Source organism: Mobula hypostoma, chromosome 4 (assembly GCF_963921235.1).
Source record: "Mobula hypostoma chromosome 4, sMobHyp1.1, whole genome shotgun sequence".
NCBI classification, from domain to species: Eukaryota; Metazoa; Chordata; class Chondrichthyes; order Myliobatiformes; family Myliobatidae; genus Mobula; species Mobula hypostoma.
The window spans coordinates 73,247,482-73,370,319 of NC_086100.1; the positions used below are offsets into that span (position 1 = coordinate 73,247,482).

The 122,838-nt window shown below is 41.9% G+C and overlaps 1 protein-coding gene across 1 annotated transcript; it reads left to right on the forward strand.

The window, feature by feature from the left end:
* Positions 1-40,063: 40,063 nt before the first annotated feature.
* LOC134345953 (opsin-3-like) lies at positions 40,064-119,290 on the forward strand. Its single transcript, XM_063047300.1, has 4 exons — positions 40,064-40,418; positions 61,195-61,523; positions 98,774-99,004; positions 118,226-119,290. Exons 1-4 carry the CDS (start codon positions 40,064-40,066, stop codon positions 118,382-118,384), a joined length of 1,074 nt encoding a protein of 357 aa, XP_062903370.1. The 3' UTR covers positions 118,385-119,290.
* Positions 119,291-122,838: the final 3,548 nt, after the last annotated feature.

Below are 122,838 nucleotides of genomic sequence, written 5' to 3' on the forward strand. Positions count from 1 at the left end.
ATGGGTTGAGTGAACTCAGCCTTTTCTCCTTGGAGCAACAGAGGATGAGAGGTGACCTGATAGAGGTGTACAAGAGTACAAGATAATGAGAAGCATTGATCGTGTGGATTGTCAGAGGCTTTTCCCCAGGGCTGAAATGGCTAGCATGAGAGGGCATATTTTTAAGGTGCTTGGAAGTAGGTACAGATGAGATGTCAGGGTTAAGTTTTTTTATGCAGAGAGTGGTGAGTGCGTGAATGGGCTGCCGGCAATGGTGGTGGAGGTGGAAACAGTAGGGTCTTTTAAGTGACTCCTGGATGGCTACATGGATCTTAGAAAAATAGAGGGCTATGGGCAAAGCCTAGGTAGTTCTAAGGTAGGGACATGTTCGGCATAGCTTTGTGGGCCGAAGGGCCTGTATTGTGCTGTAGGTTTTCTATGTTTCTATACAGAGAGCAGGGATTGTTGCTGGCCTGCGGACCATGAGCTCTATGTCAGGTGAGAGGTCTTAATCTTCAAGCACCCTTTTCTTCAATTGATCAAATGTGCATGAAAAGCAGTGCTAACTAATTTATGGATGATGCTGACAATGTAAATCAATTGAGGAGAATTGAAGAGTTTATATTTGCTAAAATTTCTCAGGAAAAAACACCAACAAAGCAGTTTTCTGAGTATTTGGTCTCTGTTGACCAAACATCAACTGACCTAGGTTAGGCAATTCACTATGCAATTGTTAATGAATCAAAGTTCACACTTTATTGTCTCTGCACAAACATCAACATAACACCAGGCTCAACAAGAATTATTTTTACTGTTTCCTCTGTACCTGTACTCAGTAAGATCACTTCTATAATTTATAACATTGAAACAGAAGATCTCCCATTAGCCTGATGATTGATTCTTTTTCCCCCTGGCCCTGGCATGGGAATTCTTCTTTGCAATAGTTACTCTCCAGAGTTCTTGCTGCTTTGCATTTTAAACCTTTCATTTTTATGGTCTTCCCTTATCAGTTCAAATGTTGCATTTCCATCTTGTTCGCTCAACATCATCTGACTGACCTGTATCAGATTCCCATTGGATGTGGCCAAGGGCTGAACAAGTTCGTGACAACTTTTGTTCTATTCCGGTTCAAACCAGTTAAAATGGGTTATCCAGACACTGGGCCAAGATGACAAGATTACTTCTGCAAACCTGCCATTGTACACAAGGAACTCTTCATCTGGGAATGATCTCAGGTTTAGCAGATCAATAACAGAAACTCCTTGTGTCCATGTTCAGTTGCTCTAATTAAGTTATCCCAGAGCCAGAATCAGTTCATCAAACAATTCACAAAATGGAGGATACAGAGCAGCTTCACAAAATGGCAGCCTCCATTCCTAGCACATGGTAAGAACAAAGATAAAAGACATCTGGTTTGTCTACTTCCACTGTCCTAGACCCATTCAAGTTTGATATTCTCCATACATATTTTAATTCTTTTATGGCCAACAGTCTCCAGAGTTTGATGTTCATTTTCATGTTTAGTTGTAATCCTAGATAAAAAAAGTTAAGGAGTATCCATTTCATGTAAAAATGATGTTTCTTTTTACTATAGCACTGTACTGAGTGTTAAGATATACGTGCACCTTCACATTTCTTCTTCAGGAAAACTTTGTAGAAGTTATTCTAACTCCAGAACGTATGAGTTGTAGGAACACTCACAATGCGCTGGAGGAACTCAGCAGGTCAGTCAGCTGACGTCGATTAGTCGACGTCAGGACTGAAGGAAGAAGAGGCTAAACTCAGGTTGGAGGAGCAACACCTGATATACCATCTAGGTAGTCTCCAGCCCCTTGGTATGAACATAGAATTCTCCAGCCTCTGGTAATTCCCTCCCCCTCCCTTCCTCTATCTCTACTTCACATCGCCTCCCTCATAGTTCCGCCTCCTTCTGCTACTGCGCATTGTTCTCCTGCCAATCACCTCCCTGCTTCCCCTCCCCCACCCCTTTGTCTTTCAAATTACTGTTTTTTTCAACTACCAGCATACTTCAAACCCTCCCCAAAGTTCTTCCTTCAGTCCTGACGAAGGGTTTCGGCCCGAAACGTCAACTAATCTTTTCAACTGATGCTGACTGACCTGCTGAGTTCCTCCAGCGCATTGTGAGTGTTCCTTTGACAACAGCATCTGCAGAGTATTTTGTGTTTAAGATATGAGTTGTATATGACCTTAACACCGTTTAATTGCCAAAACAAAATCACAAAAAATCAGTTTCACATGGCTTTATTCTGAGCATAGACCCCATTTGTCAGTGATACAATGTTTTTAAAATGAGAAGCAAAGCCATGAAAAGGGGGCACAGGACCAATACTTTAATTAACATAACACTATCTGAATTGTTTTGCAGCTGCTCATCTTTGACAGCACAACGTAATATCTATTTCCATGCATTACTTTGATGTTGGGCCATGATTTGCTATGGGTATTAATCTGATGGTATCTGATATTAATAAAACTTGCTCTTAGAACCTTATCGTAACTTACCGAAAATCTTTTTTAAAAAGAGTCATAGAGTTTTCGAAAAATACAGCACAGAAACAGCCCTTTCGGTCCATCTAGTCCATGCCTAACCATTCAAACTGCCTACTCTCATCAAACTGCACCAATCTCATAGCCCTCTATACCCCTACTATCCATGTACCTAACCAAACTTCTCTTAAACATTACAATCGAGCTCACATGGATCTCTTGTGCTGGCAGCTTGCACGCACTCTCACGACACTCTGAATGAAGAAGTTTCCCCTCATGTTCTCCTTAAACTCTTCACCTTTCACCCTTAACCCATGACTTCTAGTAGTCCCACCCAACCTCGATGAAAAAAGCATGCATACGTTTACCTGTCTATCCCCTTCATAATTTTGTACACCTCCATCAGATCTCCACTCAGTCTTCTAAGTTCCTTTTGTTCTACCACACTACTCAGTACCCGGCCGTTCACTATATAAGACCGAACCTCATTGATCCAGATCCCAGTGCAAGGTCTGATCATCTTCCTCACTGTCCACTACACACCCAATCTTGGTGTCATCTTCAGAATTGCTGATCCAGTAAACTGCATCATCATTAATATCATTGATATTTCTGACAAACAACAATGAACCCAGCATTGATTCCTGCAGCACTCCACCAGTTACAGGCCTCCTGTCAGAAAGGCAACCATCTATAACCAGTGTCTGGTTTCTCCCACAAACCCACAGTCTAATCCAATTTACAACCTCAGCTTGAATGCCGAGCGACTGAACCTTTTTCACCAATCTCCCATGTGGGAACTTGTCAAAGACCTTGCTAAAGTCCATGTAGACAACATCCACTGCCTTGCCTTCATCAACTTTCCTGGTAATTTCTTCAAAAAACTATAAGATCATTTAGACATGACCTACCATGCACAAAGCCATGCTGACTATCGCTAATCAGTCCCTAAACGTTTGCTATTTCTTTCCCATATTTGTGACTGATAAAATGTCCTGCTGTATTCCTTGGCAGTATTTTACACTGTCCAAGATTGTCGGTGTCTTCTGCAAACTTGCTTATCCACCCAGCTACACTTTCATCAAACTCATTTATGTATATCATAATCAACAGAGGTCCCAGCACCAATCTTTCTAGAATGTGTCATACCATGGATCAGCTTCACTCTTGAGGGAAAAACAGCCTCTCGAAGGGATACGCCCATTTTCAAACCAAATGTCAAGTTCTGACTGAAATTAAATAAAAGTTGCCTGATAAATCAAGAAAAGGCCTTTCAAAGTTCAAAGTAAATTTATTATCAAGGTGCATAAATGTTATGTTTTGTAACTTCAAATCATCAAGCTAACTCAAATTAAGACATGGGAATGTGGGAATGTGAGTCTCCCTGCTTAGCTATAAACTCCAACTCAATAGAGAATGCATCTCAACTGTATACACAGTATACTGTATAATACAGCTACCATACAGACATCCCCATAGCATAGTCAACTTTTAAATTGTCCCATTTAGTCCTAAAGATTTAATCGCTGTGGAGCATTTCTTACTTCTGTGGAATAACATCATTCCTAATAAGGGGGATCACTCTACTTGGCAGGTGAGACATGTGGCTGTCAAATCATTTCAGGTTCTGGGGCCTCCTCCATGGTGGTTATAGGAACTGACTCTGGGAGTGCAGGAAGTGGTACTGACAGCAATAGCTAGCGTTCTTCTCTAACAATTTACTCTGCTTTGCTCAACTGATGGATGTGTCTCCTCCAAGTGATATCAGACACAATCTCCATTGTGTAAGAGAATGATCAGGTTCTGTCCTTATTCTTTATGAGTACCCATTTTTGATCGCCTCTGTAGTCCCTCACCATGACCGCTTTTCGAGGAGTGAAATATTGAACCTCCTTGCTTGAGGAGACTTCAATTTGTCTCAGCTATTTATCTTACATACACCAAGCTTGAGTGTAAGGGCCGATGCAGGAACAGCATGGCTGGTGAGTTGTTAGTTGTGGAATGTGCTGCATTAGTTGCATTACAATATGCAAGAAGGAAATTGGTTGAGATTCTGGATCAGAGATAGAGTAACTGGGTGGTATGGTGCAGATGTAATATATCTTATTCCACTCACTTTCAGGAATGAATGAAACTGTTCTGCAACAAAATGTGGTCTATTGCCACTGGCTTCTCAATACATCAACAGTGTTCAAGGCTGTAGTGGAGTGTATTGGCAACACTTCTGGCCACTTTGTAGCTGCATCCGCTACTACTAAGAAATTTGTGCCCATGAACGGTCCGGTAAAATCCACATGAATCCTCTGCCAGGGCAACGTAGGCCATTCTCAGGCATAGAGACGTGCTGCACTTGGCATCTTTCAGACATTGTTGGCATCCTGTAGAGTGCATGGCAAGCTGCTTGATCTGCTGATATATCCCAGGCCACCAGACAAAGCTTCAAGCCCACACTTTCATTTTAACCATGCCTAGATGACTGGAATGTAGCTCCTCCAATAATTTAGTTCTCAGCTTGGATGGTACAACAACTCACAATCGCCACATAAGGCATAATCTGTGAAGAGCATGTTCATCTCAACACTAGTAAAAAAGGGGGAACTAGAGTTTCTGCTGCACATTCCAGCCATTTTGGGTGGCCATGTAGACCTGAGACAGTATCGGATCTTCTCTGCCATAATAGGGAGACATTTGATTTGCATTAGGGTGAATACATAAGAGGAGTGTCTTTTTTTGTGAATTTTTCCAATTCTTCCTTTTCCAAGAGTAAATGGGACAATTGATCAGTATTTCCATGATTAGTCATACTCTTCAATTTGATCTTGTAGTTATGTCCTCCAAGAAAGAAACAGAGCATTTGTGCTGCTGTTAGTGGAGCAACCTTCTGTGGATGAGAAACGGACAGCGATAGCTGATCAAAGACACGAGAAAGCCTGCAGATTCTGGAAAGAAAAAGCAACACACACAAATTCCTGGAGGAACTCAGCAGGTGGGGCAGCATCTATGGAAAAGAGTAAATAGTTGACATCTTGGGTCAGGTCCCTTCATCAGGACTGGTCTGTATACCTAGGCAATAACTTTCAGATTTTTAAGTTTAATTACATATCCATCTTCAATTTTAGCTGCTCTTGCCATTGTAGCTGTATAGCACTGGAGACACCATGTGGTCCACAATATTGTGCCAGTCTTGATGCAAGATATATTCACAGAGTCATTGAGCCCTACAGCACTGAAACAGGCTTTTCTGCCCATTTACTCTGTGCTGAATTGTTATTCTGTCTAGTCTCATCAGCCCACACCTGGATTGTAGCTCTCCATACACCTCCCATCCATGTACTGATCCAAACTTCTCCAGCTGGTCCAGTTTCCCCCCGGAATCCAAAGGCGTACCAGTTAGTAGATTAATTGGTAATTTTAAATTGTCCTGTCATTAGGTGAGGGTTAAATAGATGGGTTGCTGGGCAGTGAGGCTTGTTGGTCCTGCAGGGCCGGTTCTGTAACGTATCTCTAAATAAATAAACAAACAAACAATAAATAAATAATCACCTTATTCTTAGACCCTTACTTCAACCACAGAGCGTAAGCTATCCTCCAGACCTCTGGCACCTCACCTTTTCTAAGTACATCTTAAATAACTCTGCTAGATTCCCTGCAATTTCTGAGTTAGCCTCTCATAAGGTCCAAGCAGATACCTTGTCAGGCCCTGGAGACTTATCCACCCTAATATTCCTCAAGTTAGGTAACATCTCTATTTCTGTACTTTGTATATGTTATATGACCTCAATGCTGTCCACCTCCTGTGTATCATCCATATCTTTCCATTCCTTTCAAATTAACGTGTCTATCTACAATCCTGTTAAATTCCACCAGACTGCCTGCCTCCACTACTACCCTGGTAACTTATTCCAGGCACCCACCACTCTCTATGCAAAGAAATTGCTGCTTACATCACTTTTATACACCCCTCTAACCTTCAAAGCATGTGCTCTGGTAGTTGATATATCTACCTTGGAGGAGAGATTCTGACTATAAACCTTATATGTAGATAGATAGTTAGATAAATACTATATTGATCCCAAAGGAAATTACAGTGACACAGTAGCACTGCAAGTGCACAGATATAGAAATATACAAATATTAGAGAAGTAAGAAAGAATAAAAAATAAGTTACAACAAACATTCTAACAGAAGGGGGTCATCACTTCCCCGGCTACATGTTGATTCATTATAGAGCCTAATGGCCGAAGGTAAGAATGACCTCATATAGTACTCTTTGGAGCAGTGCAGTTGTCATAGTCTATTTACTAAAAGTGCTTCCCTCTTCAGCCAAGGTGACACACAGAGGATGTGAAAAATTGTCCAGAATTGCCAGGATTTTCCAAAGGGTTCTTTGTTCTATCACAGCCACCAGTATGTCCAGTTTGACTCTTATAACATAGCCACCCTTTCCAATTAGTTTATTTAGTCTGTTGGCATCACTCATGATGACATCATTGTCCCAATACACCACCACATAGAAGATTGTGCTGGCAACAGCAGACTGGTAGAACATGTGAAGGAGAGGCCTGCATACGCCAATGGACTTCAGTATCCTCAAGAAGCAGAGGCGACTCTGGCTCTTCTTGTACACAGCCTCTGTGTTGGTGTTCCACTCAAGTCTGTCATTCAGGTGCACCCCCAAGTACTTGTAGGTCTTCACCACATCCATGTCCTCACCATCAATAGAAACAGGGAGCAGTGCAGTCTTAGCCTTCCTAAGGACCATCACCATCTCCTTTCTCTTACTGATGTTGAGGTGCAGATGATTTAACTTGCACCATTTGACAAAGTCCTCCGCCAGGGCCCTGTATTCATCCTCCCATCCTCCTTTTCTACACCCAACTATTGTTGAGTCACCAGAGAATATCTGCAGATGACATGACTCAGTGTTGTATCTGAGGTGCGAGGTATACAGGGTAAACGGGAAGGGAGCCAATACAGTCCCCTGTGGGGCCCCAGTGCTCCTTATAGATGTCTGACACATAGCTCTGAAGCAGCATAAACTGTGGTCTGCCAGTCAGGATACAATGGAAGAACCAATCTGCATTGAACAGAGCTTTTCCCCCAGCAATGAGGGCTGTATGGTATTGAAGAAACTTGAGAAATCAAAAAGCATGATCCTCACAGTGCTGGCCTGCTTATCCAAGTAGGAGCAGGCTCTGTTCAGCAGGTAGATGACAGCATCGTCAAGTGCAATGTGCTCCTGGTAGGGAAACTGCAGGGGACAGAGGGCTGATCTGACCAGGGGTCGGAGGTGAGACAGGACCAATCTCCCTAGGGTTTTCATGATGTGTGAGGTCAGGGCAACTGGACAGTGGTCATTCAAGACTTTTGGTTTGACCTTCTTGGATACTGAGACCACGCATGATGTTTTCCACACAATCAGGACCCTTTCCGTGCTGAGACTCAGACTGAGAACTCCACACTACTGCTCAGCACAGTCCTCCAGGACCTTGGGGTTCACACCATCCAATCCCAATGCTTTGCCGTGTCAGAGTTTCCCCAGAGCACTACTCACCTGTTCAGAATTGAAAGTGAGTCCATGATGACTGGAGAGTTGGTGGAAGGTGGGGGCAGGGTGAGGTGAAGAACAGGATGATAGCAGATGATATGTGGAGTTGTGGATGGTAGATGCAGGGCAGGGAGGGGATTAGATAGTGGTAGTCTGTGTTGTTCAACTATGTGTTGAATTGGAGGGGGGGTGGAGGGAGGAGGGGAGGCATTGTTGCTGAGGAAGCATTGCATGCCTTGGCACCTGGACTGGTGTGCCTAGGCAGGGGTCCCCAACCATTTTTGCACTGCGGTCTGGTTTATTATTGACAATATTCTTGCAGACCAGCCGACCCGGTTGCGGGGGCGGGGGTGGTAGGGTTGCCAACAAACAAGAGTAGCAGTCAAATACGTTGTGTTTACCCCGAGAAAGACTACATTGACCATGAAGCCTTGCACAGGCACCTGTGTGCGCATGCGTGTACGTGCCGATTTTTTTTCTACAAATCGTTTTTGGCAATTCTGTTCGGGGGGGGTGTTAACCATGACCGGAATATAGGTGATAAGTGGCTAATACACTCAATTTCGTTTCTGAAAGAGTTTATCTGACGAATTTAATATTAAACACACAGCACAAATATTCCTCGGTTGAATATCGTGATAAGTCAATTATCAGGGGAGGACAGGGGAACTTGAAGTAAGTGTTGAACGAACTTCCAGTAGAAGTGGTAGAGGCAGGTTCGATATTATCATTTAAAGAAAAATTGGATAGGTATATGGACAGGAAAGGAATGGAGGGTTATGGGCTGAGTGCAGGTCGGTGGGACTAGGTGAGAGTAGCGTTTGGCATGGACTAGAAGGGTCGAGATGGTCTGTTTCTGTGCTGTAATTGTTATATGGTTATATAAGTCACTTATAAGTCAATAGCATCATAACATTTTAAGTGACGTTTGGATATTAAACACACAGCACATATTTCCCCCGTATGAACATATCATTGCAACACATCAATATCGCTGAATCAGTGGGAGTCCTGTGCTTGTTTCCCTGCAACAAGACAGTCCTATCGAGGGGTGATGGGAGACAGCGATACTCGAAGGGAGTTCCTTATGTCCAGTCTCTTCCGCAATTTAATTTTCATTGCATTCATTGCAGAGATATGTTGGAAATGGAAGCAACATTTTCAGTGCTTTCATGGCTATCTCAGGATATTTAGCCTTGACTTTGATCGAGAATGCCGGCAGAGATGTTATGTCAAACATACTTTTCAGCCCGCTGTCATTTGCAAGCTCGAGGAGTTGATCTCCTTCTTGCGCTGACATGGATGACGCACGCGTAATGACCTCGTGTGTGTTCAAGCTCAACAGTGGGCGTGACAGGGAATGAGGAAAGGTGCAGCTGACTCATATCATCAAATCATATCATTTGCTCCGCCTGATAGCGCATGTTTCGGCACCAGTCCGCAGCCTGGTGGTTGGGGACCGCTGTGCTAAGGGGACCATGAACAAGAGGGCAATTGCCAATCCATTTGGTTTAACTCATTAGCCCATTCACGGCTACATTCCAGGGCTCTACTCTAGGCTGATGAAGCCAGTGATGTTCCTCATGCCTCTCCCCACGTCCTGTGTGCTCCTCTACCCAAGTTTGTTCTCCAGTTCCCTCCTGCATTCCTCTTTGGTCACCCTGATCTTCTCCTTTGGCTCCCTCTGCATGTTTCAATTCCGAGCTGTCTCCTGATCTAGAAGCTCTTGTTTTTGTGGTTGAGAAGAGCCTTCTGATCACTGATGACTCATGGTTTGTTGTTAAGGAAGCATCAGACAGTCCTTGATGGTATTACAGTGTCCACACAGAAGCTGATGCAACCAGTGATGCAATCAGTAAGTCTGTTAATATCCTCCCCAAATGGTTGACAAAGCACATTCCATTCAGTAACCTCAAAGCAGCCCTTCAAGGCCTAGTTGGCCTCCGGAGACCATTTCTTTACTATCTTGGTGGTAGTTAGCTGTTGCTGTACTTTGGGCTTATGAACAGGCATGGGGTGAACCAGGTTGTGATCTGATCTTCCAAGTTGGGGGAGAGCTGTGGAGCTGTATGCATCTTTAATATTTGCATACAAGAGGAAGAAGAAGAAGAAAGCCCTTAACTCCGAGTTGAATCATTGGGATGCCGTCATGATGGTGTTTTTTAGCAGGCTTTCTTATTTCTGCGAGGGCGAGTTGCTAGCTCGATACTCAACCCAGCACAAATGGAAAGCGTGCAAGGGAGCCAGCTGGATTCGAACTCAGGAGCCTTTGCGCCGAAGTCCGGCGCTGATGCCACTACGCCACAAGCCGGCTGCATACAAGTGGTGTTTTATTTTCTCTTGTATGACACGTGACAAACTGATTGAAGGTGGTTAGGGTTGTCGAAAGAGAAACATGGTTGAAGTCTCTTGATACTGCAATGAACACATTGGGCTGTTGAGTCTGGAGTCTCACGATGGCAGTGTTTAGAGCATCACACACAGCATCAGGAAGGCAGAATGCAGAAAATGAGTAGAATGGAATGGCTGGCCTTGCACGTCAGATAAAACAGATGCAAACTCCTTGCAGAAATGTGTCCAGGATTACACCGTCTGGTCTTCGCAAGCACAGCCATCTCCCTTTCTCTTACTGCATTGTCGATTATCTATGCCTTTCATAATTTTAAAACCTCTATCATATCCCCTGGCAGCCTCTAACACTGTAAGGAGTTTGTCCAAGTTATCCTTATAGTTTACAATTTCTAATCCAGTTAACCACTTCTGTACTCTTTCCACAGTCTCACCATCCATTTTATAATGGAGCAACCAGAACTGCACACAATACTCCAAGTGTGGTCTGACTAAAATTATATACTGTTGCAGCATCACTTGTTTACTCTTACGCTCAATACACCTACCAATGAAGGCAAGTATTCCCTATGTACTTTTTACCACCTTACCCACATGTGTAGCCACTTTCTGTGAACTATGCTCCTGGTCCCCAAGAACCCTTGGTATCTTAATGGTTTTAAGGTGTCAACCGTTAACTGTAAACTTTCTCCTTTCATTTGACCTCCCAAAGTGCAACTCCCTCACATTTGACTGGATTAAACTCCATCTGCTCTTTCTTTGCCCATATTTGTGACTGATCTATGTCCTGTTGTATTCCTTGATCGTCCTTGATACTGACCAAACTTCTTGGTGTCATCAGCAACCTTGCTTATAAACCCATCTACATTTTCATCAAAATCAGTTATGTATATCACAAATGACAGAGGTCCCAGCGCTAATCTTTCTGGAAACACCATTGGTCACAAATGTTTAACCAGAATAACATAGTTCCACCTCTACCCTCTGCGTTCTATCGGCAAGTCAGTTTAGAATCCAAACTTGCAATTTTTCCTGTATCCCATGCATTTTTAGTTTCTAAATCAATCTACCATGAGAGACTTTATCAAGTACCTTACTAAAATCCATGTAAATAACATCTACTGCCTTACCTCATCATGCAGCTTTGTCATCTCCTTTCTGTCATCAACAGTTGTCACTCCACAAAATCTTGGGGACAGTTCGTTCAGCCATTTCCACTTCATAGGATTATGATGCATGCAAATCAGTTAAACTATCTTAACAAAAATAATTTTGTGTCAGTGACTGTGAAGTATTGAGAAAAATCTTGACCTTATCATATTTTAATGATATTTCTTTCCTTTTAGATTGAATAAGCAAATACATCATTCAGATTTGACATGCTATCTATGTTAATTGTTGGCTGAGACTCAGGAAGACTGTTCTTCCCTTTGTCAATATAATGCCACAGGGATGTTTACAACCATTTCAAAGAGCAACTGGTTTAATAACACATGTAATCAACATTGTATCACCCCATATTAATGCACTAGATTTATGTGCTCAAGATCTTGCAATTCGGTTAGAAGTTATAAACTTTATAACATCCTTATGACATGAATATACGTCAATGTTTAGACTTCTATTATTAATAATTGTTCTTATTTTTATGACTTCATGGCTGGAGGTCTCTGTTTTATCTTATAAATGTAAGATTTTACCTTTTTAGATTTTTGGACTTTAAAAATAATTTACTTGTGTAATATACAAATGCATTACTTGTCCTGACATAGTCAGTGTAAATGTATTGGGTGCAATGGCACAGAGAATTGCCAAAACCTGTTTAAGCAGCTCTCTACCTATATTGTCAGAGATTAGAGAAGTTATGTTAATACAGCAATACTTGAGTTATTTGATGGAACCAAAACAAAGTTAAAGCAATTAGCACAGAGGCATCAGAAACCCAAGAATTGTCTACCTTCACATATGCAGTAACACGACAGAATCCAGACTTTAACAGTGATCAAGGCAGGAGTGCTGATTGGTCCTCCTCGCTCCTCAACCACCACCCCACCCCACCCCCTGCCCACATCCCATGTTAGATACAAACAGAGAATGTGTCATACCATGGATCAACTTCACTCTTGAGGGAATAACAGCCCCTCAAAGGAATACGTCCCTTCGAAACCATAGCCTAGAAATTCCAAATTCTGACAGAAATTAAATAAAAGATGGCTTGTAAATCAAGAAGCAGCTTTTCAAAGTTCAAAGTTCAGAATAAATTCATTATCAAAGTACATATATATCACTGTATTCAACACTGAGATTTATTTTCTTGTGGACATTCTCAATAAATCCATAATAGAATAATAACTATAGTAGAATCAATGATAGGCCACACCAACCAATAGGTAAAATAGGTAAAATGCAACAAACTGTGTAAATACAAACAAAGAAATAGTAATGATAAATAATAAGCAATAAATATCGAGAACATGAGATAAAGAGTCCGTGAAAGTGAGTCCATAGTTGTGGGATCATTGAAGTGAAGTTGAGTGAAGTTATCCTATTTCGTTCAAGAGCCTGATGGCTGAGGGGTAATAACTGTTACTGAACCTGGTGGTGAGAATCCTAAGGCTCCTGTACCTTTCCTGATGGCAACAGTGAGAAGAGAGCATGTCCTGTGTGGTACGGGTCCCTGATGATGGATACTGCTTTCTTGCGACAACGTTTCATGTTGACGTGCTCAATTGTGGGGAGGGCTTTACCCATGATGGACTGGGCCATATCCAATGCTTTTGGTAGGATTTTCCAGGGGCATTAGTGTTTCCATACCATGCTGTGAATATACTGTCCACCACACATCTGTAGAAGTTTATAAACATTTCAGATGGAATGAGAAATCTTTGCAAACTCCTAAGGAAGTGGAGGTGCTGCAGTACTTTCTTTGTAATTGTACTTAAGTACAAGCACAGGTCCTCTGAAATGATAACACCAAGGAATTTAAAATTACTTGCCCTCTCTACCTCTGATCCTCCTATTAGGACTGACTAATGGACCTCTGGTTTCTTACTCCTGAAGTCAATAATCAGCTCCTTAGTCATGCTAACATTGAGTAAGATATTGTTTTTCCAGCACCATTCAGTCAGATTTTCATCCTCTCTCTGTCAAGGTCCGGTCCATTGTTTCCATGTTCTGGTTCACGGTCCGGTCCGTGGTTACTTGTTCCAGGGTTTCTGGTTTTCCCCAGTTGCTGTTGTAGGCACATGATGCTTGTTTTCGGGCTTTGGTAAATTTGGTATTTCGGGCCAAATACCTCTGCAAACCAGGGATTCCCTGCTGGACTGTCCCGTTCCCCTCCCTGTCTTTTCCCGCCTCGCCTGACTCTCTGCCTGGATACCTTGCCTGCACCACTGTCGAGTTCAATTGCCAATGCAGAGATGGAACTGTCTGTCGTTCTTCGGTGTCTGTCTCTTCTTGTCCTTGCCTCCGTGGGGTAAGTCAGGCCGTTCTGCCGTTGCCTTGTGGGGGGATCTGTCTTGTCTTGTCCTCGCCTCCATGGGGTAAATCAGGCCATTCTGCCGTTGCCCTATGGAGGAGGACCTGTCTTGTCTTGTCTTGTCTTTGCCTCTGTTGGGTATGTCCGGCCATTCTGCCATTACCTGACGGATGGTCCTGTCCCACCTTGGTGTGGAGAAGAAGTTGAGTCCCGGCTTGTATAAGTCCCGGCTCTATGTCTATGTACTGTCATGTCTCATGTTGGTGTCGTGATGAAGATGAGTCCCGACTTTTCGAAGGATGAGTCCCGGCTCCATGTTGATGTACAGTTCCCAGTCTGTCTCCGATCTCCAACCTCTGAGTTATCAGCCTCCACATTCCAAGACCCAAGACCCCAACCCGCAGCTTCAAGACCCCAAGCCTGTCTCCAAGCCTGTCACGAAGCCTGAAGACCCCAAGCCTGTCACGAAGCCTGAAGACCCCAAGCCTGTCACGAAGCCTCAAGTCCCCAAGCCTGTCTCCAAGCCTCCAGCCTCAAGACCCCAGCCACGTCCAGTCCTGCAGTCATGTCATGTCCATGCCTGGTTCTGGGGCCTGAGCCTGAGGCAAGATCCAGGTTCTGGGTCCTTGTCCAGTCTCTGGCTCGGGGTCCAAGCCCAAGTCTGCGTTCTTGTCCCTGCTCCTTGTCTGTATCCTGTCACGTCCTTACTCTAGTCCAGTCCTGTTCCTTGTACTTCAGTGTCTGTGTCTTGTATTTGGGTCCCCGTTGTGACACCCTCCTGTATGCTGATTCATCACCACCTTTGATTCAGCTGACAACAGTGGTGTCATCTGCAAACTTGAATGTAGTGTTGGAGCTGTGCTTAATCATTCAGTCATAAGTGTAAAGCAAGTAGAGCAGGGGACTAAGCACACAGCCTTGGAGTGCACCCGTGCTGATGGAGATTGTGAAGGAGATGTTGTTGCCAATCCGAACTGACTGGTGTCTGCAAGTGAGGAAATTGAGGATCATAATCCACAACAAACTGTTAAGTTCAAGGTGAAGAAGCTTATTGAATAGTTTAGAGGGGATGATAGTACTGAATGCCAAACTATAGTCAATAAAAAGCATCATTAAATATAAAGGCTATTCATGTAAAAATAAACCATAAATTTGATTGATGAAAGATATTTAACTATTCAATTCAAATTTTAAGACATCTTTAAGATATTTTGTGTGATATCTTTATAAATGTCTGAAGGCAGTATAAAAGAATTAATTTAATGTAGTATGTAAGTGGTGATGAGGAGGTATACAGCAGTGAGGTGGATCAGCGGTCGAAACAACAGCCTAGTGCTCAACATCAGTAAGACCAAGGAAATGGAAAGGGAAGTGGAAAGAACACACACCAGTCCCCACCAGGGGATCAGCAGTAGAAGAAGTGAGTAGTTTCAAGTTCCTGAGTAAACAGCATCTCTGAAGATCTATCCTGGGCCACAACATATTGATGCAATTACAAAGAAGGTACAGCGGCAGTTATATTTCATTAGGAGTTTGAGGAGATGATATGTCACCAAAGGCTTTCACAAATTTCTCTAGATGTAATGTGGAGAGCGTTCTAACTGGTTGTCTCACAGTCTAGTATGGAGGGGCCATTGCACAGGATCAGAAAAAGCTGCAGGAAATTGAGGGCTTCGGCGAGAAGAGGCTGAGGATGAGCTCGCTCCCAGAGAGGTAAGGCCAGGTAAGATTCTTTTATTAATTTAATTAACTTAGCAATTGGTAATGGCGGCAATAGATAGGGCAGTCCAGTGCTCTGATTGCAGGATGTGGGAAGTCAGGGACCGCACAATTGTCTCTGATGACTACACCTGCAAAAGGTGCATTCAGCTGCAGCTCCTGTCAAACCGAGTTAGGGAGCTGGAGCTGGATGAACTTCAGATCATTCAGGAGGCAGAGGCAGTAATAGATCGGAGATTCAGGGAGACAGTTACCCCTAAAAGTCAGGAGACAGGTAACTGAGCGACTGTCAGGAGAGGGAAGGGGAATAGACAGAAGGAGCACAGCACCCTTGTGGCCGTTCCCATCAACAATAAGGATGCTGTTGGTGGGGATGACCTACCAGGGACAAGTTGTAGTGCTCGTGTCTCTGGCACCGAGACTGGACCCTCAGCTCAGAAGGGAAGGAGGGAAAAGAGGAGAGCAGTAGTGATAGGGGATTCAATAGTTAAGGGGACAGATAAGAGGTTCTATGGAAGAGATCGAGAATCCCAGATGGTCTGTTGCCTCCCTGGTGCCAGGGTCTGTGATATCTCGGATCGAGTTCTCGGTATTCTCAGGAGAGAGGGTGAGCAGCCAGATGTCGTGACCAGTGACATAGATAGGAGTAGGGATGAGGTCCTGATGAAGGAATATAAGGAGTTAGGAAGGAAGTTAAAAAGCAGGACCTCAAAGGTGGTAATCTCAGGATTGCTGCCTGTGCCACGAGACAGAGAGGGTAGGAACAGGAAGTTATGGCAGATGAATGTGTGGCTGAAGAGTTGGTGCAGGGGGCAGGGGGCAGGGGTTCAGACTTTTGGATCATTGAGATCTCTTCTGAGAAAGGTCTGACCTGTACAAAAAGGACGGGCTGCACCTGAACTGGGAAGGGATCGATATCCTGGGGGACAGGTTTGTTAGAGCTGTCGGGGAGGTTTTAAACTAGCTTGGCAGGAAGGTGGGAATCAGAATGTGAGAGCAGAGATTAGGGTAGAAGGACAAGGGCATGATGCTATGTGTTCTGAGTTAGTGAGGAAGGACAGGCAGGGGACAAAACATAAATGTAGCCAGTTAGAGGGCTTGAAATGTGTCTATTTCAACACTAGGAATATTAGGAACAAAGGGGATGAACTTAGAGCATGGATCAATACGTGGAACTACGATGTTGTGGCTGTTACTAAAACTTGGCTGGAGGAAGGGCAGGACTGGCTGATGCAGATGCCGAGGTTTAGGAGTTTTAAAAGGAATAGGATGGGAAGTAGAAAACGGGGGCGGGGGGGGCGGGGGGAGTGGCATTACTGGTCAGGGATAGTATCACCGCTGTAGAAAGGGAGGGTGCTGCAGAGGGAGTGTCCACTGAGCTGGTGTGGGTGGAAGTCAGAAACAGAAAGGGATCAATCACTGTGCTGGGAGTAGTCTATAGGCCCCCATACAGCCCTCAGGACACCAAGGAGCAGGTAAGCAGGCAGATTTTAGAATGGTGCAGGAAATACAAGGTTGTAGTTATGGGTGATTTCGACTTCCCTCATATTGACTGGCACCTCCTGACTACAAGGGGGATAGACGGGGCTGAATTTGTCAGGTGTGTTCAAGAAGGATTCCTGACACAGTATGTGGACCGGCCGACAAGAGGAGAGGCCAGACTGGATCTAGTTCTGGGTAATGAACCTGGTCAGGTGGCAGACCTCTTGGCGGGGTAGCATTTTGGTGAGAGTGACCACAATTCCCTTAGCTTCAGCCTAGCTATGGAAAATTATAAAAACAGACAAAATGGGAAAGTGCTTAACTGGGGAAGGGCTAACTATGGAGGGATGAGGGAGGAATTAGCGAGAGTAAATTGGAAACAGATGTTCAAGGGTGAAAGCACAGAAGTAATGTGGAGGAAGTTCAGGGACCACTTGTGCTGGGTTCAGGATAGGTTTGTCCCACTGAGACAAGGAAAAATGGTAGGAAAAGGGAACCGTGGCTGATGAAGCACGTGAGACAACTTATCAAGAGGAAGAAGGAAGCATATGTTAAATATAAGAAGCAGGAAGCAGGAGGGGCTCATGAGAAATATAGGGTAGCCAGGAAGGAGCTTAAGAAAGGACTTAGGAAAGCTTGAAGGGGCATGAGAAGGCCTTGGCATGTAGGATTAAGGAGAACCCTAAGGCGTTCTATGCGTATGTGAAGAACAGAAGGATGACAAGAATGAAGGTGCGGCCACTAAAGGATAAAGAAGGCAACATGTGCCTGGAGGCGGAGGAGGTTGGGAAGGTCCTAAATGAATACTTTGCTTCAGTATTCACAAGTGAAAAGGACATTGATCAGGGTGAGATCAAAATGGAACAGGCCTGTGTGCTGTACAATGTGGAGTTCAGGAAGAACTGTTGGATTTTCTTAAATACATCAAGATTGATAAGTCCCCAGGGCCCCAGATATACCCCAGGTTGCTGTGGGAAGTGAGAGAAGAGATCGTTGGAGCAGTAGCTATGATCTTTGAATTCTCTTTGGCTGCAGGGGAGGTGCCGGAGGATTGGAGAACAGCAAATATAGTTCCCTTGTTTAAAAAGGGTAATAGGGAGAATCCTGGGAAGTATAGACCGGTGAGTCTTACATCGGGGGTCTGCAAACTATTGGAAAGGATTCTTAAGAAAAGGATCTACAAGCACTTGGAGAATACAGTCTACTCAAGGATAGTCAACATTGCTTTGTGAAGGGAAGGTCGTGCCTCACAAGCCTAACTGAGTTTTTTGAAGAGGGAACAAAAGAACTTGACGAGGGTAGGGCGATAGATGTGGTCTACATGGATTTTAGCAAGGCATTTGACAAGGTCCCCCACGAGAGACTCACCCAGAAATTCATGAGGCATGGGATCAGCAGAACCTTGGCTGTTTGGATAAAAAATTGGCTTAAAGGAAGAAAACAGAGTGTAGCAGTGGAAGGAAAGTATTCTGCCTGGAGGCTGGTGACCAGTGGAGTGTCGCAAGGATCTGTCCTGGGATCCCTGCTCTTTGTGATTTTTATAAATGACCTGGATGAAGAGGCGGAAGGATGTGTGAGTAAGTTTGTGGATGACACGAAGATTGGAGGATTTGTGGATGGAGCTGTAAGTTGTCAAAAGTTACAAGAGGATATAGACAGGATGCAGAGTTGGGCAGAAAAGTGGCACATGGAGTTCAATCCGGATAAGTGTGAGGTGATGCATTTTGGAAGGACAAACCAGAAGGCTGAGTACAGAGTTAATGGTCTGTTATTTAAGAGTGTGGATGAACAGAGGGACCTTGGGGTTCAAATCCATACATCCCTCAAGGTTGCTGCACAGGTTGATGGGATAGTTAAGAAGGCCTATGGGATGCTAGGCTTCATTAATAGGGGGATTGAGTTCAAGAGTAGAGAGGTCATGTTGCAACTCTACAAATCTCTGGTGAGACCACACTTAGAGAATTGTGTTCGGTTCTGGTCACCTCATAATAGGAAGGATATGGAAGCTATGGAGAGGGTGCAGAGGAGATTTACCAGGATGTGGCCTGGATTGGAAAACAAGTCTTATGAGGCAAGGTTATTAGAGCTGGGACTTTTCTCTTGGAAGTGTAGAAGGATGACAGGGGACTTGATAGAGGTCTACAAGGTTATGAGAGGCATAGATAGGGTGGATAGCCAGCACTTGTATCCCAGGGCATGAATAGCAAACACCAGAGGGCATATGTACAAAGTTAAGGGAGGGAAGTTTAGGGGAGACATCAGGGGTAAGTTTTTGACACAGAGGGTTGTGGGTGCCTGGAATGACTTGCCAGGGATGGTGGTGGAGGCTAAAACATTAGGGGTTTTTGAGAGCCTCTTGGACAGGCACATGGATGAAAGAAATATCGAGGGTAACGGGGCAGTGCGGGTTTAGTATGTTTTTTTTTAAGGAATATATGGGTCAGCACAACATCGAGGGCCGAAGGGCCTGTACTGTGCTGTGCTGTAGTATTCTAGTGTCTAGGGTCTAGAGGAGGTACAGGAGCCTGAAGACACATACTCAATGTTTTAAAAGAGTTTCACCCCCTCTGTCATCAGATTTCTGAATGGACAATGAACCCATGTACATTCCCTCACTTTTCATTTTCTTTTCTGCTCTCTCTTTGCACTTATTTAATTCACTTCTTAAAAAATATGTTCCTTACTGTAATTTATAATTTTTTATTATGTATTGTGATGTACTGCTACCACAAAACAATATATTTCATAACGTCTGCCTGTGATATTAAACTTGATTCTGATTCTGATATCAGATTCGCACACTATAGCATGAAAGGTTGTCAATGTGAATATAGTATATCACAAACAACAGAGGTTCCAGCAAAGGTCTTTGTGGAACACCATTGGTTACAGACCTCCAGCCAAAAGAATGGTTTTCCATTGCTACTCTCTGTCATCTAATGAACAGTGCAGTTCCGAATCCAAACTTGCAATTCAGCCTGGATTCCATGCATCTTCATCTTGTGAATCAACGGCCTCATCAATTGCCATACTAAATTCCATGTAGATAACTCCCTCTGCCATACCCTCATCAAGTTCCTTTGCTACCTCCTCAATCAATATGTAAAGTATGACCTGTACAAAACCATGCTGACTGTCCCTAAGAGGGCTATGCTTTTCCAAATGTGCAAAGATCTTACCCCTCAGTGTCCACTCTTATAGTTTCCCTACCACTGATGTGAGGTTCACTATACTACAATTACATTGATCATCCTTAATTCTCTTATTGAACGAAGGCACAACATTTACTACTCTTTAGTCCTCTGGAACCTCACCTGACGCTAGTGAGGATATAAAGATCTTTATCAAAACCTCAGCAATGATCTCAATTGCTTCTTTCAATATTCTGGCATATTTGTCATCAGGCCCTGAGGACAAAACCACTTCAGTGTTTTTCAGAAGACACAGCACTAAGTTGTCCTTATTCTCAAGATGTCATGCTCTAATAACAGGCCCCTTACACTCGTCCTCCAATTCTTCCTCCTTGGTAAATACTGACTGAAAATAATCATTTAGTACCTCAGCCACTTTCTCTCACTCCAATTCCTTTCCATAAAGTAGAGTGAACCGACCCTCTCCTTAGACATGAAGAAGGATTTTGGCCCAAAGCGTTGACTGCTTACTCCATTCCAGAGATGCTACCTGACCTGCTAAGGTCCTTTAGCATTTTGTGTGTGTTGCTTTGGATTTCCAGCATCTGCAGATTTTCTCATGTTTCCTCTCCTGAGTTATCTTCTTTTTCTTTTTAGAACATGTCTTGTGATTCTTCTTTATCCTGCTCGCTGAGGAAATTTTATGCCACATTTTGCTTGAGCACTTTCCAACGATCATTATACTCTACAAGGACTCAAACTGATTTTAGCTTCCTAAACCTTACAAATCCTCCCTTTCTCTTTCTGACTAAATTTAGGACACCTTGAGTCATCCGACGTTCATATATCTTACCTTCCTTGTCCTTACTCATTACCAGAACACGCTGATCCGGATTTCTGATCGGTTGGTCTTTATACCAGCGGTCCCCAACCAACGGGCCGCGGACTGGTACCGGACCGCAAAGCATGTGCTACCGGTCTGCGAGGAAATGATATGATTTGGCGATATGAGTCAGCTGCACCTTTCCTAATTCCCTGTCATGGCCACTGTTGAGGTTGAATGTAAGCGAGGTCATTATGCTTGCGAGGTCATTACCCGCGCATCATCCATATCAGCGCGGGAAGGAGATCAACTCCTTGAGCTTGCAAAACTGACGGCGAGCTGAAAAGTATGTTTGATCCAGAATGCCAGCAGAGATGTTATGTCAAAGACAAGGCTAAATATCCTGAGACAGCCATGAAAGCACTGAAAACATTGCTTCCATTTCCAACATATCTCTGCAATGAATGCAATGAAAATTGTTACGTACCCCGTAACTGGGTTGCCAAACCAGCAGAAATGGATCACTCAGTTGGAGTCTGGAGTACTAGAACTAAGAAAGTTTTATTAAAGAAATAAGCAACACAGTAATCGAAAGGATAATAAATGCAACAGTTCAGCGATGCTAAACACACATGTGCACAGAATTAAGATAACAGCATGAATCAAGCTCTATCGTTGTCTAGGGGTAAATGACCAAATTTCAAAGTGACTCAAAGTTCAGTCCAGTTTAGTAGTTCAGTTCGCAGTAATCGTTGCCATGGCGATGGACAACGTGGGGGGAGAGAGAGAGGGAACAGGAACAACTGATCATTCAGACACGGCTTCACTCACAGACCGGCGAGATTGCTCACAAGCAACTTTTGGGCGGGTCCTTGGTGATGTAACCTGAGGTCACCGACTGTGACCCCTCCTCCAGATGTGGTCGATCCTCTGTAGTGAACCCGGCACACAAGCAAGGGCGGACACACACCGGGTTCCCGCTGATCGTACCTTTCCACCCTGGCCGTTGTCTGATACTTCCCACCGACTCGTGAGAAGCGTACCGCTTCCAGGGTCTCGTTACCTCGGGCGGCATGTGTGTCGCCTTAGCGAACCGGTCCCTTTTTATCCCCCCTGCTGGGGTATCGCCTGTCCATCACTTCAAACAGTTCAGGGTTCAAAGGGGGAGCCGCTCCAGACAGCTCTCTCTCCCACGTCCCTTCATTACACATCTCCAGACACTGCTCCATTGTTCCTTATCTCTCCTTCCCCTGGGGACAGGTGGCAGACCACTTGCTGATGTCACTGATGCTAACCCAGGCCAGCAAACATCTTAATTTTATGTGTATTCTCGTCACACTTCCCCCCTTTTAAGGATTTTTACCGGGAGGTAAAAATTACAAACATGAATACATTATTTGATACACACACAAATATACATCTTTATCAGCTATTTGGCTAACACAGCGAGTTTGAAGCTGTCAACACCTTGACAGACAGTCATCACATTTTCTGTTCCTTTTATATGTGTTATTAATAATCCCTTAGACCAGGCTCCAACTCAGCAAACTTCATAGTGGCCAAAAACACTGATGAATTGCGATCAATGTAACCTCTCATTTGGCTTTGTCCCGGACCACAATAACAAGGGTCGTCTCATTCCGACTCAGTTTTCTCTCGCAAGGGCTTAGTAGGAGGGGGACGGGTATTGACCGCAGAGTTATTGCAAAACTTCCTGCAGTACCCCACCATCTCCAAGAGCCTTCTGAGGGCCCTCTTGTCTGTCGGGGTTGGGAGGTCAGCGATAGCCTGCACTGTAGCTTGCATCGCTGCCAGCTGCCCCTGTGTCACCACAATTCCCAGGTAAGTGACTTTCGTGTGGCCGAATTCATTTTTTTCAAGGTTCACTATCAAACTGGCTTCAGACAGCCGTATTAAATTGCCAATACACACCTCTGTGTTCATCAGCCCTTTAGTCACTGAATTACTCATATATACAGGTGTTGTTTACTAGGCTGCCCTATTGTAACATACATCACCCAACGTCCCAGTTCTTTGCATTGCCTCGGGACAATCAAACACAAGGGTGTGAGTCGTTTAATTACTTCTTCTAAAGATTCGCTTTGTTCGGGGATTAAGGGAGAGACCTTATCAGTAGACCTGGCCAAAACAATAGCCTTCTCCCATTTGATCGATCCCATACTAATCTTTTCAAAATGGTTTTTTCCTCTTATCAGGGGCCCCCTAGCTTCATTGATTTCCACGCTAACACCGACTAGGTTTGTTAGCATATCAAAAGCCGGTGACCGTCTCAGTTCGCGTCGGTCATGATCAATAACATTCTTCCCCCTGGGCAGCCGGTAAATCTCTTTCATGATTCCACCAACTGTTTCCTCCAGCACCGCAAAATGTCCACCGGGGGGTACCTCGTGGGCCATGTTAAAAACCTCATCCCCATAACTCTTTTGCACCACCCCCCATTCTTCATCTGCGGGTACTGTACTTGATTTCCCTTTATTCCTTAGCACTTCCTCCTCCACACAATAGTCTACTAGTTCCTTTGTTAAAGCTGTGTCAGAGAGAGCGGTCTCTGCCGAAACCCTCAGCCCCTCGTCTCGCTCCTGCATCTGCACAAATTCTTTCCTGGCTACTGCTACGTCTGTCCCAGCTCCCTCACTGCCTCTTGTCTCACTACCCTCTTTCTTTCCATTTTCTACCCCCTTCTCGTACAAGGTTGGCAGAAACGTTTCAGCTAAATTTACCACCACAGCTAAATTCACTACCGCAGCCCCATGATGAACCTGTGAGTCCATGGGCGGGGCCTCACTGTTGGCAGGCTGACCTGTCAATCTCACGACTGGGAACACGATTCCTCCGGCGATGTCATTACCGAGCAAGACTTCCACGTCTTTCATCGGTAATTCGGACCTCACCCCGATCGTGACTAGTCCAGAGACCAGGTTGCTTTGTAAGTGTATCTGGTGCAAAGGGACTGACTCTGTCCCTTCCCCAACACCTTTGACCTCTACCTCCCCATTCTGGGTCTCTGAGCTAAACTCTAATACACTCTTCAGTATTAGTGACTGACACGCTTACGTGCGGTCCCACTGTTTCCTCGCATTTCGGAACCTCTGCCGATATGCCTCCGGGACCAACTCATAAATCCTGAGGATGGCCTCTTTCACCACCTCATACCTCTGGGCATCTTCCGCGGACAAAGCTGAGTAAGCTTGTTGGGCTTTCCCTTTCAGTACACTCTGAAGTAAGACAACCCACTTATCCCTCGGCCAGTCCTGACTTATAGCCACTTGTTCCAAGTGGAGAAAGTACCGATCCACGTCGGTATCGTCAAATGGGGGAACCAGCCTAACCTCCTGGGTCGCCCGGAACTCTCCACCTTGGTTCGGCACGAGCCCCTGCTCGGCCCTTATCTTTAACTTCTCCAGCTCAAATTCCCTTTCCCTCTGTTTCTCCTCTCTCTCCATCTGTCTGTCCCTCTCTTTCTCTTCGTGTTCTAACTGTCGTACCCGGAACTCGTGCTCGAGTCTCAGTTTTTCAAGCTGTACCTGTACCGCGTCTCCAGCAGGTTTTTCAATAGACACCACCCCCAGCTCACCTTGGGGAAACACACCTTTAGATACATAGTGCTCTACAATAGCTCTGTGTATCTCCTCTCTCCACATTGTCGACTTCACCTTAGCAAGATTCAACCGTTTGGCCACAGCTATCAATTCCGATTTCCTGGCATCCTCTAATGCCTCCAAGGTCGGCGCCTTTATAAATTCCTCAGCCTCCATTTCTGCTGTTTGTCTTTTCTTTCTTTCGGGAATTTTAACCCAATCAATTTACTCCGTCCCAAATTTAGCGTTCAAAATCCCGGACGAGAACCCCAGTTATGTTACGTACCCCGTAACTGGGTTGCCAAACCAGCAGAAATGGATCACTCAGTTGGAGTCTGGAGTACTAGAACTAAGGAAGTTTTATTAAAGAAACAAGCAACACAGTAATCGAAAGGATAATAAATGCAACAGTTCAGCGATGCTAAACACACATGTGCACAGAATTAAGATAACAGCATCAATCAAGCTCTATCGTTGTCTAGGGGTAAATGACCAAATTTCAAAGTGACTCAAAGTTAAGTCCAGTTTAGTAGTTCAGTTCGCAGTAATCGTTGCCATGGCGATGGACAACGTGGGGGGAGAGAGAGAGGGAACAGGAACAACTGATCATTCAGACACAGCTTCACTCACAGACCTGCGATTTTGCTCACAAGCAGCTTTTGGGTGGGTCCTTGGTGATGTCACCTGAGGTCACCGACTGTGACCCCTCCTCCAGATGCGGTCGATCCTCTGCAGTGAACCCGGCACCCAGGCAAGGGCGGACACACACCGGGTTCCCGCTGATCGTACCTTTCCACCCTGGCCGTTGTCTGGTACTTCCCACCGACTCGTGAGAAGCGTACCGCTTCCAGGGTCTCGTTACCTCGGGCGGCGTGTGTGTCGCCTTAGCGAACCGGTCCCTTTTTATCCCCCCTGCTGGGGTATCGCCTGTCCATCACTTCAAACAGTTCAGGGTTCAAAGGGGGAGCCGCTCCAGACAGCTCTCTCTCCCACGTCCCTTCATTACGCATCTCCAGACGCTGCTCCATTGTTCCTTATCTCTCCTTCCCCTGGGGACAGGTGGCGGACCACTTGCTGATGTCACTGATGCTAACCCAGGCCAGCAAACATCTTAATTTTATGTGTATTCTCGTCACAAAATTAAATTGCGGAATAGACTGGACATAAGGAACCCCCTTCGAGTATCGCTATCGCCCATCACCCTTCGATGGGACCGTCTTGTTGAAGGGAAACAAGCCCAGGACTCCCACTGATTCAGTGATATTGGCATGTTGCAATGACTTTATATGTTAAGAGAGGGAAAATATGTGCTGTGTGTTCAATATCCAAGCGTTACTTAAAATGTTATGATGCTATTGACTTATAAGTGACTTATATAAACATAGAACAATTACAGAACGGAAACAGGCCATCTTAGCCCTTCTAGTCCATGCCAAACGCTACTCTCACCTAGTCCCACTAACCTGCACTCAGCCCATAACCCTCCATTCCTTTCCTGTCCATATACCTATCCAATTTTTCGTTAAATGATAATATCGAACCTGCCTCTACCACTTCTACTGGAAGTTCGTTCAACACTTACTTCAAGCTCCCCTGTCCTCCCTTGATAATTGACTTATCACTATATTCACGTGAGGAAAATATGCACTGTGTGTTTAATATTAAATTCGTTAGATAAACCCTTTTAGAAATGAAATTGAGTGTATTAGCCACTTATCACCTGTTTGTGATTAACACCCCCCCAAAAAGAATCGCCAAAAGCGATTTGTAGAAAAAAATAGGCACGTACACGCATGCGCAAGTTACGCATGGGCACACAGGTGCCCGTGCAAGGCTTCATGATCATGATAGTCTTTCTCGGGGTAAACACAACGTATTTGACTGCTACTCTTGTCCGTTGGCAACCTTACCCCACCCCTCCCCCAGGTCGGCCGATCTGCAAGAATATTGTCAATAATAAACCGGTCCGTGGTGCAAAAAAGGTCGGGGACCCCTGCTTTAAACAATTCCCATATGTCAGATTTGGGCTTGTCTGGTAGCAGATGCTTCCAATCAACAGCTTTTAGCTGTGGTCTTATGCTGTTGTAATTTGTCCTGTCTCAATTTAGTACATTCAGGCACGATCTGATTTTATCCTTATTTATCACTATTTTAAGCATAATGAGTGTGGTTACTATTCTCAAAATGTTCACTCACCACCAGAATTTTCAGCTGCCCTGGCTCATTTCCCAAAACCAGGTCCAATATGTTTTCTCTTATAGTCATGCTCTCCATAAACTGTTTCAGGAACCCTTCTTGGATGCACAAAAGAAATTCCAACACATCTAAACCTCTGTGTTAAGCAAATTCCAATTAATATTAGGAAGTCAACGCCCCCTACTATGGCAACCCTATGTTTCTGCATCTTTCTATAATCTATCTACATATCTGTTCCTCACCTCTTGGTGGCTTTTGGGGGCCTGAAGATCTAATCTCATTAGCTCAATGGAGCTTTCTTATTTCAGAGCTCCACCCAAATTGTCTGTGGATGATACTTTGGTGTGTCCTCTGTCAGTCCTCTGACATTTTCCTTTCTCGGTAGTGCATCCCTTCACTTACTTTATACTTCTTTCTAAAATGAGACCAGGAACATTGAGCTGTCAGTACTGTCCCTCACACAATCAGGTCTCTGTAATCGTAACAACATTGCAATTCCGTAAATCTGTGGAAATACATCTGTAACCCTGAAGCCTTTTTGAATTTATAACTTCTGTAAAATATAACGTGATAAGATGGAACCTGTGTGCTCCCAGAGTGCTTAGCTGGTTTGTTGATGTGGTTGGATGGGAAGTAAGTGATTTATAGCAGGGAGTGTTTTGGCATTACATGATTGAAAGCAGAGAAAATCAAGTCATAGTTGTGGGGTGGGGTGCAAGCCTCAAAGCAAAAAGTTTCATTAAAGACAAACACAGCTCATTCAAGAAGGATGCAAGATAAGTCAGGAATTCAGTTAAGGTATGGAACAACATCAAAGACTTGAATTACCGGCCTCTGTAAATATATAAAAATGACCTGATTTGAGCTGTAAGATTGAAGTACCTTAACATACAGAGGTAGTCTTTCCTTGCAAGTAATAAACACACTTATAATTTGATCCACTCTGAGTTTGTTGTAGCTGTTACTATATATTTTGAAGACCTAGCTGAACAGTACATGACTCACTGACACAAGAATTTGTTAGGTGTGTCCAGGAAGGATTTTAGAAACAATACGTACACAGACTGACTAGAGGAGAGAGCATTCTGGATCTGGTCCTTGGCATTGAACCTGGTCAGACGACAGTTCTCTCAGTAGGTGAACATTTCAGAGAAAGAAACCACAACTCTGACATTTACCATGTCAGAGAGGGATAGGAGCAGATGACTTGGGAAATACCTTTTTAAAAAAAATAATGCAGGCTTCTTTAACTCTTTTAACATGCAACAGTGTTCCTCCTCCCCTCTGTGAGATTAAAGTTACCTGACCTACTTCCCTCAGTGCCTCACGTCAGGCAAATTTACACTCTGCCACCACAACCACTTTAGTTCTGAACTAAGCCAGGGGCTCACTCAGCTGAGATGTCTTGCAGCTTAATGCTCTCACAGAAATTTGATCACTGACTAGATTTTTCCCATTGACACACAGTCCGGGAGATCAAACCCCTCGCAGTATAGCAAGGAATAAGTGATGGGTCCAATTTTCTAACCGGGAGGCAGGTCAGAAGGTGAGCAATTCAGGGAATTGCCCACACATCTGGCTACCTTTCAGCCAGTTAAACTGGGCCCATGGGTGTCCAGCAACACATACAGTAAAACTGTCTGGAACGGGTCACTGTGCCTCTTATACAGATGGACTTTCAAATGCTCCTTCCCCAACATCTGCACCCTCAAAAAACTGCCCTACTTTGAAATCTTATAATCACATTTGTATATAATGCCAGTTAATGTATCATGCTATGCACATCACCAGAACACACTGCCTACATTCACAACAACTCCCCCTCTCTCTTTCAAGAAAAGCTACTATATCATATATATAAACTACTGTACTGTGCTAGTGGCTTTTGGGACTGCCTGGTGAAGGAAGTCATTGAAATAAAATTTGAGGAAAAATAATTTAACAAAGATATGGCTCTAAGTAAGAACTGGAATTCGATTGTAAACAAGTTGGGACAGCAAAAACTTGATTGGCTGAGGACAAACCAATCAGGAAGGAAGGACGGCGGTGTATAAATACCACCATGCTCAGGTATAATCCCTGTTGAAGATGGAAGAGTTTGCCACCGAAACATCGGTTAAAATTGACACCTGTACATGGCTGGAAGCCTGAGAAGAACTAATTTGTAATATATATATAACATAACATAGGCTCATGGATGACAGAAAAGTTGAAGGGAAGGATCAGATTGATCTTTGAGTAGTTTAAAAGGTCGTCACAACATCGTGGGATGAAGGGTTTGTATTGTGCTGTAATCTTCTATGTTCTATTGTCATAAGAGTGGCTACATCACTTCACCATCTTGGGGGAAGATAACAATTATTATCATTGGAATGCCACTGCTAAGACCCTGTAAATGCCAGGGTTTAAATTTATAATGTTGACATCTGCCCCATGTTGGTTTACTGTCCAGTTAATAGGAAATATTCCAATGGAAACATTCAAAAGATGAAGGAATTTCACAAGCATAAAACAGATTATGCAATCAGCAAACCTAATACATTCATGTGACAGACTATGTTTTTAGTTACTATTTTAATATTACCAATCCTTACCACAATAATTTCCAATAATACTTTTCAATCCTGTGATCTTTCTTTAAAAAAAGGGTAACTTTTATAATCTTCCCTTTCCAACTTGAAAATAAGTTTCTATATAAATCAGTGAGCTAACATCAGAGGGAATATAACCAATATTTTTGAGATTTTTGCCAAAACATGGTGGAAAAATTGTGCGGCTCTCTAAAAACGTGCAACATATTATTGATTGTGGTCTGATTCAATAGTCATTTCCAGTCAGCACTGACTAAATCATTTATTGTACTAACGTTCAAATTTTAAAGTAATTTTTATCATATGTCACCACATACAACCCAGAGATTCTTTTTCTTGTGGGTTATTATATAATATAATTATATAATTTCATATATAACCATATAACAATTACAGCACGGAAACAGGCCATCTCGGCCCTCCTAGTCCGTGCTGAACTCCTACTCTCACCTAGTCCCACCGACCTGTACTCAGTCCATAACCCTCCATTCCCTTCCTGTCCATTTATCTATCCAATTTAACTTTAAACGATAACATTGAACCTGCCTCAACCACTTCTGCTGGAAGCTTGTTCCACACAGCCACCACTCTCTGAGTAAAGAAGTTCCCCCTCATGTTACCCCTAAACTTTTGCACTTTAACTCTCAACTCATGTCCTCTTGTTTGAATCTCCCCCACTCTCAATGGAAAAAGCCTATCCATGTCAACTCTATCAATCCCCCTCATAATTTTAAACACCTCTATCAAGTCCCCTCTCAACCTTCTACGCTCCAAAGAATAAAGACCTAACTTGTTCAACCTTTCTCTGTAACTTAGGAGATGAAACCCAGGCAACATTTTAGTAAATCACCTCTGTATTCTCTCAGTTTTATTGACATTTTTCCTATAATTCGGTGACCAGAACTGTACACAATACTCCATATTTGGCCTTACTAATGCCCTATACAATTTCAACATTACATCCCAACTTCTATACTCAATGCTCTGATTAATAAAGGCCAGCATACCAAAAGCTTTCTTCACCACCCTATCCACATGAGATTCCACCTTTAGGGAACTATACACCCTTATTCCTAGATCCCTCTGTTCTACTGCATTCTTCAATGCCCTACCATTTACCATGTATGTCCTATTTTGAATAGTCCTACCAAAATGTAGCACCTCACATTTTTCAGCATTAAACTCCATCTGCCATCTTTCAGCCCACTCTTCTAACTGGCCTAAATCTCTCTGCAAGCTTTGAAAACCTACTTCATTATCCACAACGCCACCTATCTTACTTATCTCATGTAGTGAATACCAGCTAAAGCTACCTAATGCTGATTGGAACCTTGCATGTAGGACTTAAAGGCAGTAGGGCAGATGGGGGAGGTAATTCGTAGCTACAACTTGTAAAAATAATTCTGTTTAGTTAACTTGAAGGGAGCAATAATTGAGCACAGAAGGGATTTTTTTTATTCTAATTGTGTTCCTTCTTGTGTAATTTTGTACAATTTATGTTTATATTTTTCTTGTGAATGATGCATAGCAGATACTATGTGCCTATGATGCTGCACAAGGAAATTATTCATGTACCTGTGCATACGTATACTTGTGCACATGACAATGAATTTGACTTTGAATGTTCAGGGTCTGGGTGACTGGATAGGTCAGTCTGAAAGGAGAGGAAAACTCCTCTACATATTCCATTAAGGAAGCCATCATATGGTCCTAGATGCCAGATAGATTCATAGCGAACCGGCAGGTCGGACTGAAGGTTTACGCCAGGAATGAATCACTCAGGGCATGGATGCAGTGCTGGAAAAAGTTGCCGAGAGATTGAGGCTCACCTTTTTTACTGTACTAAGCAGACATGACAGTATAAGCAACCAATCCAGTAATTCATTATACATGACAAAATTGGTGAAAGCATTAGTTGCATAAATCATTATTTTCACCCTAAACAATTTGGCAAAACTTTATCAGCATATCTCCGTATGGAAGAAGTGACTCCAGATATTGCAGCTGCTATATCATTGTTGCACTAAGGAAAAAAATATGCTTCATAACAGCTACATTACAGCAGCATAAGAGGCGATGAGTGGGTAAGAGGAAAATGAGATAGAGTGTGACATGACATGTTTAGAGTTTGTGCGCCCTAAGCCATTATGAATCGCCGGCTTATCAGTAGCCAGTGATAGCAGCATCTACACCAATAAAGGAAGCTAGTAGTATTAGCAGTAATGCTTGCAGACAAAAGTAGAGCATAGAAAAATTAGTCTGGCAGAGACCAAGAGCAGATTGTTAGTGATGACATGTTCGGCAAATTTACTCCTAGTTTTACTGAGTGAAAGTGCACTCTTACAACACAGTTTCTGACAGAAAACATGGCAGCCGATGAGAAAACTTCAATTTTTGGACAAATGTCTTCATATACATTGCTAACTTCAGAAATCAGAAATCAGAATCAGGTTCACCAGATTGATTCCTGGGATGGCAGGTCTTTCATATGAAGAAAGACTGGATGAACTGGGCTTGTACTCGTTGGAATTTAGAAGATTGAGGGGGGATCTGATTGAAACGTATAAGATCCTAAAGGGATTGGACAGGCTAGATGCGGGAAGATTGTTCCCGATGTTGGGGAAGTCCAGAACGAGGGGTCACAGTTTGAGGATAGAGGGGAAGCCTTTTAGGACCGAGGTTAGGAAAAACTTCTTCACACAGAGAGTGGTGAATCTGTGGAATTCTCTGCCACAGCAAACTGTTGAGGCCAGTTCATTAGCTATGTTTAAAAGGAAGTTAGATATGGCCCTTGTGGCTACAGGGGTCAGGGGGTATGGAGGGAAGGCTGGGGCGGGGTTCTGAGTTGGATGATCAGCCATGATCATAATAAATGGCGGTGCAGGCTCGAAGGGCCGAATGGCCTACTCCTGCACCTATTTTCTATGTTTCTATGTTTCTATGTTTATTATCACTGGCATGTGACGTGAAATCTGTTAACTTAGCAGCAGCAGCTCGATGCAATACTTAATATAGAAGAGAGAAAAATAAATATAATAAAAGAATAATGATAATAAATAAGTAATTTAGTTACAGTATATCAATATTGAATAGATTAAAACACGTGCAAAAATCAGAAATACTGAAAAGAAACATAGAAAACCTACAGCACAATACGGGCCCTTCGGCCCACAAAACTGTGTTGAACATGCCCTTACCTTAGAACTACCTAGGCTTACCCACAGCCCTCTATTTTTCTAAGCTCAATGTACTTATCTAGGAGTCTCTTAAAAGACCCGATTGTATCCACCTCCACCGCCGTCACCGGCAGCCCATTCCACGCACTCACTACTCTGCATAGAAAATTTACCCCTGACATCTCCTATATTAAAAATGTATATTAAAAAAGCAACATACATCAAAGTTGCTGGTGAACGCAGCAGGCCAGGCAGCATCTATAGGAAGAGGCGCAGTCGACGTTTCAGGCCGAGACCCTTTGTCAGGACTAACTGAAGGAAGAGTGAGTAAGGGATTTGAAAGCTGGAGGGGGAGGGGGAGATCCAAAATGATAGGAGAAGACAGGAGGGGGAGGGATGGAGCCGAGAGCTGGACAGGTGATAGGCAGAAGGGGATACGAGAGGATCATGGGACAGGAGGTCCGGGAAGAAAGACGGGGGGGGGGTGACCCAGAGGATGGGCAAGAGGTATATTCAGAGGGACAGAGGGAGAAAAAGGAGAGTGAGAGAAAGAATGTGTGTGCATTAAAAAGAGTAACAGAAGGGGTACGAGGGGGAGGTGGGGCCTAGCGGAAGTTAGAGAAGTCAATGTTCATGCCATCAGGTTGGAGGCTACCCAGACGGAATATAAGGTGTTGTTCCTCCAACCTGAGTGTGGCTTCATCTTTACAGTAGAGGAGGCCGTGGATAGACATGTCAGAATGGGAATGGGATGTGGAATTAAAATGTGTGGCCACTGGGAGATCCTGCTTTCTCTGGCGGACAGAGCGTAGATGTTCAGCAAAGCGGTCTCCCAGTCTGCGTCGGGTCTCACCAATATATAAAAGGCCACATCGGGAGCACCGGACGCAGTATATCACCCCAGTCGACTCACAGGTGAAGTGATGCCTCACCTGGAAGGACTGTTTGGGGCCCTGAATGGTAGTAAGGGAGGAAGTGTAAGGGCATGTGTAGCACTTGTTCCGCTTACACGGATAAGTGCCAGGAGGGAGATCAGTGGGGAGGGATGGGGGGGACGAATGGACAAGGGAGTTGTGTAGGGAGCGATCCCTGCGGAATGCAGAGAGAGGCGGGGAGGGAAAGATATGCTTAGTGGTGGGATCCCGTTGGAGGTGGTGGAAGTTACGGAGAATAATATGTTGGACCCGGAGGCTGGTGGGGTGGTAGGTGAGGACCAGGGGAACCCTATTCCTAGTGGGGTGGTGAGAGGATGGAGTGAGAGCAGATGTACGTGAAATGGGGGAGATGCGTTTAAGAGCAGAGTTGATAGTGGAGGAAGGGAAGCCCCTTTCTTTAAAAAATGAAGACATCTCCCTCGTCCTAGAATGAAAAGCCTCATCCTGAGAGCAGATGCGGCGGAGACGGAGGAATTGCGAGAAGGGGATGGCGTTTTTGCAAGAGACAGGGTGAGAAGAGGAATAGTCCAGATAGTTGTGAGAGTCAGTAGGCTTATAGTAGACATCAGTGGATAAGCTGTCTCCAGAGACAGAGACAGAAAGATCTAGAAAGGGGAGGGAGGTGTCAGAAATGGACCAGGTAAACTTGAGGGCAGGGTGAAAGTTGGAGGCAAAGTTAATAAAGTTAACGAGTTCTGCATGCGTGCAGGAAGCAGCGCCAATGCAGTCGTCGATGTAGCGAAGGAAAAGTGGGGGACAGATACCAGAATAGGCACGGAACATAGATTGTTCCACAAACCCAACAGAAAGGCAGGCATAGCTAGGACCCATACGGGGTGCCCATAGCTACACCTTTAGTTTGGAGGAAATGGGAGGAGCAAAAGGAGAAATTATTAAGAGTAAGGACTAATTCTGCTAGACGGAGCAGAGTGGTGGTAGAGGGGAACTGATTAGGTCTGGAATCCAAAAAGAAGCGTAGAGCTTTGAGACCTTCCTGATGGGGGATGGAAGTATATAGGGACTGGACATCCAAGGTGAAAATAAAGCGGTGGGGGCCAGGGAACTTAAAATCATCGAAAAGTTTAAGAGCGTGAGAAGTGTCACGAACATAGGTCGGAAGGGATTGAACAAGGGGTGATAAAACAGTGTCGAGGTATGCAGAAACGAGTTCGGTGGGGCAGGAGGAAGCTGAGACAATAGGTCTGCCAGGACAGGCAGGTTTGTGGATCTTGGGTAGGAGGTAGAAACGGGAAGTGCGGGGTGTGGGAACTATAAGGTTGGTAGCAGTGGATGGGAGATCCCCTGAGCGGATAAAGTCGTTGATAGTGTGGGAAACAATGGCCTGGTGCTCCTTAGTGGGGTCACGATCGAGAGGTAAATAAGAGGAGGTATCCGCGAGTTGTCGCTGTGCCTCGGCAAGGTAGTGGTCAGTACGCCAGACTACAACAGCACCCCCCTTATCAGCGGGTTTAATAATAATGTTAGGATTAGTGCGGAGGGAGCGGAGAGCAGAGCGTTCCGAAGGAGTGAGGTTGGAATGGGGACAAGGTGCGGTGAAGTCGAGACGGTTGATGTCCCGTCGGCAGTTGGCAATAAAGAGATCCAGAGCAGGCAGAAGACCAGAGCGGGGTGTCCATGAAGAAGAGGAGGGATGAAGACGGGAGAAGGGGTCATCGGTGGGGGTGGAAGAGTCCTTGCCGAAGAAGTAGGCTCAGAGACGGAGACGGTGGAAGAAGAGTTCTGTGTCATGGCGAACACGGAACTCGCTGAGGTGTGGGCGAAGGGGGACAAAGGTGAGGCCCTTACTGAGAACAGAGCGCTCTGCCTGCGACAGTTGAAGGTCGGAGGGGATGGTAAAGACCCGGCACGGATGAGAGCTGGGATCAGAGGGGGGAGGGGGAGGCTGGGGGTGTCAATGGAGAGGGGAGGGTTGGGGTGAGAGGAAGATGGAGCCTCTGAGGGCCCAGGAGCTGACGGTGGGATCTGAGGAAGACGGGGCTGCGGAGTGGTGGTGGGGGAAGGGGAGACGGGAGTCACAACAGCAGCACATAAAGACCCGGCCTGGAGTTCAAGGCTGGAGTCGCAGTTGGTGGTTGCGCGATCGCTTTGAATGTCTCCATGGTCGTTGCTGGAGTCCGGGTTTTGAATATGTCCTGAGGTGTTGGAGCCGCCGAGATCAACGGCAGGAGCCGCAACCGAAAGTTCATGCCTGCTAGCGTCGGGGCCGGCAGGCTCTGCAGTCCGTAGATGTAAGATCTTGCGATCTTTGCCTAACATGACAAAGTCAAAGAAAAAGTGAGGTTGTGTCCAAGGGTTCAATGTCCATTTAGGAATCGGATGGCAAAGAGGAAGAAGCTGTTGCTGAATCACAGAGTGTGTGCCTTCAGGCTTCTGTACCTCCTCCCTGATGGTAACAGTGAGAAAAGGGCATTCCCTGGGTGCTGGAGGTTATTTATAATGCCTTTCTGAGACACCGCTCCCTGAAGATGTCCTCGGTGCTTTGTAGGCTAGTACCCAAGATGGAGCCAACTAGATTTTTAACCCTCTGCAGCTTCTTTCAGTCCTGTGCAGTAGCCCCTCCATACCAGACAGTGATGAAGATCACTGAGCAGCAACTGAATCTTCTGCTTCACACATTGCTCCTTGCGTCACATCCTATCCCTCAACTCCCAACAATCTTTCAATTGTCGCAGCTACATAATCTTCACAGGCCCCTCATAATCTACAGCAGTCCAGGCCTCCTTGCTAAAGACAGACCACAACCAGATGAATTTCCTTTCCTCTTCTAGAAGACGACTGTACACGATTAACAGCAGCAACAGACTGACAGGGTTGTACCTGCTTGCTGGTTCAGCTGCCTGAGGAAGAGAGGGCAGTACTGGAGTAGCTGCCAGAGGCAGCAAGGTGTGCAACTCTTTGCTAATCTATTTTAATCTTCAGGGTACAAGTGGTGCAAGCATGCCCTGCTACTTCTATCTTCCTTCACCATGTCCTTCTCCTTGCTCCTTCCTTCCTTGAGATAGCCTCTGGTTGGGTGTTGGCAGGCTGCTCAGTGGAAGGCAAAGAGCTGCCAAGTTGTAAAAACAGCCCAGTCCTCCATACAAGCCAGTTTCCCCTCCAGTAACTCTGTCTACACCTCCCATTGCCCCTGGAAAGGAGTAATATAATCAGGGTTCACACCCATCATGGCTACTCTCCCATCTTCCCTCACCTGCCAGACAGAAAATACAAAACCTTGAGAATAGTTACCACTAGATTCAAGAACAGCTTCTATCCCACTTTTAGGAGACTCTTGAAAGGATCTCCAAGAGGCTGGAGATGAACTCCTCATGTGCCCCTTTGTGACCCTTGGACTTCATTTGTCTACCTGCACTGTGCTTTCTCTGTAATTGTAACCGTATGTCCTACATACTGTTTTCCCTTTTACTACTTAAATGTTCAATCAGGTATGATCAGATGGCATGCGACCAAAGGCCTTCGACTGAATCTCATTACATATGAAAAAGGCACTCCATGTATCATTTTGGATAGGAGTGGGCTTCAGTCCAGTAGGAACTAAGAGTAGCCAATGATGCTTGTAGCCAAAGCCTCAGCTCTTCAGAGGATGACTGATGTTGTAAGAACATTGGAAGGTGAAAGGGAAATGTGAAGCAAACACTCAATGTATTGAGTGCCATGATCAACAAACAAGAAACCGTCTACCCTGACACCTTCCACATCATTGCTTGGGACATCATTCAAGCTAGCTTGAGGATATTTCTGCCCATCTACCATTAGCACAACAGCTGCAGCACTAAAGGACCCAACACACTTGCTAATGCCACACCACCATAAAGGATACTTATCATTCTAACCCTCAAACTCATTTTGGGAAATCTGATCAACTGGCTATCCTCCTTCTAGCTGCATATAGGTAAAGGCAAAAGAGCAAGGCACCGCAGGTAAGGACAACAAAGAGGTGGTCATGGGAGGTAAAGGGGTGCATATGGCCATATTTAAGCACTCATCAGAGAACCTGTTGTTACAGACTTTATAAACACTTTCATGGATGAATTTGTACCCATAATATCATACAGAGTCTTCCCCAACCAGAAGCTCTGAATGAACCAAAAAATCCGGAATCTTCTGAGAGCTAGATCAGTGGCATTCAGGGCCCACTATCTCACATGTGATGGGGCAATTCCAGATCAAACTGGAATCACACAGGATGCTCAGCAGCTGTGGGAGGACTTGAATGCCATCAGCTCCTACAAAATAAAACCAAACAACATAAATGACAAAATCTTGCTATCAGATGAGCTCACTGCCTTTTGTGCTCGCTTTGACTGACAGAATATGGAGGCACTTTCATGAACCCCCACTGACCCCAGCAAACTTGTGATTTCAGTCTTTGAGGCTGGTGTGAAGGCATCCTTCAGGTGTGTGAACCCACGGAAAACACCCAGCCCAGATGGAGTACCTGGCCAAGTACTGAAGACCTGTGCTAATCAACTCGCTTGAGTGTAAACTAATATCTTCAACCTCTCCCTTCAGCAGTCTGACATACTGTACCCACCTGCTTCAAGCAAGCTTCAGTCATACTGGTATCTAAGAAGAACATGGTAACATACCTCAATGACCATCGTCCAGTAGCACTTCCATCCACTGTGATGAAATGCTTTGAGAGATTAGTCATGAACCATATCAACTCCTGCCTGAGGAGTGACTTGTATCCACTCTAATCTATCTACTGTCACAACAGGTCACCAGCAAATGCCATTTAATTGACCCTTCATTCAGTTTGTGGGATATTTGGCCAATGGAGATTCATGTGTCAGGATGCTCTTCATTGACTACAGCTCAGCGTTCAACAATATAATCCTCTCAAACTCATGACTAAGCTCCAGGACCTGGGCCTCGATACCTCCCTGATTTCATCACTTGGAGATCACAGTCAGTTCAGATTGGTATTCCTCCAGAGTCACCATCAGCACAGGTGTACCACAAGGCTGTATGCTTAGCCTTGTGCTCTACTCAATTTAAGCCTATGAATGTGTGGCTAAGCATAATTCCAGTAGCATATTTAAGTTTGCTGACAATACTACTGCTGTTAGTCAAATTAAAGGTGGTGACAAATCAGCATACAGGACAGAGATTGAAAATGGTGCCATGACATCACTTTTCGCTGACCATCGGCAGGAACAAAGAGCTGATAATTGACAACTAGAGGAAGAAATGAGAGATCCGTGGGCCAGTCCCCTTTAATGGATTGGAGATGCAGAGGCTCAGTAACTTTAAATTTCGTGCTTTACCATATCAGTGGATTTGTACAGGGACCAGCACCTACATAAGTACCATCACAAAGGAGGCACAACAGCAATTCTACTTTCTTAGATCTTTGTGGAGATTTGGCATGTCATCTAAAACTTTGACAAACTTCTATAGATGCACAAAGGAGAGACTCGTGATTCATTGCATCATGGGTTGGTATGGAATCTTCACTGCTCAGGGACGGAAAAGGCTACAAAAATCGGTGGTTATAGCCCAGTCCATCACAGGCAAAACCCTCTGCATCATTGAGCACATCTGGCAGCTTCCATCATCAAAGACCCATCATCCAGGCCATGCTCTCTTCTTGCTGCTACCATTGGGCAGAAGGTACAGGGGTCTTTGATCCCACACCATCAAGTTCAGGAACAGTTATTACCCTGAACCAGCGTGGGTAAATTCTCTCATCTCAATCCTGAACTGACTCCAGAACCTATAGACTGGCTTTCAAGGTCTCTACAACTTGAGTTCTCAGTAATATTTATTTATTTATTTATTTATTATTTTATTTATAGGATTTGTCTTCTTTTGCACATTGGCTGTATGTCAGTCTTTGTTATTTATAGTTTTTTTCCCCATAAATGCTATAGTACTTTTTTATTTTCTTGTTATTTATAGTTTTTTTTCCCCATAAATGCTATAGTACTTTTTTATTTTCTTGTAGATGTCTGGAAGAAAATGAATCTCAGAAATGGTGGCATGTACTTCGATAATAAATTTACTTTGATCTGTGGCACCGAAGAGGAGGGGCGCCATGCAAACACACAAAAAAGTCTTGACATTCGCTGCAAAACGAAAAATAAAAGCCATGGTTCAGTGTCTCAACAGCCACATGCATTAAAGAGCGAAGTTTCAGCAAAGAATCCGCAGACACCGCTGAGGCAGAGCCTGGCAAGCGCCGCGGACGACCTGACGAGAAGAGTCAGGTGTCCTCGGCTGATGCGCCCAGCTGTTTCCAGCGGTTTGCACATCTGTGAAGTGTATGGTTTGGGGCGGGGAAAGATTTTCCCGACCATCCTCGCCTCATCTACGCTCAGGATAAATAGAGAGTTAAGAAAAAGGGCGCCATCCCACAAGGAGGGAGAGCTGATTAGCGATCGAGCATTCGATCCCAACCTCCTGCTTCAGCTCTGCTCCGTTACGCGTAGACACCTACGTGAGTCGGTGGGCAGTGGGTGCTCTTCAACCAATGTGGCTTCAAACTTTCTTCCCCGCTTACTAATTCAGTGTAGACGGCGGGAGATGCTTTCACCTAACCAGAGTGTCATGAACTATAGCGGCGGCGAGAAAGGGGCTTTCTATGACTGGGAGGCAACCGGTCCCTTCTCGCTCGGCCCCACTGGCCATCTGGTCTCCGCTGTGTTCCTGGGCATCATCGGATTGTTGGGCTTCATCAACAATTTCCTGGTGTTGCTGCTTTTCTACCGTTTCAAGGCACTGCGCTCGCCCGTTAACCTCCTGCTCGTTAACATCTCGCTCAGCGACCTGCTCGTCTGCATCCTGGGCACCTCTTTCAGCTTCGCTGCCAGCACCCAAGGGCGCTGGCTAATCGGGAAAGCGGGCTGCATTTGGTACGGATTCGCGAATACCCTTTTCGGTGAGCTTCAGCAGAATATCTCGTTAAGCTGTAAATCCCAAAAGGGAATTGGATCCATGAATGAGGGAAAGCTTTAATTTATACGTCATATCTAACTCAGTGAATAGTAGTGCGATGTGCAACTAGATAAGAAATCCCATGATTGTGCCTGTCGTCGTTCTGTTAGTGAGAAATATTGTATAATCAGTTATTGTTTGCCATCGTTCAGAACTTTCCAGAGCTCTTTCTAGTCAAAGTTCTAGTCAGAGTTGTAGTTACAGTGTTGATGGAGAGGTTGCAGCGGGCGAACAGGCTGTCACAAAGCCGTTGCATTAAGGAGAGGGCTATCAGTTTTAGTGACGCTGGATACGGACTGAGAACAGGGTAAATTTCATTGATCTTTCAAATAGTTGCATGGGATCTTCAACGTTCAATTGAGAGACTTCCCATATGAATGATGGTAGCTTTGACATCATATTCCCCCCCCCCCCTCAAAAGTACCACAATGGAATGTGAGCCTGTGCTTAAACTTTGAGATTTATCCTATTTGACCTGTAAGGTGGCAGCTATGTCAATCGATGTAGTAAACACATAAAATATAAATCTAAGCATCTTAAATTTGCATTTAGTGTGTAAATAGTGAGAGTAGAGACAGAATGATTTGGCAGATAAATGCGTGGCTGAGAAGCTGGTGTAGGGGACAGGGCTTCAGTTTCTTGGATCATTGGCGTCTCTTCTGGGGCAGGTATGACCTGTAGAAAAGGGACAGGTTGCACTTGAACCCAAGGAGGACCAATATTCTCATGGGTACATTTGTTAGAATTGTTGGGGAGGGTTTAAGTTAATTTGACGGGGGATGGGAACTGGAGTGAAGGGTCTCAGGATAGGACGGATGGTAAAAAAGCAAAGATATCATGCAGTCAGACTGTCAGGAAAGGCAGGCAGATGATAAGACAAAATTGCTGCCAGCAGGGTGAGTATCAGAGCATTAGGGATGCAGATTCATAAAGGGTAGCAAATACAGTACTCCATGTGTAATATCTCAATGCACGGAGTAAAGAAATAACGTGAATGATCTTGCTGCACATTTACAGATTGTTGGGTATGATGTTGTGGCCATCACTGACTCGTGGCTGAAGGATGGTTGTAGTTGGGAGCTGAATGTCCAAGGTTACACATTGTATCGGAGGGATAGGAAGGTAGGCAGAGGGGGTGGTGTGGCTCTGCTGATGAAGATAGCATCAAATTATTAGAAAGATGTGACATAGGACTGGAAGATGTTGAATCCTTCTGGTTTAAGCTATGTAACTGGAAAGGTAAAAGGACCCTGATGGCAGTTATATACAGACCTTCCAATAGTAGCTGGGATGTAGACTACAGAATACAACAGGAAATAGAAAAGGCATGTCAAACAGGCAATACACATCAAAGTTGCTGGTGAACGCAGCAGGCCAGGCAGCATCTCTAGGAAGAGATACAGTCGATGTTTCAGGCCAAGACCCTTCGTCAAGACTAACTGAAGGAAGAGTTAGTAAGAGATTTGAAAGTTGGAGGGGGAGGGGGAGATCCAAAATGATAGGAGAAGACAGGAGGGGGAGGGATGGAGCCAAGAGCTGGACAGGTGATTGTCAAAGGGGATATGAAAGGATCATGGAACAGGAGGTCTGGGAAGAAAGACACGGTGGGGGGGAACCCAGAGGATGGGCAAGGGGTATAGCCAGAGGGACAGAGGGAGAAAAAGGAGAGTGAGAGAAATAATGTGTGTATAGAAATAAATAACAGATGGGGTACAAGGGGGAGGTGGGGCATTAGCGGAAGTTAGAGAAGTCGATGTTCATGCCATCAGGTTGGAGGCTACCCAGACGGAATATAAGGTGTTGTTCCTCCAACCTGAGTGTGGCTTTATCTTTACAGTAGAGGAGGTCGTGGATAGACATGTCAGAATGGGAATGGGATGTGGAATTAAAATGTGTGGCCACTGGGAGATCCTGCTTTCTCTGGCGGACAGAGCGTAGGTGTTCAGCAAAGCGGTCTCCCAGTCTGCATCGGGTCTCGCCAATATATAGAAGGCCACATCGGGAGCACCGGACGCAGTATATCACCTCAGCTGACTCACAAGTGAAGTGTCGCCTCACCTGGAAGGACTGTTTGGGGCCCTGAATGGTGGTGAGGGAGGAAGTGTAAGGGCATGTGTAGCACTTGTTCCGCTTACAAGGATAAGTGCCAGGAGGGAGATCAGTGGGGAGGGATGGGGGAGACGAATGGACAAGGGAGTTGTGTAGGGAGTGATCCCTGCGGAAAGCAGAGGGGGAGGGGGGAGGGAAAGATGTGCTTAGTGGTGGGATCCCGTTGGAGGTGACGGAAGTTACGGAGAATAATATGTTGGACCCGGAGGCTGGTGGGTTGGTAGGTGAGGACCAGGGGAACCCTATTCCTAGTGGGGTGGCGGGAGAATGGAGTAAGAGCAGATGTACGTGAAATGGGGGAAATGCGTTTGAGAGCAGAGTTGATAGTGGAGGAAGGGAAGCCCCTTTCTTTAAAAAAGGAGGACATCTCCCCCGTCCTAGGATGAAAAGCCTCATCCTGAGAGCAGATGCGGTGGAGATGGAGGAATTGCAAGAAGGGGATGGCGTTTTTGCAAGAGACAGGGTGAGAAGAGGAAGAGAAATTCTCTCACTCTCCTTTTTCTCCCTCTGTCCCTCTGACTATACCCCTTGCCCATCCTCTGGGTTCCCCCCCCCCACTTGTCTTTCTTCCCGGACCTCCTGTCCCATGATCCTCTCGTATCCCCTTTGCCTATCACCTGTCCAGCTCTTGGCTCTATCCTTCCCCCTCCTGTCTTCTCCTATCATTTTGGATCTCCCCCTCCCCCTCCCCCTCCCACTTTCAAATCCCTTACTAACTCTTCCTTCAGTTAGTCCTGACGAAGGGTCTCGGCCTGAAACATCAACTGTACCTCTTCCTGGAGATGCTGCCTGGCCTGCTGCGTTCACCATCAACTTGGATGTGTGTTGCTTGAATTTCCAGCATCTGCAGAATTCCTGTTGTTTGCGTTTTCAAACAGGCAATGTTATGATAGTCATAGGAGATTTTAACATGCTGGTCGATTGGGAAAATCAGATTGGTAATGGAACTCAAGAGAGTAAGTTTGTTGAATGCCTGTGAGATGGCTTTTTAGAGCAGTTTTCATTGAGCCTACGAGGGGATCAGCTATACTGGATTGGGTGTTATGTAATGAACTGGAGGCGATTAGGGAGCTTAAGGTGAAAGAATCCTTAGGAGACAGTGATCACAATATGATTTTGTTCAACTTGAAATTTGATAGGGAGGAAGTAAAGTCTGACATAGCAATATTTCAGGGGAGTAAAGGAAATTACAGTGGTATGAGAGAGGAGTTGGAAGTAAATTGGAAGGAGATGCTGGCGGGGATGACAGCAGAGCAGCAATGGCTTGAGTTTCTAAGAAAAATGAGGAAGGTGCAGGATAAATGTATTCCAAAAATGAAGAAATACTCAAATGGCAAAATAGTACAACCATGACTGACAGGGAAGTCAAAGCTATTGTAAAAGCAAAAGAGAGGACATACAACAAAACAAAATTTAGCAGCAGACAGAAGATGGGAAACTTTTAAAAACCTACAGATAGCAACTAAAAGAATCATTGGGGGAAAAATGAAATATGAAAGCAAGCTAGCAAACAATATCAAGCTGGATAGAAAATAAAAGAGAGATGAGAGATGACCCCTAGAAAATGAAGCAGAGAAATAATAATGAAGGACAAGGAGATAGTAGATGAACTAAAATGAATGTTTTGCATCAGTCTTCACTGTGGAAGACACTAGCAGTGTGCCAGGTGTTGAAAGGTGTGAGGGAAGAAAGGTGAGTGCAGTTACTATTACAAGCTCAAAAAGCTGAAAGACCTAAAGTGCATAAATCACCTGGACCAGATGAACTGCACCCTAGGGTTCTAAAAATGGTAGCGATAGAGATTCCAGAGATATTAGTAATGATCTTTCTAGAATCTTGGACTCTAGCATGGTTCCGGAGGACTGGAAAATTACAAATGTCACTCCACTCTTTAAGAAAGGGGGGAGGCAGCAGAAAAAAAAATTTAGACTGATTAGCCTGACCTCAGTAGTTGAGAGGATGTTGAAGTCAATTGTTAAGGATGAAGTAGTGGAGTACTTGGTGACACAGGACAAAATAAGACAAAGTCATCATGGTTTCCTTAAAGGGAAATCTTGCCTAATGAACCTGTTTTAATTCTTTGGGGGAGATTACAAATAGGATGGATAAAGGGGATACAGTGGATGTTGTATATTTGGATTTTCAGAAGGCCTTTAACAAGGTGCCACATGTGAGGCTGCTTACCAAGTTAAGAGTCTATCGTATTACAGGATAGTTACTAGCATGGTTAGAGCATTGGCTGATTGGCAGGAGGCAGCTAGTAGGAAAAAAAGGATCCTTTTCTGGTTGGCTACTAGTGACTAGTGGTGTTCCGCAGGGGTCAGTGTTGGGACCACTTCTTTTTATGCTGTAAATTAATGATTTAGATGATGAAATAGATGGCTTTGTTGCCAAGTTTGCAGATGATACAAAGATTGGTGGAGGGACAGGTGGTGTTAAGGAAACAGGAAGGCTGCAGAAGGACTTAGACAGTTTAGGAGAGTGAGCAAGAATGTGGCAAATGAAATACAATGTTGGAAAATGCATGGCTACGCACTTTGGTCGAAAAAATAAATGTGCAGACTATTTTCTAAAAATTTGGGGATAATCCAAAAATTGAAGATGCAAAGGGACTTGGGAGTTCTTGTGCAGAACACCCTAAAGGTTAACTTGCGGGTTGAGACAGTAGTGAGGAAGGCATATGCAATGTTAGCATTCATTTCAAGAGGTCAAGAAGGGATGTGAGGCCTCACCTTGAGTATTGTGAACAGTTTTGGGCTCCTTATCTAAGAAAAGATGTGCTGGCATTGGAGAGGGTTCAAAGGAGGTTCACGAAGATGATTCTGGAAATGAAAGGGTTATCAAAGGAGGAACGTTTGATGGCTTTGGGCTGGTATTCGCTGGAATTTAGTAGGGTGAGGGGGGAATGTCATTGAAACCTTTTGAATGTTGTAAGGCCCAGACAGAGTAGATGTGGAAAGGATGTTTCCCATGGTGGGGAAATCTAGGCCAAGAGAGCACAGCCTCAGGATAGAGGAGCGTCCATTTAAAACAGAGATGCTGAGAAATTTCTTCAGCCGGAGGGTAGTGAATTTGTGGAGTTTATTATCACGGGCAGCTGTAGAGGTGGGTCGTTCGGTGTATTTAAGGTGGAGATTGATGGGTTCTTGATTGGTCACAGCGTCAAAGGTTATGGGGAGAAGGACAGAGAGTGGGGCCGAGGAGGGGACAAAAAGATTCAGCCATAACTGAATGGCGGAGGAAACTTGATGGACCAAATGGCCTAATTCTGCTCTTGTGTCTTATGGTTTTAATTATTCAGCCTGAGATGACCTATTAAAATCTGTTTTTCATACTGTAGGCTCCAAAAGTAAAAAAAAAGGTACCAAAATTTAAATTCATGTAGATATTTTCCTGATCCAAAAAGTTCAAGCCATTAAATAACTTTCCACGTTTTTATGCTGGATTTCTGATTCAGGAAACAGTGATTGAGTGTATCATTTTGAATAAGGCAGAACATCCTCTATCATCGTGCCTTAGTACATTGAATATTGTGAATGCATCATGTCAGTTACCTTCAGCAGACTGACGATGCCTTGTAAGGTGTTACATGGCGAAGTCCTTTGAGTTCATTTCAACAAGCTGACATCCATACCTCTGAAAGTAGTCTAGAAAATTAAAATTTCTGATCTAAGCAACAAGCTGCTTGGCAGATTGTGCAAGCAAACATGGTGGTTTAAAACTTGCTTTTCCCAGAGAGTTACTGCTTCTTCTTAGTGCAAATGAAATCTGTACATGGCTGTAAGTTTGTGCAGATTTAGTCAAATTGACCAAGATTCTGCACATATTTGTGTAGACTTCAATTCTTAAACCCTTAAGAAAGTAGCACATGTGTACTTGACATGTCATATTGTCTCACAGGCACTTTAATCATACCACAGGTTTTTAAAAAATGACTTTGAAGTACACCTTGAAATCAATTGTTCAAATCTCTTCACAGTTCCGATTTCCTGAACAGGGGTTTTTGCACTGTGTTGGCAGTCAAAAGTACATAGATCAGAAGTCTAAATGAATTGTTGCATGAACATGATTTCTTAGATACTTAAGGTTTTTATTCCCAATGTAGATGTTCCAACAATAAGTACCGCTCACTCTAATGTTGTTTGTCAAAAGCAATTCAAACACTACTGTTTACTCAAATAAAATCTGAATTAAAGTGTCGGGCACTGAAATTAAATGGTTAGGATAAATACAGGTTAAAAATAGCATTTTTGGTGCTAGCATTTATATTTTTGTGAATGACCAAAGACATACTGAAATATGAGAGCAAGGATATTACATTTATCCAAACCGGTGCTATTTACCACATGAAAGCAATAAGGTTTTTATAGCAGGTAATGGATATTAGTATTCAGAAGTCAGCCTTCAAGTATATAGAAATGATTTAATGGTATCTCTGGCAACTTGAGGATGATAAAGAAACAATTGCCATTCTATTTGCTGTACTTACTGTTGTGCAAAGTAGCTGTTCTCACCTTTTTCTGAATATTTTGGGAGCCTAATGATATCTTGTTAGTATTTCTTGTCTTAATACAGTATGGACATCTTGTCTTAATATGGAAGAAAGCCACAAATAAACACAGTATTTTCAGTAAAAATCAGAAACTATTGCAGGTGGTGAAAAGCTGAGAGAACAAAAAATGCTCAAAATACTCAGTAGGTGACCCAGCAAATAAAGAGAATTAATACTAATATTTCATGTTGATCCCTCAGAAGAAATGCCAATGAAGTTAGCCCCCATTTTTAAACAGATTTACAAAGCATCCCAGAGCATCACAAGTGGTAAGCTATTACATAATTTCCAAAGAAGAGGATTGTCTTGGAATATGGTTTGAAAACATATTGTTCTGCTGGGTTTATCCTAGCTATTATCCTTCTGAAACACAAAGTCTAATTGTTGTAAAGTAAACTAAGTTTCAGGACATTTTATCAGGAAATGGCATAAGAGTTAATTGGCATTTAGGTGTTCTCCTGTTTCAGGTCACTGCTTAGGAGTGAATTTTAACTTTGTTGCATGGATGCTTATATGAAACAGAGCATTGCTTGCTTAGTGCAAACATCTAAGTGCGATACAAACTGCTGGAGGAATCTAGCAGGTTTAGCAGCATCTTTAGAGACAAAGGGATGTTTCATGTCAAAACGGTGCTTCAGGACAGAGAATGTAGAGGGGAGATAGTGAGTACAAAGAGGTGAGAGGAAGGAATGAAGCAGGGTCTGGAAGGCACTAAGGAGAGTCAGATAAGGAAGGCACTAATGGATGGATAGGGCCGTGGGGGGGCGGGGTTACAGTTTGTCAACAGTGACTGATCAATGATAGGTAGAATCAGATGAGAGATGTTACGTACCCCGTAACTGAGTTGCCAAACCAGCAGAAATGGATCACTCAGTTGGAGTCTGGATTACTAGAACTAAGAAAGTTTTATTAAAGAAACAAGCAACACAGTACTCTAATCAAAAGGATAATAAATGCAACAGTTCAGCAATGATAAACACACATGTACACAGAATTAAGATAACAGGATCAAACAAGCTCTATCGTTGTCTAGGGGTAAGTGACCAGTTTCAAAGTGACGCAAAGTTCAGTTCAATTTAGTTCAGTTCAGTTCGCAGTAATCGCTGCCGTGGGAGATGGACAGTGGGGGGAAGAAGAGAGAGAGAAAAGTGAATGAATATTCAAACGGCTTCCACACAGACCTCGATATTCTTCACAGTCAGCTTTCGTTCGAGCCCTTTGTGATGTCATCTGAGGTCACCGACCGTGACCCCTCCGTTTCCAGATACGATCGTTTCTCTGCGGTGAACCTGGCACCCAGGCAAGGGTGGACACACACCAGGTCCCCGCCAATCATGCCTTTCCACTCTGTGCGTCTATGGCTTGATCCCGCGACCAGCCGTCCAAAACTTCCCACCGACTTGTGGGAGACGCACCGCTTCCAGGGTCTCGTTACCTCGGGCTGTCGTGTGTGTTCCTGCCTTAGCGAACCTGTCCTTTTTTATCCCCCTGCTGGGGTATCGCCTGTCCATCACTTCAAACAGTTCAGGGTTCAAAGGGGGCGCCGATCTTGACAGCTCTCCTTCCGTTAAACTCTCCCGTCCCTTCATTAACATCTCCAAATGCTGCTCCATTGTTTTCCTTATCTCTCTTTCTCCTGAAGACAGGTGGCAGACCAACTGTTGATCCCACTGATGCCAGCACAGGACAGCTAACATCTTAATCTATGTGTATTCTCGTCACAGAGATAAAAGGGACAGATGGAGCCAGGTTGTGGAAGAGTTGAGAAATGGAGGTAAAGACACATAAGTGGAGAAAAAAAGGCTTCATATGCAGGGATCTGATAAGTAAGGAAGCTGACAAGGAATTAGATAAGGGATGGATGATAGACAAGCTGGAACCAGTGGAGGGAAAGGACAGGAGACTCAGTAGATTTTGTATATGAGTTATATACAGGTAGAAACAGATGGGAAGGCAACCATATCTGGGTAATGGAGGCCTGGGGGCTGTTAGAATCTAAGTGAATCAAAATGAGAATGGAACACAGAGTACCTGAAATTAGGAAATTCGGTGTTCATATTGTTGGGTTGTAGACTATCTAGGTGGAATAGGAAGTATTGTTCTTCTCAATCGCATTTGGTGTCACTCTGCAAGTAAAAAACACTGAGGATATACATGTCAATGCAATAACTTTTTTTTCTTTCTATATTTTCAAACATGCGTTGTACTGCTGTTCCCTTAACAAATTTCACAACACCTGCTGGTGATAGTAAACCTGATTCTGATTCTGAATGAAATGTCATACCACTGGGAGCTCAAGATGACCTTTGCAATCAGAGCATAGGTGTTCTGCAGCTTGGTTATCTATTTTACATTTGGTTCCACTGCAATCTGTGGAATTAATGTCCAGTGTGCCATAGAGTTGCAAAGGCAGTCTTTCTGACCCTTCTCTCCTATTAAATTTAAGCAGCTCTGTTTGGATGAAGAGAACAAAAACAACAAAACTGAACCCTGGTGAATAGATTATCAATGAACAGACATTGATTTCATTTAGTTGCCATTTGCTTTACTAACTGTTGATGGGAGGATGATAAAGTAGTAACTGATGACTGTAATCCTTCTTGGGTTATACTTATTAATATAATAATGTAATACAAGGGGTGATTGATAAGTTCGTGGCCTAGGGTAGAAGGAGTCAATTTTAGAAAACCTAGCACATTTATTTTTCCTACATTTACACAGTCCAGCAATTGTGGAGCATACAGATCACTTCTTTGTACAAGTCGGCGTCTTGGACCTCCAGAAAGTGGTCCACAGCAGGGATGATTGATAAGTTGATGGCCTAAGGTAGAAGGAGATGAGTTATTAACTTCAAACTTTCTACATTTTCACTCAAAGAGTTGAACTGCACGTGCATGTAACAAGAGCTGTATAACTCATCTCCTTCTACCCTAGGTCACAAACTTATCAATCACCCCTGCTGTCGACCACTTCTACAAAGAAGGGATCTGTATGCTCCACGACCGCTGGATTAAATATGTGCATGCAGGAGGGGACTATGTTGAAAAATATATGTGCTAAGTTTTCTAAAATTGACTCCTTCTATCTTAGGCCACAAACTTATCAATCACCCTTCGTAAGTATAACCCAATGCCACAGTTTTACTGGAACAGCTTAGTAAAAAGTGGGCAAACTCAGCTACTCAGGGTCCTGCACTGCTGATATTTTCTGAGTTCACACCATTAAGTGTGTCTTTATACACTCAGTGGCCACTTTTTTAATAAAATCCTGTATGGTCCTCTGGTGCTGTAGCCCACCTGCTTCAAGGATCAACATGTGTGTTCGGAGATGCTCTCCTGCACACTACTGTTGTACTGTATGGTTATATGAGTTACTGTCACCTTCCTGTCAGCTTGAACCAGACTGGCCATTTTGCTCTGACTTCTCTCTTTAATAAAGCACTTTTGCCCACAGAATTGCCACTCACTGGATATTTTTAGCTTTTTTTTGCACCATTCTCTGTAAACTCTAGAGACTTTTTTGCATGAAAATCCCAGAAGATCAGCAGTTTCTGAGATTCTTAAACCACCCCATCTAGCACCAACAATCATCTCATGGCCTTAGTTTTGCATAGACTGTAAAAAAAAGAGTTTCATATTCTTGCCCTTATTGGTGGGGATGACAGCAAAAGATAGTCTGCTTGGCATTTTAATTGAAGGTCATCCATCTTGTTAACAGAATAATGCGACTGTCACCACTGCACTCAGTTGGTCATCTAACAGTATAATCGATGATTAATTTGAAACTATCATTGTTGGTCAGTAGATGAATAAAACTAGAAACAAAAACAAAATAGTCAATAACTTCAACAGTAAAGTCCAACAGTTTGCAGCAGTGGCAATAATCCCTTGGTGGTTTTCAGCTGTTAGTAGAACCGCTAATGGTAGATAATGTCTTTTGAACTATAAAACATTTTAGAAAAAGTGTATTGGACCCAATAGTACAAAATATTCTTTCATAATACTAGCTATGCCACTGTGTTGACTCATTTTGAAAAACTTTGTAAAAAAAAAACTGCACCCTTGTACTTCTGTGAACAAATACCAAGCATATCATAGGCTGTGGTGCATTGGCCTGGATTTTGTAGTTTGTAATTCTCAGTTACAGTCCTGATTCCTGATTGCCTCATACTTGCCAAGTTTAGTTCCAGAAATCTGGACTTGCAAGTAGAGAATGCTCTGTATCCAATAAAAATAAACAGCCATAAAATCACCCTGTTGAACTTCTGATAGATGGATAATCCATTTTCTCAGCTTTGTCATTAATCAATTGTTATTAAGCTTAAATTCTTCTGAATAATCCAACATTCAAAAATAGAAAAAACAGTGAAATAAACTTATTAAATTTATTAAAAGTAAAAGTAATAGCATCACTTAAAATCTAAGAAAGTAAAATCAGTGTGGCTGTAAATAAGAATAACTAAGGAAAGTGCAACCAATCCTTTCATACATTATTCTATACACGATTCTGAAATCTCCTTTCAGGCGAAATCCAACATGATTTCAAATTTGAGGGAGTTATAGGAGATTCGTATTTGGCTGTTGATTCAGTGGCTGAAGCTTCTTAGCAAGTTTGTACTTTTGTGTTTGAAGGTACACATGCTTTAGACCCTCTTGCATTTATAGAGTTTTATGCTGGCAGATTACCATGGAATTGATAGCACTATCCAACATATAGTGGACACATTGAGTTTGGAAAGCTGCAATTGACTTAATCTTCTTAGAAAAAAGATGAGTTGCTGCTCCTCAAGGCTATGTAAGCTTTCATTATAATGCTATAGGACATTGGGATTTGGAGGATCCATTGGTAGGATAAGCAAACTATAAGTAGGTGTCCTCTCCCAGGTCAATAACTTTACAACAAAGCAATGGATAGGCTGTATTTTTCACATACACAAGGTAAGTTTCCTGAAATAAATACTGTTTTCTGAGCTCTGTCATAATAAGAGATTAATAGGCAGCAGAAGAAAAGATTCAAGGATTTTTTGAAAACTTTGGAAAAATTTCAACATTCTTTTCAGTCCCAGGGAATCCTAAACCTCAGCTGTTCAAGATTGAGACACAGAATAGGATGTTATCGAAACTCTTAAATCAAAGTGTAAAAGTATTGAGAAGGCTAGCAGTGGAAGAATTAATAACCAAAATATGAAATAGCACATTGGAATAATTAGCATATTATTATAGTAGAAACAAAGCCTTCTTGTAACCTTGTATATTATATGTTGCATATATTTGTATTAGTGTTGGTGCATGGCCAAGTAGTTAAGACATTAAGGCATTGGTCTAGTGATCTGAAGGTCGCTAGTTCGAGCCTCAGCTGAGGCTGCGTGTTGTGTCCTTGAGCAAGGCACTTAACCATACATTGCTCTGCGACGACACCAGTGCCAAGCTGTATCGGCCCTAGTGCCTTTCCCTTGGACAACATCGGTGGCGTGGAGAGGGGAGACTTGCAGCATGGGCAACTGCCTGTCTTCCATACAACCTTGCCCAGGCCTATGTCCTGGAAACCTTCCAAGGCACAAATCCATGGTCTCATGAGACTAACAAATGCCTATATATATATTTGTATTAACCTGTTGGAGATTGGAGGGTGCAGACCAGAGGGCAAGTTCCTAGAGTCCATCTCTGGTCTTTCATTATCTGGCATCAATAATCCTCAATGATGTTCCACTATTATCTCTGCTTGATACGTGAGTCAGGAAACATCAAAAGCAAACCTCTCAATCAAAAACACTTAATTAATCGAGCTTAAAGACTTAAATGAGCTTCTTGGAATGAATCATTAAAAACGTTACTCACCAGCAACTTGGTAAATGAAATAAAGTTTAACAAATAATAACCAAGACAGAAAAATGCTGGAAATACTCAGTAGGTTGGAAGAGAAAGAGACTTGATGTTTCAAGTTGAGATGCTTTGTTCGAATTCAGAAAAAAATGCTTTACCTTTGCTGCATTTTTTTTGATATTATTCTATAATTGTACAAGTGGCCATAGTGCTCACAAAGAGTTAATTGAACAAATTCTATCTGGCCATTGATTTTTCAATAGATTAGAGCTGTGGTTTCAGTGGAAAATCTGAAGCAAATTGTTGGAGAAGTGTCCTGCCCTCATTTCCTGGAATGTCTTCCATAATATGACACTTCCAACAAACATATGGCCAATGTCTCTGCTTAAGTCTGACCAACAGGAAATATGGGAGATAATCCTGTCCTGAAGGTGTTGTAAAGCATTCATATTGAACAAATATGTACATGCCTAATTTGGCACATCCACTGATATGAAATTCCTGTAGGCATTGTTCTCAATGGAAATATGGAATCACTGTGTTACGAAGAGAGAGGGATCACAGAATAATCATTCTGGTATCAGGCAACAAACAGGAGATTAAGACGGCTGATTATTCTGGAAAGTTCTCTATGGGATTGATAATACTGAAACTGTAAAGAGAGTTCCTCCAGTATGTTCTTGGGTAGATATAAATTATATCAGCACCAGAGGTGAGTTGGCCCCTCAGATAATGTCCTGCTATTCAATAAAATTATTGGCTGATTTGACTGTATCCTCAATTCCACATTCCCACCTTCCATACGTAACTTTCCACCAGTTTGCATATCAAGGATCTACCTATCACTTAAACATATTCAAAAACTCTGCTTCTGCTGCCCTTTGTTCCAAAGATGCATAAACCTCTGTGAAAAAGAGTTTCCCTCCTTCTGAATGACCAAGAAATATGGGCATTTCCTTATTTTTATATTCCTAGTTGTAGATCCTTTGGTGAAAGAATAGGTCCACTCCATGCCACTCTATCAAGAGTCCTCAGGATCTTCAAACAAGGGAAAATCTGTAGATGCTAGAAATCCATTTGCAACACATGCAAAATTCTGGAGGAACCCAGCAGCCTAAGCAGCATCTATGGAAAAAAGTAAACAGTAGACGTTTCCAGCTGAGACCCTTCATCTGGACACAATAAGATCCCCTCAGGATCTTGTATATTTCAAAGTAGACCCCGCTCATCTTCTAAATACCCACCTGTATAAGTCAAGATTGTCAAACTGTTCTTCATAAGACAGCCAGTCGAGGAAACTTCTGTGACCTGCTTCCAAAATATTAACATGCTTCCTTAAATTAGGAGACCTAAACTGAACATAGTACTCCAACTATGGTCTCACAGGCACCCGATATAATTGCAGAATAACTGCAATACTATTGCATTCAATTCCCCTAGCAATAAACAGTGACTGTTTTCTGTTAATAGTTTTCTTAAAAATTACCTTTGGTGGAGAAACTGAAGGAGCTGGACTTGGTGTGGCTCAAATTGCTGCCTGTGTCCGGGAGAGGTGACTGTGCAGAAACAGTGTGCAATCTAACAGCAAGTCATTATCTTAGTTGCTTTTCTTGTGATTGCAAGGCCCTGTTGGATACTGTTAATGTGGTTAAGTTGGCGATTAACCATATCTACTCCTGCCTGAGAAGTGACTTAGATCCACTCCAATTTGCCTACCAGCGCAACAGGTCTACAGCAGGTGCCATCTTATTAGCTCTTCACTCAACCCTGGAACATATGGACAGCAAAGGTGCATAAATCTGAAAGCTCCTTGTTGACTACAGTTCAGCATTCAATACCATCATTCCCTCAAAACTAATCAATAAGCTTCATGACATTGGCCTCAATATCTCCTGTGCAATTGTATCCTTGATTTCCTCACTTGTAGACCCCAGTCAGTTTGCATTGGCAACAACATCTCCTTTATGATCTTCATCAGCACAGGTGCACCACAAGGCTGTGCGCTTAGCCCCCTGCTCTACTTGCCTTACACTTATGAATGAGTGGCTAGCCACAGCTCCAATGCCATATTTAAGTTTGTTAATGACACCACTGTCATTGGCTGAATCAAAGGAGGTAACGAGTCAGCATATAGGAGGGAGATTGAAAATCTGACTGAGTGCTACCACAACAACAACCTCTCACTCAATGTCAGCAAGACCAAGGAGCTGATTATTGACTTCAAAAAGGAGAAAACCAGAGGTCCATGAGCCAGTCCTCATTGGAAGATCAAAGGCCGAGAGGATCACCAACTTTAAATTCCTCTGCTTTATTATTTCAGAGGATCTGTCCTGGCCCCAGCACGTAATTGCAATTATGAAGAAAGCACGCAACGTCTGTACTTCGGAGTTTGCAAAGATTTGGCATGACAGCTAAAACTTTGGCAAACTTCTCTAGCAGTGAGTATATTGGCTGGCTGCATCACAGCCTGGTATGGAAACTCCAATGCCCTTGAATGGAAGATCCTACAAAAAGTAATGAATATGGCCCTCCCCACAATTGAGCACATTGGCATGAAACATTTTCACAGGAAAGCAGCATTCATCGTCAGCCAGGATTTGCTCTCATCTCATTGCTGCACTCAGGAAGAAGGTACAGGAGCCTCAGGACTCACACCACCATGTTCAGGAACAGTTATTACCCCTCAACCATCAGGTTCTTGAGCTAAGGGGCTAACTTCATTCAATTCACTTGCGCTATCACTGAACTGTTCCCATAACTTATGGACTCACTTTCTAGGGCTCTTCATCTCATGTTCTCCATATTTATTGCTCATTTATTTATCACTATTTTTTTTTTGTAATTGCACAGCTTGTTGTCTCTTGCACATTGGTTGAACACCTATGTTGGTGCAGACTTTCATTGATTCCATTATGGTTATTAATCTATAATTGATTTATTGAATATGCCTGCAGGAAAATGAATCTTTTCTTTTGTATATGGTGCATATGGTGACATATATGTACTTTGATGTTGAGTATGAATGCTACAAGTCCAATTCACTGATTTATTGGTGGACTGCAAGGTAGCTGTGAGGCCGCGGTTATAGCAAGGACAAGACCTCAAGCTGCGATGTCACCTGTTTACAGCTGCCCAGGAGAGAAGCATTGGAGTCGGTGTGCTCCACTGAAGTGCCGGCGGTGGTGTGGCACAGCATCCAAGCTAGAGTTGGCGTTGCTCCCCAGTGTTTGCTCAGCAGAAGGCAAGCCATATTGTGTTCGACCGCAGATTGCTGCAATATTCATGGACTCAGGGTTGTGGACTACATTTTTTTACATGACTGTATTTTACTGATATCTTATATGTGCCTTGTGCATTGTATGAATGTTAGCGCTGTGTTTTGTACCTTGGCCCTGGAGTAAATTTGTTTCGTTTGGTTTACTACTGAAGTGTTACAGTGAACCGAAACAGCCAATGCCTATTGATCAGTTCCCAGGCTGATTTTCACTGATAGGTCATTTTCCTATCAGCATCTCAAATGTCTTTGGGTAAAGCATTTAAATAGTTATGCTTTGGGATGTACTATTGAGCTTTTGTGAATTCTGTAGTTGCATGATTTTTCAGAATAATAATTCCAGTTCTGGCTTTGTTCTATCTCTTGGCTTTGGGTCTCATCAGTAGTTACAGGCAAGCAACACAACAAAGTGACTTTGAGGTGCTGTACTGACTTGGCAACTTCAGTAGAAGACCTGCGCGCAGTTATACAACAGCAACCAGCTCAATTTGAGGCAGCCCAGCTGAGGTTAATTGAAACCTTGACCAGCAGGTTACCAGTGAGTTCAACGATGTTGATATCAGACACTGAACAAAACTCATGTGCGTCAGTTGTCGCATCCATTACCACTTTCCATTTCAATGCTCTTTAGGAGTTATGTTTGCATCATGGTTCAAACGTTATGAATATATAGTTTGGGTCGAGTTCGCCAGTAAAGATAACTCATAGAAGACAAGCACTTTTCTGCAAAAAATGCTGAACTTGAGGGCTATTTCATCTGCATTCTGCCTTAGAACACGTGAGAGATCATTTGACGAGACTATCTGAGCAGTCTGTAGAGTAGTATCTCTCTTCGCTGTTCACTACCATTGCCTAAAACTCGTGTAACCCTTTCACCAAGCCTGTATACAAACTTGAATCATTAGGTAACTCTGCTAACAGCCACATGACTTGGGGCGAGAAGGCCACATTTCATAAACAATATACGTCTAGGATCAGTATGATTTGGGTTCAACCAAACAGGAAAGTTAGGATGTTCCTATTAAGGAACACAGGTTGTAGTGAATGTTGTGTAAACACAGTTATCAGTATCTCAGAAATGAGAGATCATACAGTAGCATAAAATTATAAAGGAAGTACATTTGCAAAATTTTCAACTTTAACTAACAGTCACAGAAAACAACTAGAAAAATAAAAGGGCCCATTACAGTAAAACCAGTCCAATGTGCACATAAGTGTTGGAGCTCATTTCTGGATTAGTCGGAGGTGTATTGCTTTACTCTTGTGCTGGACCCACAGTCTGCACGAAAGCACCCTCCACATTCCAAACTTCCTTTGAACAAACTGGCACTCTCATGCTTATTGGCCTTTCCTCCTTGGAGATATTCAGCTGCACAAAGCACTTCTTGCAATGGGGACCGTCCTTCCAATGGCATTCTGCAGCCTCTTTCCTTGTGCCCCTCGCTGCAGCTCTCACCAAGAGACCCCAAACCAGACTACAGTCCTTCAGAAATCTGATCCCACCCAGCTCTCTTGAGTCTTCCACTGGGCAGACACAATTGGCTGACACAACATGGCCCCCTACCTTTAGCCAAAGCCAAAACGCTCTTTCCAGCAGGACACAGTGCTTTTAAAGATGATTGCTAAAATAAAATACCTCACAGCATAGCATAGAAATCTTAACCAGAACATAAAAGCACGATGCCAATGACTTCATCGCATACGCTGGTGTCATCAGCTCTGTATGTGAACAATTCAAGCTGAGCAACATGACTGAATCACAATTCAAATGTCTGATTTTTATTTGCGGGCTTCAGGCACCAGGCCATGCTGGCATTCACAAACGGCTCCTGGCCAGACTGAAACAAGATCCTGATATGACTCTGCAAGCTATCACTGAAGAATGTCGGAATTTGATGAGCCTGAAATATGATTCCAACCTAGTCAAACAGAACCCTGTCAGTGCCGTTTCCACTGGCCCCAACGTCACTCAGCAAGTCTCTGGGCAGCCAAACACAGCTTGTTAGAAATATAATGCATAGTATTATGCAAGAAACAGCTCTGCAGGAAACATAATTGCAACAAATGCCAAAACCATGGTCATAAAGAAGGCTTTCGTGGTCCTTCGCCAGGCCAGTGAATCACAAGGACATGAAGATAGGTGCAAATGGGAGGGGGGCAGGGGGTGAAATAAAGAGCTGGGAAGTTGATTGGTGAAAGAGGTAAAGAGCTGGGGGGGGGGGAATCTGATAAGAGAGGGTAGAGGATCATGAAAGAAAGGGGAGGGGGAGGAGCACCAGAGGGAGGTAATGGGCAGGGAAGGAAATAACGTGAGAGACGGAAATAGGAATGGGGAATAGTGAAGATGGGTGGACAATTACTGGAAGTTTAGGAAATCTTCAAACAGTCGAAGGCTACCCAGATGGAATCTAAGGTGTTGCTCTTCCAATCTGCGTGTGGTTTCATCACACTAGAAGAGGCTGTACTCCAACTGAAGGAGCAATACCTGCCTGATTGCTGGAATCTTCTGACAATCAAGACAAAATCAGCAAATGCTGGAAATCCAAGTAACACACACAAACTGCTGGAGGAAATCAGCAGGCCAGGCAGCATCTGTGGAAAAGAGCTAACAGTCAAAGTTTTGGGCTGAGACCCTTCAGCAGGACTGGAGGAAAAAAAGATGAGGAGTGAGAGTTGGAGAGTGGCGCGAGGGGAGAGAGAAACACAAAGTAATAGGTGAAACCGTGGGGTGGGGGAGGGGTGAAGTAAAGAGCTGGGAAGTTGATTGGTGAAAGAGATACAGAGCTGGAGAAGGGGGAATCTGGTAGGAGAGGACAGAAGGCCATGGAAGAAAGCAAAGGGGGAGGAGCACCAGAGGGAGGCGATAGGCAGGCAAGCAGATAAGTTGAGAGAGGGAAAAGAGGATGTGGAATAGAGAAGGTGGGGAGCATTACTGGAAGTTTGAGAAATCAATGTTCATGCTATCAGGTTGTAGGCTACCCAAACGGAATTTAATGTGTTGTTCCTCCAACCTGATTGTGGCCTCATCACAACAGTAGAGGAGGCCATGGATTGACATATCGGAATGGGAATGGGAGGTGGAATTAAAATAGGTGGCCATTGGGAGATCCTGCTTCTTCTGGCAGACAGAACATATGTGCTCAGTGAAACAGTCTCCCAATCTACGTCAGGTCTCACCGATATACAGGAGGCCACACCGGAAGCATAGGACACAGCATATGACCCCAACAGACTCACAGGTGAAGTGTCGCTTCGCTTCACCTGGAAGGACTGTTTGGGGCCCTGAATGATAGGCAGGGAGGAGGTGTAGTGGCAGGTGTTGCCCTTGTTCCACTTGCAAGGATAAATGCCAGGAGGGAGATCAGTGGATAGGGATGGATGGACAAGGGAATTGCATTGGGAGTGATCCCTGTGGAAAGCAGGAAGTGTGGGGGTGGGGGGAGGGAAAGATGTGCTTGATGGTGGGATCCCATTGAAGACGGTGGAAGTTATGGAGAATTATGTGCTGGATGCAGAAGCTGGTGGGGTGGTAGGTGAGGACAAGAGGAGCCCTATTCCTGGTGGTGTGGCGGGAGGATGGGATAAAGGCACATGTATGTGAAATGGAAGAGATGTGGTTGAGGACAGTGTTGATAGTGGAGGAAAGGAAGCCCCTCTCTTTGAAGAAGGAGGACATCTGAAATTTTCTGTTTTTATTTTAGATTTTGAATATCTGCAATACTTTAATTTGTTTAATGAAATCAGAATTATTTCCAAGAAAGTTAATTTATTGTTCTCTATTTCTCAAATCTGTACTTTTTTGTAAATAAAAACAAGAACGTGAAATTGCAACAATAGCATACAATCTTGACAACATTCAGAACTAAATTAGTTCTGTGACCACAGGTTAAATTGCTGTACTTCAAGCTGGAGATTTCACTCTTGTCTGATGTAAGTACTCTACCTCAAAAAATTACTAGAGGGACTTCAGCCGTTCTCAAATTCCCTGACTCCTTTTGAACTCAGTGCTCTCAATTAGTAATGAAGCCAGGCGTGTAACTTTATTAACTTGCTATTACAAGCAACACCTTCCTCTTCTGTTTCTCACTTCATTCAGACCGTCCACAGAAACCCATGTAACTGGACGAGGATTATGACTCATCAGCACATAGTACCTGTACTTGCTCTGTAGGTAGGTTACTGTATATGATGAGGCTTGATTTGGAAATGTGTTTGGAAGTGGCTCAGAAGGATTAAGTTTTATTGCACAGCTTCTTGTCCAAGTTCTCCACACTTAAGTGGACTCATGGAAAAGGCAGTGTTGATTGTAAACAGTCTTGAGAACAATCGTGGAACAGTTCACATTTGCAAGGGTAATTTTCCTGAAAATTCCTTTCCTATCAGAAAAACAATCATCTTACAGAAAATATAGAAAAGATTAGCAGTCTGGAACCTCACCACCCAGGACATACCCTCTTCACGTTGTGAACATTGGGAAGGTACACTGTCAGTGATTCAGAAACAGCTTAATCCTTTCTACCATTTGATTTCTAAATGGACATTGAACCCATGAACACTACCTCACGAAGTTATAATTCTTTTTGTTTACACTGTTTATTTTAACTTAACTATTTAATATATATATTTTTAATGTAACTCAGTTTTAAAAATATTTATTTTTCATGTATTGCACTGTTGTTGTAAAGTTAACAAATTTCAACACATACACTGGTGATATTAAACCTGATCCAAATATTTTGATATGCAACACAAACTAAAACACAATTTTCCAGAGACAGTAAACCATTTTCATCATCAATATCGGAATAAAAAAGAAATGTATCCAAAATTATATCTATTTTAGAATATTCCAAATATTTATAATTCAATATTAATCAATTTTGGTGAGGACTATTCACTTGAATAATATCACATTAATATTTAATTTTGAACATATGAATAACCTGCTTGTTTTTATTACCAGGAACTGTATCGCTAATATCTTTGGCTGTACTTTCATATGACCGTTACATTACAATTACCGGGGTTGCAGAAGTGGACAGGACAAACTACCAGAGTGCCTTTGTTGGAATTTCAGTATCCTGGATCTATTCTTTGATGTGGACAGTGCCACCTCTATTTGGATGGAGTAGCTACAGTCCTGAGGGACCAGGGACAACATGCTCTGTGAACTGGTATTCAAAAGACATTGCCAATGTGTCTTACATTATGTGTCTCTTCATCTTCTGTCTGGTCATCCCCTTTCTGGTGATAATCTGCTGTTATGGAAAAATTCTGCTGGCAGTGAAGAAGGTAAATGGCATTTCTATTACACAGTTTCAGCAAAGTGCTAACACTTCGGAGTGGCCTAAGTCAGTGGTTTGGTGAAAATGGCATTGTAGTTTTGTCAATCAACACAAACGATTTCTGTAAAAACACTGTATAAACTTGGAGAAACTAATAAGCTGGTGAGAGAGAAAAGAAAACATTATTCAGCAAGATGAGCTGAGAATGCCAGCCTTTAACATCAAGGCAGCAATTGCTTTGGGAATGTGGCTTGGTGAATCTGGTGAAACTGAAGTCAATAGGCATAGCTGGGTAAAACACTCTACTGATTTGAGCCATACCTCGTACAAAGAAAGGTGGCTTTGGTTGCTGGAGTCTAATTATCTCAATCCCAGAATATTTGAACAAGGCAGTGGTTAGGCTCAACTATCCTTAGCTGCTCCATCAACGATCATTCTTACATCACAAGGGAACACGTTCTTGTGATTGCAAGGTGCCCAAATCCATTTGCAATTCTACATAAAATAAAGCAGGCCATACCAGCCTAAGAGTACGTTAAAAGCTAAGAAACTAGACTGAGAATAAGAAATCGGTCATTCAGATTGTTCTATAGCTCAAGAGTTGTGAATATTCAGCATGTTCAAAGCTGAGTTCCATGAATTTTTGGACTGTAAAGAAATTGGAGAAATGGGGTTTAGTTGAGAATGTGGAATAGAGGTAGACATTAACCTTGGCAGCAATGCTGATGTTGTGCAATGGAATGAATGGGGAGTGATAAGTATCTGGAATATCTTCTCATACTGGTGCAGGTAGTTTAGCTTTCAGAAGGTAATTGAGTCAATTCTTAAAGGAAAAAGTGCAGAACTGTCTGCAGTTTCCTGTAAATTCTGGCCCATTTATATTCCAATTTGATATGAACAATGAGTTTGCCAGGCGAAGGTTTGTATCTTTTAGACAGAGTGAGGAAATTATGACTTCGTACTTCAATCTATAACCACCGGTAACAAGTCAGCAATCTGCTCCTCATTTCTTGCTGCGGAATTATAATTATAACCTGAAGTTAGCTTGGTGGTGAGATTACTTAATTTGACTGTCTGCAATTCTAGATCTATGTGGAGCAAGTAAGATATACATATATTGGCAGATCTCTTAAAGTGGAAAGTTTCCAAATGAGCTTTTTGAAACAACAGAAAGGAATATGTTACTAATTACATTTTTGTGTTGCAATTGATGGAGTATTTTGATCTTTCTGTCAGTGTGATCATGTGACATGAAAGGAGTCACTGTGAGGGGAAGAACTTGAAATTTGAATCAGCTTTACACAGCCAACATTATTATTGTCAAATTTCTGAAAGTGAACCACAGGATTCTATTTGCACTCCATTAATGACCAGAAAAACAATACCTGACTTGCTAACCCAATGCTGACAAAATGGTGGCATTTGAAGGTTCATTGGCAGGAGTCATTTACTGCTGACCTGCGTTGCTTTTTAAAAGATTGGAGTTGTTTTCAAAACGTATTAGATGATCAGCAGCAAAATTGCAGCCTTTGTCATTTGCTATTGGCTGTGGAGACAGCATAGATGAAAATTAAATGGTGACTTGCTATTTTCTTTGTTCCTAGAATCCAGCCATTAAAGTACTGCAGGATTTTTTTTATAAGAGAAGTATAATGAAGAATAAACTAACATATGATAAGTAAGCTACCATATACTGACAAAACTTAATAGTCTGATGTGCTAGGGACTTTGGTGCCAACTTGGATTATTTTTTCAGCCAATTAGATGATACTTCTGTTAATACAGCATGTTTTTTCATTCACTTTTTTGAGATGTTATGCAGTATTATAATAGATATGCCATTAAGTTTGAAAGGAAATGGGGAAAGGGACTCTGGGATGTTTACAGAGAAGCTGGCAAGTTGAAAATGAGTGCAGAAACTGCGACCTGGTGAAGGGAAAGGGACGTAGAAACCAGGGACCTGGCAAGTCTGAATGGAGTGCAGGTGCTGCGTGACCAGGTGAGTAGAATGGAGCACAACAAACATAGCCAGGTGAACAAGATGCTGAACCATTAGGATTTCTGAATGGTTAGATAGTAGATTATCAGAGTTCTACTGGAAAATGCTCTGCTATAGTACCATTAAGTAAAAGTCTGAGGAGCATATGCATGTTGTTTTTTAAGGCTAAGTATTAATGAAGATTAAACTGGATGGCTTAGAATTTCCATGTGGACAAACAGGAGGAACTGCATAGACCAAATAGAGAATGGTGGTCTTCATCAGACTTCAAGGAATCTATGCTCCAAAGAAGCTCAGAAAACCCCATGAAAATTCAGAGCCCATTTATAAATACCTGCACCATCCACCTTGAGACTGAGGATGCTGCCTTTCGCATATTTCATTTGTTACTGCCATTATTCAACTACTGTTGCTGAAATACACTCTAAACTTCTGAGCATTACACTAGATAATTCTTCTAGGATCCAGGCCAGATCTGAATCCCACCGGTTTCTAGGGAGCTTGCAAAGTTTTGAATAGGAACAAGGAAGAAATCCGAAATTGTTTACTTTACTGCTTTAATTGTAGTTAATATAACTTAGTAAATTTTAAAAATGATTTACTGTGATTTTCTTTTTCACCATTTCGAATGTAAGGGGCATTTAAAAACAGTTATTTTCATTGAGAGTTTCCATAGCTGGCAAAGATCCACTCTCAGTTTACTGACTATTATAAGCATTGGAAAGTGGTACAGCATGGAAACACACACTTTGGCTCAACTTGTCAATGCTGACCGAGATGCCTGTGTATACTAATCCCATTTTCCTGCACATGGCCCATATCCCTTTATTCCTTTCCAATCCAAGCCCCTGTGCAAATATCTGCTTGAATGCTTAGATTATACCTGCCACTGCAGTGTGAAAAAAATACTCTTCAGATCTCCTTTAAATACTTTACCTCACTTCTCTCAATTTAAAATCATGTCCTCTAGTTTTAGACTCCCCTACCCATTGACAACATACAGTAGCTATATGGCCATCTATGCTCATCATACATTTCATAATCATGTATAAAATCACCAGCTCAGGGTGAGGTACATTTAGAACACCACTTATGGACAGGAAGCAGCCTTCTATCAACTAGAACAGCGGTACCTAACCACCGGGCCACAAAGCATGTGCTACCGGGCCGTGAGGAAACGATATGAGTCAGCTGCATCTTTCCTCATTCCCTGTCATGCACTGTTGAACTTGAACATAGGGATGCCAACTGTCCCGTATTTTCCGGGACATCCCGTATATTGGGTTACATTGGTTTGTCCCATATGGGACCGCCTTTGTCCCGTATTTCCCCTGCTAAGGTAGAGCGTTCCTATGAAACCTTTCATGCCGAAATGGCGTAAAGCGAAGAAGCAATTACCATTAATTTATATGGGAAAAATTTTTGAGCATTCCCAGACCCAGAAAATAACTTACCAAATCATACAAATAACACATAAAACCTAAAATAACACTAACATATAGTAAAAGCAGGAATGATATGATAAATACACAGCCTATATAAAGTAGAAGTAATGTATGTACAGTGTAGTCGGGAAGATTAAGCCAAAACCGATTTGTGGAAAAAAAATCGGCACGTACGCACATGTGCACATTACATCTGCGCACGTCACACATGTGCACACAGGTTCCCGCGCAAGGCTTCATGGTCATGGTAGTCTTTCTCGGGGTAAACGCAAGAGTCTCATATTTGACTGCTACTTTTGTCCCTTATTTGGGAGTGAGAAAGTTGGCAACCCTAACTGTAAAAGATATGTTGAGGTGAGTTTAACCCTATTGAACACTCCCTCTGTTCGGCCGGTCCACAAGAATATTGTCAATATCAAGCCGGTCCGTGGTGCAAAATTGGTTGGGGATCCCTGAACTAGAATGTAGCCCACACGGGAACTAAAGCAACATTGCACTAAAACTTGCAAACATATTTATATTGTAGTGACATGTGAAGGAGGAAGGGTGGTTACACTTCAAAGGAAGTTAGTATCCATTAATATTCTGGGTATTGTATCCATTAGCGCTGTTGCAAAGCTCTCATTCAGAACATGAGATATATTTGCCTTCAATGAGAAGCCACACTGGTGTAACTGTAAAACTACTAGTACTTCATCCAGAAAGGCTGCTAATCTAACACATCTGGAGTGTAACCTTTGCTTGAGTGACATTACTAATATAAAGGTTTTATCCTTCTTTCTATGGAACTCATAACAATCAAATAAAATCAATTTCAGGACAACCTAGAAAATCATCCCTAGCTGATTCTGCTAAATACTCTATCCATAAACACCATCTTTTGAAATTCATATCACTGACTCCACTTCTGTTCAAAGTTGAGCTTCTTCAGTGACTTTTCACAACTGGGTAATTACAATGATCCAGACCTAAACTAAAATGCTTCTTTTGCTTCAGATTTATTTTCAAACCCATGGAGTATCATTGAATGCAAAGCTGATTTGAAACAGCACAATGAAGTTCTGAATATAATTTTTCATGTCAGCATTGGCTCAGTAAGTATCACTGTTGGCTCTGGTTTGGATAGTTATGTTTTAAAGTCCAGCTTTAGTAAACTAGGCTTACGTTCTTCCATATGAGCCATAAGGGAAAATCCTCTCAAAGAAAAAACACATGGCACTATACTGCAGTATAATAAAGCAGTAATCCCACATGTCCTAGGCAATATTTATACCATAGTACTCCAAATCAGGCAAACTGATCATTTTGTAGAAATTAAATGCCATATTTCTAACAATACAATATAGTTAAATGACATGGGGATTCCTATATAAATTTTTTATTGATTTTACTTAGAAATACAGCATGGAACAGGCTCCTCTGGGCTACCCACCTGGGCCGCCCAGCAACCAACCAATTTAACCCTAACCTAATCACAGGACAATTTACAATGACTAATTAACCTACTAACTGATACAACTTTGGACTGTGGGAGGAAATTGGAGCACTCAGAGGAAACCCACGCACATCACGGGAAGGGCATACAAACTTACTTATAGAGGAGGCCAGAATTGAACTCTGAACTCTAACTGTGATAGCGTTGTGCTACCTTAGGATGCATTTTCTTGCAGGTATTTACAGGGAAAATGAAACATTTGAATTTTAAGAAAATCTATACATAAAATACATGATAACCATAATGCGAAAGAAAAGAAACCATGCAAAGAAAGAGAATACTGAGTACACAAGTTGTAAGAATCCCTGAAGGTGAGTATGTAGGCTGTATGTTAGAGTAGTGGTGAATTGTGGTGAATTAAGTTATCCATGCTGATTCAGAAGCCTCTTGGTTGTAGGATAATAACTATTCTTGAACTTGGTAATGTGTGACCTCGAGCTTCCTGTATCTCCTGATGTCACTAGCAAGAAAGGGGACATGGCCTGGATGGTGGGTTCCTTTAATGTATGCTGCTTTCTTGTGGCAGTGTTCCATGTAGATGTGCTCAATAGTGGGGAGAGCTTTGTTTGTGATGCACTGGGCTTTCTGTAGTCTTTTCTATTCCTGGGCATTGGTGTTTCCATTCCAGGCCATGGTGTAACCAATCAAGATACTTTCTGCTGTGTATCTATAAAAGTTTGTCAAAGGTTTTGGTGACATGCTGAGTCTATGAAAACTTCTAAGAAAGTAGAGGTCCTGCCTTGTTATCTTTGAGATGGCACTTCCAAGTTGGTCCCAGGACAGATCCACTGATAGAATGCCAAGGAATTCATACACAAAAATTTAACCAAACTGTGCAATTGCCAGGCAGTGGGTGTTTCATTTACAGTTGTGCTGTTCCAAAGAGAGAATGGTCTTCTGGATATTTTATAGAGATGCCTAAAATAATGTAATTCATGTTGAAATCATTGGCTTATGAATGAAGTAACTTTACATATTGCTGGGACTGGAGATCATGCAAAAAATTATAAATAGAACATAAGGTTTACCTTTTGTCTGAGCATTCTATATTGACCGGATAGATTAAAGAATTGGAATTTACTTGGCCTAGAGTAAGTCTGCAGAGGCAGACATATGGTAGATAGGAAAAAAAGGTATTCTTTTGATTAAATCCATACTCATGCACTTCAGGTTTCCTGCTTGATTTGTTTGTCCATAGGCATATGGCTGTGGATTAATTTTATTTCTCAACAAAGAAACAACGCATCAAAAGATGTAATAGCTGCTGACACAGCTTGAGAGACTATTTGAACTAATACTGCATGACTTCAGTGTACAAAAGTAAAATGTCGACGATGCTGGGAATTGAGATCTGGATTGATCCCTCATAGTGAATGATTGATAAAGTCCACTAAAGCATATTTATGTTTAAGGCATCCGTTAGTCTTGCGAGACCATGGATCTCTGCCTCGAAAGTCTTCACCCTCCAGGGTGCAGGCCTGGGCAAGGTTGTATGGAAGACCAGCAGTTGCCCATGCAGCAAGTCTCCCCTCTGCACGACACCAATATTGTTCAAAGGAAGGGCATTAGGACCCATACAGCTTGGTACCAGAGTCGTCGCAGAGCAATGTGTGATTAAGTTCCTTGCTCAAGGACAAAATACGTTGCCTCGGCTGGGGCTCGAACTCACGACCTTCAGGTAGCTAGTCCAATGCCTTAGCCACTTGGCCACGTACCCACACATCTATGTTTAAACACACAAATATATTTATGTGTTTATACAATTCTTGAAACCAATTGCCCTCTTAGGTGGAGATGATCCAGCAGGAATATTTGAACAGGATACAAGTTTGTTGTGATGTCATGGAGGGTATTTATCCCTCAATCAGTCCTTAAAATGGATTATGTTATCAGATATTTAATTTACCCTTGTGGAAGATCATTGTGTCCACATCTGCCATACTTTCTTTTACATTGTAACCATAAATTCAGTTCATAACTACTTTGCCAGAACACTTCTTTAGAAGGATATTCTGAGGTCATCCCAAGTCTCATTTTAAATGTAACTGTATATTTAATCACAGAATGGCAAATGTGTCACCAATGTACAATTAGTAGTTTGAAAGGATTACTAACATACACTGAAAGGTTGTTTAGCAAATACTGTATATATTTGAGATTTTCAAGTGCAGAATGCTAACTCCAGCCTTCCAGCCAACCTCGACCCACTGCAGTTCACCCAACACCCAAGGAGACCTATAGTAGACACCATCTCTTTGGCCCTACAGTTATATCTGAAAGATCTGGACAGTAATGGTGCCTATATTAGACTATTGCTTGTTGACTACAACTTGGCCTTCAATACTGTAATTCCAAGCAAACAAATCTCCAAACTTCTAAACCCGGGATTCAACATTTCTCTTTGCAACTGCATTCTTGACTTTCAGGACAACAGACTGCAATCAGTAAGAATAGGCAGCAACACCTCTGCCCTCTTCCATGGCTATTCTCAACACTGGGGCCCCACAAGGCTGTGTCTTTAGCCCTGTATTTCTTTCCCTATACACTTATGACTGTGTGGCCAGATTCTGTTCTAACTCCATTTCCAAGTCTGCAGATGGTATCACCATACTGGGCCGCATCTCAAATGGCAATGAGTCAGAGAACAAGAAGGCGATAGAGAGCATGGTGTTAAGGCAATAAACTCAATACCAGCAAAGCAAAAGAGCTGGTCATTGACTTTAGAATGTGTAGTGGTGCATATGCTCCTGTCTACATCAACGGTGTTGAGTTTATGAGGGTTTAGAGTTTCATATTCCTCGGAATTATCAACAGCCCAACCTGATCGAATCACGCAGATGCCAAGAACAAGAAAGCTCATCAATGCCTCTACTTCCTCAGGAGGCTAAAGAAATTTGACATGCTCCTGTTTCCTCTTACCAGTTTTTATCTTCTGCATCATGGCTTGGTATGGTAACGGATCTGACTGTGACCGCAACAAAACGCAGAGAGTTGTAGACACAGCTCAGCACATCATGAAAACAAGTCTCCTTTCCATAGACTCTGTTTATAGTTCTCATTGCCTCAGTAAAGCAGTCCGTATAATCAAAGATCCCACCCAACCCAGATATACTCCCTTCATTCAGGCAGAAGATACAAAACCTGAAAGCTCTTACAATGAGGCTCAAGAATCGCTTCTACACCACTGTTACAAGACAGTTGAATAGTTTTCCTTCTGTGATAAGATGGACTCTTGACCTCACAATCTTGATTTTAACAATCTTGTAATGAAATTGCGAATGAAATTGCAGCTTAATGTCTTCCTGCATTGTGCTTGCTCTGTAGCTGCTTTGCTTTATTTTAATATTGTTTTACTGTGAGCTATATCAAGAACTGTATAATGAATTGATCTGTATAAGCAGTATGCAAGACAAGCTTTTCACTGTATCTCACTACATGTGCCAATAATAAACCAGTTCAATTTCTGTCAGTTTCGTTGCAGTCTGAGAGATTGCACAGGATCAAAATAAGCTGTAGGGCTGGAAATTTAGTCAGCTCCATCATGGACGAAAGCCTCATAGTATCCAGGGCATCTTCAATGAGCGATGTCTTAAAAAGGCGGCATCCAGCAATAAGGACCCCAGCACACAGGTCATGTCTTGCTCTCACTGTCACCATCAGGAAGGAGGTACAGAGGCCTGAAGACACACACTCCATGATTCAGGAACAGTTTCTTTCCCTCTGCTATCCAATTTCGGAATGGACATTGAACCCATGAACACTATCTCACTACTTTTCTTTTTCATATTTTTCATATATATAATTACTGTAATTTATGTTTTTTCTATTATCATGTATTGCATTGTATTCCTGCCACAAAGACAACAAATTACACGACAAACAACAGGAATTCTGCAGATGCTGGAAATTCAAGCAACATACATCAAAGTTGCTGGTGAATGCAGCAGGCCAAGCAGCATCTATAGGAAGAGGCGCAGATCCTCTCGTATCCCCTTTTGCCTATCACCTGTCCAGCTCTCGGCTCTATCCCTCCCCCTCCTGTCTTCTCCTATCATTTTGCATCTCCCCCTCCCCCTCCAGCTTTCAAATCCCTTACTCACTCTTCCTTCAGTTAGTCCTGACAAAATCCATCCCCCATCAGGAAGGTCTCAAAGCTCTACGCTTCTTTTTGGATTCCAGACCTAATCAGTTCCCCTCTACCACCACTCTGCTCCGTCTAGCGGAATTAGTCCTTACTCTTAATAATTTCTCCTTTTGCTCCTCCCATTTCCTCCAAACTAAAGGTGTAGCTATGGGCACCCGTATGGGTCCCAGCTATGCCTGCCTTTTTGTTGGGTTTGTGGAACAATCTATGTTCCGTGCCTATTCTGGTATCTGTCCCCCACTTTTCCTTCGCTACATCGACGACTGCATTGGCGCTGCTTCCTGCACGCATGCAGAACTCGTTGACTTTATTAACTTTGCCTCCAACTTTCACCCTGCCCTCAAGTTTACCTGGTCCATTTCCGACACCTCCCTCCCCTTTCTAGATCTTTCTGTCTCTGTCTCTGGAGGCAGCTTATCCACTGATGTCTACTATAAGCCTACTGACTCTCACAGCTATCTGGACTATTCCTCTTCTCACCCTGTCTCTTGCAAAAACGCCATCCCCTTCTCGCAATTCCTCCGTCTCCGCTGCATCTGCTCTCAGGATGAGGCTTTTCATTCTAGGACGAGGGAGATGTCTTCCATTTTTTAAAAAAAGAGGCTTCCTTTCCTCCACTATCAACTCTGCTCTTAAACGCATCTCCCCCATTTCACGTACATCTGCTCTCACTCCATCCTCCCACCACCCCACTATGAATAGGGTTCCCCTGGTCCTCACCTACCACCCCACCAGCCTCCGGGTCCAACATATTATTCAACGTAACTTCCGCCACCTCCAACGGGATCCCACCACTAAGCACATCTTTCCCTCCCCCGCTCTCTCTGCATTCCGCAGGGATCGCTCCCTACACACTCCCTTGTCCATTCATCCCCCCCATTCCTCCCCACTGATCTCCCTCCTGGCACTTATCCGTGTAAGTGGAACAAGTGCTACAGATGCCCTTACACTTCCTCCCTTACCACCATTCAGGGCCCCAAACAGTCCTTCCAGGTGAGGGCATCACTTCACCTGTGAGTCGACTGGGGTGATATACTGCGTCCGGTGCTCCCGATGTGGCCTTTTATATATTGGTGAGACCCGACGCAGACTGGGAGACCGCTTTGCTGAACATCTACGCTCTGTCCGCCAGAGAAAGCAGGATCTCCCAGTGGCCACACATTTTAATTCCACATCTCATTCCCATTCTGACATGTCTATCCACGGCCTCCTCTACTGTAAAGATGAAGCCACACTCAGGTTGGAGGAACAACACCTTATATTCCGTCTGGGTAGCCTCCAACCTGATCGCATGAACATCGACTTCTCTAACTTCCGCTAAGGCCCCACCTCCCCCTTGTACCCTATCTGTTACTCATTTTTATGCACACATTCTTTCTCTCACTCTCCTTTTTCTCCCTCTGTCCCTCTGAATATACCTCTTGCCCATCCTCTGGGTCACCCCCCCCCTTGTCTTTCTTCCCGGACCTCCTGTCCCATGATCCTCTCGTATCCCCTTTTGCCTATCACCTGTCCAGCTCTCGGCTCTATCACTCCCCCTCCTGTCTTCTCCTATCATTTTGCATCTCCCCCTCCCCCTCCAGCTTTCAAATCCCTTACTCACTCTTCCTTCAGTTAGTCCTGACGAAGGGTTTCGGCCTGAAACTTCGACTGCGCCTCTTCCTATAGATGCTGCTTGGCCTGCTGCGTTCACCAGCAACTTTGTGTAAATTACACGACATATGCCAGTGATATTAAGCCCGATTCTGATTCTGATTTTTAACACAATTAATATCCGCTAAATTGCTCTTTAGAAAAGATATGCTTCAATTACTTTAAATTCATAACTTAAGACCTCATGTTTCAAGGCCATGTTCATTACTCCAAAATATAAATTGAATTAAAAATTTAATAAAATTTCAATTTTGTATAATTTCTTCTATTTGTTTAAACTGGTTAATCGATTTTGTAAGACACCAGGACATATAAGTTTTCATTATGGCACTATGAATCGTAAACACAAAATACTCTGCAGATGCTGGGGTCAAAGCAACACTCACCGGAAGTTGGAGAATTCAATGTTCAAATATTCAAATGTTCAGAGTTCAAATTTGAACATTGAATTCTCCAACTTCCAGTAATTCCCTCCCCCTCCCTTCCCCTACCCCTATTTCACTCTGCCCCCTCCCCCAGCTGCCTACTACCTCCCTCATGGTTCTGCCTCCTTCTACTACCCATTGTGTTTTCCCCTATTCTTTCTTCACCTTTCCTGCCTATCACCTCCCTGCTTCCCCTCCTCCACCCCTTTATCTTTCCCCTCACTGGTTTTTCACCCGGAACCTATCAGTCTTCTCCTTCCCACCCTTGCCCCACCTTCTTCATAGGGCCCCTGCCCCCTCCCACTTCAGTCCTGATGAAGGGTTCCGGCCCGAAACGTTGACTGATCGTTTCCCCGGATGCTGCCCGACCTGCTGAGTTCCTCCAGCGTGTTGTGAATGGCACTATGAATGTTTGCAGCTTTTTGGTTATCACTTAGTTTAACATCATCAGGTATTGCTCTGGAGTTCCAGAATGCTAGAGCAGCCTCTGCCATCGTTGTTGCAGATGAGAGGAAAATAAGAAGTTATCCACTTTCAAAGAAAGCATGTAAAGCAAATTGTTATTTAAAACGTATTACGTTATAAAATGCTGTGGTATCAAGAGTCTAGGAGTTGCTAGCATCTGAAATATAAAACTTGGTACGCAGGTACAGCTTGGAATTACGAAAGCCTTTATCATCGTTCATGAAGAATAAGGGTCATGGAAGCAGTTTTGTTCTTCTTTTCATGGAAGGATATCCATGCATTGGAAGCAATGTGGAGAAGAATTGGTAGGTTAATTCCTAGGATGACAGGATTGTTCTACACAGGGAAGTTTGATAGTTTGGGCTGATACTCATGAAAACTTAGAAGAATGTGAGGTGAACAACAGGAATTCTGCAGATGCTGGAAATTCAAGCAACATACATCAAAGTTGCTGGTGAACGCAGCAGGCCAGGCAGCATCTATAGGAAGAGGCGCAGTCGACGTTTCAGGCCGAGACCCTTCGTCAGTCCTGACGAAGGGTCTCGGCCTGAAACATCGACTGCGCCTCTTCCTATAGATGCTGCCTGGCCTGCTGCGTTCACCAGCAACTTTGAAGAATGTGAGGTGATTTAATTGAAACATAAAATTCTGAAGGAAATGAACAAGATGGCTGCTGAAGGTATTTTCTTTATGATGGTATCACATGAAGACATAGAGTTATATGGCATAGATGAAGAGGCCCTTTGGCTTAGATCATCCATGATAGTTCATATCTTCCTGAACTAGCATTTGAAAATCACTTTAATATCATATGATCACTATTGTACAATATTTTCTTATTTTCTGGAGCTGTTTCTCCAGTGCCAATCTTACCAAATTGCATCAGCAGTAGTGCAACTTACAAAATTTATCAGTTGTAAGATATGTAACTATATTTGGCTGAATAATTATAGAATTAAACAGTATGGAAGCAGACCCTTTGGCTCAACTGGTTTGTGCCAAACAAGATTCACACCTACAGTAGTTTCACTTGCCTGTGTTTAGTCCAGATCCTCCTAACCCTTTGATATCCATGTACCTGACTAAGTACCTTCTGAAGTGCGGTTAATGTACTTGCCTCACTCACTTTCACTGACAGCTTATTCCATATATTTACCACTTTCTGGGTAAAAATAAACTATCCCTCAGTTTCCTAACAAGTCTCTCCCCTCTCATCTTAAACCTATGCCTTCTAGTTCTTGATTTCCCAACCAGGAGGAAAGGACTGTGTGCACTTTATTTCTACCCCTCATAATTTGATATACTATTACAAAATTACCTCACATTTTCCTAGGTTCATATGCAAAAATGTCTCAACCTGCTCTATAATTCAATCCCTTGGTTCCTGGCAACCTCCTCCCAAATCTCCTCTGTACACTTTCCAACTTAATGGCACCTTTCCTGGAGCAGAGTGACCAAAACTGAAGATAATATGGCAAATGCAGCCTCATCAGTGTCTTGTACAACCGCAACATGACATCCCAACTTGGATACTCAATGAGTTGACTAATGCTGAAGAGTCACAAACAATGTTATTTAAAGGGCCAACTGTGATAAGCATACATCCAAAGTCAGGCTGCTGCACACTGCACATCCAGTTTACTCTGCACATCGTTTGGACTGAAGATCGACCCTCAACATTTTATTGCAACCAAAACTGACCCCACCGCCCCCGTGGCATTTGTCTTAAGCTATCACTCTTCTTCATGGCCATGCAAAAAGCACCCCCTAGACGCTGCAAGCATTCATGGGACCAGCTCACCTTCATTTACAAATTTCCATTGTTGGGATTTTTCCAGGTTGCTACTACAGTTTTCTGCAGAATTTCAGAACTGACCATATATTGCTGCATTCAGGAGATCACCTTAAATCCTTCCTCAGAGAAGATTTCATCCACTTTTCCTTTAGCCCATAGGAGCAGGCAGAATGGGCACAGACATTTGCTTACATTGCAGGCATGCATTGACTATATCCATGTCCTGCAGGGAACACTTGACTCTGACCCTGGATGGCTCTGTAAGCTTAATGAGGTTAGCCAAAAATTTCCTATTCGAAAGGAAATCTCATTTGTTAGAGGGAAGTTGCCTGCTTTTGTTCTAACCTGTATCCTTAAATTATTTATTTTCCTCTGTAGGAGAATGTTGAAAGTGGTAGAGTATTGCAAGAATCTTCAGCAATTTCTTAGTTATTTAGTTATTGAGATTCAGTGCAGAATAGGCTCCTCCGACCCTTTGAGCTATGCCTCCTAGCAAACCCCTGATTTAATCCGAGTGTAATCATGGGACAGTTTATAATGACCAATTAATTTACCAAATGGTTGGTCTTTGGACTGTGGGAGAAAACAGGAGTACCAGGAAGAAACTCACGCGGTCACAGGGAGAATGGACCAACTCATAAACAGAATTGAACCTGAGCCTCTGGTACTGTAAAGCATTGTGCTAACCATTATGCTACCATGCCACCCCAAGTCTCCTGAGAAACATATCAGTGTACTAACTATCTTGGTCAACAACTATCGCAGAGAAATAATTGAGCAGGATGTTAAGAAAACTATCTGATTTGTTGAATATAATACTAGCAACTCTGGTCTCTAAGCACCTGTCCCACCTTTTAAGGTAGAACACCCCTCTGGCAGGTTATGTGATGAGAAAGACTTTTGAAATTCCTTTCAATAAACCTAAGAGCTCTTTTCCTGCCCTCAGTAATCTCTGCTGCAGCCATGGAAAAGTAAGTTTTCTGATAACTAGTGATGGTGTTATGTGGATATGTCTTTAAGCAATGGAAGGTGAGCTGTCATCTGTGTGTCTAGTTAACAGCAGCAGCAAGGAATTTGCCCCATTAACACCTTCTGTCCCTGAAAAGTATAACATTTTCATTCAGAAAACAGTGCAGGTAAACTTCTAGATCAGTGTTTCCCAACCTTTTTTAGCTCAATGTCTCCCTAAAACACCATCATACCTGCCAACACCCCTCTCAGGCATAATATATTTTCCAGCATCCCCATGATGTAAAAACATGTCTATCATATGTTAATATGAGAAAATTGATTCTGCTTTAAATTTTTATTTTTCTTCAAACCTGGCTTACACAGTACCTGTGCGATGTATAGCAGCTTTGATATAAATGTAATCCTTGAGCTTGATGGTTTTTAGCAAGTGTTGAAATATCTGCTTCAAGTTGTGACAGCAAAAGCCTTAAGTCTCCATGTGTAACAATGTCCAAGCAGTTCCTGTCTAAAAACACTGTTGTGTAGCCACATACCACAAAATTCGCATTTTTGAAAAACAGTTTTGCTTCTTCCTCATTCTGAACTTCAATAATTCCCTCTTACAAGCTCTCTTCCTGTTCCTTGCAAACAGATTGGTTAATTACCCAATCTGGAATTTCCAGATCATTCAAATCCTTGAATCAATTCTGAAAATCCTTCTGCAGTAACTGCAGGTATAAGCAATACTCTTGCAAATCACCATCTGTGAAAGAGAGTGCCATACTTCCAATGCAGGGAAACTGTGAGAACATTCTGCTTCCAATATTTTGCTTATATATTTCTAATTTTCTGATAAAATTGGATACTGCACAAATTGAAATTCTCACCCTGCAGTTTCACGTTTAGAATGTTCATTCTGTCATACAGATCGGGTAGGAATGCCACAAATCCAAGAAGAAGTTCAATCTTGTTTCCCAAGCTCTTGTCAACTTTGAACAAAAATTCAATCACAGCATCAAAAAGATCAAAAAAACGTTTTAAGCCTTTTGACAGCCAACGCACTTCAGTGTGATAAAGCAAGCATTCAAACTCTTCATCATTATCTTGGCATAACTGGTGAAAAATTATGCTATTTAATGGTTGAGCTTTAATTTTGTTGATAATAGATATTACGAGAGTCATGCTTGAAAAAAGTTGCTGGCTGAGGTTTTTGGCTGTGAGATGTTGAGAATGAATTACACAATGACTTGGAATTTCTTTTTTCATAAATGCCACTAAACCACATGGCGACCTGTTGTATTTGGTGCTCTATCTGTTGCACAAGAAATCATGTTCCTAATCGGAATACTTCTATCCTCAATATACATTTGGAGCTCTTCACTGATTGATTTTCCACTGATGTTTGCTTTTAACTTTTTACAAAAGACAATCTCTTCATAAACTTTTCCATTTTTGATAAACCCTCCATGTCATTAACAATGCCTCATTGTCTCGCACAGTTGACTCATCCAGTTGTATCCCAAATTCTGTTTTTTGTAGCTTTGTGCATAGTTGATGCTCTTTGTCTTCACTCATTTCATCAATATGATGAGCTGCAGAGTTATTACTCAGAGGAATTGATTTTAAAATACTAGCATCTATTTTGAGAAGAGTGGTGAGCACTTCGGATACAGCAGGCATTATTAATCTTTCATCAATTGTATGTGATTTTCCACACTTTGCTATAATTTTGGAAATGTTATAAGAAGCAATGAGAGCACTATCAAGGTCATTTTTAGCTTCCTTGGCAAATGACTCGAGTGTGCAACATTTTTCAAATACTTCTTTCATCTTCTGGAACTGAGCAATATCTAAGGAGATTTTTCAAGGTGTCTTTTATGGAAGTGTTCCTGCAATCTTGATGGCCTCATTAGACAGTACATTATTACAAATAAGACACATAAGGCGTCACTAATCTGATGGGAATGGAATAAAACCACATGCCAGGTATGTAACATTGTATTGACTCACTTTCTGTAGTCTCTGTTTCTTATCAGGATTAAAGTTCAAGGCTTCACTGCCTTCAGAATCATAGACGTCATGCCATTAACAAGGCTAAATTAAAATAAAAAACTAACACAAACTGGGAACGCCTATTGGATGTTGATGACGGCAGTGAGTTGAAAAGGTGGGTCAGGTTTCATGCCTCAAGTTAGGATGCCGCTTACCACACCCCCAAAGAATTTTAAAGGCCCCCTCCACCCTGACAACTTCTATTTCCCCTATCTCTCCCTCAGGACTCATAACTGACCCTGTTGGAAATCACTGTTCGAGATAAATATGTTACTTATTTTTCATTCAAATGTTAATGCATATCATTACCTTGAAAGAACTTTGATCCAGAGGTGAACTGCATATTATGTTATTTTATTTTATCTGATGTTTGATCTGACCGAATGATTTGCAATTATTTTTGTTTGAGTCATATCCCCAATAATGACGTTGACATTTAAACTGCAAATGGTTCTGTTCTTACTCACAAAAATGACACCTTATACCAGTGAAATAGGGCCAGATATAAGTTTAATCAAAGGAAAAACTATACTTTTCATGAACTGAAGTATGAACAATATCAAGCTGAGTCAATTTTGTGCTGAGATCATAGGTGAGGAAGATAAAGAGTGGTAGGGTGAAGGAACCATGAGTGACAAGTGAGGTGGAAAATCTAGTCAGGTGGAAGAAGGCAGCATACATGAGGTTTAGGAAGCAAGGATCAGATGGGTCTATTGAGGAATATACGGAAGCAAGAAAGGAGCATAAGAAAGGGCTGAGAAGAGCAAGAAGGGGGCATGAGAAGGCCTTGGCGAGTAGGGTAAAGGAAAACCCCAAGGCATTCTTCAATTATGTGAAGAACAAAAGGATGACAGGAGTGAAGGTAGGACCGATTAGACATAAAGGTGGGAAGATGTGCCTGGAGGCTGTGGAAGTGAGCGAGGTCCTCAGTGAATACTTCTCTTCAGTATTCACCAATAAGTGGGACCTTGATGATGATGAGGACAATATGAGTGAGGTTGATGTTCTGGAGCATTTTGATATTAAGGGAGAGTAGGTGTTGGAGTTGTTAAATACATTAGGACGGATAAGTCCCCGGGGCCTTTCGGAATATTCCCCAGGTTGCTCCACGAGGTGAGGGAAGAGATTGCTGAGCTTCTGGCTAGGATCTTTATGTCCTCGTTGTCCACAGGAATGGTACCAGAGGATTGGAGGGAGCCAAATGTTGTCCCCTTGTTCAGAAAAGGTAGTAGGGATAGTCCGGGTAATGATAGACCAGTGAGCCTTACGTCTGCGGTGGGAAAGCTGTTGGAAAAGATTCTTAGAGATAGGATCTATAGGCATTTAGAGAATCATGGTCTTATCAGGGACAGTCAACGTGGCTTTGTGAAGGGCAGATCGTATCTAACAATCCTGGTAGAGTTCTTTGAGGAGGTGACCAGGCATATAGATGAAGGTAGTGTAGTGGATGTGATCTACATGGATTTTAGTCAGGCATTTGACAAGGTTCCACACGGTAGGCTTATTCAGAAAGTCAAAAGGCATGGGATCCAGGGAAGTTTGGCCAGGTGGATTCAGAATTCACTTGCCTGCAGAAAGCAGAAGGTCGTGGTGGAGGGAGTACATTCGGATTGGAGGGTTGTGACTAGTGGTGTCCCACAAGGATCCGTTCTGGGACCTCTAGTTTTTGTGGTTTTTATTAACAACCTGGATGTGGGGTAGTAGGGTGAGTTGGCAAGTTTGCAGACAACACAAAGGTTGCTGGTGTTGTAGATAGTGTAGAGGATTGTCAAAGATTGAAGAGAGATATTGATAGGATGCAGAAGTGGGCTGAGAATTGGCAGATGGAGTTCAACCCGGAGAAGTATGAGGTGGTACACTTTGGAAGGACAAACTCCAAGGCAGAGTACAAGGTAAATGGCAGGATACTTGGTAGTGTGGAGGAGCAGAGGGATCTGGGGGCACATGTCCACAGATCCCTGAAAGTTGCCTCACAGGTAGATAGGGTAGTTAAGAAAGCTTATGGGGTGTTAGTTTTCATAAGTCGAGGGATAGAGTTTAAGAGTCACGAGATAATGATGCAGCTCTGTAAAACTCTGGTTAGGCCACACTTGGAGTACTGTGTCCATTTCTGGTCACTTCACTATAGGAAGGATGTGGAAGCATTGGAAAGGGTACAGAGGAGATTTAGCAGGATGCTGCCTGGTTTAGAGAATATGCATTATGATCAGAGATTAAGGGAGCTAGGGCTTTACTCTTTGGAGAGAAGGAGGATGAGAGGAGACATGATAGAAGTATACAAGATATTAAGAGGAATAGATAGAGTGGACAACCAGTGTCTCTTCCCCAGGGCACCACTGCTCAATACAAGAGGACATGGCTGTAAGTTAAGGGGCAGGAAGTTCAAGGGGGATATTAGAAGAGGGTTTTTTAGTCAGAGAATGGTTGGTGCATGGAATGTACTGCCTGAGTCAGTGGTGATACACTAGTGAAATTTAAGAGACTGCTAGACAGGTATATGGAGGAACTTAAGGTGGGGGGGGGGGGTTATATGGGAGGCAGGGTTTAAGGGTTGGCACAACATTGTGGACCAAAGGCCCTGCACTGTTCTGTACTATTCTATGTTCTATATTTTTGGAGCAATGGCCTTAAAGTATTGAGTCAGGAGATAGGAAGTTATGTATTTGTACAAGACATTAGTGAGGCCTAATTTTGAGAATCGTGTGCAGTTTTGGTTACCTGCCTACAGAAAAGATGCAAATAAGGTTGAAAGAGTACTTAGGAAAGTTACAAGGATGTTGCTGGGACTGGAGACCTGAGTTATATAGATAGGGTAAACACAAGCAGGCTCTTTCCACTGAGATTGAGAGGGACTACAACCTGAGGTCATACGAGCTTGATTTTAACGTGTAAGAGAAGTTTGGATAGGTACATTGAGGGTAGGGATATGGAGGGCTGTGATCTCAGTGCAGGTTGATGGGAGTATGCAGTTAAAATGGTTTAGCACAGACTAGATGGGCCAAAGGGCCTGTTTCTGTGCTGTTCTTCTCTATGATTCTGTGATGTGCAAGGAAGTCACATTTATTCCACATGCTGTCAATAATTATTTTTCCCTGCCAGAAATATGGATGATCAATATCAGTTTCAAGTAATGGATCTAAGGTTACTTCAAGTATGTAGGATTAAATTGTACAGTGTGAGTTGTCAGTATACAGTACTTCTAAAGAGGCAATGAAGAGCTGTTATAACAGGAGAGCAGTTGTACTAAAACAATCGAAACTATTGTGAGCTAATAAGCGATAATTTTCAGATAACAGACAATCAGGCACATGATTAATCCCAGGCTATAAGATCAGGAATGAAAACAGAAACACTCATTAGGCCAGGGGTCAGGCACTACGTGTAGAAGATCCTACTAACACATTTCCTTTTCCACTGGCTGTTTTCATCTCTAATAGGTGTAAGAGAGACCCCAATGATCCCCTCAGCAGTCCTCAGAATACTTTGTAGGGACTTGCGGTCAGACACCTCGCAATTCCCGTACCAGACGTGATGCAGCTGGTCAGGACACTCTCAATGGTGCTCCTGTAAAAATTGGATGGAATGGGGGGAGGGAAAGGGCAGAGAATTCTTGGCCAAAGAGGTGGTGTTGAGGGACCAGGTGATGTTGTCTGTTATGTGCACTCCACAGAGGAGCCAGGTATAAGCTGTAAGGAGTGGTCAGCTTACACCTTCCTAACGTTCAGACATCTCTTGGGTCCTTTCCACACTGAGACTCAAGCTACTGTGCTTGTACCATTCTACCAGCTGCTCTACCTCCTCTCTGTAAGCCGCTTTGTCATTGTTGATGAGGCCAAGCACTGCTGTGTGGTCAGTGAACTTGATGATTCCGTTTGACCTGCATCTAGCAATGCAGTCATGCGTTCATTAGTAGTGTGAACAGCAGTGAGCTAAAACATGTTTTTGCAAACATGGACTGACTGTGGCCTTTCTGTCATGTAGTCTCGAATCCTGTTACAGAGAGAGAGGCTGAGGCTCAATGAGGACAGTTTACCCACCAGCTTCTGAATGGTGATCATATTAAATGCCGAGCTGAAGCTAATAAAAACATCCTAGCATATGAGACACCTTTTTCTAGATTGGACAGGATGGAGTAGAGTGCAGAGGCTATAACATCATCAGTGGACTGATTTGAGTGTCAAACAAACTGGGAAGTGTCCAATACAGCAGGAAGTTGGGATTTAATGTAATCTATAACCAGCTGCTCAAGGTACATCATCATTGCTGAGGTCAATGACACTGGATGATGACCACTGAGGCAGGTTACTGATGACCTCTTGGGCACTGGGGTGATGGTGGTCACCTTGAAGCCTGAGGGGACAGTGAACTGTTCCAAAGAGATGTTGAAGATACCTGTTGGAACCTCTGTTAACTGTGCTGCACACTCCCTCAGCACCCAACCTGATATGTCATCGGGCCCAGCAGCTTTATGTGGTTTGACCCTGGCTAGGGTCTTCTTCAGATCAACCGTGGCCAGACAGTGTGCCTGTTCCTCGGGAAAGGTGTGGGGGTGGTGAAGGGGGGCTTTCATCACCGGCATGCCATTCTGTGTGTCAGACTCAGCATGAGAAAACATATAGCCCATCAGGAAGAGAAGTGTCACTGTTTATAACACAGAGGATGGACTTGTAGTCAGTTATGGGCTGGTTGTCCTGCCACATGTGCCTCATGTCTCTGATATCACAGAAATGTCTGTATATTCTCTATGAATAATCCTGTTCTGCCTTTCTGATGGAAAGAGCAGCTGTTGTTGACCTGACTCCTCTGATCTCAAGGCAGAGTCCCAATCTCTCAGCCATGTCCAGACTTCTGCTGTCAACCATGGTCAATGTTCCCTCTAATTTGTTTTCCTTCATAGTCACACAGCCCAACCATTGCTCTCAGCAGGGAATTTTTACATAACCTGAAAACTGTGAGGCAAGTTAAAAATATTTTTGTAATAAATTAAGTCAGAATATGGAATTTTTCACATCAAACAAACACAAACCATAGCTCACAACACAAGTAAATGATGTTAGGCAGTCAAGACAACTGACAAGCACAATGGAAAAAGTAAAATGCTTTGACTAGATGGTGTCGGCATTCAATAGGCCGACAGTTTATTAACAATGAGGTACACACTTCGATTCTGTGTTCATTGCTGCAATTTGTAAGAGTGCTGTAACTTTAAACACTGACAATGTAAATATGTCAAAGCTCTAAAATGTGCAAAAGTAAAGGTTGTGGTATGTTTATTATTTAGAAAATGTATGGATTATATTAACAATTAATTACAGGGTATTTCACAATTATATTAACATAGATTTCAAAGGGAGAGAGGGAATCTGAAAGGGAATCTGATGAGGCAGCCTTTGATAGGCTTTCAGGCTTTGGAGTTCACCCCAAATTTGAATTGTGTGATGAAGTTTTAAACAGTTTTATTCCACACAAGATGGCATCTAGGGGGCAGGAGCTGAGAAGGACACAGGGTAAGTGCTAAATCTGGAGACTGTGGTTTCCCCTGTTCTCAGTGCCACTTTACCCACTGAATCTGCACCAGCCCTTCTAAGGGCAAACCAGTTAGTTCCTCGCTGGCCTATTGCCATAATACCACTGCTCTACATTTATCCAAGTGACATTTACAGACAACTAATACAACAATACCATTTCTCCTCTCTGGTCAAATTTGAACCAAGTATTGAATAAAAATATATTTCATCACAGTTCCTTTATTTTTGTAAAAACCTTAATTGTTTCTTTCCCCTTTCTAATTGTACTATTGTGCTACAAACTATTTTTCTTTGTTTACTCTAGGTAAATTCTTCATTATTTTAAACATCCACACCAAATCACAACTCAGTCTTTTTGGCTTTCAGAAGAACTCAGCTTCCTAATTCTCCAATTATTTCTGTAATTTCTTTATCTCGAGAACAATTCTAGAAAATCACTTCAATCCAAAACCTTCATGAGCTCATGATCTTCCTGAAGTGTTATACCAAGTGGACACAAAGTTACAGCTGTCAGCACATTTAAAGTCAATATTTATGGCAGTTTGACATCTGTATGTTGACAGATGAACTTTAACCAGACAGAATTTATGTCTCCAGTGAGAAGTAGCAAGAAGTAGGAAATTTTGATTACATCAATGACAGCACAATTGGTATAATCTTCAAAGGCTTTTGAACTTTTCAGCTACACATGTTAAATCCATAATTCATTTTATAGATCATTAACAACTATGTAGCACAAACCAATCCTACACTTGGACAAGGATTTCTTTCGGACACAGTCAATTTCTTATGTATATTTAAGTGGCAAAGCAACTCGTCTTTGCATTGTTCACTTCTCCCATCACCCCTTGGGACATATTCACCCATTGCTATGTTACTGCAGGTACAAAGTTTTGCATTGAACCAAGTCTCAGAGCACAGAGATCTGCAAACCAGAGATCAGAATGTCCATTTCCTTAAGTGTACACAACTTAACATCTGTTAAGCCAAAAGTTTCATTAAATAAATCACTGTGAGTTAAAATTAATTTCACAGATCAAAGCAAAGAGCTAAGCTATTGTTTTATCTGTTGATCTTTCACTTATGCTGCTGCTAGTAGGGTCAGCATTATGAGCCATCCTCAATTAACTTGAAAAATTGGAGTGAGTCATCATCTTCAAAATCAGAATCAGATTTATGATCACTGATATATTTGTGAATTTCTTTGCTTTGTGGCAGCAGTTCGGTGAAACACCCAAAAATTACTACGTTACAATAAGAAATGTATGAAAATAAATAGATGCAAACACGAGGAAATCTGCAGATGCTGGAACTTCAAGCAACACACATCAAAGTTGCTGGTGAACGCAGCAGGCCAGGCAGCATCTCTAGGAAGAGGTACAGTCGACGTTTCAGGCCGAGACCCTTCGTCAGGACTAACTGAAAGAAGAGCTAATAAGAGATTTGAAAGTGGGAGGGGGAGGGGGAGATCCAAAATGATAGGAGAAGACAGGAGGGGGAGGGATGGAGCCAAGAGCTGGACAGGTGATTGGCAAAGGGGATATGAGAGGATCACGGGACAGGAGGCCTAGGAAGAAAGACAAGGGGGGGGGGAAAGCCCAGAGGATGGGCAAGGGGTATAGTGAGAGCGATAGAGAGAGAAAAAGAATGTATGTATATAAATAAATAACAGATGGGGTTCGAGGGGGAGGTGGGGCATAAATAGATGTTGCAAAAGGTGAGGTAGTGTTGATGGGTTCACAGTTTGTTCAGAAATCTGATGCTGAAGGGAAAAAAGCTGTTCTTGAAATGTTGAGTGTGTGGCTTCTGGCTCCTGTACCTCTTTTCTGATGCCAGCAACGAGAAGAAGGCATGTTCTGGAGGTGAGGACATAATTACAGATTCCACCTTCTTGAGGCATCGCCTATTGAAGATGGCAATTGTGGGGAGGCTGGTGACCATGATGGAGTAGTCTGAGCTTGTTGCGTTCCGCAGCTTTTTCTATCCTGTGCATCGGCGCCTCTGTACTAAACAGTGATGCAACTAGTTTGAATGCTCTCCATGGTACATCTATAGAAATTTGCTAGAGGCTTTGGTAACATAATAAAGTTCCTCAAACTTTTAATGAAATATGTTGGGCCCAGGATAGATCTTCAGAGATGTTGCCACTCAGGAAACTGAAGCTCAAAGTGTCCAATGCTGATCTCTTGATGAGGATTGATGTGTGTTCTCCTGATGTCCTCTTCCTGAAGTCAGGATCAGTTCTTTGGTCTTACTGACTTTGAATGCAACACTACTCAACCAACTGATCCATCTCACTCCTGTATTCCTTCTCCTCATCATATGAGATTCTGCCAATAACAGTTGGTCTTTCAATGAATTTGTAGCCGCTGTTTGAGCTGTTTTGAGCCTAGCCACATAGTCATAGACAGAGTAGAGCAGTGGGCTAAGTACATACCCTTGAGGGTCACCAGTGTTGATTGTCAGTGAGGAGATGTGATTCCTGATCTGCATTGACTGTGCTCTCCCACTGAGGAAGTCAAGGATCTGGTTGCAGTGGGAAGTACATAGACCCAAGCTTTGGAGCTTATTGACTAGTACTGAAGGGATGATGGTGTTAAACACTGAGCTGTAATCAATGAGCAGCAGCCTGGTGTAAGTATTGTTATTGTCCAGGTGGTCCTAGGCCAAGTGGAGAGTCAATGAGATTGCATCCACGGTAGACTTATTGTGGCATGATTTCTTCCTGGTCATGACCAAACTCTCAAAGAACTTCATCATCGTAGGTGTGAATGCTACTGGGCATGATTGATGTTGCTTTCAAGCAGGAGGGAACCTCTGACTGCAGCAGTGAGAGATTGAAGATGCCCTCAAACACTGCAGCCAGTTGGTTAGCACAGGTTTTCAGTGCCCTGCTGGGTATGCCATCAGGGCCCGACTAGTAAGGGTTGTGATGCTGGCCTTTGTGACAGACATCACAGGGTAGCCAGATGCTGCAGGGATTCACAGAGGTATACTTTTCTCCCTTTCAAAGCATGCATAAAAGGCGCTCAGCTCAGTGGGACGTGAAGCCTCACAGCCATTCATGATGTTACGTTTCACCTTATAGGAAGTAATGGCCTGCAAACCAAGCTATAACCAACGTGTATCAGATTCTGTCTCTAACTTCCCAGAAATGCTTTTTCACTCTTAACTTAGCCTTCCTCAGATTATTCCTGGACTTCTTGGACAGTACTGGATCACTGGTCTTGAGCACCACAGATGTAGCCCTCAGCAGACTGCGAATCTCCTGATTCATCCCTGGCTTCTGGTTTTGGAATGTCCAGCATAGTCTCGAAGGCACACACACTCATGCACACATCTTGAAATCAGTGATAACTGAGGAATATTCATTCACATCTGAAGATAAATTCCTGAATATGGTCGAGTCCACTGATTCAAAGCAATCCCTTAACTTCGGCCTCCCTTAACCATACCCTCAGTGTCCTTGACCACTGTAACCCATATTGTAAAGGACAGTCCAGGTTGTGAAAGACAGTCTCTGTTGTGAGTCATAGAAAAGTACAACACAGAAGCAGGCCCTTCGGCCCATCTAGTCCATGCTGAAAACATTTAAACTCCCATCATCCTGCACTGGGACCATAGCCCTCCATACACCTACCATCCATACAGTACACCTGTCTAAACATCTCTTGAACATTGAAGTTGAGCTCAAATGCACCACTTGAACTGGCAGCTCATTCCCATAATCTCACAACCCTCAGAGTGAAGACATTTCCCCTTACATTCCCAATAAACTTTTCACATTTCACCATTAACTCATGACCTTTAGTTGAAGTCTCACCCATCCTCCATGGAAAAAACCTGCTTGCATTTACCCTATCTATACCCTCATAACTTTGATACCTCTATTAAATCTCCTCTCAATCTTCCCTGTTCTATGGAATAAATTCCTAACCTATTCTATTTTTCCATGTATCTCAAGTTCTATGTCCAGTTCTGGTCGCCTCACTATAAGAAGGATGTGGAAGCATTGGAAAGGGTGCAGAGGAGATTTACCAGGATGCTGCCTGGTTTAGAGAGTATGCATTATGATCAGCAATTAAGGGAGCTAGGGCTTCACTCTTTGGAGAGAAGGAGGATGAGAGGAGACATGATAGAGGTGTACAAGATAATAAGAGGAATAGATAGAGTGGATAGCCAGCGCCTCTTCCCCAGGGCACCACTGCTCAATACAAGAGGACATGGCTTTAAGGTAAGGGGTGGGAAGTTCAAGGGGGATATTAGAGGAAGGTTTTTTACTCAGAGAGTAGTTGGTGCGTGGAATGCATTGCCTGAGTCAGTGGTGGAGGCAGATACACTAGTGAAGTTTAAGAGACTACTAGACAGGTATATGGAGGAATTTAAGGTGGGGGCTTATATGGGAGGCAGGGTTTGAGGGTTGGTTGTGAGCTGAAGGGCCTGTAATGTGCTGTACTATTCTATGTTCTATATTAAGTCCTCCAGACCCAGAAACATCCTTGTAAATTTTCTCTGTACTTGTTCAACCATATTTACATCTATCCTAGAGGTTGATGACCAAAATTGCACACAATACTCCAAATTAGGCCACACCAATATCTTATACAATTTCAATATGACATCTCCTCTCTTATACTTAATACTTCGATTTATGAAGGCCAATGTGCCAAAAGCTTTCTTTACCACCCTATCTACCTGAGATGCCACTTTCAATGAATTAGGGATCTGTATTCCCATATTCCTTTGTTCTACCACACTCTTCAGTGCTCTACCGTTCACTGTGTAAGGCCTCCCCTGGTTTGTCCCACTGAAGTGCAACACTGTGACGGCACAGGTTGGCAATGCTAATTCTCCTACTAACATTGCCCATTTGCCTAGTTAGTCACGCCTCCTTGTTCTGTCCCTGATCTAGTTTCCCCAGTAGTTCACACAGTTTGCCCTACTGTTCTGCAGTTCTAGGGAGTTCACCAGTCACAGACCCCAACAGTAAAACAATTGCTAGCTTGGCTAATCAAAACAATCCCTTCAGTTAACATGCTCTGCTGGTTTATAACTCATTAAAGATGAGGATTCTAGACACAGGCATTCCAGACAGTTTCATTTATTTTCACTCAAACTGTTACATCAGTTTGTCGACAGCAGAACGGCCCCAAAAGACCTGAGGGACAGTTTGTGGTGTCCTAAAATAATGCCTGGGTTAACAGGACGACTGGTGGTGAGGCATTGTTCTTTTATAATCAACTGAGCATGTGGACACTGATCTGTGGGCTTAACTAAGACATTTGTTGTGGAATAAAACCGTAGGATGTTAGAATTCCTGTTTAAAATATTCCATTTCTGCAACCGAAATAATTATTATGGTCCAGTCACATGATTATTCCGCCCTCCCCCTCCTTTCAGACTAACAGTAAAATTTCCTGGTCCTTCTAGGACAGGAGGGGGCAGACTTGAAACCTCGGTCTGGCTTTGCTAGTGAGGCGTGGAGGTTGGATTTGATTGTTGGGGAATAGTTACATTGGAAAGTTAATGACAAAGTTGGAGAAAGCCTCTGTATATTTGTTAATTTTTGTACATGTACATTTGTTTTCATTTGTCTATTTGTAGATACTTTTTTTTCTTTCCAACTACTGGGTGGGTTTTGTTCTTTTTTTCACCTAGCACTAAATAAAACTCATTGCCCTAACGTGCTATTGCGGTTTATCATCTGTTTTTTTTAAACTGGTGACCCTCGTCAGGCACTCTTACCCACACCTGATATCGAGGTGTGACAAACACCCTACACTTGTCTGCACTAAATTCCATCTGCTATTTTTCAGCCCTTCTTCCAGCTGGTTCAGTTCCTGCTGTAAGCCATAATAGTTATCTGCAAACTTGCTCTTCCAGTTTACCACATTATTCTGCAGATCATTGATATAGGTGACAAACAACAATGCACCAGCATCGATCCCAGTGGCACTCCATTAGTCACAGGCCTCCAGTAAGACAGGCAACCATCTAGTACTACACTCTGGCTTCTCCCACAAAGCTAATCTCTAATCCAGTTTGTACCTCATCTTGAATGCTGAGCAACTGAACCTTCTTAACCAACCTCCTGTGCAGGATCTTGTCAAATTTCATGTTAAAGTCCGTGTGGGTGTCAGGCCCTGGGGATTGATCCACCCTAACTTGCCTCAGGAACAAACACCTCCTCCTCTGTAATCTGCATGGGGTCCATGAAGTTGATGGCATTTTGCCTCACTTCTATAGGTTCTATGTCCATCTTCTGTGTAAATACAGATGCAAAAAATTCATTTAAGATCTCGATCTTTCCCATCTTTTTTGGCTCCACCAATGGACTACCAGCCTGATATTCTAGAGGTCCAATTTTATCCCTTGCAGTCCTTTTACTCTTAACTTATCTGTTGAATTCCTTAGGATTCTCCTTCAACTGTCTGCTGATGCAACCTCATGCCTTCTTTTAGCCCTTCTGATTTCTTTCTTAAGTGTTCCCTTGCATTCCTTATAGTCCATAAGCACCTCATTAGTTCCTACCTGACCTCTAATGCACTTCCTTTTTTTTCTTAACCTGGGCCTCAATATCTCTTATAAACCAAGGTTCCCTACACACATTATCTTTATCTTTTATTCTGACAGGCAAATACAAGCTTTGTACTGTCAATATTTCACTTTTGAAACCCTCCCGCTTACCAAGTACATCTTTGCCAGAAAACAGCCTGTCCTAACCCACACTTGCCAGATCCTTTCTAATACCATCAAAACTGGCCTTTCTCCAATTTAGAATCTCAACCTGCAGACCAGACCTATCTTTTTGCATATTTATTTTGAAACTAACGGCATTGTGATCACTAGATGCAAAGTGTTCCCCTACACAAATTTCTGTCATCTGCCCTGACTTATTCCCTAATAGCAGATCAAGTATTGCACACCCTCTCATTGGGACTTCTGTATATTGATGAAGGAAACTTCCCTGAACACATTTGACAAATTCTATCGCTTCCAGTCCTTGGAAAGAATGGGGGTCCCAGTAAATATGTGAAAAGTTAAAATCACCTATTATCATCTTCCAGTTTAATATGGTGCTGGTTTACCTCAGCAACTCTGGCAGGTGGCTAACAAAACAAGGAAAGCAACTAAGTATTTTGTTAATCAGACTTTTTTCTGGAAAACAATCATCACCAGTAACTTACATTTAGACATGGAGGCAATTCGATGTGGCAGAACCGAGGCAAGGCAAAGCAGCGGGCCTGTTGTCGAGAGCGAGGAAAACTAAAGATTCGATCTTTTTAAGCGTTGTGCCAAATCGGAAAGGTCAGTTACAGGCCAAATTGAGACGGTGGTGCACTGGCAAATGAACTTGATGCTTGGATGGATTTCAGGTGTCGGGTGAGATTGGAAAGGTCAGGGTGTCAGGGCTTGAGGCCAGGGGCATTTCAGTTCAGGTAACTGCTCCACCAGTTCTACGCTGAACAATGTTGAACTATGGGACTCTCTGGACTTCAGTTCAGAACGCTATTTGCTTACAGTTATGGTTTGCATGATTTTTTTTCTCTCTGTTCACTGGGTGTTCGACGGTCTTTTTTTTAGATTAGATTATGAGGACATGCAGTCCTCTTTTATTGTCATTTAGTAATGCATACAATAAGAAATGATACAATGTTCCTCCAGAATGATATCACAGAAACACAAGACAAACCAAGACTAAAAAACTGACAAAAACCACATAATTATAACATATAGTTACAACAGTGCAAAGCAATACTGTAATTTGATAAAGAACAGACCATGGGCACGGTAAAAAAAAAGTCTCAAAGTCTCTCGAAAGTCCCATCATCTCACGCAGATGGTAGAAGGGAGAAAGACTCTCCCTGCCACGAACCTCCAACGCCGCAAACTTGCCGATGCAGCACCCTGGAAGCACCCGACCACAGTCGACTCTTTTTAATATGATTTCTTTGGGTTTTCTTAGTTTCATGGCTGCCTGTTAGGACACAAGTCTCAGGGTTGTATAATGTGTACATACTTTGATAATATATGTACATTGAACTTTTATAACAACCTAAACAACAGGAATTCTGCAGATGCTGGAAATTCAAGCAACATACATCAAAGTTGCTGGTGAACGCAGCAGGCCAAGCAGCATCTATAGGAAGAGGCGCAGTCGACGTTTCAGGCCGAGACCCTTCGTCAGGACTAACTGAAGGAAGAGTGAGTAAGGGATTTGAAAGCTGGAGGGGGAGGGGGAGATGCAAAATGACAGGAGAAGACAGGAGGGGGAGGGATAGAGCCGAGAGCTGGACAGGTGATAGGCAAAAGGGGATACGAGAGGATCATGGGACAGGAGGTCCGGGAAGAAAGACGGGGGGGGGTGACCCAGAGGATGGGCAAGAGGTATATTCAGAGGGACAGAGGGAGAAAAAGGAGAGTGAGAGAAAGAATTTGTGCATAAAAATGAGTAACAGATGGAGTACGAGGTGGAGGTGGGGCCTAGCGGAAGTTAGAGAAGTCAATGTTCATGCCATCAGGTTGGAGGCTACCCATACGGAATATAAGGTGTTGTTCCTCCAACCTGAGTGTGGCTTCATCTTTACAGTAGAGGAGGCCGTGGATAGACATGTCAGAATGGGAATGGGATGTGGAATTAAAATGTGTGGCCACTGGGAGATCCTGCTTTCTCTGGCGGACAGAGCGTAGATGTTCAGCAAAGCGGTCTCCCAGTCTGCGTCGGGTCTCACCAATATATAAAAGGCCACATCGGGAGCACCGGACGCAATATATCACCCCAGTCGACTCACAGGTGAAGTGATGCCTCACCTGGAAGGACTGTTTGGGGCCCTGAATGGTGGTAAGGGAGGAAGTGTAAGGGCATGTGTAGCACTTGTTCCGCTTACACGGATAAGTGCCAGGAGGGAGATCAGTGGGGAGGGATGGGGGGGACGAATGGACAAGGGAGTTGTGTAGGGAGCGATCCCTGCGGAATGCAGAGAGAGGCGGGGAGGGAAAGATGTGCTTAGTGGTGGGGTCCCGTTGGAGGTGGCAGAAGTTACGGAGAATAATATGTTGGACCTTGAGGCTGGTGGGGTGGTAGGTGAGGACCAGGGGAACCCTATTCCTAGTGGGGTGGTGGGAGGATGGAGTGAGAGCAGATGTACGTGAAATGGGGGAGATGCGTTTAAGAGCAGAGTTGATAGTGGAGGAAGGGAAACCCCTTTCTTTAAAAAAAGAAGACATCTCCCTCGTCCTAGAATGAAAAGCCTCATCCTGAGAGCAGATGCGGCGGAGACGGAGGAATTGCGAGAAGGGGATGGCGTTTTTGCAAGAGACAGGGTGAGAAGAGGAATAGTCCAGATAGCACCTCTTCCTATAGATGCTGCTTGGCCTGCTGCGTTCACCAGCAACTTTGATGTATGTTGCTTTTATAACAACCTTATGTTTCTTGCAGAAGTCTGTGATCTCTTGACAAATTTGTTCCTCTAAATCCCTTACAGTGTTGGGTGTTCTATAATATAGCCCCATTAACATGGTCATACCTTTCTTATTACTCAGTTCCATAACCTGAGATGCAAAGGGACTTGTTCAGAATTCCCTAAAGTTTCATTTGCAGGTTGAGTCAGTGGTGAGGAAGGCACACGCAATGTTAGCATTCATTTCAAGAGGACCAGAGTATAAAAGTAAGGATGTAATGTTGAAACTTTATAAAGCACTGGTGAGGCCTCATTTGGAGTATTGTGAACAGTTTTGGTCCCCTTATCTTAGAAGGGATGTGCTGAAACTGGAGAAGATTTGAAGGAGGTTTACAAAAATGATTCCAGGCTTGTCATATGAAGAGCATTTGATGGATCTGGTCCTGTATTCACTAGAATTCAGAAGAATGAGGGTAACCTAATTGAAATCTATCGAATGGTGAAAGACCTAAATAGAGTGGATGTGGAGAGAATGTTTCCTATGGTGAGATAGTCTCAGACCAGAGGCCAGAGGCTCAGAATAAAGGGGTGTCCTTTTAGAACGGAGATGAGGGGGAATTGCCTTAGCCAGAGAGTGGTGAATCTGTGGACTTCTTTGCCACAGGCAGCTGTGGAGGCCATGTCTTTAGGAATATTTAAGGCAAAGGTTGATAGATTCTTGACTGGTCAGGGCATGAAGAGATAAGGGTAGAAATTTGGAGATTGAGTCTGAGAAGAAAAATGGATCAGCCATGATGAAATGGCAGAGCAGACTCGATGGGCCAAATGGCCTTATTCTGCTCCTGTATCTTAAGGTCTTATAATGCCTCGCTAGATAAGTTCTCCAGTCTGTCCTGACTGAGCACTGTCATACTTTCTCTGACTAGTAGCACCACCCCTCTCCCTTTAATCCCTCCCACTCTACCACTTCGAAAACAATGGAATCCCAGAATATTGAGCTTCCAGTTCTGCTCCTCCTGCAACCAAGTCTCAGTAATGGCTACAATATCATAATTTCAGGTGTTGATTCATGCCCTGAGATTATCTGCCTTTACTACAACTTTTGCATTGGAATATACACAGCTCAAGACATTAGTCACACCATGCTCTACCTTTTGCTTCCTGACTTTGAGGATTTAACAGCATCTGTCTCCACAACCCCTTCATGATCTGTCTGGCACTCTGGTTCCCATCCCCCTGCAAATCCAGTTTTTTCTCTGCAATCGTCTAGTAAAAATTGTTTCTGCATTCAATAAAAGACTATTCTTTTATTGCATTCAATAAAAGCATAGTTGTGAGACTATGCTTGACTCCAATAACTACATGTACAACAAGGCTACCTCATTAGTGAGCTGCTCATTGTTCAGATTAGCCAGCCAGGGTGTCGTATGAGCTGGTGGTGGTTCGGAGAAGGCGAGTTGGGCTGAGGGACTGAGAGAGTCAAGCTGCGCCAACAGACCGCAGGAGGAGCCAGCTGGATTCAGGAGAGCTGAACTGGGTGCAGACAATGCCGCTGGCTGCTACTCTGAGGCACCAAAGTTGGTGCCTTCGAGTTGGCATGAAGGCGGCGTGTAGTGAAACCATAAGTGACTGTGTTAGATGTTTCTTTGCGGTCACAAGACCCTGTTGGACATTGAATGCCACAGCCTGCTTCCCTTGTTTGGTGATGAGACAGGTGACGAGACAGCAGCGTCGCCTCAGTAATAGCGAGGACTAGGCCTTGAACAATGGGCTTGCTTTGCAGCGTGGTGTCCGGGCTCAGTTGGGGTTGGCCTCCAGTGTTGGATCAGTGGAATTACAGGTTGGACTGCTGGGAACTATCAATTTGCAGGACTTGTCGCTCAGGGTCTTGGACTAAAAATATGTTTTCTGACGTAACTATGTTCTGTATTTTTTCCCTTTCTCGTTAGTTTGAATGTGTGTGCATGCTTTTGCACCTTGGCGCCAAAGGAAGGCTGTCTCGTTCGGTTGTATCTATGTATGGTTTGAAGGACAATTAGACTTGATTTAATTTGATATGATAAAAGCAAACAAAACCAAGAAATGTACATTAGCACCAAAACTCCCCTAACACAGAAAATTCACAGAATATGCACTCAGTGGCCAAACCTGTACCTAATAAAGTGGCCACTGAATGTATATTTCATGGTCTTCTGCTGCTTCCACTTCAAGGTTCGACATGTTATGCATTTGAAGAAACTCTTCTCCACATCACTGTTGTAATGCTTGGTTATTTGAGTTACTGTTGCCTTCTTAGCAGCTGGAACCAATATGGCCATTCTCCTCTGACCTCCCTCATTATCAAGGAGTTTTTGCCCACAGAACTGCTGCTTAGTGGTGTTTTTTTTTTGTTTTTCACACCATTCTCGATAAACTCTAGACACTGTTGTGCATGAAAATAGCAATTTCTGAATTAATGAAACCACCCTGTCTGTCACTAGGAATCACTGCATGGCCCAAGTCATTTAGATCATATTTCTGATATGTGTTCTGAACAATTACCGAACCTCTTGACCATGTCTACATGCTTTTACATGTTGAGTTGGGTGATTAGATATTTACATTAACAAACACATATACCTAAAAAAGTGGCCACAGAGTGTAGGTTTCAATTAAGGCTAAGATATTAAAATGCTTAAACACCTATATAATCTATTAATTTGCTTTACAGGACAGATTTTTGTGTCCTAGCAAATCTATATAGCTGATATTAACTTTCAAGATTATTTAATTTCATTTGAACCTCACAAATGATTCTAAGGAAGTTAATTGAGGTCAAAACCACTTGTACAATAATTACACCCACCAACTGTTGTACAATCTGTCTTGTTAAAATATTTGCAATCACTTTAACAATTTGACATTTGGGATATTTTGCCCTCCACTTATTCTGAAAGGTAATGGTGATGAGAACTGGTCTCCCTTGCCTGTGATCACATAACAGCTTCTGAAGAAAATGTTATTGGATGAGTCGGCAAGAAAAGGTTTAAAGTAGTAGCATTTTGGACCACCAGTTACTACCATTTGGTCTACAGCCTACTAAGTCTTGGTGATTCCAGTACCTGTCATTATCCTTTCTTATCATTGCATGATATCTATGTTATTTTCTTGAATTTTAATACGATTGAAAAATGTCTAGCAAATAACCGATTGGTTAAAAACAATTAAATCAGCACTTTCTCCAGTAATAAGGGATAATTAAGATGTCTTTAGACATATCCCATATAAAAAACATGGAGATTTTGATTTAAATAAGAGAATAAGCATGCAATTCATCAACAGTTGGTGTTCTAAAACTGTGACTCATAAATCATGTATTAACTTAATAATAACAATAATAATAATAATAAGTTATTGATCCCCTGTGGGAAACAATTTTGTTACGGCAGCAACATTTAAAAGCACACTTAACAATAATAAATAATAATAATAAATCTAATAATAATATTAACTAATAATAAAGTACAGAATAACAATATTCACAACAATAATTTACCAATGTGCAATATTGCAATCTTGGGTAATATTCTGTCAAATTTCACTGGTATTTCCAGAACTGTTTGGTTTTGATGGCATCCTATTTATAGCAGCAAAGCAGAAATAAATAAATGAACTGGTGAGATGCTATATTAAAGAAACCAACATTATGAAGTGTTGCCAAGTAAATATCTGAAGATGGCCATTAGTTCCACAATATTTGGATCAGCAATGAACATAGATTTTTATGGTTACATTATGATTCATCCTTTGTGGAAGACATGGAAAATAAAATATAGATAGAGGACTGTAGATAGAGGAGTCCTGGTGTCTGAGACCCTGTAATAAACATTTTGCATGTTTAACAACATTTAGGTGTACTAATTATTTATTCAGAATTCTGATTCACAACTATGCAATGTCAATAGATAGACCGTAATAAAATAATTAAATAATGGCATAGTTCAATTGCCATCTACAAATTTGCTGATGATACAACCATTGTTAGCAGGATCTCAGATAGTGATGCAAAGGCACACAGGAGCGAGATATACCAGTTAGTTGAGTGGTGTCACAGCACCAACCTTGTACTCAACGTCAGCAAGTCCAATTAGCTGATTGTGGACTCCAGCGAGGGTAAGACAAGTGAACACAAAGTAATCATCACAGAGAGATCAGAAGTGGAGAGAGTGAGCAATTTCATGTTCCTATGTGTCAATATATCTCTGAGGATCTGACCTGGACGCAATGTATTGATGCAGCTATAAAGAAGGCAAGACCATGGCTATTCTTTCATTAGGAGTATGAGGAGATTTGGTTTGTCAACTAAAACACTTGAAAACTTCTACAAATGTGGAGAGCATTCTGACTGGCTACATCACCATCTGGTATGGGTAGACTACTGCTTAAGACACTTGTGCAGTAGTTGCAGAAACTTGTAAGATCAGTCAGCTCCATCATGGACGCTAGCCTCCATAGCATCCAAGATATCTTCAAGGAGCGATGCCTTAGGAAGGTGGTGTCCATTGTTAAGGACCCCACCACCCAGGACATGCCCTCTTCTCATTGTTAATGTCGGGATGGATGTACAGAACTCTGAAAGCACACACTCAGTGATTCAGGAACAGCTTCTTCCCCTCTGCCATCTGATTTCTAAATGTTCATTGAACCCATAAACACTGCTTTTTACTTTATTGCACTACTTAATTTAATGAATTAATAGACATATATATGTGTAACGTAATTCAGATTTTTTTCTCTATATTTATTTATCATATATTTCAAAAAATATAGTAAAAAAATTTCACGACATATGCTGGCGATATTTAACCTGATTTTGAAATAATTATTTTAAAGTAATTAAAATAAGTCTCCTCTGGTTAATACAAATGAGTTAGAAGTTTTAATTCCTATTTAGATTTATGTAATCCAAATATGGTGGTTATTTTATTCATCGATGGACATAGGTATCACTGGGAAATCCTAAATGTTATATTTCTCATATTTCCTGACTTCCTGATAGCCTAGTCTTACTCTTGTTCCTCTAAACTCCACTTGGTTGCTTCTTCTGCCTTGAAGTGCTGCTGTGGAGAAATTCATCTATGGTACCAGCTACACCATGCTGTAACAGTGATGGTAGAAGTGAATTGTTAGGGTGGGGGATTAATGTCAGACGGGTAGTTATGGTGTTGAGTTTTTGTGAGCTTTTTTTCTGCTCTCACTTCTCAGACCATATTTGGTTGCTGAATGCAAACGTAGACTGCTATATTTTCTGAACATGCAAATGCAATTTAACATTGTGCAGTCAGCAGTGACCCCATTTTTAATATAATGAAAGGCATGACATTGATAAAGCAGCTGAAGATGGCTAGAGTTATCACAGTGCCCTGATGCACTCTCAAAATAATGCCCAGGGGTCAGGATGATTGACCTCCAACAGCCATAAGACTATAAGATATGGGAGCAGAAGTAGGCCATTCAGCCCATTGAGTCTGCTCCACCATTCAGTCATGGGCTTATCCAACTCTTCCAGCCATCCCCACTCCCCTGTCTTCTCCCCATACCCTTTGATGCCCTGGCTAATCAAGAACCACAACCAACATCCACTGTGTGAGTGCTGATGAGATTTGACTGACTGTTCTGATCTCCAGAATACAAAATATTTCCAGTATTTTCCAGTTTTCTTCCTATGTGTGAGGTTTGACTAAAACCAGTAGAGTGTTTTCTCCTTGAATCCTATTGATGTTAGTTTTACTCTGGATTCTCGATGCAGTATTTCGTCAAATATCAAAGATGTTAAGGCAGCTACCTTCTGGAATATAGTTCTTTGGACCAAGCCTATACTATTTCTGGTCTTCTGCTAAATGTTTGCTACATTTGTCTCTATAGATAAGAGTAAACAACTCCATACGACGAGGGAAAGAGTACAAGGTGCTGTTCATGGTGACATGTATGGTAATTTGTTTCCTGCTCTGCTGGTTACCCTATGGAATTGTGGCTCTTGTGGCTACTTTAGGACATCCTGGACTGATCTCATCACCTGCCAGCATTATTCCTTCAATCTTTGCAAAGAGCAGCACTGTCTACAACCCCATTATCTATGTATTTATGAACAGACAGGTAAGATGTTTTTGAATGTGTTTTCCCTTTTGTAATTTGTATCATGGAACAAGTCACAGGCATGTTAGCTTTTACCTATAACTTTCTCAATCTGTAGACATGGTCTTAAATCCTCAAAGGGATGGTTCTTCACTCCAGCCATCTGTGAATGTGATGTAATCTTGGCGATGAATTCACAACAATCGTATTTTGTGATTGCCTGAGGTAAACCTATGAAACATTAATAATACATGTTACTATTCTTATCATGGTAAGACATGGATTATTAGTGTCACCTTAAAGGCATGGTCTGTCAGGCCAGGTGCTAACATGTTTACAGGGTAAATTGAAAAGACTTCTAGGCCAATAGCTGAAAATGGCACCAATACTGACTATGTCCGACTGGGAACAGCTAATTATTGGCAAGAGCAACATTAGAACTGAAGAGCCATTCAGTACTTTGAACCTGTTCTGAAACTCAGTTAAGTTCATGGCTGGATTGTGTCTAAATAACTCCAATTGCAGGCCTTTGTTTCGTACAACTTGGCTAACAAAAATCACAGTTTCTACATTTCAATTGACCTAAACTTGACAGGTATTTGAGAATCTTGGTTCAAGGTTATCACTGGCTTTCACCAGGATAAAGGGGTCCTTATATTTCCTCCAAACCAGCATTTTCTGGTTAGTTGACATAGCTAGTGGTATTCTGCAGTTGGGCCTCTTCTTTTCATGTTATATGTCAATGATCTGCATGATGGAATTGATGGCTTTGTTGCAAAGTTTGATAATGCCAGATAAGTGGAGGAGTAGGCAGTGTTGAGGAAGCCCAGTGTCTGCAGATTAGGAGAACCAACAAAGAAGTGGTAGATGGAATAAAGTGTAGGGAAGTGTATGGTGATGCACATCAGTAGAAGCAATAAAGGCGTAGACTATTTTCTAAACGGGGAGCAAATTGGAGGTGCTCATGCAGGATTCCCTGAGGGTTAACTTGCAGGGAGGAAGGCGGGGAGCAAATTGGAGGTGCTCATGCAGGATTCCCTGAGGGTTAACTTGCAGGGAGGAAGGTAAATGCAATATTAGCATTCATTTTAGTTTTAGGGATTTTTAATTTTGGTTTTCCAGGAGAAGAAATAATTTCCCTCCATTTTTCAAAGAACAATGATAGCTCAGTGGAAAGTTACAGTTCAGATGACTAGAAACCTGGACTGCTGATCGAGACATGAGCTTCATTGCAAATTCAATCTCAGCTGCTCATTTGGAAACATAAAAGTAGCGTCAGAAGTTTACACATAAAACTGAGATGTTAATAGTAAGTCATCTGGTTTACCAGGGCCTTGGAGAAAGGAAACGTGGTGATCCTACCTGGAATACCCTGCACTGATTCTGGACCACATTGCTCTTAACAAAATGATTGAGGAAGCTACTAATTTCATAGATTAGGGATAGGAAATTAATGCTAATCTAGCGGCTGATGTCAAAGCCTCAGAATAAAGCAAACCTACCTTAAGTTGCTCACTTAGATCCACCTTAATCTTCTTGCTTAAGAAAGTATAAATCTGGTGCAGACAACCTATTGTCATAATGTAACTCGTTAGCATGCATACTGAATTCAGCCATTCTTTCTTTGCTGAGGTATGGTGCTCAGAACGAAAACAATTCAAATTTCTAACCAGAGCAATGTATCTCCAGTCCCTTGTATTCTTTAGTATGCTTGCTTTTAATGCTCAAACACAAGGAAATCTGCAGATGCTGGAAATTCAAGTAAAACACACAAAAAGTGCTGGTGAACACAGCAGGCCAGGCAGCATCTCTAGGAAGAGGTACAGTCGATGTTTCGGGCTGAGACCCTTCATCAGGACTAACTGAAAGAAGAGATAGTAAGAGATTTGAAAGTGGGAGGGGGAGGGGAGATCTGAAATGATAGGAGATGACAGGAGGGGGAGGGATGGAGCTGAGAGCTGGAAAGTTGATTGACAAAAGGGATACAAGGCTGGAGAAGGGAGGATCATAGGACAGGAGGCTTAGGAAGAAAGAAAGGGGGAGGGGGAAAACCCAAGGGATGGGCAATAAATTATAGTGAGAGGGACAGTCCTGACGAAGGGTCTCAGCCCGAAACGTCGACTGTACCTCTTCCTATAGATGCTACCTAGCCTGCTGTGTTCACCAGCATTTTTTTGTGTTGCTTGCTTTTAATGCTGCCTTTTCCCCTAGATTTCCATTTCTAGCAGATTGTAGATTTTGATCACTTAGCACATCAAACAGTTGCTCCCTGTCCTCATCCCAATATGAATATTCATTGAATAAGCTGTTCATTAATGAAGGTTAGGCAAGAGGAAAATCTTTAGAAGTGTAAATTCTGAGTTAGTTTATCTTTCTGTTCATTCGTCTGGGTAATGTTCATATTCTCACCATCATCAGTAGATCCATGCAATATTCCTTGACTAAGTTAAAACGAAAGAAATGAAGGAAAGAACTGGACTATTAAACCTTCAGCCAAACGCAGAAGCCACTTAAGACATTAATTCTTAGTTAATGCTGATAAATTAGAATATTGATATACTTGATGGGCAGCATGGACAAAGTGGCCTGAGGGGTCTGTTTCTGTCCAGTACGACTCAATAAGGTAGAAATGATTTTTCAAGCTGATTCAGATTTTCTAAATTTGTATCAAATTTTTAATTGATTACAAACACACAAACAGGATAATGCTTAACAAGGTTTAAAAGGTACCTGTGACTGAAATCTATTTTTATATATTTTCATTACTTACTAAGTCAAGACCGGAATTGTCTGGAAATGGCAAATGTAATTCTAGTTTTCCAGAGTCGGTTTAAAGGGCTGAGTCATTGTAGATATATGCATGATATATTCTATACAGTATGCATTCCATTACTTCCAAGAAAAGGGAAAGTTCACTGCTTACATTACGAGATGGGATTGCCTCCATTGTTGAAAGATTCCATTCCAAGTATGATCCATATAGAGGTACCCTCAGACTTTTAATACGTCTTCCTTTTCAGTAATAATTTCTTTTAGAATTTATTCTGAATTTTCCAACAGCAATGTCCCTTCCATAAGGAACACTATTGAGAACTATTCATTTAAAACCTCATCCACATCTTCTTATTCCATGCAGACAGGTCCATTTTGATCCCTATTCTTTCCCTGGTTGCCTTCTTGAACCTAAAGTACTTATAAAATGCTAAGGAATTTCCGTAATCTTGTGTATCAGTGCTGTTTCGTGTCCATGCTGTACACTTCTACTTGCTATTTGAAATGATGCTACAAGGCGAATAAAAAAAATACTGAAAAGCAAGGATTTATTGGAATTTTATATTCCAATTATCTCTTGTAGCCTTTACTAAAAAGTAGGATTACTGAGTAACTTGCAGGTTATTCTTTTGTAATATTGTGATTTTGCCTTCAGGGAAGGTCTCATGGTTGTTGCAAGATGCTGATCCATTTGATTCTTACTCTAGTATTGACTAATTATAATTAAAATGTAAAAAAAAACAACAAAATTCTACTTGCCCAAGTGCAAGATTTTCCGAAATGCCGTCATATATGGACTTGAATGCTTAAGTAGCATGAAACCCAGTGTTTTCCCCATTAGACCAACTAATGATTATTCTAGAAAAATAAGTTCTGCACATCAGTTGAAACTGTTGTGTGGTTATTCATATCTTAACTATATCTCTTAAGGGATAGATGATTATTGACTACAATGTAGAATATAAAAGCACAGGAACAGGCCGTTTGCTCCACAAGTGTGCCCAGCTAATTAAGCTAGAAATTAAATACCAACTAAACTAACCCCTGCTGCCTATATAAATGTCCATATTCCTCCATTCTACACTTTTGTATGCCTTCGTAAATGTCTCTTTTGTATTTGCCTCCACTGCCACCCTGGCAGAGATTCCAGACACCCACCATTTTCTGTGTAAAAACATATTGTCCAGCACATCTCCTTTGAACTTACTTCCTCTCATCTTAAATGCATGCCCTCTCGTTTGAGACAATACAACCTGAAAAAAAAATCCCAGTTTTCTACTCTATTTATGCCTTTCATAATCTTGAAGATTTCTATTAGGCCGCCCCTCAGCTTCCGGTGTTCCAGAGAAAACAACCCAGGTTTGTCCAAATGGTCCCTGAGCACATGCCCTCTGATCCAGGCAGCATCCTGGGAAGCCTTTTCCAAAGCCCCCACATCCTTCTTAATTGTTGGAATCTTTTGTACTCTTTAGAGTGAACTACTTTGAAAAATATTAAAACAAACATGAGAGAAGACACACCATTTCATTGGGTGGAAGAGATAGATCACAAAAAGAGATCGCTGAAATGCTTGGGGCCAGTATGCCACCAAGTTCTGAGACAAAACAGTGGCAGTAGGAGATGACCAAGAATGAAAGAACTGGTACTCTCAAGGCATGGTGCTTGTGCGGTAAAAAATGTTTATTGATCTACCCACGTGGCTGGTGTTTGTTAACACATCAGCAAAATCCATTAGTCAACAACTGGTATACTACACATTGTATTCCATGCACCACACTGCCCATCCCTCATAAAGTAACAACTTGCAGCCACTCAGCACTCTAAGCTTGCTTTTCACATTTTCTACCATTATTACAATTCTTAAACAAATGTCCTACCAGAAAGCATAACTTCCCTACTTTTGTACTGAATTCCCTGAGCAATAAACAATAATATTGTTAATATTTCTAAATATTTGCTATATTCATACAATAGCTATTTATGAATTATTACTTATCACAATTTAGATAACATGCTTTTGTTTACTTATTCTGCCAAAATGGAACTTTTACATTTTCCCACTTTATACTCATTTGCCAGATCCTTGCCTCCCTGAATTAACTCATGTATATAATTTTATAATCTTCTTATATCTTTTTCATAACTTTTCTTTCTTTCTTTGAGTTACCAGAAAATTAAAACATATCTTCAGCCTCTTTACCTAAATAATTATTGTAAATTATAAAAAGTTGAGGGTCAGTTACAGACTCTGTTACCTATTGCAAACATGTCAAGCAGAAAAAAATCATTTATTCTCTGTCTGTTAGCCAGCTAGTCTTAAACCTACGTCAATCTATATTAGTCCTCGCTTATTTTGGTCACCAGTCTTAAAGAGAAGGAATTTTGTACAAGTAAGAAATCAAGTATGATCATAACCAAATGAACCTAAATTCTGTTTGGAGACACAAGAAATAGTAGATGCTGGAATATGGAACAAACAAAATGCTGAAGGAACCTAATAGGTCAGCAGCATCTGTGGGGACATTTCGTGTTGAAACCCTGCATTTGTCTCAACCCATTATATTGGCTATCCTTCAATCTGCACAAGTGCTGCTTGATCTTCTGAATTCCACTAGAAAAGGGGTTCCCAACCTTTTATATTCTGGGTCCACAAAAGAATGCCTGCTCTAGAATTTTGCTTTTTTTTTCGCTTCAGTTTCCATTTGTATCTTTCATGTCTATTTGACAGGCTCTCTCAGCTCTTACTGGAAACCGTGTTTTAAGTTTCATCTTATAATTACATCAGCACTGGTACAATAGAGTTGCATAAAATACTCTTGTAATCTCATTAAGATAGGTTTAATTAAATTTTAATGAATTAGGAACCAGATTGGCATGTTGGTAGTTGAAAGTGAGGAGGCTGGGCAGCAAAAAAGTTGCCCAGCTAAAATGGTATCGGGCACATTATTGAAAATGGGTATGGCAGGGTGTGCATGAATTTCAAAGAAATGGCATTCGTACTATGGATATAAGCTGCATTTCTCATTCTTTTCTCCACAGTAATGCCTATAACTAGTATTAAGGTGTCAAATTAACTTATTTAAATTTCTGAAACAAAGATCCAATTTTGTTTGCTATCCATTGTCTCATCATAATTTGCATGTTTAAAGATACAACCATTCAATACTTTTTTAGCCAATTCTTCATGACGAATGAGCTCATGTTGTATTAATGGCATTTGTGTTTTAGGTCAACACTATTCTTAATTGTATAACTGTATTTTTAATTGTATGGCCTTTGACACTTATGAGCTAAATTCTAACACAAATCCACTTTAGGTGGTATTTAGAAGGGCAACTTCCTGACCAAAGACCTACATTATAAGGAACATATGTAGGAGATAGGGGAAGTAAAGAACTGAGAGATTTGGGAAGGCATTCTAGAACATAGGGAATATGCAATTTATGGAGCAACTAAAATTGGGATAAGTAGGGGGCTAGAGTTTAAGGAATTAATCCTGCTGGATTGTAGGGTTGAAGTAGGAAATGGAGACAAAGTAGGAGAAGGCCCAGTAAGGCACTGAAAATAAGGATTTTTTGTAAAAAGTGTTGCTTGACAACAAATCAGTATTAACAAGAGTAATGCACAGACGAAATGTGGTGAGCTTTAGGATTTAAACAACATTCCTTCAGATGAGCTCAAATTTACAAAAGGTGCAGGATGAGGGTTGTCTGTGAGAGCATTAGTCTAATCAAACCAAGAATTGACAAAGAATGGTTTATGCAAGCAGAGATGTGCAATGCAACAATGATCCAAACAGGCAAAATCTGTGATGGAGCAGGTTTGAGGTTAGAATCTTACCATAAGCTCAAAATAGGGGGGAATCAAAAAAGCAAGATGGAAACTGTAATGTCCTGTGGACAACTTACTAGTAAGGTCTGAATATTCATTGATATGTGGCATCTTGGTGTTGCAAAACATTTTGGAGAAAGGACAGGAAGAGTGACTCCAAAAAAATCAGAAATGCAGCTGGGCTACGGGATTCCTTCTCCCGATCATTTCCCAGTGATTGCAGCCTGAGTGCTATAGCAGAGTAAAATTAGGATTGACTTTGACTGAGCTGCTGAATCCACAGGCAAATAGTTTGCTGACATTTACAGTCTCAATTCAACACATGAGGAATAACTAGTTGGGCGGTATTTGAAGTCTGCCTGCAAAGTATCATTTATGGAATGAGCTCCCAGCTGCAGGATGGAGACTGCATTACAGTGATGCTGTGCAAATGTGTAACAGTGATTGGTAGTATATCTGGCTAAGTAACCTCTGTATTACAGGCAATTAATACAATCTTAAAAGTACTTATATTACATGGCTTGACAAGATGACAAGGCATATCAGTACTCTTGTGAGGATGAAACTACACTACTGTTATTCTAAGGAAGGCAACATATTTAATCAATCTGGCAAGCTATGTTAAAGTAGAATCTGAATAAAACTCTGGAGACCAGCTTCTTATAGTTACCACAGTTTATTGCACACCCTCCTGCAGGAATTTCAGACCCAATTGTCAGAGGGAAGGCACTTAAGTACTGCCACCATCTGACAAGTGGACCCACTCTCTCCAGTTACAGCTGTATATTTATACATAGTAAGCCCCATACATTACTGTTGCAAGATGTCATTTGAACTGGTACACCCACCAAGCCTGTTGGTGCGAAACTTAGTGACAGATAAGAGAGTCTGCTAGATCAAGGCTTAATTACAAATGGATGTGCTGTCCAGTCCTTATCAGTTATTCCCTTTGCTAGGCCCTGACTTAATTACAGATGGATCTTCATTCCTGTCCTTATCGGTGAGTCCTCTTCCTCCTGCTCAAACAAGGATACAATGTACAATGTTATCAAATTCTCAATGTCTCTCTGCAAACCAAGGTATAACTAGTATAAGCCGGTTTTAGCTAAGTGCTGAAGACAGAGTTTACTTCAGCTCAAAAATTCCTATTCAGTCTCAATTATTCTTTTAGCCAGAGGTTACATAGGTTCAAAATTATTTTTTTTATATCCCCAATTCCTCAACTAGACATATTTGATAATTCTTAATACTTGGTGATGGCACATTACTGCAGTACAGACGAGTAGACTTACGCTTGAATCATGTTAAGACAAATGTAGGTCCCCTACAGACAGAAACAGGTGAATTGATTATGGGGAGCAAGGACATGGCAGACCAATTGAATAATTACTTTGGTTCTGTTTTCACTAAGGAGGACATAAATAGTAGGGGACAGAGGGTCCAGTGAGATGGAGGAACTGAGGGAAATACATGTTAGTAGGGAAATGGTGTTAAGTAAATTGAAGGGATAAAGGCAGATAACTCCCCAGGGCCAGATGGTCTGCATCCCAGAGTGCTTAAGGAAGTAGCCCAAGAAATAGTGGATGCATTAGTGATAATTTTTCAAAACTGTTTAGATTCTGGACTAGTTCCTGAGGATTGGAGGGTAGCTATTGTAACCCCACTTTTTAAAAAAGGAGGGAGAGAGAAACCTGGGAATTATAGACTGGTTAGCCTAACATCAGTGGTGAGGAAAATGCTAGAGTCAGTTATCAAAGATGTGATAACAGCACATTTGGAAAGCGGTGAAATCATCGGACAAAGTCAGTATGGATTTGTGAAAGGAAAATCATGTCTGACGAATCTCATAGAATTTTTTCAGGATGTAACTAGTAGAGTGGATAGGGGAGAACCAGTTCATGTGGTATATTTGGATTTTCAAAAGGCTTTTGACAAGGTCCCACACAGGAGATTAGTGTGCAAACTTAAAGCACATGGTATTGGGGGTAAGGTATTGATGTGGATAGAGAATTGGTTAGCAGACAGGAAGCAAAGAGTGGGAATAAACGGGACCTTTTCAGAATGGCAGGCAGTGACTAGTGGAGTACCGCAAGGCTCAGTGCTGGGACCCCAGTTGTTTACAATATATATTAATGACTTAGATGAGGGAATTAAATGCAGCATCTCCAAGTTTCCGGATGACACGAAGCTGGGCGGCAGTGTTAGCAGTGAGGAGGATGCTAAGAGGATGCAGGGTGACTTGGATAGGTTAGGTGAGTGGGCAAATTCATAGCAGATGCAATTTAAGGTGGATAAATGTGAGGTTATCCACTTTGCTGGCAAAAACAGGAAAACAGATTTATTATCTGAATGGTGGCTGATTAGGAAAAGGGGAGGTGCAACGAGACCTGGGTGTCATTATACACCAGTCATTGAAAGTGGGCATGCAGGTACAGCAGGTGGTGAAAAAGGCGAATGGTATGCTGGCATTCATAGCAAGAGGATTCCAGTACAGGAGCAGGGACGTACTACTGAAGTTGTACAAGGCCTTGGTGAGACCACACCTGGAGTATTGTGTGCAGTTATGGTCCCCCACATTCTTGCCATAGAGGGAGTACAAAGAAGGTTCACCAGATTGATTCCTGGGATGGCAGGACTGTCATATGATGAAAGACTGGATCAACTAGGCTTATACTCGTTGGAATTTAGAAGATTGAGGAGGGATCTTATTGAAAAGTATAAAATCCTAAAGGGATTAGACAGGCTAGATGCAGGAAGATTGTTCCCGATGTTGGGGAAGTCCAGAACGAGGGGTCACAGTTTGAGGATAAAGGGGAAGCCTTTTAGGACCGAGATTAGGAAAAACTTCTTCACACAGAGAGTGGTGAATCTGTGGAATTCTCTGCCACAGGAAACAGTTGAGGCCAGTTCATTGGCTATATTTAAGAGGGAGTTAGATATGGCCCTTGTGGCTAAAGGAATCAGGGGGTACGGAGGGAAGGCTGGTACAGGGTTCTGAGTTGGATGATCAGCCATGATCATACTGAATGGCGGTGCAGGCTCGAAGGGCCGAATGGCCTACTCCTGCATCTATTTTCTATGTTTCTATGTTTCTATGCTTGAAGTTGATATTTGACATTAAGTGTGTAGAAAGTTTATTTCATTAGGATTCCTTGCTGCGGCCATCAGAAATCTGTAGACCAAGGTATAACTCTGTTTTAGAACATAGAACATAGCACAGTCTAGTTCTGAACAGGCCATTCAACCCATTATGTTTTGCAATATCTCGATCCCAATTTATACTAAATGGCCTCATCCTTATCATCCATATCCCTCCGTTTCCTTCATATTCACGTGTCTATCTAAAAGCCTCTTAATCTCCACCAAACTACTTGATTTCTCTACTACCTCTGGTAACCCTTTCCAGGCATCTACCTGTCTCTAAATATAAAACTTGCCACTCGTTGCTGTTAGTTTCCCTGCTGTAGCCTCAAAAACATGTCCTCTGGTGTTTGACATTTTTTACTTGAGGAACAGATTCAGACTACTTACCCTATCTATGCTTACCATAATTTTACACATCTCTATCAGATCTTCCCTCAGCCTCCAACACTCCAAGGAGAACAACTCAAGATTTTCCAACCTTTCCTTATAGCTCGTATCCTTTAATCCAGGCTGCAAGCTGGTAAAACTCTTCTCCACTCTTTCCATAGTCTCCACATGCTTCCTATACTGGGGCAATCAGAACAGCACAACAATACTACAAGTATGGTCTGACTAAAGTTTTATATAGTTGACTTCTTTACTTGTACATTTGACACCCCGTTCAATGAAGGCAGTCATTACATATTCCTTTTTAGCAATATTATTCACTTGTGTAGTTACTTTCAGTGAACTTTGTACCTAGGCCCCATGATCCCTCTTTAGGTCAATGCTATTAAGAGGCCTGTCATTAACTATACACTTTCTCTTTCGATATGACCTCTCAAAGTGCAACATCTCACACTTGCCTGAATTAAACTTCATCTGCCACTTCTCTGCCCATATACGTAACTGATCTATATCCTACTGTAGTTTTGATAGTCCCTTACGCTGTCCAGCAATCCACTCTACCAATATAGGTGTCATCTAAAAATTTTTACTAATCTACTCATTTACATTTTCATCCAAATCACTGATAAATATCAAAAACAACAGAAGTCCCAGCACAGATCCTTGTGGAACAACACTGGCCATGGACATATAACAAACCATGCTGATTGTCCCTTAACAGCTCATGCCTTTCCAAATGTGCCGACATCCTATCCCTCAGTATCTTCTCCAGTATCTTCCCTGCTACTAGCCTGAGGCTGGTTAGCATATAGTTACTTGGATTGCCCCATTTCCTTTCTTGACTAAAGGGACAACATTTACTGCTCTCTAGTACTCTGAAACCTCACCTCTTATAAGAGAGGATGCATAGATCCTTGTCAAAGGCTCAACAATCTCCTCACTTGCTCCTTCAATATTCTGGGATATATGTCATCAACCTTGGAGACTAATCCACCTTAAGGCTTTTCAGGAGACTCAGCATTGCCTCCTCCTTAATCCTACTATGTCCCAGCACTTTAGTATGTCCCACTCTGTTTTCACTGAGGGCTGCAACATTTAACCAATTTTTCAGTTTTGAATACGAATGTTTTCAATGATACACTGCTGAATCAATGTGCTGTTTTTCTTTATATTCCTATCTGTTTTGATTTTTGGGCTTCAGTCTTTTAATAGAAACAGTTGCGAACTGTTCATCAAAAGTAGGATAAATGTAACCGAGATAATCACCTATACTTCATCAACAAACTGGTAGAAGGAGGAGTTGAGAATCCTGTCATCAGAAATCTCTTCACTGTTGCCCAATTTGAATTTTACCAGGAATTCTTGGCCACAAACTTCAAAACGTTTTTTTCCCTGTAAATATGGACCAAAGGATTGTTTTCGAGAAGTAAAGTGAGAGAGACTGTCCTTGACAGTTCAGACAGCTACTGTTGGATGTGGCATCAAACAGTGCTAGTAACACTGAAGTCAACCCGTTACTCACCTGGATGAGTAGTATAACTCCAACAACTCAACAGGCTCAACACCATCCAGGACAAAGCAACTCAAGGGAAGCTGAAGGTGAACAGTCTCTCCAGCAGAAATAAACTGAGTTCTTTCTTCAAAGTGTCAATGGGATAACCTGGAAGATCGACTAAATTGTCTGCAACACCATAAAATCCTTAAAATTTCAAGGGAAGGAAAACAGAATGTTGAATAAATGAAATATAATATCAAAAAGTATGAATAGATTCACCTGTAGCTTGTGGCTTATGGGAAGAAGCTAGGTAGATAACTAATTAGAGGGTCTCTTGGCTCTTACTAGAGCACTGGCTAAGGAAAATCAGAAAGGGCTTCAAACCATCATCACAGTTTGTTACTCTGTTCCAATTATTTTCCAGTTCAGATAAACAATTATTGACTTGAGGTCTTAGATTTCGCAAATACTGCCTGACTTTTAAACATAGAACATACAGCATAGAACAGTATAGAACTATACAGGCTCTATGGCCCATGGTGCAGTGCCGACCTTTTAACATTCTCTAAGATCAATCTAACCCTTCCCTCCCACATAACCCTCCATAGCAATAGGGCAATGGGTGGCAGGATTGAGTGCAAGAAAGATGGTATGACAGGCAAGACAAAAAGGAGGGACTGCAAGGGGTGATAAGCGTGTTGGACTGATAGGCTGAAATGTGTTTATTTCAGTACTAGCAGTGTTATGGGTAAGGGGCATGTACATAGAGCCTGGATCATAAAACATAGGTCATAGAACAGAACAGCACAATACAGGCCTTTCAGCCTGTGATGTTGTGCCAAACATTTAACTAGCTAATCCTTTCTTCCCAAATAGACCTCAATTGTTCTTTCATCCACGTGCCTGTCTGAGAGTCTCTCAAATGTTCCTAATGTATCTGCTTTTAACGCAACCCTCGGTGGTGCGTTCCATGCACCCATCACTCTTTGTGTAAAAAAAAACTACCCCTGACATCCCTCCTTCTTTCCTCCAATCACCTAAAAATTATGTCCCCCTTGTATTAGCCATTTTCATCCTGGTAAAAATCTCTGGCTATCCACTCGTTCTATGCCTCTTATCATCTTGTACACCTCTATCGAATCAGCTCTCATCCTCCTTTGCTCCAAAGAGCAAAGCCCTGCCTCACCAAACCTATCCTCATAAGATATGCTCTCTAATATAGGCAGCATCCTAGTAAATCTCCTTTGCACCCTCTGTAAAACATGCACGTGCTTTGTGTAAAGAGGGGACAAGAACTGAACACGATACTCCAGGCTTTATAGAGCTGCAACAATACTTTGTGTCTTTGAAACTCAACCCCCAACTAATGAAGGTCAACTCACCATACACCTTCTTAACTACCCTGCACACTTGCATGACAACTTTGAAGGAACTGTGGACGTGGACACCATTATTCCCCTGTTCCTCCATACTGTTGAGTATCCTTCTACTCTGCCTTAAAGTTCAACATTGCACAGTGAATCACTTCATACTTTTCCAGATTGCAGTCTTTCTGCCACTTCTCAGCACAGTTCTGCATCCCATCAATGTTCTATTTTAACCTACGACAAATCTCTACACTATTTATAATACCACAAAACCTTCGTATCATCTGAAATTTACTAACTCACCCTTCCACTCCTTTATACATTTCATTAATAGAAATCACAAAGAAAGAAAGGTCCCAGAACAGATCTTTGTGAAACAGATCACTGGTCACCAATCTCCAGGCAGAATATGCTCCATCTACTACAACCCTCCGTCTTCTAAGAGCAAGTCAATTCCGAACCCACACAGCCAAGTTTCCCTGGATCCAATGCCTCCTGACTTTCTGAATGAGCCTATCATGGGGAACCTTGACAAATACCTTACTAATATCCATATATACTACATCCACCGCTCTATGTTATCACAAGAGTAACATTGAACAGATTCAACTAGAGGTATAAAGGTTTTTGTACGTCTGGCAGATAGCATGATATAGAACAAAACGTCTGCTTTCAGTTTTTTCTTCAGGTTTTCAAGAAACAGAAAATTGTCAATGATTCAGGGAAAATAATGCATTGTTTGATGTTTAACTGCTGTTGGGACCATTTTCAACAATCAACTAATTACTTTTTATTAGAATTTTAAATCTGAGAATATATTTTTAGTTAGAATATACGTAATATAAATGTAGAACAGAAATAAATGTACATTTAATGTAGAACAGGAATCAAGTTGGATTCAGATCTTCAAAATACCCTAAAAATCACCCACTTGTTCTCACTGCTGCTCTCTGTTATCTGTCGGAGGGATTTCAAGGCGAATTAATGAGTTTTAAGGGAATTGATATTCCTTAATAATAAATTCAGGTAGATTCAGCTGTCAAGCATTAACTCTCATGTGGAAGAGCCATTTTCTTTGGAGTGTGGCTTTAATGTGAGGAGTGATTAAGTGGCCTTGTGAATTTAAAATAGAACTGGGGGATCATATGCTTCAGTTCCATTACAGATATAGCGTCATATTTAAAATTAATTATGAAAAATGACATATAGCCAATTAAGCTGAGAAGTGACTCAATGGAATAGAATTTCTAGATGCCTGCAGTGAGTGGATTCTGGCATGGTTCTGGAGGACTAGAAAATTATAAATGTCATTCCACTTACTCTCTGTATACCCCTGATTGTGTCACCACCCACAGCTCCAATCTGCTAATTAAATTTGCTGACAACACTACATCGATTAGTCTAATCTCAAATAATAATGAGGCAGCCTACCAAAAATAAGTCATCACTCTGACACATTGGTGTCAAGAAAACAACCTCTCCCTCAATGTCGCAAAAACAAAGGAGCTGATTGTGGACTACAAGAGGAACTGAGACAGGCTAGCTCTATAGACATCAATGGATCTGGGACTGACAGGGTGAACAACTTTAAGTTCCTCTGCATAAACATCACTGGCAGATGCAATTTAATGTGGATAAATGTGAAGTTATCCACTTTGGTGGCAAAAATAGGAAAACAGATTATTATCTGAATGGTGGCCGATTAGGAAAAGGGGAGGTGCAACGAGACCTGGGTGTCATTATACACCAGTCATTGAAAGTGGGCATGCAGGTACAGCAGGCGGTGAAAAAGGCGAATGGTATGCTGGCATTTATAGCGAGAGGATTCGAGTACAGGAGCAGGGAGGTACTACTGCAGTTGTACAAGGCCTTGGTGAGACCACACCTGGAGTATTGTGTGCAGTTTTGGTCCCCTAATCTGAGGAAAGACATCTTTGCCATAGAGGGAGTACAAAGAAGGTTCACCAGATTGATTCCTGGGATGGCAGGACTTTCATATGAAGAAAGACTGGATGAACTGGGCTCGTACTCGTTGGAATTTAGAAGATTGAGGGGGGATCTGATTGAAACGAATAAGATCCTAAAGGGATTGGACAGGCTAGATGCAGGAAGATTGTTCCTGATGTTGGGAAAGTCCAGAACGAAGGGTCACAGTTTGAGGATAGAGGGGAAGCCTTTTAGGACCGAGATTAGGAAAAACTTCTTCACACAGAGAGTGGTGGATCTGTGGAATTCTCTGCCACAGGAAACTGTTGAGGCCAGTTCATTGGCTATGTTTAAGAGGGAGTTAGATATGGCCCTTGTAGCTACAGGGGTCAGGGGGTATGGAGGGAAGGCTGGGTTCTGAGTTGGATGATCAGCCATGATCATAATAAATGGCGGCGCAGGCTTGAAGGGCCGAATGGCCTACTCCTGCACCTATTTTCTATGTTTCTATCATTTCACGTGGTCTGTACATACCGGCTGTGTGGTGAAAAAGGTACAACAGCGCCTCTTTCACCTCAGACAGTTGAAGAAGTTTGGTATGGGCCACCAAATCCTAAGAATTTTCTACTGGGGTACAATTGAGAGCATCCTGACTGGCTGCATCACTGCCTGGTATGGGAACTGTACTTCCCTCAATCGCAGGACTCTGCAGAGAGTGGTACGGACAGCCAAGTGCATCTGTAGATGTGAACTTCCCACTATTCAAGACATTTACAAAGACAGGTGTGTAAAAAGGGCCCAAAGGATCACTGTGGACCCAAGTCATCCCAACCATAAACTGTTCCAGCTGCTGCCATCTGGGAAATGGTACCGCAACATGAAAGCCAGGTACAACAGGCTCCAGGACAGCTTTTATACCACCAGACCATCAGACTGATTAATTCATGCTGATTCAATTGGATTTGTATGTTATATTGACTATCCTGTTGTACATACTATTTATTACAAATTACTATAAATTGCACATTGCATATTTAGACAGAGACATAACCTAAAGATTTTAACTCCTCATGTATATGAAGGATGTAGTTAATAGAAGTAATTTCAATTCAGTTCAATTCACTCCACAGAAGGGAGAGAGGCATAAGAAAGGAAATTATAGACCAGTTAGTCAGACCTCAGTGGTTGGGTAGATGTTGGAGTCGAATGTTAAGGGTGCAGTTTCGAGGTACTTGGAGGCACATGATAAATAGGCCATAGTCAGCATGGTTCTTTATGGGAAAATACTTTGTTGGAATTCTTTGAAGAAATAACAAGCAACATAAATAGAAGAGAACTGGTGGATGTTAAATAATTAGATTTTCAGAAGGCCTTTGACAAGGTGCCACACATGAGCCTGCTTAACAAGTTAAGAGTTTATGGTATTACAGGAAAGATACTAGCATGGATAGAGCACTGCCTAATTGGCAGGAAGTAGAATGGCAATAAAGGGAGCTTCTTCTAGTCGGCTACTGGTGTCTAGTGATGTTCCACAGGGGTCTTTTTACTTTATATATAAATGATTTGGATGGTGGAATTGATGGCTTTGTGGCTGAATTTGCAGACGATACAAAGATAGGTGGAAGGGCAGGTAGTGTTGAGGAATATTACTACAGAAGGATTTAGATAGATTGGGAGAATGGGCAAAGAAGTGGCAGGTGGAATATAGTGTCAGGTAGTGTATGGCCATGCACTTTGGTAGAAGAAATAGAAGCATAGACTAGTTTCTAAATGGAGAGAAAATTCAGAAGATCTGAGGTGTGAAGTAACTTGGGAGTCCTTATGCCGGATTCCATAAAGGTTAATTTGCAGGTTGAGTTGGTGAGGAAGGCAAATTAATTTCAAGCAGATTAGCACATAAAAGCAAGAATGTAATGTTGGGGCTTTATAAGGCACTGATGAGGCTTCACTTAGAATATTGTGAGCAGTTTCAGGTTCCTTATCTAGGGAAGGATGTGCTGAGACTGGAGAGGGTTCAAAAGAAGCAGAACAGAATCGATGGGCCAAATGGCCTAATTTTGCTCCTACATATCTTATGAAGTACCCTACCTCACATTTAAAGAAATTACTCACAGGGCGTTGGCTGCAGTAGAATCATTCATCCTCAATTATGAATAATTGACTAAGAAAAGAAAAAAGGGGAGGGGGTAGAGGGGTAGAGGGCACGTTGCAACAAAATGAGGAGGGTTCTGAGCCACAGAAAACTGTAGTCAAGTGACTGCCAAGAAAACACATGGTAGGTCAATATATAGTCCTTAAGGATCAATAAAGTCCAGGTTTATTGTTACCAGGGGACAGCAATCAAAACCGAATATCCCAGCCAAAGACATTGGAATATAATGAAACAGACAAGAAGTCAATTTTGCACTTAGAAGTACAGATTATAAAAACTAGGACTGTTATCCTCTGAACTGTGAAGATTGAGAGGTGATTCAAGAGAAATGTTCCAAATAAAGAAGGGTCTAAACCAATTGAATACCAAAGGTGGCATGAGGAAAAATTTTTACGTGCAAAGAATAAATATGACTTGAGTGTCTCACTGAATTCCAAAAATTAAGTTCAAAAATTAAATTCTTGAAGAAAAATTGCAGGGATATGAAACAAAATGCATTGTTCTTATAAAAAGCTGAACAAGCTTGCTGGAGTGATCGTTCTTACTTATAAAAAACAGTTTTGTGAGACCTAGGAGGGTAGAAGTAAGTATATATATTAGCAACAAACAAGCAGTATGAGATTAGATTGACAACAATATATGGACAATTCCAGGGAAATATTAGGGTTGCCAAAGGAGTAACATGGCAAATTAATGTAGGAATCAATTGGTGGAAGGAGATTTCAACATCGCTGAGGCCCTAAATTAACATTTTGCTCTATACCCAGGAAGAGGGGTTTGCCATTGATATGAGGTTACTGGAATACTAACATGAGATAAAATAGGTAAACATAAGGCACTAGAAATCGGGCAGTTTAAAAGCAGGATGGATTGCTGAAGAAAATAAGGGCAAAAATGGCAGGTGTGCTGATTACTCTCCTCTGGTCCTTCACTGCAGAGATGAAAACAGAGAACTAAAGAATTGTAGGTATTACACCATTGTTCAGAAAAATACAGCAGAGAAGGTCATATGTGGTTACTACAGGTCAGTTAATTTAACATGAGTGGAGGGGGAGTACATAAATCAAAACCTACAACAAAATTAACTGAATTACTCTTCATAAAGTAACCAGAAAGTTTAATGAAACTAAAGGCTTTTTCCATGTTGTGTAATATTGTAGTTCTTTTTCCACTATTTATGATATTCAAATAAAATAATTATTTTCCTTTATATTGTGATTAAACACAATATTTAAATTTCAGTCATTGTTAACAAAACTATTTTTATCTGCTTTCCTGGGATGATAAGAGAATAGCGAACTACTATCAAAAGAGGAATGTTATCTATTTGCTGAACATTTTAATGTTTTAAGTTATTTACTCATTATATCAACTTTGGGGTACCTATTCCAATTCAAAAATATTCTTTACAGGATCAGTCTAACAGTAGTATATTTAGGTGATTACTGCACTATTTGAAAACTTTCTTTGATATTTGGTTCAGTTTCTAATTGAATATGAAAGTAAAGTTTATATGATATTGTTCTTCCATTTGAGGGGAGTGAATATGATTTTTCTTTGCTTAGGTTTACCTTATCTCCAGTGGGGGCTTGAAGCCTGGGGTCAATAGGTATCTTTAATTTCAAATACTTAATTTCCTTGAATTAAGTATAATCACATAAATATCAGTACAGTATTTGTGTTTATGGAAAACGTAGCGGATTCACTTTCAATGTAACAAAACTCAGTTTCCAAGTAGAGACTGATTAGCATGGAAGAAGTTGAGAAACGCGTAGAAGGAGTAACTCAATACCTAATGGTGGTAAGAAGGATCCAAATAGTTGCATTATGAGAAGTAAGCAAGATCAGCAAATTCAACCCTTGAATAGACCTGGCTACAGGCACAAAAGTTGGATTACATAGGCTTGAAGAAGAGATGACTTTCAGTATTGGGCTGATTTCAATTGGGAATAAAATAAAGACTAAAAAAAGTGATAAATCAAGATAACGCTAGAATCATTCTTGTGAATGTAAAATGTGTACTTACGAGAATTAAAGGATTGAATTATGTGCTCATTATAAATCTAGCTGGCTTCACAAGTATAATTGCTTATTCTGTAGTTTCTGTCAATAATCAAATTTCTGAATGTTTACTTTGATTTTCTGCTCATTTATTTCAACCAATCCAGTTCTACAAATGCTTTAAATCACTTCTGACCTGCCAGAGTTTGCCTCTTGATTTAAACTCCAGAAGTCTCTCTAAGACTATAAAAAAATCACCGCACCAATCGGAAGAACTACAACAATGCAAGCTTCATAAAGACCTCCATAATTCTACGAACAACTGAAAATGAAGATCACTGTGACAGCAATTAAAACAGTACAAGTAAATAACCTACCCAGTGAAGTTTCACACCCTCAGCTATGTGCTGTAGTGAATACCACACGACAGCATATAGTTATTTCTGCTGGAAAGTCCAAAACACTTCATCACTACTTTGTAAGGAACTTCTCAAGTTCTCGTGGAAACTGCAAAATGTGTTAGCTTAAGAATCAGCAATTAATTTGTATCAGCAATTAAAATGAAAAAGATTGCTGGAAACACTCAGCCGGTCAAGTAGCGTCTATGGATGAGGAAAAAAAAGTTAATCTTTCAGGTTGACCATAAATTGTAAAAGAAGTATTAACATTCTGTAAACTAAATGGCTTATAATGAAAGAAAAGTAAACAAATGGATTTATTATGTTGTTAGAATATATATATATATATATATATGTGTGTGTGTGTGTGATAAAAACCTATCATCAAAAAAAATCATTATATTTCATTCTTAAGGCTGGTTTGTTGACTTTTTGCAGGTGTTTCTGAATGATAATGCTGAGAATACTTTTGTTGTATAATGAAAACCAGTGAACATATTTTGTTTTCCAAAAGCTTGCTAAATGTTACGTTTGATCTTTTATTAGTGTTACCATCAAAAGAGCTAATCTTGGAACAATTATCCTTGAATCAAAGGCTCAATTACAACCAGTGAAAGAAGCCAACAAACAAATTTGATAGAGTGTAAAGCAATGATTTTCATTTGGCTTTAGCACTTGTAGCTGGAATACTTGGCATTTCAAGCTGATGTGTAGAGAATGGATTAATTTTCAGCAGAATCCATAGAAATGCATTGAAATTCAGAGCACATTGTAATTTATTTCAGTATGACTTCTGTTTAATATAGTAGTTGTTCACTTACTGCAGTATTTTAACATGTAATGGGATATTTTGCCTTGTCAATTAAACTAAAGCTATGTTAAATACATTGTATTAAAATATAATTTGATGCATACATTTGGCTCAATGTCAGATTCCTTGATTCAGCTAATGCATGCAATTGGGCAACTCAATTAAATGCACTGAAAATAAAAACTCTAATTCACATTCTGAATGAGACAAAGTGATCAATGCTGGGGTTACAGTCACATAACTACAATATTAGAATAGGGTAATATTCCATTTCATCCATTTAATTAAATCTGTAGAGTTGCTACTGAAGTAAACTTCAGCAACAACATTTCTTGAATACAACTGTTACCTTAAAAAAAACTCCAGGATATTACAGGTGATCAACTGATGCAAATATTAAAGCAAATTTTCATTGCAAATAAATTCAAGTAATTACTTGTGGCAGATTTAAAGATATTAATTCAGCAAAGCATAGTTGGTATTCAGGGAAAAACCGCTCTCCATGGCTTGTTTGATCTTCAGCTATAACATATAATCAAGCTAAATACGATCTTTTCAGTTTAGTATAAATTGTCAAGATGGATTTTGAAAACTGAACTTAAACCTAGTTGGGTGTATTTGCCTCTTACATTACTCCAATGGGACCCACTATTGACAAATTTCACTGAACTCAAAGCGTGTTGTTGTTGGATTATAAATCAAATCAGCAAAAACAAGCAATAATTTTGTTCCACAAACTTTTCCCCATTTTCAAATGTAGTGAAAAAAATGTTGGCTCTGTAATCTAGAGTTTGTTTTTCTCAAGAATAACGTTTCATGATGAAGTAAATGCAACATGTTATAATCTATAGACTGGCCTCCGAAACTGTCTTTGGAGGTCTAACATGACACCTGACCTGTGCATCCACAATCATAGGATGAATCACACTGGACTTCATGATAGATTGTCATTCTCTATCATCACTGGATGTAAATCTTGGAATTTCTTACCCAAAAGCTTCATGTACCTTCACCAAAATGACTCCAGTAGTTAAAAGATTGTCTACCGCTACCTTTTCCAGGGCATTTTGGGATGGACTATAAATTTCTGGCCTCCCCAACAAAAAAGATATCATATTCATGATATTTGGATCCGTAAAGAAATTTCACCAGATGTATATGAAGCAGGCAGATTCTGCTATCATTGTATAACACTGATTTGGACCAGTGATCTAGCCAAAGCTGCCTCTTAACCTCATGAACAGGCATTCAGGATAAAAAAGACCCCTACCCTCCCTTCATCCTCCAATTCACTCCTCTTCTTCCATTAGTGCTTTTAAGACGATCATCCACTCTTTAGTACCTTGTGAGCTTATTCAGGTGTTATTCAAATGTTTCAAGTGTTTAATGTTTTGTGAAATATATTAAATTACAGGAATCCATAAGATGCAGTGAGGAAAGTGGTGAACGAATAGACACAAAGCCTTCAGGACAGACAAGTTGTCCCATAAACTGAGTATGTTATTAGCATTCCCTTTGGAATACAACGTAACTGGGAGAGTAAACCCAATAACACGACACAATCAGCATGCCTTCAATCTATAGCTGTCTGCTATGGCAGCTGTATTTAGTCACTAAAAAAAAATCTTTTCACCCTATATGTTCTCAGATTTCTTCTCTGCAGTGTGACTTTGCCTGACCCTATGTGCCATGTGTTTGGTGGAAGTCCGATGAATTTCAGAGAGGGAGCTGAAAAGGCCTTAGAGGATGATCTCAACTATTCTGAGACCCGGAAGTGCTGGCTGTCACCAACTAATTGGACTCTTAGAAACTCACATTCATTCCACAATCACACTTTATTTACTTGTGCACAAGGAGAACAGCATAGCCCCAGCCACCACACTGTTCCATAGTTTGTACAAAGAAACTGCGTTTTTGTACAGAAATTGACGCGTTGTGTACAGTTATTGACCAATGAGTAACCTTGTGTTTGTTCAAATCTCTTATTTGTACAATCAATCGCAATTCATACTGCAGCAATACAGGGGTCAATAGTCAATATAAACTACAAGTGAACAACTGACCACTTTGACATTACTAATTTCCCTTAGTTGGTATGTGACTTGCATCCTTTATTTACAAACTTATCGTGCCTTAGTCTGCCAAATGGCTCCCTGCTGTGCAAGGGAAGCTATGCTCTTCAAAGGCCTCTCTTACCTTAGTTAACTGCACACTCTCTGTAAACTATCCTTGCCTGGACATTAATTTAACCCTTGCTTGTTGCCAGTTACACACCAGAAGGGACCAGCAGCCTATGCTGATTGACAAGTGAACAAAAATGAATAGGCAAGTTCACTACTGTAGTTGTAAATTTGGGAGGTTAGAGTCTATCCTCATGAAAGAGCACAGCAGCCTGTGCACCATGAACACACACAAAATTCTGGTGGGACGCAGCAGGCCAGGCAGCATCTATAGGAAGAAGATGTGCATGTGAAGAAATCAAGCACCAGTTGTACAGGGAGGTATCAAGACCCAGGTCTTGGAGTTTTGAGTTTCCAGGGGATGATTGTGTTGAATGCTGAGCTGTAGTCAATAAAGAGCATCCTGATGTTTGCATCTTCCTTTTTTTCTGCACTATATTTATCTATAATAATTTGATGTCTTTGCACTATACTGCTGCCACAAAACAACAAATTCCACATTATACAGTATAAGTCAGTGATAATATGTCCAATTCTGATTCTGATTCTGATTCCTACCAATGCCAAAATTCATTATGATAACAAAATGTTACACAGTAATTCAATGCATTTGAAGAACATAAACAAAAAAGTCATATTAAAGGTATGTTTACCTTAAATCTAAGGGTGTCATTTTTATATTTGTTAGCTATTTTCATTTATCATTTTTTTATTCTTTCATCGCCAATCTCCTAATAAATTCCTAAGATGCCAAACACTTGTTTCTATATTCCTTCATAATAAAAAGAATTCAGATGCCATCCCTTGTCTGTGAAAATAGATCTTGGGTGGTGTGCCTTCAACAATGGCAGTAACTCACCAAGGATTGACAGCATTTCCCCAATCTCATCTTTTACCATTTTGAAGATCAATGGCACTGTGCACATGGAAATAAGAACATTTCTAATTTCTCTACCAATCTAAACATCATGTTAGAAATATAATATCATTATTTTAATATTTTGAGTCCAATTACTGGAATTCCCTATGTAACAGCATCATAGAAATAGCTTTACCAAACACACAGTAGTCGTCCAAGAAGGCCACCCACCATCCCCTTCTCAATTCAAGTTAGGTAATAGATGAAGGGCTTGTAAGCAATCCTCATGTAGATACAAACAATGTTAACAAAGTGTATGCTTTAGTATAACAGGATACTGCATAATAATTAGTTGTTCCTTCTTGTTTTACCAAGATCACTCTAAGTACCATTCTTCAAGTAAGTGTTAATGCTGGCCCAGGTTATCAGTATTTTATACAAAACTGTACATCAGTGGCCGAAGCAATTCCTTTCTTTTAAATACTGCACTGTGTGTGACAACTGGTAAATACAGTTACATTGTAGTTTTCAT

What these genes read in the sequence shown, in the direction of transcription:
- LOC134345953 (XM_063047300.1), top strand. Translation starts at nt 40,064, where the DNA reads ATGCTTTCACCTAACCAGAGTGTCATGAACTATAGCGGCGGCGAGAAA. An exon ending in TTCTGCTGGCAGTGAAGAAG is followed by an intron (nt 61,524 to 98,773) that starts GTAAATGGCATT and finishes TTGTCTCTATAG; the next exon opens with ATAAGAGTAAACAACTCCAT. An exon ending in ATGTATTTATGAACAGACAG is followed by an intron (nt 99,005 to 118,225) that starts GTAAGATGTTTT and finishes CAACCAATCCAG; the next exon opens with TTCTACAAATGCTTTAAATC.